The following is a 122,724-nucleotide window of genomic DNA, read 5'->3' as shown; positions in this document are numbered from 1 at the left end:
TGCGACTGTAACTTATTCATCATTTTGTTGCTCTATTTCAGAAATTTGTGCATCTTGAAATGTGCAAAATTGAAAAATTTGAATTTAATTTATTTCTCTTTATTTACTGTTTATTAAAAATATTTAAAACAATTACTATTTAAATATTCATACATAAGTTGTGAAAACAAATATAAAGCTTCGTAAACGATTTTATGTTAAGATATGAAGCAGTATATGAGAAATCATAATGGCAAAACTTTGATATATCAAAAATTTTCTTTTTATCTCAAATCAAATAGTAAGAAATATATATATCCCAAGTATCAAATTATTTCTTATAATAAATTTAAATTCAGCAAATAAGCTTAATTAGCAAATAAATTTAATTAGCACATAAATGTAATTTTTTGACGCAGTTGTCTTTTGGATAAATATATATCATGCAATGAAAGATATTTATAACACAGAAATAACAGTTCCAATTTGAAAGTCCTTTATAAATTATTCTGTAACAAAAAAAAAAACAATTGCTAAAAAAACATATAAAGAAAAGACAAAATCTCAAGAGTATAAAAAATAATATCATTTTATCAAATCAGAAAAGCTGTGACATCATGTTAATAGTTGTGCCAATGCATCATTCGTAAGTCATTTCATTAAAGGCATATCTGCTGTCTAAATATAAAACTCAATTAATTCAATTGGAAATTTCAGTTTATTTCTTTTTTATCATTATATAAAGTTAATACGATCGAATCTGAAATCACATTTAGAACAAAGGTAAGTTGCGCCCTTTTTTTTTCTTTTGTCTTTAATGATTTGTTACCTGGTTTCAGTGTTAAACTTTTAAACTATCATTTTTGACATTCTTATTCCAAAGATCATCGATAAAACTAATGTTTTTATTTTATTAACAGCTTCGCTTACCAATTTTTTTGAAAAAAAAATGCAAAAAAAATCAACATATTTTTTTATTTCAGTGATAAATACAAGGAATTAGTAGTTTTACATTGATTTCTAAAAATTTCTACAATGTTGTTATTATTTTATAGACCAATTAAAGTTTAGCAACCTTTAATAATTATCACTATGAATAATATTCACAATATCGTTATATTAAATGCGTCAATGTGTCTTATCTGCAACAGTTACTGTTTTTAAATTATGAACTTGATGTTGTTTTATTTGTTGGCAAACTTGGCTTCAAGGCACCAATAACTGATAGGTACTGATTTTTTTTTTAGATATTTTCGATTTATAAGTTTATGATACATTTATTAAAAGTATATTGATATAAAGTTCAAGAGCTTAAAATTAGTTATCGAAAGAAGATGTGAACGATAGCTATGAAATGTTTTAGAATCCGAATTTAATTAATTAAAAGGCTTTGAAGTTTAAACGCCTTTCAATCAAAATAATTATATTTATGTTAAGCATTATCAATTACGAGGAAATATAATCTTTTTCACAATTTTCGATAACTTACGTCAGTTTGCATATTTGTTTATACCAGTTTTACTTCTGCAATTAAACTATGTGCTTAGGAAGCTTGCAGCATGTATAACTTTCAGTTTTTTTAGTATTTTTGTCTGTTTCTATTGCCTAAATATTTTGTAAACAAGTTATTTCCATGATAGCTTATGTCTTAATAGTTTTCTTTATAGAAATTTTATATTTTTGCTACTCTGCTCGAATTACGTAATGCCGGAGAAAGGTGATTGAGAATTTACTTGAGAATTTGCTTGCTGCAGAATAAAAAACGATTCAAATCGGTGCTCCCGTTCTCAAGCTGTTAGTGAACTTACTTTCAGACAGACTTTTTCTTTTACATGTTTAGACAAAAAAAGAGATAAAATCCCCACAAAAAGTTTTCTAACTATGCATAGTGTCCCAAACTTTGAAAGCAAGACTTTTATATGTGGTTCCCCAAATGTTACGGAAGAAATTATTTGTATAACAAAAATATCTTTCGTGTGAACAAAAACAGATTTTATTTTATCAATTTATGAATCATACTATAATTTTTACGTTCCTTTACTTTTCATTTTAGCAAAATTATTAATTATTTTAATTACGTTATAATTGCAAATCTTAGTTACTACTATTTATTCTAACCATCTTAATATTATAATTTTAAAAACATATTTATTTGAGCCTAAAGACAACTGTGCTAATTTGTATATAACTTTATTTGCTAATTTGTATATGACTTTATTTGTATTTGTATTGTATTAAACAATAACAATTTGTGTTTGTATTGTGTTATATATAATAAATAGCATATTCGGCAATACAATCATTACACATTTTTATAAATCCAATTATTATTAATTTCACCAATCAAATTATCATTGGATATTTTTTTTTCATTTATCCAACATCCGCTGTTACGACGACGTCTACTGTCAACAATTAGCCCTAAAAAATTGGCGGGATATCATAAAAGCATGACTTAAGAATAAGTTTCCATAGATTATATGACCAGTAAAAAGGTTCGAAACAATAGGGCAGTTCTTGAGGAGGTCACCAACCGTATGAATTCGATGGCACATAAGACAATCAGCTGAATCATTTACCTCTATCAGATGTAACCGATTATCACTAAGTCTAGCAATCTTATTATTATTTATTCAAACAATTTTAGAGTTATATATTTAATCAATCATATTACTATTTTTTTTACAATAGTATTATTATTCAGTTTATCCATCGGATTAATTTTTTATCAATTCTATTATCATTTATTTTACCAATAGTATTATTATTCATTTCATCAATTGTATTATTATTTATTTCATCAATTCATTTAGTATTTATTCTATCATTTCTATTATTGTTTTTGCATCAATCGTAGTCAGACCCTCAATGAACTGATCTTAAGACACGAAAACCGCAAGCATCAAGTCAAGCATCATTGATTGCGGTCTGTGTACGGATAGTTGACCACTTTGATCAGGCTACGAAGGGAGAAAGGGTATGCGGCATCGGTCCTTGTTAAAATGTTCTACCATAGAGTGCTCGACTTTGCGTGCAGGTCTCCGGGCTACCGAAGCGGTGGAGCCATCAACTTCACAGAGGATCAAAATTGTTACGACATGCCTTCGGATCATCCTCAGGGATGTTTCCCACACCGTCGCCAATAGCCCATTGTGCTGCTCTAGTGCTGCGGGAAAAAAATAAAAAATCATTATTTAGCAACTCTATTATAATTTATTTCAGCAATCATAACATTATTTATTTTAGCAATCATACTTTTATTTATTATTTCCTTTATCATTCTAGTTTATCAACTTACTTACTATTTATTCTTTAGGTATTTTATTGCTTAATCACTTTTTCAATGTTTGTTGTTGCTAAGGGCTACATTAGTGTACATTTTTGCAGACAATTGATGTGATATTTAGAACGAAAAAAGAAGACGACAATGTTTCAGTACATATTGTTCTTGATTCTTGCCCTTTTCTGTTTTGTGATAGCCACTGGCTATCATCATCCAATTCATCCAACGTATCCAGATTCAACTCTGCCACCACCACCATTTGAATTCGTGAGCACCATTTTCCACGAATCATTTACAATTACCATATACCACTAATTTTTCTCGTAGCTTGTATTTTTTTATAACTCTAACTTTTGTCGTCGCACGCTTATTAATAACATTTTGAAGGTGTAATTTTTATTTTTATTTTAATTCATTAACATTTTATGAAACACATTGAGAATCATTAGCCAAAAAACTGCAACTAAGAGTCTTTTAATTGAAATTTTGTTTTATGGCACTTATAATGCTTTTAGAAAATGCAATCAGAAAATGATATTTAATTATGCTCCCAACTTCCTTTTAAAATGCAACTTATCTCATTGTTACACATTGATATCATTTGCTTAGAACTTGTTAAATTATTAAGAGTAATTTATATTCATGGTTTTCTAATATCACCGCTTTTAAAATATATTTTAGCGATCGTAAAATTTTTTTTCTAAAATGAGCCTTCACTAGATTGGCTCTTATTTTTTTAAATTTTTGAAAGGTTTGCTTTTATCCCTCAAAAAACTATGAAAATTAAGAAAACCAATAAGTTTTATATGCTGCACATAAACAGCAAGGAAATAGAACGCATAAAATATGTTCAAATTGAAGAGAAAGCATGGAAAAATTTCAGAATAATGCAAAAAGGAAAAAAGAAAAAAATAATAATAATAATCCGAAAAAATGGGTGGGGGGAAGATATAATCTTTTTATCAGCTCACACGATTATATTCGCATAAAGGAGTGCTTTCTAATATTTTATGAATATAGCCAAAGCTAAATATTTCTACACAAAATTATTTTTGAAATGAAACGGAATAGAATGCATTAAGTAAAAATATCACGTAAAAATTTTAAAGTTTTTTAAAACTTTATTTCCATTAAAATGCTGAACTTTTAAATACGGAATTAAAAAATAGTAAGAATTTTAAACTTAGTAATTTCAATAATAATATTGTCATTAATATTTTTTAGCTTTTTATAAGAGATTAAAAATTAAAATTAGCAATATACAATTTCCTTACTTAATTATCAGTCCTAAATTTCATAAAATTCTTGTAAGATTTAGAACTATCACATTTGGATCTAATGCTTATTTAACTAAACCTGGCACCATTTTCTCTAACTACTTAAATAGAATTATTAACAACATTTCTAGAGAAGGTTTCTCTTGGATTATCACTAATAATCAACCGATTTTAGATTTCCTTAAATATAATAAAATTAATTCTATTGCGACTTTTGATTTCCAGGATCTTCTCAATAGCATTCCCCTTTCTAAACTAAAAAATGTCCTTTTGAATTATTACTATGATTTTAAAAATATCCTTTGTTGCAATTTTGATTATTGGGAAATTCTGATTAATTTTTGTCTTTTTAATAATTATCTTTACAATAGAAGAGATATTTTTCTTCAAATTGATGGAATACCACAAGGATCTAATTATTCATCTCTCTTAGCTAACTTATTTTGGCATTATTATGAAAAAAATTATACTCTTAGTATTAAATTTGTTTTTTATATCTTAATGACTTAATTATCTTTAATTTTCAAGATTTTACTATTTTATTAATTGATATTTACCCTGAGGAATTAATCTTACTTCGAAATCATGATGATAATATTAATTTAAATTTTTTGGATTCGGGTATTATAAAAGTTGAAAATATCTGCTCTGTTGATTTATACGATAAAAGAAATGATTTTAATTTTAATAATAATAAACTAATTACTTGGAATTCTAATGTTGCTAGGAGCATCTATTTAAATACCACTTTTAATGAAATGAACAGAATTAAAAGAATGTGTAGTAATATTTATTTATCCAAGAAACAAATCAATAAACTCTTTCAAAATTTGAAAATAAGCAATGGATATCCAACTAAAGTTATAAGATTTTATATAAAATCATTGAATTAATTGTATATTTTTGGGGATATATTTAAAAACATTTTCTTTGTTAATTTACTAATTTCCCCATGTGCAAATTCATTTCGGGTAAGTCCGTTGCCAAAATTGTTTACTAAATAATTTCTTTGCTAATTTGTATAATTTTGCCATGTGCAAATCAATTTCGGGCAAATCCGTGGTCAATATTGTTTGCTAAAAATTCCTTTCCAAAAAAAATTCCTTTGTTAATCTATGTAATTTTTCCATGTGCAAATCCATTTCGGGCAAATCCGTGGGTAAAATTATTTACTAAAAATTTCTTTATTAATTTTTCCATGTGCAAATACATTTCGTTCAAATCCGTGTTAAAATTATCTGTTAAATTTTTTTTTCTTTGATAATTTATATAATTTTTCCATGCGCAAATCCGTGGATAAAATTATTTGCAAAATAGGCAATTTATGTTTCTCTCTTCTATTTTATATTTTTTCTTAAATAAATTATTATTTTCTAAAAGTATTTATGGACAACTTTCTTAAATTATCCAGTATAATATTACCTTGCTCACATCCATTTCGGGCTTATCCTTGGTAACTAACAAATCACTTCAGCAATGCAGTAAGAACGGCACTTTAAAACAAAACCCCTCTAGTTACACTCAATTTGCGCTTTTGTTTTCATATTTTGTAATCTGGCAATCTTGTTGCGAAAATATTTTTAAATCATTTCCCGTTCATGTAAGTACATTTGATTTCGCTATTCGCTTTATTGTTTTTGTTTTTATTTTATACTGTTTTTTCTTTTTATTTTATTTTATATTCTGTTTTTACGTGTTATTTTTACTTATTGTGTTTCATTTTATTTGTTGTAATTTTTAAAAAAAAAATTTTTGAGCTCTCCTCACACTATTGCATTTTTATATTTTGTTTGGCTATATTGATACAATATCAGAAAGCACTCTTTTTTGCGGATATAATCATGTGGGCAGATGAAAATATTATATGTTTTTTTCCGGGTTTTTTAAAAAAAATTTAATCTTTTTTTTTTTTAATCAGTTGTTTGTTATTTTTTTAATTATTGCTCCCCCCCCTTCCTTTTCATATGTCTATAATTTTAATTTGTTTTATCTTCATTTTGAACTTTATATATATACATATATCTATATATATATATATATATATATATATATATATATATATATATATATATATATATATATATATATATATATATATATATATATATATATATATATATATATATATATATATATATATATATTTATATATATATATATATATATATATATATATATATATATTTATATATATATATATATATATATATATATATATATATATATATATATATATATATATATATATATATATATTTATATATATATATATATATATATATATATATATATATATATATATATATATATATATTTATATATATATATATATATATATATATATATATATATATATATATATATATATATATATATATATATATATATATATATATATATATATATATATATATATATATATATATATATATATATATATATATATATATATATATATATATATATATATATATACACCAAAGTATTTTCTTTCAATATTCTTTTAGGACCCCCAGCTTGTAAACCTGTAAAAGGTGATACAGCAAAGACGTTTCCTGACTGCTGTGATGGATGCCACCTTATTTAATGAAACAAAGGACACAATAAATATTATTTGAAATAAATAATAAAGATTGTTTCTTCTTTGACCGCGTTTGTTGTGTTTAAATAAAGCAAAAAGAATAATTTATTATAAATGTTTTTATGTGCAGTGCTGCCATCTAGAAATTGGTTTGAAGACATGCAAATTATCTGCCTGGAAACAACACAAAGAAACAGTTTGATGTATAAACTTTCCTTTTGGAAAATTTGGAAAATTATTACCATAATTTGCTATTATTCTATATCTTACATTACATTACTATACTTAATAGTTTGTCTTTCTTTATCTAAACTACACTAATTCGCAATAATTCAAATTAAAAAATCTTTTGACAAGCACTGGAAATTTTTATTCTAAGAAAACTCTAGCTAAATTTGGCAAAAACGAATTAGCTAGACTTTTGTAAAGTCTGAAAAATTTTAAGTAAAGTGTAACAAAGAAAAGTAAAGTGTACCTCAATTCTAGTAAAGTGTTAACTCTAGTAAATTGTAACAAAGGAACCACCTCTACCTTCACCCAATTTGATTCCTTTTTGTGTAATTTAAGACTTTATTTATTATATTTAAAAATATATCAACATTTTTCTTTATAAGAGATATTTAGTAAAATTATAAACGTTTTTAAATTTTTTTATTTGGAAATGATTTGCTTAGTTTGTGAAGAATTTTATGTATTTTTCTATTATGCTTATTTTTTAAAAATAATAATAATAATTTCTAAGATGTGAAAAAAAATTATTGCTACGAATTTCAACTGCGAAAGTGACTACTTATTATAAACACTAATTGACTCCCGATGGCTGAGTGGTAGCGCTTCGAGCCCTCGTGCCACAGGTCCTGGGTTTGATCTTCAGGCCGGGCAAGGTAGATTCAGCCTTTAATGGATTAAACACTGGAGGTTCTGCGTTCGGGTTACCATCCAACCGGAACATCTACTCCTGCCCCCCAGTGCCTAAGGTTAAAAAATCTGAGAAGGGGACAGAAGGCCTTGGCCCTATGGGCTGTCGCTCCAATAAGTGTAGTTTAGTATAAAAACTAATTATTTTTAAAATCGATAAGCAAACGCTAAAATTATTCGATTGAACTAGGTAGAATGAGCAATTAAAAATATCGCTCTCAATAAATTTTGTTCCCAAGATCAGAGTTTCACATATTACTTTCGAATCATACTGGTTCATAAGGGAAAACTCAAAGGCTTATTAATAACCATATTTATTGTTAAACCGTTTGTATTCAGGTATCGCAATAAATAATTCCGTTAGTGTTCTTAACAATAAACAGTAAAAATTCGGAAAAACGCAAGTCACTTAGATACAGGATTCGGCTAACAAGATTGAAATTTAACAAAAGGTTTCTTGACTTAGTTACTTATTTTCAAAGAGAACTAACTTTTGAAACTGCTCCATTGGTTGGTGCTTAAATGAAATAAATCTGAAACTTATGTTAGTACTCAAAACATATTTAATGTTGCACGCATTTAAGAGTTTCAACAGAAATTGTGTAATAATTATTAAAGTAATATCAGAATTTTCTTTAAAGAAGGCCTTTATTTAGACTACATCCATTATTACGCGTTTGCAATTCCCATTTTTTATTAGCTTCGGCACGCGTGAACAATTTTACAATTTTTGACTTACTTTTTTTCCTCTTTTTTTTATGTCAATCCTTGTCTCTGCAAAGGTACCTATTAGTATACAGATCTTTCATACCATGAGATTAATAATATCGGTTGAACTGGATTGATACAGATGTGTTTGAATTAGGCAGAGAATAAATACATAAATGAAAAGATCATTGATATGTAAATTAAAGAAGAGTCCCAGTTCAATTTTTATGAATTGAAAAGCTGTTAACAGATAACAATCATCAATATTAAAAAATTTAAAGATTACAAAGCAAGAAAGGATTCCGTATTAATGATTTCTATTACTGTTTGATTAAGTAACTGAAAAAGGGGTTACAAAAACTTATGAGAAAATATATATTGTGGCAAAATAATTAGCAAGAGTAAATTATCGCGATCCCACAATTAACCATTTTAACAAATTTATCATCGTTGAATTATTAACATTTTTAATTGTTTTTAAGCAAAATCATAAAGAGATTAATTAAATTATGAAATCATGATTATTTATTAGATAAGTGAAGAGCCTTTCAATTCTTATATTTCATTAAATCACACTATTCAGAAAATATTAAGTGTTCATTTACTTTTTCAAAGCAATTCGTGAGCAATGAAAATTCTTAAAAACACAAATACGCTTAGATATATAAACTAAGGAAAAAAGTATGGTCAAAACATCCAGAATATGGTAGAATTTACCATGCTCCTGGCTCTATGGGAACACCAAAAAAATCGTTTTTACCAAAGCGCTATGGTAATTAAGTTTTCATTTTTAATATCCATAGAGAAGCAAAAGATTCTTGTAATTAATAATAATCATTTTTTGATACATAACTCTATGGCAAAATACCTATAATAGAGAAATATTGCCATAGCTGTATGGCAAAGGTGTACCATAGCTTATGGAAAAATTTCTTCATAAGCTATAACATACCTTAGATTTATGACGAAAATATGCCATGTGAAAAATGCCCTAGGATATTCTTATGGGGTTTTGCCTATGGTAAAATTTTGCCACACACTTTTGCTATATACGTATGGCAAATGTTTGCCATATATGTATGGCAAAATTTAATATAAAAAATGCCATAGGATATTCCTATGGGGTTTTGCCTATGGTAAAATTTAGCCACATACGTATGGCAAATTTTTGCCATTCATGTATGGCGAAATTTTGCCATACTTATATGACAAAAGTACATGGAATAATTTTACCATTTGCAAAAACCCCATAGGAATATCCTATGGCATTTTTTTACGGCAAACCAATGGCAAATTTTCATAAGGAAAGAATCTTGGTAAAATTAATCATGATGAATAGTTTTATCAAATGTGATAAAATTTAGTTAAAATGGTAAAATTTGGTAATTTTATCATGTCATTATTTAAATACGATATATTTATTAACCAGAAATATGAGGGGGGGTTTCAAACCAGAAATGTCATTGCCATGCAGTAAAGTAGTCTCACACAGTATTTTTTTCTCCGTGTACAATGCCTTTATATTTTTTTCTGATTAATGGGAAGTCGCTAAACTACATTCTCATTTCAGAACTACCCCTAAATTTAACAGATATGCCACATCGGCTTAAATCTGAATTTCGTGTGACAGCATATAACTTTAGAAATATATTTTTCCGCTCGAAATTTAGCCATAATAAAAATTGCCATTCGAAATATTTCTTTTAGTTAATAAAATATAAATTTCAAAAAAATATTTTTCATAAATGTAATTTTGCTTAATACTTTTGATTAAGAACTTTTTTTTAAATTTAAAATGCAACTGAAACAATTTCAGTTAAAATAAATTTATCAATATTTGAACAGCCTCTCCAGTTGTCAGAATAAAACTTTTATCATTAATTTTTGTCATTATATTAATGAATGACTTCAATAATTTTCTATAAATTCTTATATTATTCTATTTATTCCTATATTATATGATATCAATTCACATTCTTGAAACAACTCATCTTAATTATACAAGATTTGTAACAACTAGCTTCCATTTTAATAAGTAGAATTTCAAGCATTTTGAGAAAAATCGCACGGTCAAAAATCAAAACTAAATGAAAATATAGCAAACTCACATTTCTGAACTAATAGTAGATTTAATTTTTGTCTCTTATATGCTCCAATAATATAGTGCGTATCGAGAGGAATCTGTTATTAAAATGTTAATTACAACGTAAGTCAAACAGCGCACTTATTTACTATTATTAATTATGTGACCCTATGAATTTCATTTGTTAGGACTTATTCACAAAAGCAAAATTAACTTTTACTATCCTAAGTATAGTTTGTCAACGGGAAAGACCCCCCACCCACCCACCATCACCAAGTTTGAGACCGTCCGTTGCCATGGAAACAAGAATAGAGCATTTCAGGGAGGGTAGCTTCTCTTTACTAAGACTATGCATGCGTACCAGTATTCTCAATATTGATCCTCTGTAGAGGTGATGCCATCCCCTCCTAAGTAGCCCGAACACTTAGGGCGAATTCGAATACGAGAACAGTTTAACCAGTGCTGATACCGAACAGAGATGCATAACTTCGGTGATCTACTGGGATTCGTGTCTTACCTACGATCAGAACAATATCGCAAACAAGCGTTAAAACTTATAAGCTTACGATTGCTCATTCGATAAATACTTCGGTTTTCAGTTCTTTGTTGCCAACGTGAAAAAGAAATTTTATATTTTTAACTAAATTTACACATTCGCAATCATATTTTATACTGTAAGAATTTTTATGTATTGTAGATAGTCTTTAATCATTCTGATAGAGTAAATAAAATAGATATAAACAATATTTTGCCACACTCAAAATTATTCCAGGGGGAAATATTTTACTTAAAATTACATTAAAAATGTGCAAAAAATTTCAGAAATATACTGAAAGCCAAACGCGTGATAGCGGGTTAAATTTAAATACAATTTCAATAATGCGGGATTTGAATTATGTTACAATGTTGCGACTGTAACTTATTCATCATTTTGTTGCTCTATTTCAGAAATTTGTGCATCTTAAAATGTGCAAAATTGAAAAATTTGAATTTAATTTATTTCTCTTTATTTACTGTTTATTAAAAATATTTAAAACAATTACTATTTAAATATTCATACATAAGTTGTGAAAACTAATACAAAGCTCAGCAAATGATTTATCTTAAGATATGAAACAGTATATGAGAAATCATAATGGCAAAACTTTGATACATCAAAAATTTTCTTTTTACCTCAAATCAAATAGTAAGAAATATATATATCCCAAGTATCAAATTATTTCTTATAATAAATTTAATTTTAGCAAATAAATTTAATTTGTTCATAAGTTGTCTTTTGGATAAACATGTATCATGCAATAAAAGATATTTATAACACAGAAATAACTATTCCATTTTGAAAGCCCTTTATGAATTATTTTCTAATAAAATATTTGTAAAAAATAAAATTGCTCAAAAAAGCATTTAAGGAAAAGACAAAATCTCAAGAGTATAAAAAATAATATCATTTTATCAAATCAGCAAAGCTGTGACATCATGTTAATAGTTGCGCCAATGCATCATTCGTAAGTCATTTCATTAAAGGCATATCTGCTGTCTAAATATAAAACTCAATTAATTCAATTGGAAATTTCAGTTTATTTCGTTTTTTTAACATTATATAAAGTTAATACCATCTAATCTAAAATCACATTTAGAACAAAAGTAAGTTGCGCCTGTTTTTTCTTCTTCTGTCTTTAAGGATTTCTGTGTAAAACTTTTAAACTATCATTTTTGACATTCTTATTTCAGAGATCTCTTATAAAACTAAAGCTTTATTTTAGTTAGCTTTTATTTTATTAACCACTTACGAATTTTTTTAAAAAAAAATGCAAAAAATCAATATATTTCTTTATTTAATAAGGAGCTAAAACAAAACATAGTACACAAGTTCTAATTTGAAATTCTAAATTTTTTATGAGTAAAACAGTATTTAATTTACCATAAGTTTACTATCCCAAATTATTTTGGGCAAATGAGAAAAGTTAAATATTAGTCTTTGTATATGTTCACATCTTCATAATCTGAAAAATTATTTGCATTACTTTCACTTTCAGTTATTTCTATAACAAAAATATCTTTCGTGTGAACTAAAACAGAATTTATTTTATCAATATTAATAACTTTTACGAATCATAGTGTTTATTTTATCATTCCTATTGTGATTTTTTTAATCCATCATACTAAAATTTTCAAGTTCCTTTACTTTTCATTTTATCAAAATTATTAATTATTTTAATTACGTTATAATTTCAAATCCTATTTATTACTATTTATTCTAAAAATCTTAATATTATAATTTTAAAAACATATTTATTTCAGCCTAAAAATAACTGTATCAATTTGTAAATAACTTTATTCGAATTTGTATTATATTAGATATATTAAATAACATTTTCGATAACACAACTATTATTTATTTTTATGAATTCAATTATTAGTAATTTTACCAATCATATTTTCATTGAATATTTTTTTCTTCTATCCCACATAAGCTGTTACGACGACGCCTACTGTCAACAATTAGCTCTACAAAATGACGAGATATGGCAAAAGTGACCAGCAAAAAAGTTCGAAACAATAGGGCAGTTTTTGAGAAGGTCGCCAACCATATGAATTCGATGGCATATAAGACAATCATCAGAATTATTTACCTCTATCAGATGTAAACGATTATCATTAAGTTTAGCAATCTTATTATTATTTATTCAAACAATTTTGGAGTTATCAATCATATAACTATTTTTTTTAAAACAGAATTACTATTTAGTTCATCACTCGGATAAATCTTTTTATCAATTCCATTATTATTTATGTTACCAATAGTATTATTATTCATTTTATCAATTGTATGATTGTATATTTTACCAATTCAATTAGTATTTATTCTATCAATTCTGTTATTGTTTATTGCATCAACCGTAGTCTGTCCCTCAATGGAGTGATCGTAAGGCACTGTACCCAGTAGATTACCGAAGTCAAGCATTATTGAGTGCGGTCAGTGTGCGGGTGGTTGACCACTTTGATCCGGCTAAGAAGGGACAAAGGGCGTACGGTATTGGCCCTCGTTAAGCTGTTTTATCGTAAAGTGCTCAACTTCGCACGCATTGGGCTACCAAAATTGGGGTGCCCAATTGGGGTACCCCCTTGACAGAGATTCAAAATTGTTACGACATGCCTTTGGATCATCCTCAGAAATGTTTCCCACACAGTCGCCAATAGCCAATCATACAGCTCTAGTGTGACGTAAATAAGCAACAAACAAATAGTATTTAGCAATTCTATTGGAATTTATTTCAACAAACATAACATTATTTATTTTAGCAATCATATTGTTATTTATTATATATTTTAGCATTTTACCTTATCATTCAACTTTATCATCTTACCTACCATTCATACTTTAGGTATTACTATTTACAGGCGATGAAGGGAAAAAGAGTATATGACAGGGGTGGCGAACCTTTATACACCAACGTGCCATTTTTTCTGAAAAATTGTTTAATGAGATCATAGACGTGCCGTCAAATAATTTTGACCTCGTGATTATAGGGAAAATAATAATACTAAATACTATCAACTCAAAATTCATTATTTGCATTGAAAAAAACATTTTGCCATGTCTTAAAACAGCTTAAAGTAACATCAGTGTGACTTCTGTTGTTGCAAATTAGATAACAAACAATTTATATTAGGTTGTAAGATGTTAGTTTAAGCAGGACTGTTAATTTTTTTGCTAGTTATTTCATGTTAGCTGGTTTTTTTATGGTTATTAGTTGTTTTTCATCATTAATTGTTAATTTTTTTATTAATAATTGTTTATTATTTTGTTTCTTTTTTGTGAATTTTAACTTCATTGTTACATATGATTCATAATGTGATAACATTTGTATAATAACAATTCATAGTGTAATAACAATTGTGATCGGTGGCGTGCTCAAAATATTGCGACTCGTGCCTTAAATGGCACGCGTGCTATTGGTTCGCCATCCCTGGTATATGGTATTAGTCTTCGTTAAACTGTCCTATCGTCGAGTGCTCGACTTCACGAGCAGGTCTTCAGTCTGCCGAAGCAGGGGAGCCATCCCCTTTACAGAGGATCAAAATTGTAACGGTATGCCTTTAGATCATTCTCAGGGATTTTTACCACACAATAGCCCATCTTCCAACTTTAGTGCTACGTAAATAAACAACAAAAAAACAGTATTGAACAATACTATTATAATTTATTTCAGCAATCATAACATTATTTATTTCAGCAATCATAACATTATTTATTTCAACAATCATATTGATATTTATCATTTATTTTATCATTCTACTTTATCAACTTACTTACTATTTATTCCTAAGATATTTTATTGCTTAATCACTTTTTCAATGTTCGTTGTTGCTAAGAGCTACATTAGTTTACATTTTTGCAGATCATTGCTGTGGTATTTTGAAAGAAAAAATGAAGACAATGTTTCAATGCATATTGTTCTTGACTCTTGCAATTTTCTGTTTTGTGATAGCCACTGACTCTTTATCTTTTAATCCACCCCCATCTCTGAAAAACCCAATAGATGAAGCCGTAAGTATCATTTACCACGAATCATTTATAATTAACATTTACCATATACTATTAATTTTTCGCGTTATTTGTAGTTTCTTATAACTCTAACTTTTGTCGTCGCACACTTATTTATAACATTTTTTGTTGTAATTTTCTTTATTTTAATTTATTGTCATTTTATATAACACATTATGAATTATAAGCCAAAAAACTGTTACTAAGTGAATTTTAATTGAAATTTTGTTTTACGGAACTTATAACGCTTTCAAGAAATGCAATCAGCAAATGATATTTAATTTTGTTGCCAACTTCCTTTTAAAATGCAACTTATCTCATTCGTACGCATTGATTTCATTTACTTCAGTACCTAAAAACCTTCAAAAAATTGAATTTGAGATTTTGATCAATAATTAAACTAGAAACTATTAGCTTTCTAACGATATATTGCTTTTGTTTGAAATCCACGTAGAAGTGCACTTAAACTTAATTTAAAAAATGTAAACAAACCGAAAACACCCATGCCACGCCCACTTTTGACAGACGATTTCGTTATAATGTTCATTATTTTTTGCATGTGCTATTACCAATCTATTAAAAAATTATTTATAATTTCAACTTAACAATATCTTTAGTTGATTGTAACTTTAACTGGATTATTTGTTTGTTCTTTATTTCTATGCGATTTTCGAGAATTTTGAATATAAAACTGAGATTTACATTAGTTTGATTTGTTAAGTCTATTTTTGTTTTGTTCTTTTATTATGCTGTTATTAGGTCATAATTTTTACGTTTTTTTTATTCATCATTACGTTTTTGTTTACTTACGTAAAAGATAAGAAAATGAAGTACTGAAATGCAAAAAAACATTGCTTATGGACCAGGATTGTTTTGAAGCTGTCATGGATTAGGAATTTCGTTTACATTATTCGAATTTACCTTGGACCGGATTTTTTTTTCTCCCTAATTTCTAGTTACATCATTTTGATTTTTTGTTTAAATGTTCTATACATAATATTTCTAATTTTGAAGTAAATTCTTATTTACAGTTCTTTTGTTAATTATTTCTGTGTTTAGAATGTTTATCTTGAAATATGCATTTTCTTAGATTTTTTTTGTAATATTGTTATTTTTTTTAAACAAAAATACTTTTAACTCATTTAAATTTAAACAAAACATCTTGTTAAGGACTTGAATATTCAATTTTCATGAATAAAATTTAGGGGTGATTTATGAATTATACAATTTTATAATTATCGCATTCAGTTTGATCATTTTAAGGGCTTTTTATTCGCTCGAAAAGTGAGGAGAGTATAGTATATAAACCTATTTTTCAGTCAAATAAAAGAAACATTTAAGAGTAAACTTAGAAACAATATGATTTTTGAATTTAAATTTCAAATATCGTTGGTAGTCTAATATTTACGCTTTAAATGCAAATAACTCAAAACTATGTTTTTTTTTGCCTCGATGTACCTTTTCTTGAAAACTATTGATCACAACACTTTGATTTTTGATTTAAAAAGTTCCTTTAGTACTGTAGTTTGTGCTGAAGTGAGCAGTTTTTTTAGAGAGACTTAATATTTTTTTAATTCAAAATTTTCGGATGAAAATGTGAAGCTTTTAAAATTTTCTGACATGCTGTGTAATTTATTTTTTTAAATTTCTTTTAATTTACTAAATTTAAAAAAGTTCACTTCAGTATAATCTAGAATATCTATTACATACACAAAAAAAATTTCAAAGCTCTAACTACGATACTATTTTAATAAAGGTACATCGAAATATGCCATTTTAACATTGTCAACATAGGAGGTACCGAACCCCCTTAAAACTTGCTAAATTATAAAGAGTATTTTATATTCGTATTTTCTAATATCACTGCTTTTAAAATATATTTTATCTATCGTATCAAAAATGAACTAAAACGAGCATACCCTAAGTGGACTTTTATTTTCTAACTTTTTAAAAGTTTTGCTCTTACCCCTTATCTTTTTTCAATAAAGAAGAAAAACAATTCACTTAAAATTTTATGTCGATCAAACAAATGTTTATTTAATTAATATTATTTAAGCTTTAACTTTACAAGTAGAATTTTAATCCAATCGATGATATCTTTAGATAAAATTGTTCAAATTCTCATAAATGAAAACTAAATTGGAAAAAAAAGTTACTGTAAACATTTTGAAAATATTTGCTTCTCCCAATTATCAACGCAAGGAAAATTTATGTATGAAATTGCTGAATGTTAAATATTTTTTAAAACTGCGAAACTCTATAAAACAACTTTTTGAAAATTTGATTTCTCAACAACTGTACAAAAAATTTCACTCAAATTTTGTGCTATGCCATACAAAATTACAGTCATTAAAATAATGTAAATAATTGTATACCTTGGAACACAAAATTTTTTTGACCATTATTAATAAAAATAATGAGAAGTAATAAATATTTGCTAATAGTTAAATTTTGAGTGGAATTATCTTTGGGCAAACGAATTTAATGATTTTAGACACAAAAAAAAAATCCAATTCGCGTAAAAATTTCTTGAGATATGGCGTAATACCTAAAAAATAAAATTAACATTAAGAGAACCTAGCTTTGGACTGCTCTCTTGGGGCAATATTTTCCAGATTGAGGCTATTCTCTATATATTGTAGGTCATCAACCCGAATCCGTCAAAAGAATGTACACTTGCAACTTAAAATTCTGATTAATTAGCATATTTGAGGTCTCACTTCCTCAATCCTTAAAAATTCAATCTCAAAACTAGAAGATCTGGTCATAAGATGAAAAGTTATTCAGGATGATAATTTTTGTTTTGCAAACTCTACATATTTTTTGTATATTAAATATATTTTCACTGTCATAAATAAAAATGCTTCTTTTAAAAATTAATTTCAGAATCCTATTATATTCCCTACGGGTTCTCCAACTCACTAATGAAGATGAAAAAAGGCACATCCCTGTTAATACTGCAGTAACAAGTTTCCACTTTATATTTATTAAGTAATGATACAGTAATATAATATATTTTTAGACAGAATAAAATTCTAAAACTGTTTGTGTACGTTTGGCGTTTGTGTGTTGAGTTGCTGACAATGAAAAACTATCAAATATACCTTCACAGTATATCACCATCCGTATATGGGAATCTTATATACCAATTTCAAATTTTTGTTTAGAATTATTATTTGCGATATTTTAAATTTCCATCGGGTAAACATTAAACCACTGCAGCAGTCAAATGCAGATTATATAAATATTTATTAATTTAAAAATAATAAAATAAGCAACAAAAATGATAATACAACCAATGTTTGAAACTATTTATTGCAGTCAACGCTGATTATGTTGATTAGGTTATCCGCTGAAAGTTTGTTTGTTTATTTAGGGAGTATGATTATTTTGAGATAAAAGCATGCTAATAATTTAGCACAATTATACTATTAAAAAACTAAAAAATAGTATAATCAAGTAAATGAGTATTTACATTCAAAAATAAAAATAAATTTTTAAATTTACTTGACGCGTTTAATTGTTAATTAAAATGTGCTTTTGATTTCCAATCAGCTTTATTTAATTTGTTTAAGCCTGGTTAAACTATTGTATTGTTAGTACTTTTTGCGCTTGATATTTTGATCCAGGACTTAACTTTTAACTTGAAATAGATTCGATATCAATATCAGCTCTATAATTTCATCGATATGTCTTCATTTGAACCTTATCAGTATTCCGGTAATTATTTCTGTCCTTTTTCCTGTGTTAGATGGTGTGCCGGTTATCACTTGACGTCAGGGGGGTAGTGTCACCAGCACGCTAGTATGTGTTAGATGGTGTACCGGTTATCACTTGACGTCAGGGGGGTAGTGTCACCAGCACGCTAGTATGTGTTAGATGGTGTACCGGTTATTACTTGACGTCAGGGGGGTAGTGTCACCAGCACGCTATTATGTGTTAGATGGTGTACCGGTTATCACTTGACGTCATGGGGGTAGTGTCCCCAGCATGCTAGTATGTGTTAGATGGTGTACCGGTTATCACTTGACGTCAGGGGGTAGTGTCACCAGCACGCCAGTATGTGTTAGATGGTGCACCGGTTATCACTTGACGTCATGGGGGTAGTGTCACCAGCACGCTAGTATGTGTTAGATGGTGCACCGGTTATCACTTGACGTCAGGGGGGTAGTGCCACCAGCACGCTAGTATGTGTTAGATGGTGTACCGGTTATCACTTGACGTCAGGGAGGTAGTGTCACCAGCACGCTAGTATGTGTTAGATGGTGTACCGGTTATCACTTGACGTCAGGGGGGTAGTGTCACCAGCACGCTAGTATGTGTTAGATGGTGTACCGGTTATCACTTGACGTCAGGGGGTAGTGTCACCAGCACGCTAGTATGTGTTAGATGGTGTACCGGTTATCATTTGACGTCAGGGGGGTAGTGTCACCAGCACGCCAGTATGTGTTAGATGGTGCACCGGTTATCACTCGACGTCATGGGGGTAGTGTCACCAGCACGCTAATGTGTGTTAGATGGTGTACCGGTTATCACTTGACGTCAGGGGGTAGTGTCACCAGCACGCCAGTATGTGTTAGATGGTGCACCGGTTATCACTTGACGTCAGGGGGGTAGTGTCGCCAGCACGCTAGTATGTGTTAGATGGTGTACCGGTTATCATTTGACGTCAGGGGGGTAGTGTCGCCAGCACGCTAGTATGTGTAAGATGGTGTACCGGTTATCACTTGACGTCATGGTGGTAGTGTCACCATCACGCTAGTATGTGTTAGATGGTGTACCGGTTATCACTTGACGTCAGGGGGGTAGTGCCACCAGCACGCTAGTATGTGTTAGATGGTGTACCGGTTATCACTTGACGTCAGGGGGGTAGTGTCACCAGCACGCTAGTATGTGTTAGATGGTGTACCGGTTATCACTTGACGTCATGGTGGTAGTGTCACCAGCACGCTAGTATGTGTTAGATGGTGTACCGGTTATCACTTGACGTCAGGGGGGTAGTGTCACCAGCACGCTAGTATGTGTTAGATGGTGTACCGGTTATTACTTGACGTCAGGGGGGTAGTGTCACCAGCACGCTATTATGTGTTAGATGGTGTACCGGTTATCACTTGACGTCATGGGGGTAGTGTCCCCAGCATGCTAGTATGTGTTAGATGGTGTACCGGTTATCACGTGACGTCAGGGGGTAGTGTCACCAGCACGCCAGTATGTGTTAGATGGTGCACCGGTTATCACTTGACGTCATGGGGGTAGTGTCACCAGCACGCTAGTATGTGTTAGATGGTGCACCGGTTATCACTTGACGTCAGGGGGTAGTGCCACCAGCACGCTAGTATGTGTTAGATGGTGTACCGGTTATCACTTGACGTCAGGGAGGTAGTGTCACCAGCACGCTAGTATGTGTTAGATGGTGTACCGGTTATCACTTGACGTCAGGGGGGTAGTGTCACCAGCACGCTAGTATGTGTTAGATGGTGTACCGGTTATCACTTGACGTCAGGGGGTAGTGTCACCAGCACGCTAGTATGTGTTAGATGGTGTACCGGTTATCATTTGACGTCAGGGGGGTAGTGTCACCAGCACGCCAGTATGTGTTAGATGGTGCACCGGTTATCACTCGACGTCATGGGGGTAGTGTCACCAGCACGCTAATGTGTGTTAGATGGTGTACCGGTTATCACTTGACGTCAGGGGGTAGTGTCACCAGCACGCCAGTATGTGTTAGATGGTGCACCGGTTATCACTTGACGTCAGGGGGGTAGTGTCGCCAGCACGCTAGTATGTGTTAGATGGTGTACCGGTTATCATTTGACGTCAGGGGGGTAGTGTCGCCAGCACGCTAGTATGTGTAAGATGGTGTACCGGTTATCACTTGACGTCATGGTGGTAGTGTCACCATCACGCTAGTATGTGTTAGATGGTGTACCGGTTATCACTTGACGTCAGGGGGGTAGTGCCACCAGCACGCTAGTATGTGTTAGATGGTGTACCGGTTATCACTTGACGTCAGGGGGGTAGTGTCACCAGCACGCTAGTATGTGTTAGATGGTGTACCGGTTATCACTTGACGTCATGGTGGTAGTGTCACCAGCACGCTAGTATGTGTTAGATGGTGTACCGGTTATCACTTGACGTCATGGGGGTAGTGTCACCAGCACGCTAGTATGTGTTAGATGGTGTACCGGTTATCACTTGACGTCAGGGGGGTAGTGTCACCAGCACGCTAGTATGTGTTAGATGGTGTACCAATTATCACTTGACGTCATGGTGGTAGTGTCACCAGCACGCTAGTATGTGTTAGATGGTGTACCGGTTATCACTTGACGTCATGGGGGTAGTGTCACCAGCACGCTAGTATGTGTTAGATGGTGTACCGGTTATCACTTGACGTCATGGTGGTAGTGTCACCAGCACGTTAGGATCAAACTCCGTCAAAATTTATCTTCTTCGGTGATGGATGAGGAGAAGTGGTTCGAAGTCAAGTATTCCATATTTTCTGATTGAGGTATTTTCTGAAGTAAAACTTTGCTAATTTTGGCAGCGATATGATGGCTTAGAGTTACCTATATGATGGTTACCTTTCTCACCATTCATATCTCACATCCCGAATTTTTTATTTTGTAAATAATAATCTTTTGTTAAGCCATATGGAACTTAACATTGTTTTGAAAATCATGCCTATGCTGCTTTCTTTTGGATAAATAAAAATATTATGCTATAAAAGATATTTATAACACAGAAATATATGTCCCATTTTGCAAGCTCTTTGTGAATTATTCTCTAATAAAATACTTATTAAAATTGGAATTGCTAAAAAGAAAATTTAAGGTAACCACGAAATCTCAAGAGTATTAAAAATAATAGCCATTTATCAAATCAGCAAAGCCGTAACATCATGTTAATAGTTGTGCCAATACGTCTTCCTAAGTCATTTCATTAAAGACATATTTGCACTCTAAATATAAAACTCGAATAATTCAGTTTGAAATTTTAGTTTATTGCTCTTCAGCAATATATAAAGGTAATACTATCGCCCCTAAAATCACATTTAGAATAAAGGTAAGTTCCCCCGTTTTTTTTTCTTTTGTCTTGAGACGGTTTACCGGGTTTTAGTGGTAAAACTTTTAAACTAGCATTTTTGACGTTTTTATTCCAAATACGATTCCTAAAACTAATGCTTCTATTTTATTAAATGCAAGCTGCTCCCAACGATCAACCGATCTGCTTTTTAAAGAAGGCAAAATTTTAAGTTTTTTTCATATTCAAAATCATATAGGAAAAAATTTAAACAATATGTAAATATAATAAAATCATATTTCTGAGGTGAGAGATGATTTAATTTCTGTCTCTTACATGTTCTTATGGTATCGCAGTGAAATTGTAATTGAAATATTTAGTGCATCATTTGCTAACATTAAAATAACAATTATTATTATCTCAACGATGCATTTAAGGGCATGCCATACAATCATTTGCTTTTATTAACTTTGTAAGATAATAAATTTCATTTGAAAGGGTAAAAATCCGATCTTTAGATCAAAAGTTATTTAGGGTTATTAGTTTTTTTTCCGCACTGTGCCTTTGGGGTAATAATCCGCTGTTGGTATCCATCTTCTCATCTTCCACTTATCGGTTATAATAACCATACGTTGAGTTACCACTCACCGGTTACCATAGAGTTACCACTCACACAAACATCATTACTCTGACTAATAAGTATAAATTTTAATATCGCAATACATTTTTCCCATAAATATATCTGCATTGGCTTCCAATAATTTCTACATTGGTGTCATTATTTTTGTAGCCCAATTAATGTTAAGCAACATTCAATAATTTTCGCTGTCAATAATATTCATAATATTGTCATCAATGCGTATTATCGGTAACCAACGTGTATTATCAGTAAGAGTTTTTAGAACTTGATGTTGTTTTACTTGTTGGTGCTACGAAGGGAAAAAGGGTGTGCGGTATCGGTCCTCGTTAAACTGTTCTACCGCAGAGTATTCGACTTCGCGTGCAGCTCTTCGGACTGCCGACGCGGGGAAACATCCCCTTAGCAGAGGATCAAAATTGAGACAACATGCATTCGGCTCATTCTCAGGGATGTTTCCCACACAGTCGCAAATAGACCATAGTGCAGCTCTAGTGCTACGTAAATAAACAACAAGCAAACAGTATTTAGCAATACTATTATAATTTATTTCAGCAATCATAACAATATTTATTTTAACCATCAAATTGTTATTTATTATTTATTTTATCATTCTACTTTATCAACTTACTTGTTATTCATTCTTTAGGCATTTTATGGGTTAATCACTTTTTCACTGTTCGTTGTTACTAAGAGCTACATTAGTTTACATTTTTGCAGATCATTGCCGTGGTATTTAGAAAGAAAAAATGAAGACAGTGTTTCAATACATATTGTCCTTGACTCTTGCAATTTTATGCTTTGTGATAGCCACTGACTCTTTACATTTTAATCCAATAGATAAACAAATTCATCAAGATAGAATCCCAACAGCCCCAGATATTGGATCCGTAAGTACCATTTACCACGAATCATTTACAATTAACATTTACCATCTATATCTTATACTATAATACGAGGAATGGTTGCCAAGTCGAAAATCGCCCCAGAATTAATAAACTCCGGTAAACTTGGGGGTCTGGGGTTTTTGGCCACGAGGAATCGATTGGCGCCGGTTTTGAAGTGCTACGGTCGAGCAGTTCGGAGTTACAGATAGGATATTTTCAAACTTTATTAGTTCGCCATAATGGCTATAGATACTTTTCTCCACTCTTATAAATGTATGCTAATGCGAACCTTACAATTGAAATATTAATTTTCGACAACTTAAACCAATAATATACGAAGGAAATAATAATTTAATTGTAAGGTTCGCATTAGTTTACATTTATCAAAGTGGAGAAAAGTTTAACTTTTGTGTTAAAATCACCGTCAACAAAGTCCGACATTTCAACATTCATCAGATTTCAAGCTACATTTTCAACATGCAGAACGCACCTCTACATGAAATTCTTCAAGGAGCCGGAATTTTGGAACAACAAGCGATCAACTCAATTCTACCCGCAAATGGACAACTAGAAGATACCGTCATTGTCAGAATGCTTCTCCATTACGCCGAACAAGCTTACCCGACCGTCAAAGTTGCCGTACTTCACCCTGAATTTGTCGCACGCTTCTACGTTACAACAGCGGATGGCGCTTATGAAGGAATGGCTCTTCTCAACGATATCAGCGACCAGAACAAGGCTTCCAACTATCTATACGGCGTTCAACAAGGATTCGACGTGCTACTCATTCCCATTCACAAGAGAGCTCAAATTGATAGAGGCGAGCACTGGATGCTAGGAATTTACGAAGCAAGCTATGGAGAACGTCAACTATTAGTCTGCGATCCAGTCGACAACCCGCTGCCCATCGATACTGTTTTGAGAAAAATACTGCGACACGTTTTGAATACCGTTGTTACGAATGAAAAGCTGAAAGGATGCATCGTGAAACCTCGCAACGCTTACAACCACCAAGATGATGCGTCTTCCTGCGGAGTTTGCATCGTCTTTTATGCTCGACAATACCTCTCTCATCGACGCCTTTTCCTGGACAAGAATTTTTAAGAAGCGGATGAACGGAAGCAAATTTACGAATTCGTTGTGAACAGTGACCAATTGAACATGTCAGGACCATCTGAAGCCGCATCTTTCACATCTTCGACCAATATGCACGCTTTGAATATCCAAGACCCGATGATAACGCCGTTGCGCCCGACAAGAGCAGTCAAGCAGCGCAGCGAAACTTAGACGTCTCTGAAGGAATGTGCAACGGAACACGATTGATTGTCACCGAACTTTGCAACTACATCATCAAGGCTAAGATCATCACCGGTGAACACGCAGGCCGACAAGTACACCTTCCAAGGATCACGCTCGACTCCAGCAAATCACAGCTTGGCGCAACTATGCAACGGCACCAATTCCCAGTTACTCCAGCATTCGCCATTACGATACACAAGTCACAAGGCCAAACATTCGAATTCGTCGGCATGCTTCTCCTCACGACGGTCTTCGTGCATGGAATGCTCTACGTCGCGTTTTCAAGAGTCAAGCGTCAAAGTGCGTTGAAAGTCCTGCTGCCTCCTGAGAATCCAACCCACACCCGAAACGTCGTATGGAAGGAAGTCCTGAACAAGAGAAACCCACCAGCCGCACCTGCCTCTCTGACAAGAAACTACCTGGACAACATGGAAGACTTCGCAATCGATGATTAATGTTTATTATGTTTATGCTGTTATAGGTTTATAATATGTTTCTTATGTATGTATATATGTTTGGTTTTTCTCAATAAATTTGTCAAAAATATTGAACTTCAACACACTTCAATCTTTACACTGCTCACTTTGTACCATTTCTTTAATTGTATAATTTTTTGTTATCAATTACATTTTATTTCCTATGATTTTTCAAACTTTACCTTTGTATAGAATAGTTCCCTTTCCAAACTTTGTTTAGATAGTTTACAATGGTGTGCACTTTAACCGGTTATCTTTTCACCAATGATTTCACAAATTTTCTTATGGCATGTATTGTTTTGATAAATCACAATTGAAAATTTAAATCTTCGAGTTAGCTTCGATACCTGTTTTCTCCGAGCGGAGCTCGGTCACCCGCTGTCTTATACTATAATACGAGGAATGGTTGCCAAGTCGAAAATTGCCCCAGAATTAATAAACTCCGGTAAACTTGGGGGTCTGGGGTTTTGGGCCACGAGGAATCGATTGGCGCCGGTTTTGAAGCGCTACGGTCGAGCAGTTCGGAGTTACAGATAGGATATTTTCAAACTTTATTAGTTCGCCATAATGGCTATAGATACTTTTCTACACTTTTATAAATGTATGCTAATGCGAACCTTACAATTGAAATATTAATTTTCGACAACTTAAACCAATAATATACGAAGGAATTAATAATTTAATTGTAAGGTTCGCATTAGTTTACATTTATCAAAGTGGAGAAAAGTTTAACTTTTGTGTTAAAATCACCGTCAACAAAGTCCGACATTTCAACATTCATCAGATTTCAAGCTACATTTTCAACATGCAGAACGCACCTCTACATGAAATTCTTCAAGGAGCCGGAATTTTGGAACAACAAGCGATCAACTCAATTCTACCCGCAAATGGACAACTAGAAGATACCGTCATTGTCAGAATGCTTCTCCATAACGCCGAACAAGCTTACCCGACCGTCAAAGTTGCCGTACTTCACCCTGAATTTGTCGCACGCTTCTACGTTACAACAGCGGATGGCGCTTACGAAGGAATGGCTCTTCTCAACGATATCAGCGACCAGAACAAGGCTTCCAACTATCTATACGGCGTTCAACAAGGATTCGACGTGCTACTGCGATCCAGTCGACAACCCGCTGCCCATCGATGCTGTTTTGAGAAAAATACTGCGACACGTTTTGAATACCGTTGTTACGAATGAAAAGCTGAAAGGATGCATCGTGAAACCTCGCAACGCTTACAACCACCAAGATGACGCGTCTTCCTGCGGAGTTCGACAATACCTCTCTCATCGACGCCTTTTCCTGACCAACTTGACGATTTTATCTCGGCGGAAATTCCAGAAGATGATCCGGAACTCAAGGAACTGATCTCGAAATGGATGATCCATAACCCGTGTGGTGATATGAACCCAAGCGCTCCGTGCATGGTCAGCAAACATGGAAGAGACCAGTGCAGATGGGGATTTCCAATGGAACATCAAGACATGACATCGCTGGTGGACGATGAAAAGCCAAGGTATCGCCGACGCTACAATCCGTTGTTGGATCCAATGAACCCAGAATTCTCGCATGAGCAAGCCATCTACAGGAAAGACTGCAACGGCCAGCGCATCACCACAGACAACCGCCACGTCGTCCCGTACAACGCCTACCTGCTCAAGAAGTATCAATGCCACATCAATGTCGAATTCGTCGGCAGCATCGGACCGGTGAAATACCTCTACAAGTACATCTACAAGGGTCATGATTGTGCTACGATAAAGGCCGTCGAAAACCAGCAGACGATCATCTACAACGAGCCGGAGGAGTACGTGGAAGCTCGCTATATCTCACCAGTTGAAGCATGTTGGCGCCTATTCAAGGATTTCGAGATCCAAGCGAAAAGCCACACCGTCGTTCGACTTGACATTCACCTACCCGGACAAGATGGCGTTAACTTGGACCAAACGCCAGTTGACCTTGCCGATATTGGACAGAAGGGATCGACCTTAAGGGCTTACTTCCGCCATAACACCGCGCTGAAAGAAGACAAAGTGAACGGAAAGGCAGTCACCTACCACTATTACCATGAAATGCCGGAACACTACCGATGGATTGGCCAGACCAGCACTTGGCAGAAGAACGTGAATGCTTGCAGCAGAATTGGTCGCGTACATCCAGTCAACTTCGTTTCCCAGCCAGAACTTTTCTTCCTGCGCACGCTTTTGTTCCACGTCAAAGAGCCAACGAACTTCAGAGACCTCTACATTGTCGACGGTGTCCAGCACGCAACCTACAAGCAAGCCTGTCTAACCAGAGGCCTCACATACGACGAACAACAGTACGTAGAAGGACTCCGCGAATCTGCTTCATCGAAAATGCCAAGTGTTATGCGCATACTCTTCGCTCAAATCCTGATACTTGGTGCGCCAGAAAACCCGAAGAGATTATGGGAACTGTTTAAAGAGGACCTCGCGGAAGATTTCATTCGAGAAGCAAGACGCATTGGTGGCTCCATAGAAGAAGCGATAAAGCGTGCCTACCGAATCATCGCGCATAAGCTGAACACCGAAGCTACCGAAGGCCGCAACTTCCGATACTGGGTGCAGACACATGGCATGGAAGACATCGACAACTATGAGCAAGATTTGGAACACGATATGATCGACGTCGACGAATCAACAGCAATCGGAGACCGCATGTACCAGCAACTCAACGAAAAGCAGCGTGAAATCGTCGACACCATAATCCAAGCACTTGAAGACCCGACTCCTGCTGCGAAATGCTTCTTCATAGATGAACCAGGAGGAACCGGGAAGACATTCGTCTACAGCACGCTGTATCGCATCGTTACCGGAAGGCTTAAGAAAGTGAAATGCATGGCTTACACCGGGATAGCAGCGATTCTTTTACCGAGTGGTCAAACAACGCACCGAACCTTTGGCTTGAAAGTCCCGCTTACATCCGACTCAAGATCATCCATCAAACCAGGATCACCGAAGGCGAACGCACTCAAAGGAGCCCACATGTGTCTGATGGACGAAGCTCCAATGATGTCAAAATACGGCTTGCACAACATCGACGAATTCCTACGCGCGATTTGCAACAACATTCCGTTTGGAGGCAAAGTCATGGTGCTTGGTGGCGACTTCCGACAGTGCTGTCCAGTTCAACAACGTGCCAACAAAAGCGAAATATTCGACCTTTTGATCAAGAGAAGCCATCTGTGGCAACACTTCAAGACTTATTCGCTCGAAAAGAACATGCGCGTTGATCCCGAAGAAGAAGAATTCGCGAAATACCTGCTAAAGGTCGGCGACGGGGAACTCGAAGTGAATGAACTCGGCGAAATAGAAGTCCCAGAAGAAATTCGCTCTGGTGGTAACCTCATCGATGAAATCTTCGGACCATGCCTCAAAAGTGGGAACTACGAAGCAATGAAGAATCGCGCTATTCTTGCACCATTGAACGACGATAAGGACAAGATCAACGAGCAGATTATCGCTATGCTTCCAGGCGAAGAGAAGACATACACAAGTTTCGACTCGGTAAAGTATCAACATGAAGGGAGAATTCAATTCGCGCCTGAATTCCTGAACTCGATCAACATCGCCGACTTGCCTCCACACAATCTGAAGCTCAAGAAGAACGCTATCATCATGCTTCTCCGAAACTTGGACGTCTCTGAAGGAATGTGCAACGGAACACGATTGATTGTCACCGAACTTTGCAACAACATCATCAAGGCTAAGATCATCACCGGTGAACACGCAGGCCGACAAGTACACCTTCCAAGGATCACGCTCGACTCCAGCAAATCACAGCTTGGCGCAACTATGCAAGTTACTCCCAGTTACTCCAGCATTCGCCATTACGATACACAAGTCACAAGGCCAAACATTTGAATTCGTCGGCGTGCTTCTCCTCACGACGGTCTTCGTGAACGGAATTCTCTACGTCGCGTTTTCAAGAGTCAAGCGTCAAAGTGCGTTGAAGGTCCTGCTGCCTCCTGAGAATCCAACCCACACACGAAACGTAGTATGGAAGGAAGTCCTGAACAAGAGAAACTCACCAGCCGCACCTGCCTCTCCGACAAGAAACTACCTGGACAACATGGAAGACTTCGCAATTGATGATTAATGTTTATTATGTTTATGTTGTGATAGGTTTATAATATGTTTCTTATGTATGTATATATGTTTGGTTTTTCTAAATAAATTTGTCAAAAATATTGAACTTCAACACACTTCAATCTTTACACTGCTCACTTTGTACCATTTCTTTAATTGTATAATTTTTTGTTATCAATTACATTTTATTTCCTATGACTTTTCAAACTTTACCTTTGTATAGAATAGTTCCCTTTCCAAACTTTGTTTAGATAGTTTACAATGGTGCACTTTAACCGGTTATCTTTTCACCAATGGTCTCACAAATTTTCTTATGGCATGTATTGTTTTGATAAATCACAATTGAAAATTTAAATCTTCGAGTTAGCTTCGATACCTGTTTTCTCCGAGCGGAGCTCGGTCACCCGCTGGTATTATATAAAACGCTAATACGTACGTATGTATGTATCAATAAAACCGATGAAATTTCTTTTTTCGCGCTGGCAACAGTTTTCATTTTTAATTGATTGCATTCGGCGCGCAAGAGCACGTAGTGAGCAACCAGATAACAATAACCAGAGTGAGCATTATCTGGTTGTTCAATTCAGATTCATGCACTAAAAACATGACAATATTTAATTTAAACTCAATTGGGTATAATATGAAAAAAACACAACTACTTCGATTTAGTAGGAACAACATATGACGCAATGTTAAACGAATGGAATTCAGTTGTTGTTTATTTAGTTATTGTTATTAGTAGTTGTTGTTATTTGTTTTAGTTGTTGTTGTTTATTTAGTTGTAGTTTCAATAACTTTTCTTTATAATGCAGTAAAATCTGGCGAGAAGCTATTTAAGTTATTTCAGTTGATTAAGTTTTTCTAGTTGATTAAGTTTTTCTAGTTGATTAAGTTTTTTAGTTGATTAAGTTTTTTTAGTTGGTTAAGTTTTTCTAGTTGATTAAGTTTTTCAAGTTGATTAAGTTTTTGTAGTTGATTAAGTTTTTTTAGTTGATTAAGTTTTTCTAGTTGATTAAGTTTTTCTAGTTGATTAAGTTTTTCTAGTTGATTAAGTATTTTAGTTGATTAAGTTTTTTTAGTTAATTAAGTTTTTCTAGTTAAATAAGTTTTTCTAGTTGATTAAGTTTTCTTAGTTGATTAAGTTTTTCTAGTTGATTAAGTTTTTTTAGTTGATTAAGTTTTTTTAGTTGATTAAGTTTTTAACTAAGGAAAAAAATTCGTGTAATCTTGTCTTGTAATTCTCTATGTCTTGTAATCTTGACTGTGTTTTTTCATGTAAAGGGAAAATTGATTGTAGTATAAAGTTATAATTTTGTACAGCCATCTACTTTTACGCTTAACGATAAAAAATCCTGTTCTTTTAATAAAAATCTCGAAATCACTTTGAGTCTCCTCTTGCATTGGAAGAAAAAAACAAATGACTCTTGCTGTGCGAAAAATGAGAAAAAAAATTTCCAAGTGTCCACGTATGACATTTACTGCAGATTTTGTTTATTTTGGACGAATTTTGAATTTCTAAAAACTGTTTTATAAGCTTTTCTACTCACATGTTTTTATTTTTCAAAGTTTGATTAAGTTTTTCTTGTTGATTAAGTTTTTTTCCTTGATTAAGTTTTTTTTAGTTGATTAAGTTTTTCTAGTTGATTAAGTTTTTCTAGTTGATTAAGTTTTTTTAGTTGATTAAGTTTTTCTAGTTGAATAAGTTTTTCTAGTTGATTAAGTTTTTTTAGTTGATTAAGTTTTTTTAGTTGATTAAGTTTTTCTAGTTGATTAAGGTTTTTTAGTTGATTAAGTTTTTTTAGTTGATTAAGTTTTTTTAGTTGATTAAGTTTTTTTAGTTGATTAAGTTTTTTTAGTTGATTAAACGATCGAACACTTCGTTTGTTTATTTGTGGCTTGAAGTTAGGCTCGCAGAAAATGCCGTTCATGGGTTAAATTTAGTAGGAACAACACAACCTAGGCTATATTATACCCAAATAGGAATTAATTAATTAATTGAAGTGAGAATGCTTTAAAAGGCCGCTGTTGAATTGATATTTTTCTACTGGGAGCTACCTAAACGTCTAAAAAACGTTTAAGTGTTTGTATTGAATGCATTGAATTTTTTTATATTTCGCGTTTATTTATGCATTGAATTTTCACGCTTTAAAATTCAGAATATTAGTGAAGCAATATTTGATAATTTATTTTGCTAATATGTTTCTTATTTAGCTAATGTTTTGATTTTTTCACCATGTACAATCTAAATAGCTAATATACTTTTTTAAAAGCTAATAAGAACATTGGTAGAATTCTTCTACATAAGTACAATACTATGTCTTTGATGATAAAATACTATGTCTTTGATGATAAAATACTATGTCTTTGATGATAAAATACTATGTCTTTGATGATAATATATTATGTCTTTGTGCTAGAACATTGTGTTCATTGGCGAGCGAGATCAGCGAGCCATGGTTCACGGCGTGAACCACATAGGATTGCGTAGCAATTCTCTGGAGTTGGAGAGTGTTAGCGAGCAGGGGGCGGAGCCTCCTAGTATACTATTAATTTATTTGTAGTTTTTTATAACTCCAACTTTTGTCGTCGTACACTTATTAATAACATTTTGTTGATGTAATTTTTTTTAAATTTATTAATATTTTATATAACACATTAAGAATCATTAACCAAAAAACTGTAACTAAAAATCTTGTAATGAAAATTTTGTTTCATGGAACTTATAACGTTTTCAAGAAATGCAATCAGCGACTGATATTTGATTTTGTTGCCTACTTCCTTTTAAAATGCAACTTATATCATTGTTGGACATTGATTTCATTTGCTTAAAGCTTGTTAAAGTATAAGGTGACAAGGGACTTTCAAAGAAGCAAAAATTTGTCAAAAAATCGATGTTTTACATTTTATATTTTTAAAATTTAGGCATTTAACTGAACATTTAAAAAAAAAAATTCTGGAATAAGAGCAAAGTTATGCCCATTTCAGTTTTTACCGCGCCCCTTTTTTTACCTTTTTTTGTATGCAGGTAACTGTTAAAATTAGTTTAGTTTAAAATAAATTTAAAATTAGTTGAATATTTTGTTAATTTTTTTTAAAAAATTAAACTAGAAATTAATTAATTATTAAACTAGTTCATTAGACAATATTTATAGGTATTTATATTAAAAACAAGAAATATTTGTTCAGAAGTAAAATTTGCAATGAAAAAGTACTAAAAGTCATTTTTCTCAAAATGTCTTTTTTGAGAAATTTACAATTTTCAAACTAATCCAGCGTAATGAATTTTCATTCTATTGACCTGAGAATTTAATGCTATATATTTATGAATATTATTAACATTTTGTTGGAAAAGTTTTTTGAATTAAGTGAATAGTATTTTTTTTATACATGATATTTTATAGAGGTATCATGATTTTTTCCTAAAAATGTAGGTTTTTTACTTCTTTTTTAGTGTTATTTGTTTCTATAATAAAAAATAAAAAAAGCACTTAAACAATTTTTTCAATATTATCTAATATGTAATATTTTAAAAGAATTTTGACATTTTGACAAAATTTCAGACGCGAGGAGTAATATAAAAAAAACATAAAAAATTGAAAATTTTAAATTTTTTAATTTTTTAAATTTTGAAACATTTTTTCGAAATTTTGTATAAAAGTTGTTTTTAACAAGATAAATGTATCTTGAAAATTTCAAGCAAATCCCCTGATAATTTCAACAAAAAAAATTTAAAGCTCTTTGTCGCCTAAGAGTATTTCATATTTAAGGTTTTCTAACATTACCGCTTTTAGAATATATTTCTGCGATCGTATCAAAAATGAAGTAAAATGAGCATACACTAGGTGGGCTCTTATTTTTTAATTTTTCAAAAGTTTTGCTCTTACCCCTTATCTTCTTTCAATAAGGAAAAAAAAAACAATTTGCTTAAAATTTTATTTTCAATCAGACAAAGGATTAATTAATTAATACAATTTATATATTTAACTTTGCAAGTAGAGTTCGAATCTAAATGGTAATATCTTTAGATAAATAGGCAAATAGAAAAAATAGTTCAAATTCTCATAAATGAAAACGAAATAAAATAATAAAAAGTTACGGTAAACATTTTGAAAATATCTACTTCTTCCAATTATCAACGCAAGAAAAATTTATGCTTGAAATTGCTGAATGTGAAATAATTTTTTTAAAATGCGAACACCTTCAAAACTCCTTTTTGAAATTTTGATTTCCCCACAACTATCCAAACAATTTCGTTCAAATTTTGTATTTACCGTCGTTAAAATTGTGTAAAAAATTGTATACCTTTGAACTCAAAATGTTTTTGACCATTTCTAATAAAAGTAATAAGAAATATTAAATATCTGCTAATAGTTACATTTTACATGGAATTATCTTTGGGCAAACAAATTTAATAATTAGAGGCAAAAAAAATCTAATTCGCTTAAATATTTCTTGACATATGGCGAAATACGTAAAAATTAAAATGAACATTAAGAGAACCTAACTTTGAACTGATCTCCTGACCATACTTTGGGGCAATATTTTCCAGATTGAGGCTATCCTCTATATCAAGGGTTCCCAACCTTTTTGTACCTGAAAGCAAATACCAGAACATTGATCGAATGTCTTCAACTGTCGCCTATCATTTTTTTCTTGTTTGGAAAATGCACAAGAGACTTAATTTTCAAATGTGATATCCACAAAACTACCTTAGCTCTGAACGAGTCTATAGCCCCTATCATTCTTGCTATATGTTTGTCCTTTCCTGCAGGGCAAATTTTAAATTATTTGGCTTTTTACATTATGTCTGTTACGGATGACAAATCTACCAGCCAAAGAGGATCTCTTAGTTCTAAAAATGCCTCATTTTTGGCAGCAAGATAATTTTTTATTTCTTCAATGAAATGTTTAAAGCTATCAATATATCTGAGGGGATCTAGGTCGTTTTCCTGGCGATTTCTACTTTCGTTGAGTTTATAATCAATATTGAAAAAGCAAAAAAAAAAAAAAAAAATATTGCATAGCATTTTATGGAAAAATGGAAAACTAAAATATTTAATCGTTGGGCACAAGCAGCGGGAGCACCTAGACCAGGGGTGGCGAACCATTATGCACCAACGTGCCATTTTTTCTAAAAAATTGTTTAATTTGGTCATAGACGTGCCGTCAAACAATTTTGACTTCGTGATTATTGGGAAAATAATAACACTAAATACTATCAACTCAAAACTCTTTATTTACTATGAAAAAGAATAAATTTCGCAATGTCTCAGTTATACGCGTAATTCAACTTCTTCTACTTAAAGTAACATCAGTTTGACTTCTGTTGTTGCAGATTAGAGGACCAATAACTTATATTAGGTTGTAAAATGTTAGTTTAAGCAGGACTGTTGATTTTTTTTGCTAGTTATTTATTGTTAGCTTGTTTCTTATGGCACGCGTGCCATTGGTCCGCCATCCCTGACCTAGACCGATAGACGGGCGCCATGGTACCCGCGGGCATAGGGGGGACCCCTGCTCTATATACTGTAGGTCATCAATCTGAATAAGTCAAAACAATTGTACTCTTATTCAGAGATAAAACGTTTTTGTGTCTAATTTCTCAACTTAAAATAACGTCCATTCAGATTAGTTAGTATATTTGAGGTCGCTCTCAAAAACCATTAAAATTCAGTCTTAATACGTGAAGATCCGGTCATAAGATCAAAAGATATTCAGGGTGGCTAATTTTGTTTTGCAAACTCAACGTATTTTTGTCCATTAAATATGTTTTCACTGTCATAAATAAAAATACTTTTTTTAAATTAATTTCAGATTCGTATTATTCATATCCCTCCTGGTTCTCCAACTCACTAATGAAGATGAAAAAAGGCACATCCCTGTTAATACTGCAGCAAGAAGTTTCCACTTTATATTTATTAAGTAATGATATTGTAATATAATATATTTTTAGACAGAATAAAATTCTAAATTTGTTTGTGTACGTTTGGCGTTTGTGTGTTGAGTTGCTGACAATGAAAAACTATCAAATATACCTTCATAGTATATCACCATCCGTATATGGGAATCTTATATACCAATTTCAAATTTTTGTTTAGAATTATTATTTTGCGATATTTTAAATTTTCATCGGAAAAACATTAAACCATTGCTGCAGTCAAATGCAGCATTTATATAAATGCATTATTTATATAAATGTATGCATGTATGCATTATTCATATAAATGTGTGCATGTATGCATTATTTATATAAATGTATGCATGTATGCATTATTTATATAAATGTATGCATGTATACATTATTTATATAAATATTTACTAATTTTAAAAGGATAAAATGAGCCATGAAAATGATAATACAACCAATGTTTTAAACTATTTATTTTATTAGACCTTTCCTGATTACAGTGATGGTGGTTTCCGTCCTCCGAAATTTAATTCATGAAAAACAGGATGCAATGAAGATTATTTGAAATAAATAATCGAGATTGTTTATTTTTTGCATCGATGTAATCTGTGGTCATGAGACAATATAAATATAAGCCGCATTTTTCAAATCATCCTAGAGAATATTTTTGGAAAAAAACTGTGATTGAGTTTAAATAACACAAAAAGAGTAATTTCAATAAATGCTTTTATGTGTAGCGCAGCCATCTAATAGTAATTTCGGAAACATGTAAAGTATCTATCTGGAACCAACACTAAGAAACAGTTTGATACATAAGCGCTTTTTTTTGGAAAATATGTAAAATTATAATTTCATTTCACCAATACCATAATTTGTTTTAATCTAAACAACCCTAATTCATAATAATTAAAAAAAAATAGCTTAGGACAGGCACTAGAAATTTTTGCTGTATGAAAAACTCGTTAGTCAAGCTAGTTTTGTAAGATGTAACAAGAAAGCCACTCCAGCCTTTACCCACAAAATGATTTGGCAAAGTGTATAAGATTTTATTTGATTCTTTTTCGTGTAATATTGTGTAAGACTTTATTTTTATCTTTAAAAATATGTCAAACTTTCTTCATCTGAGATATTTAGTAAAATTATAACGTTCTAAAATTTTTATAATTAGAGAGGATTTGCTTAGTTTGTGAAGAACTTTTTTAATACTTCGATTCCGTTTATATGTGTGAAAAAAACTATTGCTACAAATTTCAACTCCAAAAAAGTATTACTTATTATAAACACTAATTATTTCTGTTGTTGTTGTTTCTAAGGCCACTTGCCACACGGACAAGAATGCTTCATGAAACCGAGCAAATTTAAGGCAAAGTGTGCGTTTCTTGTTTTTCAGTGGCGCTACCTATGGCCAAGAATTCGACTTCTGCCACACCATACGTCTCATCCGTTTTTAGGGCGGACCCATTCATACATCTATTCATTCATCCATGGATCGTAATTTTGACCTGAATCAGAGAACAATCGATCTCCAATCCAGTACCCCCAGAGGTTCTGATTTGTTATGGGAACATGGAGGACTTTTGCGACTCGACAGATTTAACGTGCATCAGTCACTTTACTACACGGGGAGTCTACGGCCGGAGTTCGAACCCACGAACTCTCGGACATCGGTCCAGCGCCATACGATGAACCTTTGAGGTCTCCCTTATGAACCAATACGATTCTTTCGAATCGTATTGGTTCATAAAGGAGACCTCAAAGGTTTATTATTAAGGGCTAACTATTAATATATTGAATCAAAAAAGAAAAATGCACTCTCTATGATTACGTTGGTTTTTGTTAGATTTGGATTTTTGTCCATCAAATTTTGGTAGTTAGCTACAATATAGAATCATTGTTACAATGGTTAAGTCGGGAGAAAAAAGTTACGGCCCCGTAATGAAATTATTATCTTCTTATAAGCAAAAATTCTTAAAACTACAAATACACTTTGATGCATACACTGAGGAAAAAAAGGTCAAAAATTCCAGTATATGACAAAATTTACATTGTTTCTGGCTCTAAGGGAACACTAAAAATATCGTCAATTTTTAATGAAGTAGGGATATTGGTAAAATTAGTCGTAATGAAAGGTTTTTATCATATGTGATACATCATGATTATATCAGTCAATTATGGTAATTTTATCTTGACATGGTTTAAATACGGTTAATTTTGGCTTTATTAACCAGAATGCGAGAGTTTTTTTTTTACCAGAAATATAATTGCCATGCGTTACTGTAATGTTTCAGGAGTTTTCTTTTTTCTCTGTGCAAAACAAAAAAAATTTTCAGATATGCACAACAGTTTAGGGAAATAAATCTGAATTTAGCGGTACAGCATATTGCATAAAAAATATATTTTTCACGTTACAAATTTAACGATAGTGAAAATTGCCATTAAAAATATTTTTTTAGTTTAGAAAATATAAATAAAATTATTTTTTTTCTTATATGTATTTTGCTTAATATTTTTACTTAAAAATTTTAGTATTTTTAATTTTAAATGCAGCTAAAAATATTTCAGTTGGAGTAAAGGATTCAATTTTTGAATAGCTTCTCAAGTTGTCATGATAAAATGTTTATCATTAATATAGTATGATTACAATCATTTTCGATAAGCACTAGGATCATATGAATTCACATTTTTGAAACAACTAATGTTAATTACACAAGACTTGTGATTGGTATATGACCCCTAATCCACCTCGATCAAGTTTCATTGTAAAATATTTGAATTTTGAAATCTTAAATAGTTATAACTCGATGCCTTTTTAATAAGTAGAATTTCAACCATTTCAAGAAAAATCAGTCAAAAATCAAAATTATACGTAAGTAGAGTAAATTAAGTTTTCTTAAGTTAGAGTGGATTCAATTTTTCTCTCTTACATATTCCTATGGCATAGTATGTATGCATCGTGGGAAATCTGTTACAAAATGTTTAGTACAACATAAGTCAAACTGTGCACTTATTTATTATTATTATTTATGTGAACCAATGAGTTTCATTTCTAAAGGTTCTTTCGCGAAAGCAAAATGACCTTAACCTCCTATAAATTTCTTTATGTAAAAAGAATACATAGATCAAAAACGGTAAGCAATGCTTTTTAAAGCAACAAAAAAAAACTTTAAGAAAACAGTTCGATTTAATGACTCTACTCAAGTACTAAAACATAGCCTAACTATGACTGAAATATAGCTCTTATTGAATAGCTCTTAAAAGCTAAAATTATAATGAAATCGGCAATAATTAATGAGCGGAATTAAAACAAAAATATAGAGTAGTTTGTTCAGATAAATTATATAGTTTTGACCTTTCATTTCTGCAAAACTCAGGGCATAGTTTGTTTCGGCCTTTCGTTGTCCACACGGAAAAAGTCCTTCAAAAATTTATAAAAATATACGTTTAAGTATAGTTTGTCTATAGTAAGAACTCTCCCGCCAGTAAGTCTGAAGCCATCTGTATTCTCAATATTGATTCTCAACGGAGGTGATGCCATCCCCCGCTTCAGTAGGCCGATGACTTCAGGCCGAATACAAGAACAGTTTAACAAGAATCGAATACAAGAGCAGTTTAATGAGTACCGATAACAAACAGAGATGCTTAACTTCGGAGACCTACTGGGATCCGTGACTTACGATCAGAAAAATATCGTAAACAAGGGCTTAAACTTTCCAGCTTATGATTGCTCACTCTATGAATACTTTAGCTTTCAGTTTTTTTATTGACAATGTAAAAAAAAAAAAATTATCGTTTTTAACAATATTTATCCATACGCATGAATATTTTATATAGTAAGAATTTTTGTACATTGTAAGTAGGTATTTAGTCATTCTAATTGAGGTACTAAAAAAGATATAAACAATATTTTGCCACCTTCGAAATTATTCCAGTGGAACATAATTCGCAAAATTAATTTAAAAATGCACAATAATTTTTACAATTTTAAAAACGTACTGAACGTCATTGGCATGATAACGGGCTAAATTTAAACACAATTTAAATAATGTGATATTTCAATAATTTAAATTATGCGAAATAGTTGCGACTATAGCTTTTTCATAATATTGTTGCTTTATTTCAGAAATTTGTGCTTCTTAAAATGTGCAAAATTGAAAAATTTGAATTTGAATTGTCTTTCTTTTAGTTTTTATTATAAATATTTAAAACAATTACTATTTAAATATTTATACATAAGTTGTGAAAACTAATATAAAGCTCAGTAAATGATTTCATGTTAAGATATGAAACAATATATGAGAAATTAAGCGGGCAAAACTTTGAAACATCGAAAAATTTCTTTTTATCTCTTTTCGACTAGCAAGAAATATATATATATATATATATATATATATATATATATATATATATATATATATATATATATATATATATATATATATATATATATATATATATATATATATATATATATATATATATATATATATATATATATATATATATATATATATATATATATATATATATATATATATATATATATATATATATATATATATATATATATATATATATATATATATATATATATATATATATATATATATATATATATATATATATATATATATATATATATATATATATATATATATATATATATATATTTCCAAAGTATCAAATTATTTCTTACAATAAATTTAATTTTAGCAAAGAAATTTAATCAGTTTTTTTATGCTATTCTCTTTTGAATATATACACTGGTGAACAAAAGTAAGAGCTGGAAGACATTTTCACAAATATCTCAAAAAATACTGAATATAAATAAATGAAATTTGGTATGGATATAGCTTATTCCATGATAATAAAGTGTGCTAAACAAAAATGAAAGTGCCATTCACTGGCAAGTCCTATCGCCAATAAATCTAATGTAGTCTGAATTTAAGGATAAAAGATGACAATAAAAGTGAGGCTTGTACAGTGTGTGTTGCCTCTAGTATGATGTATGGTCTCCCCTGACAGACAGACAGCATGCACAACGAGTATGCATGCTGTTAATAAGGGAGTTAAGGAGGACTTGAGGAAGACCCTCCCATTCTTCCACCAGAGCAATTTTTAACTCCAGAATGGTTCTGTGGGAGGTTGGCGCATTGCAATAGCTCTCCCAAGAGAATCCCAAGCATGTTCAATAGGATTCAGGTCAAGGAATTTGGCTGGCCAATCCTTGTTTTCTAGATACTTATCAACCATGAGAGCCCTATATGGTAGCGCATTGTCATCCATAAAAATGAGCTCAGCGCCAACAGCGCCCCTGAAAAGGGGCGCTGTTGGCACATAGGGTTCTTGGACCTCTGGGCATTCACGGAACCATTGTCAGACACATGGAGCGGTGTGCGGGTATCTTGCATGTGCGAAAATGCTTTCCATCTCTTAATTTTGTCCACCAGTGTAGATATCATGCCATAAACGATGTTTTTAACACAGATATAACTGTTCCATTTTGAAAGCGCTTTATGAATTACTTTCTAATAAAATGTTTATAAAAAAATAGAACTGCTAAGAAACATTTAAGGTAACGACAAAGTCTCAAGAGTATAAAAAATAATATCATTTTATCAAATCAGCAAAGCTGTGACATCATGTTAATAGTTGTGGCAATGCATCATTCGGAAGTCATTTCATTAAAGGCATATCTGCCGTCTAAATATAAAACTCGAATAATTCAGTTGGAAATTTTAGTTTATTTCTTTCTTATCATTATATAAAGTTAATACTATTGCCTCTAAAATCACATTTAGAACAAAGGTAAGTTCCACCCTTTTTTTTTTCTTCTTTCGCCTTGAAGCTGGTTTCCTGTTTTCAGTGTAAAACTTTTTAACAATCATTTTTTACGTTCCTATCCCAAAAATCATTTATAAAACTAATGCTTTTATTTTATTAAATGCAAGCCGCTTCCAAAGATCAACCGATCTGCTTTTTAAAAAAGACAGAATTTTAAGTTTTTCTATATTCAAAATCATTCCGTAAAAAATCAAAACAATATGTAAATATAATAAACTCATATTTCTGTGGATTCAATTTCTGTCTCTTACTTGCCCTTATGATATCGCAGTGAATTTGTAATTGAAATATTTAGTGCTGAATTGGCTGAAATAAAAAATAAATTATAATTATCTCAATGATGGATTTGAGGGCAAACTGTACAATATTTGCTTTTATTAATTATGCGAGACAATAAATTTCATTTAAAAGGGTAAAAATCCGATCATTAAGTCAAAAATTATTTAGGGTGGCCATTTTCTTTTTTGCACTGTACCATTGGGGTGATTATCATCTTCTCATCTTCTATTTATTATTGTTTATTAATACCTCGACCCGCCCTATTCAGGGCACACGAGAGTAGAACAAACATTCTACAGACAAAACATACATAAAACATACATGAAACACATAAAATTACAACAAGAATAAATGACTTATACAGAGAACAGAAAATGTATCTGAAAACAACGTCGAAATTTTTAAGGTAAGAATAAAAATTATGAAACTAAAAAGCATTCAAACACTTAAAAAAAAAAAAAAAAGGGAAATTTAGAAAAGAAAAGAAAAATTCTAGACTATAATAGAGAATTATTATTATTATTTTTTTTTTAAAATAAAAAATGAAAGTATTTTTTTTTTTTACATATAATTTTTCGAATACGAAATTTATCAAAAGCCTAAAATTGAATCCAAAATAAGAAAGTCTATTAGTTTAAAAAAGGATGGAAAGAAATATTTTACTAAGATAGAGAAATTCTAATAATTATCATTTATTTATTTTTCTTTTTTAATGAAGGAGTAAGATCAAATAAGTTTATTATTTTTTTTTTTGAAAAAGAAAGAAGTGTCAAAAGAAAAGAAAAAAAGAAAGACAGTAAAAAGAAAATTAAAGAAAAAGAAAGAGAAAAAGGAAATTAAATCTAAAATTATTATTAGTTATTTTTTCTTTCTTCAGTAGAAAATTTTGAAAAAGAATGCTTAAATACATAAATAAAGAGCAAGCGAACCTATGGAACGAATTGTTAAATTCGATGTTGAACCAAATTTTTAGATAGAAGTTTTTAGTGGAGACATTAATATAGAATTAAACAAATGGTTTGACCTGGGAAAGGAAAGTGTTAAAAACTTTTTTCCATCATTTAAATTGGAATTTACAGAGTCAATTATGATCTGGGAAGATTGAATCTAAGTTCTTTTAGTCTAAGTAGATATGTTGGGCATAAAGCGTCGGATGCTTTGTGGTTGGTGTTGAAATTAGCCTCTGGGTGATCTTGATTGTAGTATAGGCAGTTGACACATTGTATTTGATTTGATTGACAATTGGAGGTTGGATGTTCTTCACCACAGTTTTCACAATAAGAGGAGTTGGCGCTACAGTTGTTTTGGTGATGACCAGGTTCTTGACAATTCCGGCATCTGATAAGGACTAATCTCTTTTTAATAAAGCATCTCGTGAAACCGACAAAGATGTAGTTGAGCTGTAATAGTCTGTTTGCCAGGAGATGTGAACATTTGAATGTGACATGGTGCTTGAGAGGATCTCTTTTGTGTGGTATGGAGGTTTTGTTGACTTCCACTCTGTCCCTGTCGTTAACCCTGTCATCTTCTATTTATTATAATGACCATTCGTTGATTTTTATTTCTGAGTTACCACCCACGCAAACACCATTACCCATGTCTAATAAGTATAAATTTTAATATCGCAATACATTTTTCTCATAAATAATTGTACATTGGCTTCCTATAATTTCTACATTGGTGTCATTATTTTTGCAGCCTAATTAAAGTTCAATCGGATCAATTATTTATCAATTCTAATATCATTTATTTTATCAACAGTATTATCATTCATTTCATCAATTGTATTATTATTTATTTTATCAATTCAATTGGTATTTATTCTGTCAATTCTATTATTGTTTAGTGCAGCAATCGTAGTCAGTCCCTCAATGGACTAGTTCCCAGTAGATTACCGAAGTCAAGCATTATTGAGTGCGGTCAGTGTGCGGGTGGTTGACCACTTTGATCCGGCTCAGAAAGGACAAAGAGTGTACGGTATCGGCCCTCGTTAAACTGTTTTATCAAAAAGTGCTCAACTACACACGCAGGTCATAGAGCTACCAAAATTGGGGTGCCATCCCCTTAGCAGAGATTCAAAATTGCGACTGTATGCCTTCGGATCATCTTCAGGGATATTTCACACACCGCGAGAAAAATTTATGTTCAAAATTAATGAATGTTAAATATTTTCCTTAAATCTGTGAAATTTTGGAAAACTATTTTTTAAAAATTGGATTTCTCAAGAGCTATACAAGCACTCAAATTTAGTATTTTGTCATGCGAAATTACAGTCTTTAAAATAATGTAAAAATTGTATACCTTTGAAATTAAATTTTTTTCGATCACTATTAAATAAAATAACAGTAAATATTTACTAATAGTTATTTTTTGATAGAAATTATCTTTGGGCAAACGAATTTTATAATTGCAGTTCATATTTATTATAATTAATTTTCGATTCACTCAAAATGTTCTTGAGATATATCGAAATACGTAAAAAATGAAATTAACATTAAGGTTCCAAGATTTGGAAGACACTCCAGACCAACTATTGGGACAATATTTCCCAATTTAGGCTTTCCTCTATGTTTGATGGGCCATCAAGCCGAATCAGTCAAAATAAATTAACGTTTATACTGAGAAATTACGTTTTTGTGTCTGATTTCGTAACTTAAAATATCCCCCGCTCTGATTAATTAGCTCTTTCATAATTGAGGTCACTCTTTCAAACCATTAAAATTCAGTTTTAGTACGTGAAGGTCCTATCATAAGATCAAAAGTTATTCAGGGTGGTCAGTGCTCTTTTGCCCTTTCTGCATATTTTTTGCATATAAAATTTTTTTTTACTGCTATGAATAAAAAAAAATTTTTTAAATAATTTCAGATTCATATTATATACCCTCCTGGCTATCCTCACTAATGAAGATGAAAAGAAGGGGATGCTGACGTAAATACCTGTTAATATTGCAGCAACAAGATTCAATTTTCAATTTATTAAGGGACGATATCGTCATATAATATATTATTGAACATAATAAAATTCTAAAGTTGTTTGTGCACGTTTGGCGGCTGTGTGTTGAGTTGCTGTCAATGAAAAACTATCAAATATAATTTAATAGTATATCACCACCCGCATATGTGACTCTTGTATACAGTTTTCAAATTATTTATTAACGATGCTTTAAATTTTCATCGTGTTTACATTGGACCATTGTTGCAGTCAAATGCAGAATATTTTAATATTTACTTATTTGAAAATGATAAAACAAACACTGAAAATGATATTACTACCAATGTTATGAATTATTTATTGCAAGCAACAATGATTGTGCTGATTAGGTTATCCGTTGAAACATCAAGAGTATGTTTAGTTTGTGATAAAAGTAAATGATAAATGCATGCTAATATAACACAATTACACTATTAAAGAACTGTAAAACATCATAAGCAAGTAAATGAGTATTTACCTTGAAAAGTAGAAATTAGTTTTTATATTTACTTGACATGTTGAATTGCTTATTAAAATGAGCTTTTAATTTCCAATCAGATTTATTTAACTTGTTTAAGCCAGTTGGAAATATTTTATAGTATTTTTGAATATTTTTACTCTGTATATTTTTATCCTGGACTTTTTAATTTTAAATTATTAAATACTTTTACATCTGTATCTTAAATACTTACACCACTATTGGATCCAAACTCTTGCCTTTAAGAAATAGCTTTTCATTTATAAATTTTATGGTATTTTTAATTAAAGGATAATAACACGGTAGCTCTCTTTCCTAATTTAAAAGGTTCTGATTACAATTAAAGCAATATTTTTTGCATAGATAATACTAATCTGCATTATTATTGTATATACAGAAAAAATATTACATTCATATATATTAATAGGTAATATTCTCTTTTTAATCTATCGCTAAATTGTCAGTAATACAGAGTGAGATCTAAGAGGAAGAGAGGTCTCAATGGAACGTTCAGTATGGCTTGATTCTACCCGGAAGGAGATCTAAAATATGTCACGAAGATTTTTAGTTACGATTTCATTTTAATATTAGTTTTTGTGGTGGCAACACTAATCTATATATTTTACTGTTCTGTGATGGCAACAGTAGTTAACTTCGTTGTTCTGGTGAAACTTGGTTTAGTATATCATGAGTTTTTTGAGTATGAATCTATTGCGTAAGTAATATATAATTATTAATCCATCTATTAATTAATGATTAATTGGTATTTTTTGAAACCATCACATTCGAAAAATTCATTTTCAGGGCGTTATATACTACTTTACTTTATTCTTAATTCCGTGTTCATTAAAATTTTACAAAGTTGTTCAAAAATCATTGTGAAGTCATCATCAAAAGTGTTAATGGGGAAACTCGTTATTCGACGTTATTTCTCAGTAACATACTTCATCATGTTCGATGGCCAATGTAAGGGATGCAGGTTGCATTTCATTAGCAGGCGGTAATATTTAGTTGGGCAGCATATTTTTCATTTAAACTAAGGTCATGAATTGCATATTCGAACAAAAAAATGAAAAATAAAACCTTTATCTAAAATCATATTACCTTCAGTGTGCCCCTTACTGAAATGATTCAGAGAGCATTACATCATTATAATAAACAAATTTTAATTTAAGTTTTACCTAGTGAAATCATAATTCCATTTAAAACAACTCATAATTGTTAAATTTGAAAAGTTCGACTCTCGTATAAAACGTTTTCTTCAAGTTTGTAAATGTTTAATTTGAGAACTGACTGACTCATTTCTTCTTTCGGTTCCAATTCTTTTCTCTTTCAATTTGTTTTTTACTTTTGGAATCAGTCTTTATAGGAATCAGAGGTGATCTAGGTGAGCTCATTTAGAGTTCAAGGTTGTGACTCTCTGCGGTTTCTCACTAACAATTTTTAAGTATAAGATCCCCCGAAAGGAAGAAATTTGCTTCTGAAATACTATCAAAGGACTCTGCAGCCCTCTTGCCTCTGCCAAAGCTCTCTTAAAATAAATGGTTTTAATTTTTTTTTAACCAAGAACCAAGAAAACCAAGAACAGAAGTTTTTTTACTGTTCTAACAGAACATTTTGTTTCTCATAGAAGCAAAATTGATCAAGCAGGTGGTGTGGTTTTCAGTTTCTAGAAACTTGTCAGCGGTAAAGCTGCAACCTTAAACCTCTTGGCACCCCCATTGCAGCCAGGTGTAAGGGTATTTGGAAAAAGAAATTAACTGCTAAAACTATATATGACACTAAAAATATATAAAAATATATATATTTGGTTTGGTTAATTCCGAGACAATAAGATAAATTATAGGAGTTTTATTCAGAAATTTGGGGATTTTTCGGCCGACAGGATTTGAACTACCGTTCGTACGAATACGAATTCAATCTCAAATTCTTTCTGGTGTTTCTTTCATTTTTTTTTTACGTTAAATCGAATGAGACCAAACCTAAGACGTGAGTCAACATGATTTACCTTTAAGAAAGCCCTTGAAAACTGAAAATTACAAGTAGTTTAAAACTTTAAAGTTTTTTTTTTCAGTGAAAGGTATTTGATTTAATTAATTTATATTAAAATTTTTAACTCTGTTATTTTGGTAAATGGGGTAATGGGTTTGGTTCCCCAATATTTTTATAGCACTCAACGCAAGGAAATTAATTCGAAGACAATAAGAAAAATTTTAGGGATTTTATTCAGAAAATATTTATTTCCATGCATGTCTATAATAATAATCATGTGTATCTTATGTCTTCAAGGGCTTAATAGCAGCTGCATACTTGCATCGCAGTCATACAACTTATTTGCATAATAAGTTATGACGTAGGTATCATCAAAATTAAGTCGTTTTCATTGGAAAAAGACACACTACTATCAAAAACATTTGCATCTTTAGTCGAAGAAAAAATAGGCTTATTAATACTCAAATAATTTAAGGTTGAAGTTTCTTTAAATTTTTTTTTCAGTGTGGTCTTGATGCATAAGACGATATTCTTAAAATTTGTAATTTTTGACGAAATGACAAGTTGTCCCAATTAAAATTATAGAGTTTTTGCCAGTTACACTTTTTGGACAACCTGCGACTTTTGACAATTCTTAATTGGAACTTTTTTTCAAGCAGTTTTATCATTTCCCCTGAGATCAGTTTTGAACTCAACTATACTTCAATGATGAGCCAAAAGTTTGAGGATTTCTGCTCTGAGGAATTTTTTCAAAAAACCAGTTTGACTTGTATTGTTAAATTGCATAAATATTTAACATGAATTAAAGAAAATTTATGTGATGCTCTAAAAATAAATTTTTCCCTTCAAGTTTTTTTATTTATTGGAATGTCTGCTTTGCATGTGTGAAAAATTTAATACAGTTGTTGATTCAAGTTATGAGTTAAAGCTATGATATTTTTCCCTTTTGAATTTAATATTTGGCATAAAATTTTAATCATTACACTACCTCAATTATTTTCTACGTCAATAATGTTGAGTAAGTTGAATTTCTATAAATTTCTTTTTTTTTTCTTCAGCCTTTTATGCCAATTTGCATTAGTACACTTCAAAATTATATAGACATGTGCTATTGAATATTTTATTTTGTAAATTCTTTTCAATACAATGTGTTCTTTAACACAAGAATATTTTTTGTCAATAGTCGTAGATTAATGTATTCATTTTTAAGTTAGTTATTAAAATACAAAAACAATACAAAATATTGCATTACAAAATTCATTATTTAATTGAAACAAATTTAATGCATATTTGTTGCATAATGGACTTTGGATTTCTTAAAACCAGTTAGAATTTTTTTATCACAGAATGTATAATTTTTTTAACGGTGAAGTAATGTTCAATTTAGATAAATATTTCTCCATAAATTTTTAAAATTTATTGAGAATTAAGAAAATTTCTCGTAGAAAATATGCGAGAAATTTTAAGTTAAGCATTCTAAAACAATTTTTGATTTTTAAAATCCTGGATCACCGGGACAGACGGAATGTTGGCAGCAGTGAGGGTAGGGTCCTTTTCCGGTTTCTCGTCTGCATTTAGAATCTTTAAGTGTAACTGGAGGACACCTGAAATTATTTTCAAAAAATTAAAATAGTAATTAATAAGAATGATATACTAAATGATGTTTAATTTAAAGATGCTACCTTTAAAAATTAAGACCAATCAACTGCTACGTTTCATTGCTTTATAAAAATGATAAATATAAAATTTTAAGATTTTAATTTTTTAGAGGAAGTTTCTTTAATTCTAAAAATTAATTTCCGATCTGTTACAGAAACAGGTTTTATGAAATATGTTGATAGATTACATAGAAATATATCTTGGACCAAATTTAACTCATAAATTTGACAGTAAAAATTTTTTTGTAAAACAAAAGTAAATAAATATGATTCAATTAACTTTTTTTTTTATTTATTCTTAATTAAATTTTAAGCTTTAGTCTTTTTTTGAAGATGATAGAATATTTTTAAAAGGATACTTTTCTTTAAGATTTGGTCATGACAAAAAATTCCCTACTTTTAAATAATAAGGTACGTATATAACATAAACTGTATGTAAGCTTACTTTTTTCGCATTTCTTTCCTATCTCATGATTTCTTTATTGTGAGTAAAATTAAAAGCAGTGAAGTTAAATCGAATTGTATATTTTATCAGTCACTTTGTAAAGGCATTCGTACAGAAAAAAAACATCGGAAAATCCTATATTTTGGGGCTAAATTTGTAAAATAATTTTGCCCTATAAATTGTACGCAGTATCTTAAGGCGTTACTGATAAAATTTAATTATTGAAATTATTTTATTCTACATAAAAAATAAAAGGATCAATATTATAGATCAATATTATAAGAACGCATGATTTACGATATCGTGAAACGTTATTTTTTATGAAAATAATCATTACCCTTAATTTTAGGGAAAATTTTAAAATATTTATAAAACAAATTGTTATTTAAATGAATTTACATTTTAAACAACAATATTCCATTACTGCACGTTTGTTGGAAGCAGGGATCTTCTGTTTGAAATGTTTCTCCATTTTTATGTTCACCGCAGTCAGCTGAAATGTAAAGAGAAAATTAGAGAATACACAGAATATAAAAGTTAGGAGAATCTTTATTATCTATATTATATGGATGTTTCAAGGAAACTGACTTCTTTGAATTTGAGGAAAGAACAAAGAAGATAGTATTGAAGCATATTTAAAAGCAACTTTTTTGTGTATGATTAATGAACTATATTCGGAAGAGGAATACGTCTGTGTTCTACACTGAAGAGCCAAAAGAACTGGTATAACTGCCTAATATCGTGTAGGGTACCCGCGAGCACGCTGAAGTGCCGCAACTCGACGTGGCATGGATTTGATCAATGTGTGAAGTAGTGCTGGAGATAATTGACACCATAAATCCTGCAGGGCTGTCCATAAACCAGTGGGAGTAAGAGGGGGTGGAGATATCTTCTGAACATCACGTTGGAAGGCATCCCAAATATGTTCAATAAAGTTCATGTTTGGGGATTTTGGTGGCTAGCGGAAGTGTCTAAATTCAGAAGAGTGCCGTACTCGCGTACTCTGCGTACTCGCGGGTACCCTACACGATATTAGGCAGGCATACCAGTTTTTTTGGCTCTTCAGTGTATATGCAGACGCATCCCTGATTTAAGATGATCAGTTTACTGGTTAGACAAATCAATTATCAAATTGAAATTAAAGTAGACTTTTTTTCCAAAGTGCTTACTTGTGTCCCAATATGTATAATTTTAATGCAGAGATTAATGCAATCAATCTGGAACTAGGAAACTTCAAAGCAATAACAAATATGATTACAAAAGTAACTATCCTTGTTAATTCAATATCTGCCATATAATCAGAGAAACCGTTAGTTTGATACTGAAATAATATTTGAAATTAAGCAAACTTAAAACTTTCTTAAATTAGAGAAAATAATCTATTTTCAGTTGGTTTAGTCACACGTTGGTATAGAAGGTGATGAACGAGTAGACGTTTTAACGAAAACCGGAACAACATGAAAACGCATCTGTTATATCAGATACACTAAGAAGATACGTTTTTGACAAATTTAATGAAAAAAAATAACAATTCTATACCTATTATGTCTAAAGGATGAACCGTGGAGGGCATGCAAAATTGTCGGAAATTATATCATCATAGACCCCGAAAAGAGACAGTAGCAAAATCTTAACCCCATATTCAGCGTTAACTCTAACCTACGCTGTTAGAATTTCCATTCTAAAATTATGGTAGAATAACCGGATGCAGTCTGTCCATCCGATTAACCGTAAAATTTACGGTAAAGAATATTTTTCACTTTTACTGTTTTTAAACCGTTTACAACTGGTATGGTGATAAAATCATGAATGCAAAACTATACGGTTTTTAAACCGTTTACAGCTCCCATGGTTTCAAAACCGTGAAAAAAAGAAATTTAACTGAACATGGGCTTCTCATTAGATAATGGGCATTGGAGATTACAGGATACTGGAGATTCTTCTAGGATACTGGATACTGTGTGTTGAAGGGAATGGAGGTGTCAACGCTGGGACTCGAACCCCCGTTCTGTCGGTCATGAGATTGACAGGATTAGCTCTCTCGGCTACAATATGTACGCCAGGGGTGTCAAACTCAAAAGCTAACTTGGGCCAAATAAACAATGCTTAACTTTAGGTGGGCTGCAAAAAAAAAAAAAATCAATGTTCTTAGAAACAAATATTTTTATTTTGAATAGCACATTGTAATAAACATATATAAAGTTAAATTAGTGTTTGATACTTGGCCTCTCTTCTCTGCTACTATCTTTCCTATTTCGGGAGAAATTTTTTTGGCCGAGATTACTTTCAAAATTGACCCAACATGAGCGTTATTAATGCGGTTTCGGACAGGAGATTTATTTCCATTCATAACAGAAAATAATTGCTTGCACTGATAAGTACTTCCAAACATGGAAAGAATTTCATATGCGAATTTTCGAGTATTTTTTTAAACCTTGCTGGTAAATATTTGTAAAATTCACCCACACCCACTTCAATGAATTTTGCCTTCAAATTTGAGTCGCACTGAATCTCAATCACTTCCATTTACATACTACTGAGTCTATATTTATTGAGAAAATCGACGAACACAAACAAAATTTGTTTTCCGAGGAATTAAAATCTTTAAACCTTGTTTCAAATTCCGTTCGAAGATTTGAAATTTTTTCTGCGTATTTTTGATGCGATGCAGTATCCCTGGAATGGCAGGTGCCGCAAGCCAAATAGAATTTTACATTTTCGCGCGTACAATTTAAAATGATCCGTATAGTTTATAAATAAAGTATATTATAATTTCATATGCTAGTTTCCTTTCTAATTCACATTTCTAAGTTATTTTTATCTTGCGTCGGATATATTGACTGGGCCAGAAAGATGTTCATCTCGGACCGTATGCGGCCCACGGGCCGCGAGTTTGACACCCCTGATGTACGCAGTTGCAAGGAACTAAGTTGGTTCATTAGATGGACTTAGTTGGTGCAATAAAATACTCGTTGTTTAACAGTTTTAGGTAAAAATAGTTAATAAATGATTTTTCTCACTGTTAATAGTTTCGTTACCATCTTATTTATGGTTATTTGACTGATTTGTTAAAATATTGTAAAACAACAATTAAATAGATTGTTATTTAGCCATTTCTTCTGAGAAATTTCTAACAGTGTAGAGCGAAACTCATAGTTCCGAAACCCCGGTTTGGAAACTATGACCACGAGTCGAAAAGTGTATTCCTCATTATTTTTTGACAGTCAGTTTCGTAACTACGAGTTTCTTCACTCGCAGTCAACTTGCACTCCGATTGTAGATCTTTAGCCTCCTTAACAGTGCTTGATTTCAATTTTCGCTGATATTTTTAAAACAGTTTTTCTATTTAAAGAAGAGGGGGAAGAAGATTGTATTGAGTAATTAAATTTGAATCACTCTTTTACTGGACAAATAAAAAAGATGTTAAGTTTCTTTTTTTTTATCTGATTTGTATTGATCAGCAAAGGTATCCGAGTTTTATTACTATGAATTTAGATATTTTATTATTATGGATATCATAAATCCACACGTAAACATGGAAATATTACTGAAATTCAATTAAAAATACTCTTATTTCACGCAATTATTTGATACTTTTATTTTACAAGCAAATTATGCTAAAATCATTCTCATCCTTATTCTCATTTTTAATCTTTTTTTTTCCTTTGTAACATATTATCGATAACTTAAATCATTGAGCAGAGTTTTCTTTTTTTAAAAACTTACAAAGTTGACGTACAAAGTTGTCTGAAGCTGCCTCGTAGAACATTTGTTCAAAATAAAAGTATTCTCTATTAAGATATGCTAGCCGGCCAGTGGCTGAGCGGTTAGCGTACCTGATTACGCGGATTCCAATTACGCTCAAGGCATGGATGTTTCTCTCTGTGTTGTCCTACGAAGTGTGAATGTGGCTCTACCTACGAATCTGTGGCAGTGTGTGGGTAATGTTGATCGTTTCCTTGACTAAGGTTCGCGGGTGCTCACTGGGTAACATTAAGGCTCAACACTTCTGACATTTCCCAGAGAAAATGAACAGAAATTCTGGGCCTGACGTTAAAAAAATTAGGAAATGCTCAATTTGCCTTTAAGACACTTCGCTTTCATGTCATTTTATTTTTCAGACTAGAAGGAAGCTCTCTGTATAAGGAGGAAATTATCAGATGATATTGAGAATAAATAGCAATATTCAACTCTCGACAAAAATAATTAAAATCGACCCCCTTTTGACTATTTATTGTTACTTTTCATATTTCATATTAATTGTTCGCTTTTAGTTGTTCGTTTTTCATCCTGCTATTTTTAGGCTGTCGATGGTTATAATTATGAATTAATTTCCGAATAGAGAAATATGTTACACACAATTACCGATATAATGGGTATCTTAAGTGACTGTTTAATGGCAAAATTTTGAATTAAAGAAAACTCTAAAAAATTTTAAAAATTTTTCTTTTTTAAATTCCAAAAACCTTTAATAACTCAAGAAATCTAGAAATAATATCACAAAAATAATGCTTCGTAAATATTGAATTTATATATATATATATATATATATATATATATATATATATATATATATATATATATATATATATATATATATATATATATATATATATATATATATATATATATATATATATATATATATATATATATATATATATATATATATAAAAATCTCTTGTCACAGTTTTAGTGGTTAAACTCCTCCTAAACGGCTGGATCGATTTTGATGAAATTTTATATGTATATTCAGTAGGTATGAGAATAGGTTTATAACTAATTTTTTTTCATTTTTTGGACAGATTTAACGTATTTTTTAAATATATCTTTATTTAATCATATTCCAATCCAAACTAGACATAGAAACATAACAATTAAAAAGTAATATTCACGCACGTTGCAACAATTCACTTTAAACTCTAATACTTATGCTCGCCCTTAAAAGAAGAGCATCAAATATATTTGCAAGTATGTGAATAAAGGCAGTGATATAGCAGTATTTCGAGTTGAAAATACCAATGTGACAGCTCTTCCAGTGAATTGGGTATAATATAAAAAAAACACAACTACTTTCACTTAGTAGGAATAACATTTACCATGACGCAATGCTAAATTCTATGCCATTATCCACATAAATGCCACTATCCACATAAATCAATTATTAATCAAAAATCGAATATCAATTACTTTTCTTTATAATGCAATAAAATCTGGCGAGCAGCTATTTAAACGATCAAACACTTCGTTTGTTTATTTGTGGCTTGAAGTTAGGCTCGCAGAAAATGCCGTTCATGGGTTAAATTTAGTGGGAATAACACAACCTGTGACGTAGGCTATAGTATACCCAATAACAACGACGAAATAACGCTGTACCAAATAGGCCGGTTCATCAGCTCCAATGAAGCTGTTTGGCGTATCTTTGGATTCCCAATTCATGAACGGGATCCAACCGTTAGTCATTTTAGCCGTTCATCTTGAAAACGGTCAGAGCGTATATTTCACGAACGAGACAGCCATTGACCGAGCTGCAAATCCACCGAAAACTACACTCGCCAAATTTTTTGAATTGGGTAATCGTACGGATGCTTTTGGTGCCGTTGCACAGACATTACTCTACTCAGAAGTACCATCCTAATTCACACGGGTTCAAAAAAATGGATAACCCGCACGCAAGGCACACCGGTTGATGCATGTCCCGGTTTATTCAAATCAAACGCCTTGGGGAGAATATTTACAGTCAATTCAAGGCAGACTGAGTGCTTTTATTTTCGACTGTTGTTGGTTAATGTCACCGGCTCATTGTCATTTCAAGATATACGTAAAGTTGATGGACATCAGCATCCAACGTATAAAGATGCATGCCTTGCACTCATCTTGCTGGAAGACGACAACCAGTGGGAATGTATGATTGCTGAAACAGCATTGAACTGTACTGCAAAGCAAATTCGTCTACTATTCGCTATAGTATTAACTACATGTTTCCCGGCCTGTATAGAAACGTTATGGGATAATCACAAAGATTCGATGACTGATGATATACGGTATCAACATCGCACACGTTGCAACGATCTAACGATAACATTCAGCGATGTCATGTACACTGAAGCACTGATTGCTATTGGGGATCTTTGCATTATTATTGCCAACTTGCCACTCAGTCATTTCGGTATGCCTTCGCCAAATCGAAGTGCATCTGATTTATTAAACTGACATGAATCGTGAACTTCAATGCAATACGATAGAAATAGCAGTGATCGTTACTCGCAATGTTCCACTAATGAATGAGGAACAAAGGAACATTTATGACCGCATTATGCTCGCAGTTTCGGCAGGGCAAGGTGGATTTTTTTTCCTGATGCACCAGGTGGAACTGGCAAAACATTAATTATTTCGCGTTGGCCGTTGCATCATCTGGCATTGCTGCAACTTTATTGAACGAACCAACGAATTGAATCTGTAGATGCAACAGTTATTGCCAGGTAACTTGGTGACATATAAATCCGTTGATGCAGTTTGCGATCCCATTGAAGCTGCAAATTTTCCAACAGAGCTTTTAAACTCATTGGATTTACCTGGCATATCACCGCATAATTTAGTACTCAAAGTTGGATCTCCAGTTATTTTGCTTCGTAATTTGAACCCACCACGGTTGTGCAACGGCACGCGATTTGCCGTTAAAAAATTTATGAACAACGTCATCGAAGTCATTATTTTAAATGACAAATTCCGGGATGAAAGTATATTACTTCCACGAATCCCTATGATACCCACAGATGTGCCAATTCAATTTAAACGCATTCACTACCATATAAGACTGACATTTGCAATGACAAAGCCAAACAATGTCAGTTTGTGTCTTAGATTTGAGCACACCATGTTTTTCACACAGACAATTATACGTGGCATGCTCTCGAGAGGGCAAACCACCCAGTTTAATTGTGTTAGCTAAAGATGGAATGACAAAAAATATTGTATACTCCATTGCACTAAGAGATTAATATTGTTGACTAATATTTTCAGAATTCGTTGTATATATAATTTATAAAAAAAAGTTACAATAAATTAAAAAAAATATTATTTGGTGTGTTGTTATTTTCACATTCCGTCATCGTTCATAGCGCTCCATGCCTCTTCCACTCATATACCACATACGCACACACTTACAATAAATAAGATATATTTTCATACTATAGAAATAATTCATGTGGCAAAACAACGTTTGCCGGGTCAGCTAGTATATATATATATATATATATATATTGCGCATAAGCTGCACGTAAATAGAACTCATAAAATAAATTAAAAATGTAGAGAAAACATGGGGAAAATTACAAGACAATGATTGTTGTTGTTGTCGTAGTTTATTTACGTCGCACTAGAGCTGCACAATGGGCTATTGGCGACGGTCTGGGAAACATCCCTGAGACATGCCATCACAAATATCCGAAGACATGCCATCACAATTTTGATCCTCTGCAGAGAGAATGGCACCCCTGCTTCGGTAGCCCGACGATCTGCACGCGAAGTCGAGCACTTTACGGTAGAATAGTTTAATGAGAACCAATACCGCACACCCTCGGTCACTTCGCAGACTGATCCAAGTGGTCACCCATCCGCACTCTGACAGCAGCCAGTGTTCTGCTGGGAACTGTGCCTTTATGATTAGTCCACTGCGGGACACAGAACAATGAGAAGAGGGGGAAAAGAGAAAAATAATTTTAAAAAAATTCCGAAGAAAAAGAATAGGAGAAAAAAAAATTTAAAAATCCGGAAAATAAGAGATATAATCTTTTCATCAGCTCATATCCGCAAAAAAGAGTGCTTTCTAATATTGTATCAATATAGCCAAAGCAAAATATATCAATACAATAGTGTTTTTTTGCATAATAGGTAAATATACAGTATAATAGCATAATAGATAAATACAAAAAGTACAAAAAGACAAAAAAACGAAGAAATTAAGAAAAACAATAAGTTTTATTTATTGCGCATAAACTGCAAGTAAATAGAGCTCAAAAAATAAGTTCAAAATGTAGAGAAAACATGGAAAAATTTCGGAACAATGAAAAAAGAGAAAAAGAAAAATAATAATAAAAATAATAAAAAAATTCCGAAAAGAGGGAAAAAAATATAAATTCAGGAGGAAAGAAATACTCTTTTCATCAGCTCCCACGATTATATCCGCATAAAGGATTGCTTTCTAGTATTGTATCAAAATAGTCAAAACAAAATATATATATATATACGATAGTGTGAGTAGCACTCAAAAAATTTTACAAAAAATTTGCAACAAATAAAATAGAACACATTAAGTAAAAAATATGACATAAAAACAGAAAATAAAAAAGAGAATAAAACATAAAACGAAATCTGTAAAGCGAGTAGCGAATTCAAATGAACTTACATGAACGGGAAATATTTCAAGAATGATTTAAAATAGTTTCGTAACAAGATTGCCTGATTACAAAATATGAAAACAGAAGCGCAAATTGAGGTAAAAGTGTAAATAGAGGAGTTTTGTTTATTAGTGCGTTCTTACTACAGTACTGAAATGCGTTTGATTTGTTAGTTACCAAGGAAGGGTCCGAAAATGGATGTGCGCAAGGTAATATTATACTGTATAATTTAAAGAAGCTGGCAATTAATAATTTTGGAAAATTATTTTTTATTTAAGAAAAAATAAATAAATTAGAAAAGAGAAAGAAAGAAGACTTGCCTAATTTGCACATAATTTTAGCCATGAATTTGCCCGAAATGTATTTGCACATGGTAAAATTGTATAAACTAACAAAAAAGTTTATTAGTAAATTTATTTACAATATGCAATTAACTTAATGATTTAATATAAAATTTAATTACCTTCGTTCAGTATCCATTCTTTTTTATCAAATTTTCTAGAGTTTGTCCATTTGTTTTTTGAATAAATAAACATTTTTACATATTCTTTTAATTATAATCATTTGACTAAAATTGGTATTTAAATATTACATTATTGCACACATTAGAATTACATTTATTAGATACATTAGAATTCCTACTAATTAGTTTATTTACATTAAAATTAAAATAATTTCTTTTATCGTATAAATCAAGAAAGCAGATATTTTCTTCTTTTATAATACCCAAATCCAAAAAATTTTAATTAATTTTATAATCATGATTACGACAGGATTAATTCCTCGGGGTAACTATTATTAATAAAAATAGTATATATATATATATATATATATATATATATATATATATATATATATATATATATATATATATATATATATATATATATATATATATATATATATATATATATATATATATATATATATATATATAATAAATAAATAAATACAAGAAAACACTAAGAAAGTTAAGAAAAACAATAAGTTTCATTTATTGCGCTCAAGCTGCAAGTAAACAGCACTCATTAGATAAGTTCAAAATGAAGAATAAAACAAAGAAAATTCCAAGAAAGAAATTTTCCAATCCAAACAAATCCAAACAAAGAAAGAAATTTTATTCTTCATTTTGAACTTATATGTATATATATATATATATATATACATATAAATTGAAATAATTAAAAATTATTTTTTAATTTTCTGCAAATATGCTATTAAGTTTACTGATAAAAAAACTGCTTAGAACACTAATGTTTAGATAAAAATTATCGTATTAGCCGATAACATTATTAAACATGCGTGCGGCTCTTCGTTAATTTACCTGCTGTGCAAGCCCTTCGCTCAGAAAGGTTGTGCACCCCTAATATAAAACACAATATAAAAGTTAATCAATCAAATCAAACGTCGTTAGCAAAATGTTCAAAACTTTAAGTTACTTAGTTAGAAATCAAAAACAGATACTTACGACTGTGTGTTGCGTACACGACTCCCGGAGTTGTTCCTGGGGACATATCTGGGATTCGAATTGGCTTCCCGGGACCGCTATATCCAACAACCATTCCAAATAAAGTAATGGTAAGCAACGAAAATAGTTCGGCTCTAATCATAATTGCCTTCTTTTGGTCTTATATTTTTTATCTGTAAATCTTTTAAAATTGATCTGTTAAAATTAAAAAGAGTATATATCTGATTAAATCCATGACAAGTGCAACAGAAGATAAAGCCGAGATTCGTATCGGACACTGGTTTTCTTTAAATATTTCAAACAGCAAAATTTAAGGAAAAAAACTAATTATAAACTTTTTTACCCTTTTGCAACTGTCATTAAAGCTCTATCGTCACATTTCGGCAAGTATAATGCTATTTCTTTGCTATTTCGTTTCCATCTGCAGACCAGTGGAATTTGTGCTTGCGGTGATGCTGATGAAGATGCTGAACATATTCTTCTTCACTGTAGTCTCCATGCGAGTGCCCGAATGAATTTAAAGACTGATTTGAGACGTCTTTCAATTTGTTGGCCACCTGTCTTATCAGAACTGGTCAAAAGTATTGAAAGTCTTGCGGCCTTGCGGAATTTTGTTTTTAGTGTAAATTTGTAAATTTTTCTCCTTTTGTTTTTTACTTACAACTGTAAGCCTCATGCTATACTTTGTGGTGCATGAGGAGTTTTAAGTCGTTTAAATTAAAAAAAAAAATAAATAAAAAAATATTTTGTTGACCTGAGATTTTACACAGAAACTGCGTCATGTCAATTGTTATTATTTATAATTGAATAAGGAAGTAAAATAAAGCAATTTAAATGTCGGTTTCATGTCTAAGTGATGTTGCCCAAAGATGATTCAACTCGTCCCCAGTTAACAATAATTTAAGCTCTGTTCATCTTTAATTCTAAGCTTATTACGAAAATGGCTCAAAATATAAATGTGAAGTCACGCCACGGTTTCGTGTAAACTTTTGAGATCTGATTTTTGTTAAGTTTTAAAAATTTATTCCTATTTATAGACCCATAATAATTGGCAAAAGATGAGAATTACTAATTGATTTCGATAATTTTTAACTACCTGAAAATTGGGGATTTTGCGATGCAAAATTATAGCCTTGCTTTGAAGCATACAGCACTCCAACTGGGATTGTAAAGAACTTTTGTGTAAAACGCTTTTATATCCCTCAGCAAAAGAGTTTATAATTAGCTTATTTAAACTGTATTTCAAACCAGGAAACGAAGTATTTGATAGATCAAAAAAAAAAATTCATTACTATTTTTATTTTTTTTGTGGACTATTAAGTAACAGCCATTTCGTTAAATTTATACGGTAAACAGGGAAAATAGAAATATCCTATATAAAATTGACTTACTGCTTGGATGTCCAATTCCGTAAATGTTCAGATAATCCTTTTTGTCTTTTTTTATACCCTTAGCAACGACAGCATAAAATATTTTTTATGACATACGGATTAATGTTTTATAGTATATGACTTATAGTAGATATACAGCAACGGTAGTTTTATCAAATATTGGCACTATTTCAATATACTTTTTTTAAGCTACAACTCGTACTTCTGTCTTTTTTAGATACATTTTTCACTACGTAATTAGATGAACTTCTCTGAAATAAAGTATTATTTTTATTTAATAAAACAGACACAAATAACAGTTTAAGTTATTGGCAAATAAATGTCATAGAAAGTTTTAATCAACTGCATTTTATAGCGCATCTGTATTTGTGCAGATAACTTAACCGTGGTTATTTACTGAAGAATGTATACCGCATTTTAAACTCTCCATTAAAGGAGATTGATTATTTCTCAAAATAAATTTAATTTGTTGAAATATATTTTATTATTAAATTTGGTAGGAATTGTTTTTGGTAGGAAAAATAATTTAGAGAATTTTGTATAAAAAACATTTTCTATTTGAATGTTGCCATTGTACATAAAGACAATAAAAAAAATGATTTCTTTTCGAAAAATATTGCTTCCACACTAAAACCCTGAGAAATTAATATTAATTGGTATGATATAAAACTTGAGAAATTATTAGTTCTCGATGTATTAATACTTAATGCCCCTCGAGATAATAAAATTACATTAAATAAAATTTTAATTATATTTCTCAACTGAAAAAAATTCTATTATAGTCTATTATGGATGACAGGGACTATTATGGGACAGGCAAAAATATTACAATTGACTATCATGGATAGATTGTTTTATTATGGGTCGCATTAATCCTTTCAAGCAATTGTGATTTTGTCAATTTTTATAACGTTTTGAGCGAGTAATACAATTCCGTACTTAATGTATTTACTTTACCACAACATTAAGAATAGCGGCAACTATACATCGAAATTACAGTAGAAAAAAATTCTTTTTTTCTATTTTTCAATTCATGAGAAATTTTATTTTAATTGATTTACTTTGAAAACAGAACTGAGATAGAAAAGTAGCAAATTGCCATTCTTTAAGATCAATTTTTTAAGAAAAATATTTTTTTTTGTTGGACTTTTTGTTATGTTTATTATAGTTTGGACTAATTACATTATTGTACAGTCGGCAAAAAAAAAAAAAAGATATCACCCTGAATAGCTTTCGTTTTAATGATCCGATTCTTACGTACTAAGTGTCAAACTTAATGGTTTCCGGGGGTGACCTCAAATATGCTAATTGTTAAGTGCTAACTATTAATTAAACTGCGAAATCGGACACAAAAACGTACTTTCTCTGAATAAACGTACATTTTTTATTTACATATTTGGATTCTTAATCCTCAAAATACACGGGGGAACCGCTATCTGGGAAATGTGGTCTCCATCGTTTGGTTAGGAGAGCAATTCAAAGTTTGGACCCCTTAATGTTAATTCACTTTTTGCGTCTTTAGTCATATTTTTAATACTAAATGATCAATTCCAAAAAAATTGCACCCACTCATAAAACTCATTTACCCAAAGATAATTTCATACAAAAAATAATTTCTAATAATTATTCATTATTTTATATTATTTAATTAAATTGATAATGAAAAAATTTGAATTATAAGGTATGACTTTTTTTATACCATATTAATCTACATATTTTTCATTTGAAAAATCTAAAGTTTCAACTGTTTTTATTTAGTACAAGCTTAAAAAATTAAAATTAATTATTTTTTAAAAAAATAATTTGGCTACACTGAATAATTATTAAAATGGGGCGACTAATATTAAAATGTGATTAACTTACGAGGAACTTGACTTCGTGTGCCTAGTGTAAAATTTCATTCATATTTTTTTCGCTAGTAACCGGTTTCTAATCTTTTTATTTTCATTTCTATATGATAAAATACGCTGTTTCTCTTTTAGTCGTCTAAAAATTTATAATTTGTAGTTTAGTAAAAAAAAATTGAAAAAAAGATTTTATTGAATAAAAAGGTTTTATAAAAGCATGGTTCTGATAGAATATGATTATACAATAGATTGTACTAATTTAATGTGATTATATATTTTAGTTTTTAGTTTGTTTTCTCAATATTTGATAAAATTTTACTAATATACATACGTATGCATAAATTTGGAATAATATGTTGATCTATTTCTTCAAAATATAATTATTATTACAACATTATTAAGCATCTAAAAACTTTTCAACATCTTATATATCGTCTTAATCTTAAAAAAAAATTTTAATCACCTGTCTGGAAGTGTTTCTCAGAACTATTTAATTAAGTTTTAACATTTTTAAAATTCTTATTCTTTAAGCTACTACGTATATTATTTCTGCATTGATATACTAATCAATTTTTTTAGTACTTTAATTTAAGTTTTCCTTAAAGTAAAGCTATTTTTTAAATTATTGTCAAGCTTGTTTTTAAAAGAAAACTTAGAATTAATGTCTGCTAGCTAACAATAAAACCTTGTTAAGAATAAAAAACATTCCGCTGCTTAAAATTATTTGATGCAAAACAGCTGACTAAGCATACTATTTTTTTGGAGAAACTAATAAAAATTATTGATTGTCTTTTCTTATTTCGTTTCTTGTGACTTCAACATAGATTATCTGAAAAAATGTTGATGTTTTATAAGTCCCTATAAAGAGTATAAATATATATTATACATCCATTTTCTTGTCTAATTTATTTAAAGCTTTTTTTTTTCTTTCTTTTTTAACAAAGTTCTGATGACCTTTTCATTTTCTCTATTTTTGCTCTACGAAACATAAATTAATGGAAATAACTAGCACAGACAGCTTCTATTGGTAAAATGTTGAAAGCAGAAGCTTCTTTTTTTTATCGAACAGCCGTAGATTGGCACCAAAGAGCGTTTGTCTTTCTCGAAGAGCAGACATACGGAATGTAATATAGGTGAATTGTACTCCTCATGTGGCAGACTATGCTCCAACAATCGAATTTTTCTGCCGGCATAGAGTATGAACGTTATTTATTGCGTATAGAAAGATTGCACACATAGAACGTTATTATAAATAATGGGGAAATTATTAAATGTATAAAATTTGTTAAAATTTTTAACCCCGAAATGGCTACAAAGCTGATTCAGAGTGCTGTGCGCTGAATGATGAATGGACTTGGAAATATTTAAAGATAAACCAATATGCCCTATCAGCAATGTAGATGCAACAGTTTTTCAAGAATACAACAATTTACAACCAAGCACAAAAATGCCAACTACGAAGCAACGTCTGAATGCGAAAGTAAACAAAATGCAGAAAGTCTTCTTAAAGAATTATCAGGCTGGCAAGCGTTTTTCAGGAAAATAAACAGTGTCCAAGAAGCAGCCACGCACGCAAGTTACTTCGTTACCATAGTCCCCCCCACATGGTCCGGAGGAATGGCTAGGGGAGTTCTTACTTTAGACAAACTGTAGTAATTTATTTAAGCCTCCTTAGCTATGCACAATAGGCTGTTGACTGCTGCCTGAGAAACATCCCTGAGAATGATACGAAGACAGGTAATTCTCAACAATGATCCTGTGCAGAGGAGATGTCTCCTCCGCTTTGGTAGCTTCATGCTTTCATGCTTATGATTGCTCACTCAATGAATACTTCAAAATTCAGTTCTTTGTTGCCAACGTGGAAAAAGAAATTTTATCGTTTTTATCTATCTTTATATGTACGGAATAATATTTTATGCAGTAAGAACTTTTACATTGTAGATAGGTAGTTAATCATACTAATTGGGTATAATATGAAAAAAACACAACTACTTCGATTTAGTAGGAACAACATATGACGCAATGCTAAACGAATGGAATTTAGTTGTTGTTTATTTAGTTATTGTTATTAGTAGTTGTTGTTGTTTGTTTTAGTTGTTATTGTTTATTTAGTTGTATTTAGTTTCAATAACTTTTCTTTATAATGCAATAAAATCTGGCGAGCAGCTATTTAAACGATCGAACACTTCGTTTGTTTATTTGTGGCTTGAAGTTTGTTTATTTGTGGCATGCCGTTCATGGGTTAAATTTAGTAGGAACAACACAACCTGTGACGTAGGCTATATTATACCCAATTGAGCTAAAAAAAAATATTTTTATACCTTCGAAATTATTCCAGGGAAAATATAATTCTCACTATATATTTAAAAAAGTGCAAAATATTTTAAAATTTCAAAAGAATACTGAATGCTAAGCGCTTGATAGCTATCTTGAAATAAATACAATTTCAGTAACGCGGGATTTAAATTATACGAGTATGTTACCACTGTAACTTATTCATGATTTTGTTGCTTTTTTTTCTGAAATTTGTGTTTCTGAAAATGCGTAAATTTGAGTTTTATTTTTCTTCTTAGATTTCATTAGAAATATTTAAAACAATTACTATTTAAATATTTGTACATGAATAGCGAAAGCTAATATAAATCACCGTAAATGATTTTATGCTAAGATATGAAACAATATTTGAGAAATTACACTCGCAAAGTTTTGAAATATTGAAAATAAAAAAAATTTATTCCTTTTCGAATAGCAAGAAATATATTTATCTTGTTATAATTTCCAAATTATGAAATTATTCCCTATAATATCTATCTTTATTATCTATCTTTAAAGCAGTATATTTTATTTTTCTCGAATTCATCATGTGATTAGAGTTGCTTGAACTTTTAATTATTGCGATAATTTTCGCAAGTGTAAGGTACTCTCGCATAATTGGTCTTTTATAATTAATAAAAATTAATCTAACTTTTGAGTTTGAATTGCTCCCAATCAAATTATTTTATTTTTAATTTCCATACTTTAACTTTGCCAGACAAACATGCCAGATAAATTATCAAAAGGGTGGCATATGGTATCGCTTAAACAAATAAAAAAAAAAGAAATTTTTTTATTCTGTTGTCTTTTGGAGAAATAGGTATCACACAATAAATAAATTTTTAACAAAGAAATTATTGTTCCATTTTGAAAGCCCTTCAGGAATTATTTTCTAATAAAATACTTATAAAAAAACTAGAATAGATGAAAAAACTTTTAGGGTATCGAAAAAATCTGAAGAGTATAAAAAAATAATATAATTTTATCACATAAGCAAAACCGTGACATCATGTTAATAGTTATGCCAATGCATCATTCGTAAGTCATTTCATTAACGACATATCTGCTGTCTAAATATAAAACTCAATTAATTCAATTGGAAATATCAGTTTATTTCTTTTTTAGCATTATATAAAGATATAACTATCGATTCTAAAATCACATTTAGAAAAAAAGGTAAGATCCGACCTTTTTTTTTTTTTTTTTGTCTTTAAGCACCTGTTAGTGTAAAACTTTAAAACTATCATTTCTGACGTTCATATTCCACAGATAATTTATAAGACAAATGCTTTTATTTTATTAAATACTAGCGGTTCCGTTGAGTAACTTTTCCGTTTTTTAAAAAAGAAAGAATTTTAAGTTTTTCGAGACAAATCATATAGTAAAAAGTCAAAACTATAAACTGTTAAATAATACATAAATGTAATAAACTTAAATTGTTTAAATGAGAGTGGATTTTATTTTTGTCTCTTACAAGTTCTTATGATATCGTAGTGAAGTTGTCCGAGTAATAGTGGATTCAATTTTTGTCTCTTACATATTCCTATGATATCGTAGTGAAGTTGTCCAAGTGAGAGAGGATTTAATTTTTGTCTCTTACATGTTCTTGTGGTATCTCTGTTTGTTGCATCGAAATTTTAATTAAATTTTATATTGTTCGAAATTTTAATTGAAATATATAGTGCAACACATGCTAACATTAAAAAAAAACTAATTATCTCAATAATCTTTAACGAGCTTGTCCTAAACCAGGAAAAAACAGACCACCCTGAATAACTTTTGATTTAATGATCGGATCTTCACGATTTAGGACTCAATCTTAGTGGCTCGAGAGAGTAACCTTAGATATTCTAATTAATGAGCTCAGACGATATTTTAAGTTACGAAATCAGATGCAAAGACATACTTTCTGCGAACATACCTTTTTTTTTTGACGAATATGTATTTCTGACTCACAAACTTTAGGGGGTACTCGCAATTTGAGAAACATGGTTCCAATAGTTTGATCATGGGAGCGCTCCCAAGTTTTAACCTCTTAATGGTAATTTTACTTTGGGAGCGCTCCCAAGTTTTAACCTCTTAATGGTAATTTTACTTTTTGCGTATTTCGCTATAAATTTAATATATTTTAACCGAATTGAAACATATTTGCCCATAATTATGAAATTTGTTTATCCTAAAATAATTCGAATGCAAAAAAACAACTTTTCGCGAATATTTACTATTTTTTATTACTTTATTCAATAATGATCGAAAACAATTTGAATCCAAATTGAAGTTCCCAAGAAGCTTTTGGTGCTTGAAAAAATTACTATTTGCTGAAAATGTGGGATTATATACTAACCATAAGTTGAAGAAGATGTTAATTAATATACATCTTACATTATACATCCTGATATACATCTTGATTGATATGCCATATATTATTCCAGTGTGATGCAGGTAATAAATTTCAAGAATTTGAAATTCGTTATCAAAAGAAGATGTGAACGATTAATTATTATAGTTGATTCTTGGCTTAAAATCCTTTACTATTCGAATTTAATAAATTTAAAAGCCTTAAAATTGAAATGCCGTTTGGACAAATAAGAAAAAATATATTTATGTTATATTTATGTATTAAAATATATTTTTAACATTACCACTGACTGTTAGATGTATACTTTTATCAATTATCGATAACTTATGTTTGTTAGCTGCCGTAATTGTTTCTAGAAGTTTCACTTCAGCACTTAAACTATGCGTTTAAGGAACTTATTGGATATTTTAAAAAAAATTAAGTGTTATCGTCTGTTTTTATTTTTTAAATATTTAGTAAAAATGTCATGACAGCGCATGTTTTAAAAGCTTTCATCAATGAAATTTCATATTTTCGATACTGTGCGGATCCGGGTAATGCTTGAAGGAGGGGATTGCTTACAAACCACCCCTTGAGCAACTCCTTGAGCCCCTTGCCAACAGCAGGAGGGAAAAAAACGATTCAAATCAGTGCCCTCGAGCTATTAGTAAACTTACTACGTTCAGACAGACTTTAACTTTTATATAGAGAGAGAAAAAAGAAACAAAATCTTTTCAAAGATTTTCAAACTATAAATAGTGCCCCAAACTTTGATCGCAAGGCTTTCGGGAATGGTTTTTATTTTATGAAAACTATTAATGTATATTATTTTAATTACGTTATAATTGCAAACATTATTTATGACTATTTATTTTAACCATCTTAATATTTTTAAAAAATATTTATTTGAGCCTAAAAATAACCGCGCCAATTTGAAGATATGTCAAATAACATTTTCGGCAATGCTACCATTACTTATTTTAAAAATGGAACTATTATTAATTTTACCAATCATATTATCATAGAATATTTTTTATTTGATCCAACATCCGCAGTTGCGATGACATCTGCTGTCAACAAGTAGCCCAACAAAATGACGAGATATGATAAAAGCATGGCTTAAGAATAAGTTTCCATAGAGTTAGTGGCTTGTAAAAAAGTTCGAAACAATAGGGCAATTTTTGAGGTAGTCACAATCCATATGAATTCGATGGCGTATAAAGCTATCAGCTGAATCAATTTCTTCTATCATATGTAAAACGATTATCACTAAGTCTAGCAAATCCTGTTATTATTTATTCAAACAATTTTAGTGTTTCTTATTTTATCTATCATACTGCTATATATTTTTAACAACAGCATTTTTATTTAGTGCATCAATCGGTATTTTTTTTATCAATTCTATTATTATGTATTTTATCAATTGTATTATTATTTTATTACTCAATAGCATAATATTTTTATCAATTCCATTATTATTTATTTTATCAATAGTATTAGTATTTGTTTCATAAATTGTCCTATTATTTACTTTATCCATTCCACAAGTATTTATTTTATCAGTTCTATTCTTATTTATAGCATCAATCCTATTTAACAATTTTATTAAAATTTATCTCAACCATCATAAGATTATTGACTTTAGCAATCTTATTGTTAATTACTATTTATTTTATCATTCGACTTCATCAATTTAATTACTATTTATTATTTATATATTTTATTGTTTATGCATTAATTTTCTGCATTAATTTTCACATTATCTGCGTTATCTGCATTAATTTTCATTTTTGCAGACCATTGTTGTGGTATTTAGAGAGAAAAAAGGAAAACGACAATGCTTCAATTCATAATATTCTTGACTCTTAAAATTTTCTATTTTGTGATAGCCACTGATTCTATAAAGATTTTTCCAATATCAGGACATACCCCTCCAACGGTGGATGATCCCGTAAGTACCATTTACTATTGTCATTTACCATTACCATTAATTTTTCTCATTACTTGTTGATTTTTATAACTTTAACTTCTGTTGCTGCACACGTATTAATAACTTTTGGTATAATTTCTTTTCATTGCAAGTATTATCATTGCTAGTATTATAATTTCCAGTATTATCATTTCCCAGGAAGTGATAACTGTTCTTATTTACATATAACTTTTGATAGGCTTGCTTTTTAGTAGATGAAGTAGTATAAACATCGGGTAACTAACCCTGTTTCTCTGCTTTAGTTGTATCCTTCCAGATTCGATTAAGAGCTCTTTTTCTATACATTTGAAATCATAAAATCTTTATCTCCTAGTCTACAAAGTATTTCAACTAAATTATCAGGATTTGCTGGCAATCTTCAAATTAATTAGAAACATGTGAGCTTTTCAGGCATTTCAAAATCTGCATCATTGATTTCTTTCTTTCTCTCAATGATTAATTTGCAAACTATTCTCGTCCTCTGTGTCGGTTATCAACGTTTGGAACTGCTTGTCAATTCCTTGAAATATAGTAGAATAACTCCGAGCTTTTCACATTTCATAAGAGCGTATGTCTCTGTTTGTTGCATCTATTGGTAATGGCTTCTCAGTACCACCAAAAATTCCCAGGAGCCTTTATCGATGAATAGCACCTTCATATTTATTTCCCAGCTGTTGTAATTGAAAATATTTAGCTTTGGAAATTTCAATATGAAACTGCTGATGTTTTTGGCCTTCTTAAATCTTTCTAAACGGCCCAGTAGTGATATAATAAACTTGCTTCTAATAAAGATAACAAAAGCTTAACTAAGCAGGGCCCATAACCTTGCTGGAATAGTTGAATGCGTATAGTGGAAAATGCTAAATCAGGAAATTTATAATCAGTCAAATCCAAAAATATCAGGAATCCGTCAAAAAAAAGGTACGCTTATTCAGAGAAAGTACTATTTTGTGTCTGATTTTGTAATTTAAAATAACGTCCATTCAGATTAATTAGCATATTTGAGGTCACCTACTCAAACAATTAAAATTCAGTCCTGAAACTACAAGATATGATCGTTAGATCAAAAGTTTTTCAGAGAGGTCAATTTTGTTTTGCCCACCCTCAATATATTTTTTGCATTCTGAATATATTTTCACTGTTATAAATAAAAATAATTTTTTAAAAATTAATTTCAGATTCGATATATATACATTCCTGCCAGCTTACTTCCAACTCACAACTGAGGGTGAAACAAGGGCGATGATGAAGCAAATACCTATTATTACTGCAGCAAGTTCCGACTTTTTATTACTGCTGCAGTTTCCACTTTCTATTTATTAAGTGATGATATCGTAATATTATATATTCTTAGACTAAATAAAATACTAAATTTGTTTGTGGACGTTTGGCGACAGTGTGTTGAGTTGCTGACAACGAAAAACTATCAAATAAACCTACATAGTATAACACCACCCGCATATGTAAATATCTTAAAATTTTTCGCATACGATTTTAAAAGTTTTCCTTATAAATATTATTCGCGATATTATAATAAGCGAATATTTTAAAAATCAAGAATTTGAAAAATGATTTGAATGATTAAAAATAAGCATATTTATATTCTTTAATTTTTTTAACTTATTTTTGTCTACGTATTTCTTTCTAGCTCGCGTTTTTTGGCTTAACCATTTATAATAGAACTAGGAGGCTCCACCCCCTGCTCGCTAACGCTCGCCAACCCCCGAGGATTGCTACGCAATCCTATGCGGTTCACGCCGTGAACCATGGCTCGCTGCGCTCGCTCGCCAATGAACACAATGTTCTAGCACAAAGACATAATATATTATCATCAAAGACATAGTATTTTATCATCAAAGACATAGTATTGTACTTATGTAGAAGAATTCTACCAATGTTCTTATTGACTTTTAAAAAAGTATATTAGCTATTTAGATTGTACATGGTGAAAAAATCAAAACATTAGCTAAATAAGAAACATATTAGCAAAATAAATGATCAAATATTGCTTCACTAATATTCTGCATTTTAAAGCGTGAAAATTCAATGCATAAATAAACGCGAAATATAAAAAAATTCAATGCATTCAATACAAACACTTAAACGTTTTTTAGACGTTTAGGTAGCTCCCAGTAGAAAAATATCAATTCAACAGCGGCCTTTTAAAGCATTCTCACTTCAATTAATTAATTAATTCCTAATGGAGTTTAAATTAAATATTCGCGATGGCAACGCTCGAGTACGCCATCTAGTGGGAGACTGAAAATATCGGACATTAGTTCCCACAAAGCCATTGGCAGTGACGGACGCCATTTCATTAGCAGCAAATAAGAAACAAAATTTCCCTAAGGAAAAGGTAGAACTTTTTGAAAAAACTAACCAGAACATGCCAAACATTGAAGCAGAACACGCCAAGCATTTGAAGAACAATTTCTTGATAATTTTTACCTTTCTATTGCCAACAACATAACTTCCAATTTCATGATCACTTGCTGTTACAGATTGTAACATAATAACTACGGTAAAATAATTTTTTCTGTCTTCAGTTCATTGCAAATTAAAGTGAAATTAGCATTGCTTTCGTCATTCCAATGAATAAATAAGAATTCAGAATATGCACAGAACTGTATAATATATAGTTATAGAATATTGTTCTTCCTTATAGAATAGTATATATTTCTGTATCTATATTATTCGTAAAACAACAATAAAGAATCATCCAAACTACTTGAAATAGATTCATTTGTACTGATTATTAATAAATTTGTATCTTTTTCTAGGTAATTATTTTTTTCTTTTGAAGGAATAATTTCAACTAGAATTCAGCTATTCTGTTTTTAAGCTACATGTTCAAATTCATATCGAGATCTTACATTTATAAAATTTTGATGTGTGGTATGTTATCTAAAAGTAATGAAGGGATAATCTATGCATATATTATTTTAAAATAAAATTTTCAAACGAAGAACATTTCATTTGGAATTCTGCGGATTTATAAAACAGGTGGGTGTTATGATTTTTATAATAAAAAATTTGCTTGTAAATATTTTTTTTTCTTATTCGATGATAGTTCTCTACAGAATGGATTTTTACGTCTGATTAAGAATTATAAGAATAATAAAAAAAGAAACAATATGTATTTCAATGTAAAGAATTCTTAAAATCGTTTTTTATCCTAAGAATTCTTTATTTTCCGTTTTTTAGTTTATAATTTTTTGATAAAAATTGTTGTCAAAATAATTTTTTTGAACAATTAAATGGTATAACATTATGTGTTTATGTATACTTCTTGTATATTCTAATGCTTGAAGTAATATAATTCAGAAAAGTATGGAATAAAAATTCGGTACTTACGTACTAACGCCATCGCCACTACAGATTTGGCGGTTTTTAAGTGCCGCCAATCTGCACTTTAAATTTTTTCGACAAATCATAAAATAAAACACTTTATTTGAAATCAAAGTAGTCAGTCGGATTTCGGTGGAAAATGACCCGATATAGAGTTTAGCATAGGTTCAAAACAATCAGATCGCCACATGAACTCTGATAAATAAGATTCCAAATGAAATAACATTTCCAAAACGTACATTTACCAAGATAAAGTTTCATGTTGTGGGAATTGGTATATTTTCGTTTTTTCGGTAAAATATTTCCCTCCTGAAAAAATAAAATTGCATCTTGTATTGTTTTTGGCAAATCCCAAAGACGAATTTTCGTAGCACTAAAAATGGCGACAAAAAAGAATTGCTTTTTTTGTTTTTGTTTCGTCAGCATTCTTTATTTTACGTTTCTTAGTTTCTAAATAATGTTTTTTATTGAATCTTTTAATTTTTTGATAAAAATTGTTGTCAAAAAACTTTTTTTACAAAATTAAATTTCATAAAATTATAAGGTTTATGTATACTTTCTGTTCATTTTAATTTCTGAAGTAATATGATTCTTAAAGCTATAGAATGTAAAGTTTAATAGGCCTTTCATGTTATATCATTAAATTTAGTAAAACTATTTTTCGGGCATTAGGTTTTAACTCTTATAAGAATATACATATTTTTTTCTGTTAATGTACAAATATTTTTCCGATGTGTTTTGGATATTCCTTCTCTAATAAAAAGAGATACCATTTTGTTTTCGTTTGCATAAGAAAGAATACCAAATATTTTTCTCTTTTAAATTTAATTAGCCATAATAAAGAAGGAACGTTGCAATGCTACGTGCTACATTAAAGACGCCTCTAAAGTAACTGAATCACTGTTCATGTGGAAATCGCAGGTATCCGTCTCATACAACAACGCCCCCTATAGTTCGTTGCGATCACGAAGTGTCATGTTTTTAGTGCATGAATCTGAATTGAACAACCTGATAATGCTCACTCTGGTTATTGTTATCTGGTTGCTCACTACGTGCTCTTGCGCGCCGAATCCAATCAATTAAAAATGAAAACTGTTGCCAGCGCGAGAAAAGAAATATAATCGGTTTTACTGATACATACGTACGTATTAGCGTTTTATATAATAAGAAGATAGATTTTTGTCAGTCCCATAATACTCCCATCCAACAATAATAATCCATAATAGAATTTTTCTTTGACCCCTAATAAAACCATCTATCCTTAATAGTCTATAATTATATTTTTGCCAGTGCCATAATAGTCCTCTTCATTCGTAATAGACTATAATTGAATTTTCATCAGTACCATTTTAGAAACATAATTAAAATTCTAATTGATAAATTTTTATCATCACGAGGGGCACCTTAAATATTAATATACTAAATACTAATAATTTCTCAAGTTTCAAGTTATTATAATTAATATCAATTTCTCATGTTTTCAAGTGTCGAAGCAATATTTTTCGAATAGAAATTATTTTTGTTACTGTCTTTACACACAATGGTTACATACAAATAGCAAATGCTTTGTATACAAAATTCTCTAAATTATTAGTCCTACCAAAATAAATTCCTACCAAATTTAATAATAAAATATACTTGTAAATTTAATGTTACTTTGAGAAATAATCTATATCCATCATTAGAGAGTTCGTAATGCGGTATACATTCTTCAGCAAATAACGAAGGTTAAGTTATGTACACAAATACACATACGATATAAAATGCAGTTGATTAAAATTTTCTATGACATTTATTGGCCAATAACTGAAACAGTTATTTGTTTTGCTTTATTAAAAAAAATATAATATTTCAGTGAAGTTCATCTAATTACGTAAAGAAAAATTCTTCTAAAAAAGTCAGAAGTACGAGATATAGCATAAAAAAAGTATATTAAAATAGTGCCAATATTTGATAAAACTACCATTACGATATTTACGATAAGTAATATACTATGAAATATTAATCTGCGTGTAATAAAAAATGTTTTATATTCTCGCTGCTAAAGGTATAAAAAAAGACGCCAAGGATTGGCAAAACACTTATAAAATTGGAAATCCAAGCAGTGTAAGTCAAGCTTATATTAGATATTTCTATTTTTCCATGTTTAATGTGTAATAACGCATAATTTAGCGAAATGGCAGTTACTTAATAGTCCTCAAAAATTTAGGCAACATCGCTTGGACATGAAACCGACATTTAGAATGTTATATTTTACTTCCATATTCAATTATATATAATAGTAATTGACATGACACAGTTTTTGAGTAAACTCTCAGGTCAACAAAATGTTAATAGTCAAAAAGAATTTTAATATTATAGTAAAAATTATTAAAAAATAGCATTATACTTGTTGAAATGTGATGACAGAGATTTAATGACAATTGCAAAAGGGTAAATAAGTTAAAATATTTCAAACAGCAAAATTTAAGGAAAAAAACTAATCATACAGAAAACCAGTGTCCAATACGAATCTTGGCTTTTTCTTCTGATACACTTGTCAAGGATTTAATCAGTTATAATATTTTTCATTTTAACAGAAAAATTTTGTAGAACTAAGGCCAAAAGACGATTATGATTAGCGCCGAACTTTTTTTGTTGCTTACCGTTACTTTATTTGTAATGGTTGTTGGATATAGCGGCCCCGGAAAACCAATTCGAATCCCAGATATGTCCCCAGGAACAACCCCGGGGACTCTTACTGAAATGGACGGATCAATAACTCGTAAGTATCTGTTTTTGATTTTTATCTAGGTAACTTAAAGTTTTGAACATTCTGCTAAAGACGTTTGACTTGATTGATTGACTTTTATTGCGATTTATTTTATGGGTGCACAACCTTTTTGCAGAAAATTAAAAAAAATTTAATTATTGTAATTTATACATATATATATATATATATATATATATATATATATATATATATATATATATATATATATATATATATATATATATATATATATATATATATATATATATATATATATATATATATATATATATATATATATATATATATATATATATATATATATATATATATATATATATATATATATATATATATATATATATATATATATATATATATATATATATATATAAAACATAAAATGCTTCAAATAATCTTTCATGTTATTCCTTTTCCTGCAAATCCTTTTCTTAATTTATTATTTAAAACGGAACACTTTTCCCCACATTTAAATTCACATCCAGTCTTTTCTTATTTTTGGTCCAAGCATGCATTAATTAAAAGTAAGACATTTTTCCCTTTGCTCTTCGTGGGAATCGCGTGACCTATTTAATAAACCAATTACAAATACTAAGTTTTCCCTTACTCCCTAAAATTAAATATATATATACACTATCTGGAAGAAAGTGACGGGACACGACACTATAACGACATAAACCCATATTTATTAAAATTAGTAGGAGGTATGGCCTCCTTTGGCTGCGATCACAGCTGCAACCCTTCTGGGCATGCTTTCCACTTAATTAGCCATAGTGGCAAGAGGAATTTCCTTCCAAATGTTTAACAGGAAGTTCCATAGTTCATGCTTGCTTTTGGGGAGTGGGGTGCAGGCCCTCAACCGACGGTTCAATTCGTCCCAGAGAGTCCCTCAGTCTTGTAGAGACACAAAACACGTGAAACAGTTGATTTTGAGCAGTTACGGAGACGGGATATCTCAATAATTCACACATTGGCAAGATGTAATCCAACTAACACACTTTTCACGAACTCAGACAACTCTTTACGTGGCGGCATCTTGACAAAAACAAATCTAGTCGACTCCACAGAGTATTTATAGGATATGGCTGACACGTGATACCTATTATTGCGCATGCGTCGGAAAAAAATTTCGAAAAATTTATAAAAGTTAATTAAACCCCGGATTTATTTTTAAATCCGGGAAGATATTTTACTTCAAATTTAAGGAATACCACAAGGATCTACTTTTTCTTATCTCTTAGCTAACTTATTTTTGCATTATTATGAAAAAAATTATACTCTTAATACTAAATTTGTTTTTAGATATATTGATGATTAATGGACATTTAATTATCTTAAATTTTCACGATTATTCTAATTTATTAAATAATATTTACAACGAGGAATTAATCTTTCTTCGGAAATTATGATGATAATCTAATATATATATTTCTCTTACGTGGCTCCCAAATTTTGGCTGTATTTCTTTTCCGCCGGTGGCAGCGTTTGCTTTGTTTTGTTTACGTTACTATTTCTCTCACACGGCGAATCGACCAATGATTGCCGCAAAAAATGCCAAATCTAGCTGAGGTGGCTCAACATATAGCGCTTTTAAAAACGGAAACGGAAATAACCAGAGAGCATAAGCTGCGGCAATCTCATACTATTAAGCTAGGCAGAAGTGAGTAATCTTTGTCGATAGATCTCTATTTTATTATTTTGTCGAAAGCGCTTTTTTCACGAATTTATATATTAGAATTTATTTGACGATTTTTGATTTATATCACGAATTATACTATAGCACATTTCTAATAGGCTTAATGAATTACATGTCATTTATTTCATTTCAATTCAAATTATTTTAATGACTTAGTATTTACTAAAAAGATTTAATTTTTTTTTTTAAAGTTTTTATATGGATTTGAATAATTGTGTTGAATTCTTAGAATTTTGTGCATTTGCAGTGTAACTAAGTTAGCGAACCGTGTAACGAAGCTAGCTTGGTTTGCAAAGCAAACCATATAAGATTGCGTAGCAATTTTCGGGGGTTGGCGAGCGTTAGCGAGCAGGGGGCACAGCCCACTAGTATTAATTACAATTTTTTGTATTTGGGTAGTATAAAAGAAGAAAATATCTGTTTGTTGATTTATAAGATGAAAGGAATTATTTTAACTTTAATGTAAATAAACTAATTAGTTGGAATTCTGAGACATCTAATAACATCTACTTAAATACCATTTTCAATCAAATGAATGGAATTAAAAGAATATGTACTAATGTTTATTTAGCAAAAACAAATGGACAATCTCTAAAAAACTTGATAAAAAACAATGGATACCCAACATGTATATTATGTTAAATGTATATTATTGTAAATAAATATACTAATAAACTTATTTGCTAATTCATACAATTTTTGCCATGTGCAAATACATTTCAGGCAATTCCATGGCTAAAATTATGTGCAAAACAGGCAATTCATGTTTTTTTCTCTTTCTATTTTATTTTATTTATTTATTTTCTTAAATAAAGGAGAATTTACTAAAATTATTAATTATTAACTTCTTTAAATTATACAGTATAATAATACCTCGCGCGCATCCATTTTCGGGCCCTTCCTTGGTAACTAACAAATCAAATGCACTTTAGTACTGCAGTAAGAACACACTATAAAACAAAACCCCTCTTTTTACGCTTTTACCCTAATTTGCACTTCTGTTTTCATATTTTGTAATCAGGCAATCTTGTTACGAAACTATTTAAAATCATTCCTGAAAAATTTCCCGTTCATGTAAGTTCATTTGAATTCGCTACTCGCTTTATGGATTTCGTTTTATGTTTCATTCTGCTTTTTCTTTTTTTTCCTTTTCTGTTTTTACGTCATATTTTTACTTAATGTGTTCTATTTTATTTGTTGCAAATTTTTCTATGTCAAACTTTTTGAGTGCTACTCACACTATTGTATATATATATTTTGTTTTGATTATTTTGATACAATATTAGAAAGCAATCCTTTATGCGGATATAATCGAGGAAGCTGATGAAAAGATTATATCTTTCTTACTGGATTTTTATTTTTTTCCTTTTCTCGGAACTTTTTTACCGAATATTTTTATTATTATTTTTCTTTTTCTCTTTTTTCATTGTTCTGTAATTTTTCCATGCTTTCTCTTCATTTTGAACTTGTTTTATGAGTTCTATATACTTACAGATAATGCGCAATAAATAAATCTTATTGTTTTTCTCAATTATCTTCGTTTTTTTTTTTTTTTTTTTTTTTGTCTTTTGGTCCTTTTTGTATTTATTTATTATGCTATTATATATATATATATATATATATATATATATATATATATATATATATATATATATATATATATATATATATATATATATATATTCCTAATAATATTTTGTGTGTTCTTTCCAAAGTTCTCTGTTACTCAAGGGAATACGGAATTGTTGTTGCTCCAGGAAAACCATATCATGTTCCTGGTAAATGCGAAGTAGTAATATGTAACAAAGGGAATATCAAGGCTTCAACACAAAGGTGAGCATGATTATAACTACTGTTTCAAAGATCTTACCATACCAAACACTAAATATTTTTCGTATAGCATCAAGAAATTATGAAGAATTAACAAGTATTGATAGCAGAGGGTCCCTCTTTCTTTCAGCTATGAAACCTTAAATGATAAAGCCTCTCGTAGTGGAACTCAGACTTTGTAAATAAACTTCATTAACAGCTGCGAATATGCTATTTTAAATAAACTACAAATTAATTTAGAATGTGACGAACACTGTTAGAAATTTCTCTTAAAAAATGGTTAAATAACAATTTATTGAATGGTTATTTTACTATATTTAATTAAAACAGTCAAATAACCATTAATAAAAGGGTAATCTAACTTTTAAGTTTGAAAAAAACTGTTTATTAACTGCTTTAACCTAATACGGATATACAACCAGAATTTTATCGCACCAATCAGAACCACCTAATGAAGCTACTTAGTTCCTTGCAACCTGACCCACATTATTTCGCCATTCCCTTCAACTCATGACGAATTTCCAGTGTCCGCCACTCTCCAATGCCCATTACCTTACAAAAAGCAAAACTCAAGTTAAATAGTTAATTTTTTTTAACGTTTTTGAGAAATGCTAATTGTAAATGGTTATAAAAAACGTATAGTTTTGTATTCGTGGTTTCATAACCATATTTTTTGTAAATGGTTTCAAAACCATAAAGGAAAAAAACTTTCTTTACCGTAAGCTTTACTGTTAATCGGATGAACAGCTGCCAGATATTTCACCATAATTTTGGAATGAAAATTTTAACTGCGTCTGAAATTTTTTATTGGTATATTGATGAGCATATATATATATATATATATATATATATATATATATATATATATATTATTTATACGTGCCATAAGATATTACTTTATTTATGCTTCTGTTTTCATATTTTGTAATCTGGCAAATCTTATTACAAAAATATTTTAAATCATTCTTGAAAGATTCCGGTACGCGTAAGTTCATTTTAATTCACTCCTCATTATGTAGATTTCCATCCGTATACTGTTCTCTAATCTCCTTACATTTTATTTTCTGTTTTTTGCTTGATATATTTGTTTGTTTTTTCGTATATATTTTTTACTTAATGGGTTATAATTTCGTTTCAATTTTTTTGAGGGCTCCTCACACTATTGTATTGATTATTTTGCTTTGGCTATATTAATACAATATTAGAAAGCACTCCTTTTTGCGGATATAATCGTGTGGGCTGATAAAGAGATTATATCTTTTCTTTGTTTTGTTTTCCGGATTTTCAATTTCTTTTTGGGGTTTTTTAGATAATTAAAAATTATATTTTTTTAAATACTTTTGAAAAATATTTTTTTAATAATTTTCTTCTCTTGTCCTTATTTTTTATTATTTTCCATATTTTCTTAATATTTTAGCTTATATATATATATATATATATATATATATATATATATATGCATAAGTATTTTCTTTCAATATTCTTTCAGTTGTGGAGATGCACCCCCAGATTGCAAACCTGTAAAAGGGGATCCATCAAAGACCTTTCCTGACTGCTGTGATGGGTGCCAACCTAATTAATGAAACAAAGGACACAATAAAGATTATTCGAAATAAATAATAAAGATTGTTTCTTCTTTGACCACATTTGTTGTGTTTAAATAAAACAAAAAAAATAATTTCTAATAAATGTTTTTATGTGCAGTACTGCCATCTAATAGAAGTTGGTTTGAAAACATATAAAGCATCTATCTGGAAACAACACTAAGAAACAGTTTGATGTATAAAAGTTCCTTTGGAAAATGTGTAAAATTACTACCATGTTTCACTATCATTCTATATCTTACCATTCATTACTATATTTAATTTTTTTTATCTAAACAACACTAATTCACAATAATTCAACAAAAAAAAAAGACTTTTGACAACCATTAGAAATTTTTGTTGCAAGAAAAACTGTAAATTCTGGCTAATTTTGAAAGGTGTAACAAGGGAACCACCCCAAAATTCACTTATAAAATGTTCTGACAACGTGTATAAGATTTTATTTGATTCATTTTCGTGGAATTTAAGACTTTATTTTTATTAAAAAAAATATATCAACAACTTTCTCCATCTGAGATATTTAGTAAAATTATAACGTTTCAAAATTTTTATATTTGGAAATGATTTGCTTAGTTTGTGAGGAATTTTATTTATACTTCTATTATGCTTAGTTTTAAAATATAATAATAATAATTTCTAACACGTGAAAAAAGATTATTGCTACGAATTTCCACTGCAGAAGTTAATATTCATTATAAACTCTAATTGACACCCGATGGTTGAGTGGTAGCGCTTCGAGCTCTCGTGCCACAGGTCCTGGGTTTGATCATCAGGCCGGGCAAAGTTGATTCAGGCTTTCATCCCATCAGTGGGCCGATAAAATGGATTAAACACTGGGGGTTCTGCCTTCGGCTGGCCATCCAACCGGAACATCTGCTGCTGCCCCCCATTTCCTGCTCCTGCCCTCTGCTATTGTCTTCGTCACGTCTTAAAAATTTTTTAATTTTTGCCGTTTTTTATATTTTTGCTTCAATTTTTGTCTCCACAAAGTAGTCTTTATTAAATGATTACTTATCTGATAGATCTTTTATTCCATCAGGTTAATAACATTGATTGAACTGGATTGATAAAAATGTGTTTGAATGAAGCGGAGATTAAGGACATAAATAAAATCATCGTAGATATGTAAATTAGCGAAGAGTACCTGTTAAATTTTCATTAATTATAAAATTTTTAGTTGAATACAATCATAAATTTTGAAAAGAAAGGAGTCCGTATTAATGATGTCAATTATTCTTTTTTTAAATAACCAAAAAACGAGTTACAAAAACTTACGAAAAAATATATACTGTGGCAGAAGAATTGTCAAGAGTAAATTAGCGTGATCCCATAATTTACCATTTTAACAAATTTATCCTATTTGAATTATTAATAATTTTAATTGTTTTTAAACAAAATCATAAAGAGATTAATCAAACTATGAAATCATGATTATTTATTAGATATATGAAGAGCCTTTCAATTCGCATATTTTATTAAATCGCACTATTCAGAAAATATTAAGTATTCCTTTTCTTTTTCAAAATAATTCGTGAGTAATGAAAATTCTTAAAAACACAAATATACTTAGATACACTAAGGGAAAAAGTATGTTAAAAACATCCAGAATATGGAAGAATTTATCGTTCTCCTGGCTCTATGGAAACACCAAAAAAAATCATTTTTACCAAAGCGCTGGGGAAAAAATCTGAATTTTGTGCAATAGCATATAACTATAAAAATATTTTTTTCAATTAGAAATATATATATATATATATATATATATATATATATATATATATATATATATATATATAAATCGCACAGTCAAAATTCAAAGCTAAATGTAAGTATAGCAAATTCATATTGTATCGTGCGCATCGTATCTATGGTAAGGATCTTGGTAAAATTAATCATAATGATTGGTTTTTTCAAATGTAATAAACTTTTGTTAAAGTTGTCAAATTTGGTAATTTCATCATGACGTCATTTAAATACAATATACTTATTAACCAGAATTATGCGGGATTTTCTTTTAAACCAAAAATGTCATTGTAATTTAGCAGAGTTTTTTTTCTCAGAGTATAACAATGCCTTATATTATATTTTATCTGATTACTGGGAAATCTCAAGGGAGCAAAGATCATGATTTCAGAACTACAACTAAATTTTACAGTTATGAAAAAACAGTTTAGGGGGAAAAAATCTGAATTTTGTGCAATAGCACATAACTATAAAAATATTTTTTTCTTTTTTTCAAATAGAAATATATATATATATATATATATATATATATATATATATATATATATATATATATATATATATATATATATATATATATATATATATATATATATATATATATATATATATATAAATCGCACAGTCAAAAATCAAAGCTAAATGTAAGTATAGCAAATTCATATCGTATCGTGCGTATCGTAGAGAATCTGTTATTAAAATGTTTAGTACAACTTTAATCAAACTTGGCATTTATTTGTTATTATTAATTAAGTGAAATAATGAATTTCATTTATAATGATTTATTCGCAAAAGAAAAATTACTTTAACTCTCCTAAATTTCTTTAAGTAAAAAAAAAAATACATACATCAAGAACATTGAACAATACATTTTAAAACAAAAAATAAACTTTAAAAAAATTACTCAGTTCAATGACACTGATCAAGAATTGAAATATGGCATAACTAAAACTGAAATATAATTCTTAGTGAATGGCTCTTAAAAGCTAAAACATAGCTCTAAATTTTAGTTAAACCTGCTTTAATTAATGAGCAAAATTAAAAAAAAAATACAGTGTAGTTTGTTCAGATAAATTGTATAATTAGAACCTTTCCTTCTTGCAAAACTCATAATTTAGTTTGTATCGGCGTTTAATTGTCCTCGCGAGAAAAGTCATCCAAAAATTTATGAACATATAAGTTCAAGTATAGTTTGTCTATGGCAAGAACTCCCCCCTCCTCCAACCACCAAGTGTGAGGTAGTCTGCTACCATGGAAACAGGAATAGCGCATTTCAGGGAGGGTAGTTTCTTTTTACTCTAGGGCTAACACAATAGACCGGCATTCTCAATATTGATCCTCTGTAGAGATAATGCCATTCCCCGCTTTAGTAACCCGACAACTTAAGAGCAAAATCTATCAAAAGAGCAGTTTAACGAGAGCCGATACCGAGCATAGATACTTAACTTCGGTGATCTACTGGGATCCGTAACTTACGATCAGAAAAATATCGATAGCGAGCCGTGATGGCTCAGAGGGCAGAGCGTTCGCCTTACAATGAGGTGAACCTGGTTCGAATCCCACCAATGGATGGTCGATACGAATCCGCATCTGGCTTGCACCGACCATAGTGCTGACGTGAAATATCCTCAGTGGTGGACAAATTACGGGTTAATCTCGAGAGTATAAAATTTAATTTAATATAATTTTTTCATTCTGTTGTCTTTTGGATACATAGGTATCATACAATAAAGAGAATTTTAACACTGAAAATAAATGTTCCATTTTGAAAGCACTTTAGGAATTATTTTCTAATAAAATACTTATAAAAAACCTAGAATAGATTAAAGAGCCATTAAGGTAAAGACAAAATCTCGAGAGTATAAAATTTAATTTAATATAATTTTTTCATTCTGTTGTCTTTTGGATACATAGGTATCATACAATAAAGAGAATTTTAACACTGAAAATAAATGTTCCATTTTGAAAGCACTTTAGGAATTATTTTCTAATAAAATACTTATAAAAAACCTAGAATAGATTAAAGAGCCATTAAGGTAAAGACAAAATCTCGAGAGTATAAAATTTAATTTAATATAATTTTTTCATTCTGTTGTCTTTTGGATACATAGGTATCATACAATAAAGAGAATTTTAACACTGAAAATAAATGTTCCATTTTGAAAGCCCTTTAGGAATTATTTTCTAATAAAATACTTACAAAAAACCTAGAATAGATGAAAAAACCTTTAAGGTAAAGATGAAATCTCGAGAGTATAAAAAATAATATCATTTTATCAAATCAACAAAGCCGTGACATCATGTTAATAGTTGTGCCAATGCATCATTCGTAAGTCATTTCATTCGAGGCATATCTGCTGTCTAAATATAAAACTCAATTAATTCAATTGGAAAAATCAGTTTATTTCTTTTTCAGCATTATATAAAGTTAATACAAGCGAATCTGAAATCCCATATAGAACATAGGTAAGTTACGCCCTTTTTTTTTCTTTTGTCTGGAAGCAGGTTGCCTGGTTTTAGTGCACAATTTTTAAACAATCATTTTTGAAGTTCCATATTCCAAAGATCATTTATAAAAATAATGGTTTTATTCATTGAATGTTAATCAATTGAAGTTCAATTGTAAAAATTGTATTTTTAAAAAGACAGAATTTGAAGTTTTTCGAGATTAAAAATCGTACAGTAAAAATTCTAAGCAATTATATAAAAATCAAAACAGAACAATATGAGTTATGTAAATATAATTAACTCAAGTTGCTTAAGTGAGAGCGGATTTAATTTTTGCTTCTTACTCGTTCTTGTGGTATCGCAGTGAAATTGTTATTAAAATTTTTAGTACATTTGCTGACATTAAAAAAAAAAACAATAATTAATCTAATAGTCTAGTACTAATTACCAATGATGCTTTAGAGGGATAATGAGTCAAATTTTATTTTATTTTATATCCGTCGTTGAACTGTCGACCCAATTTTTTGGGTTTACGACTACTAATGTTCAGCTCCATAGCCTTGTAATTCTGAACCCAATCCAGAAGACAAGGGATCTCCTGGATCAAGTATTGAACGAAATTTGCCTTTCGTGGAGATGTTTTGGTGGAACTAACTCACCTTTGCCTTATATGGAAAGGAAGACCACGAAAATTTCCCACGGTTACCCTGACGGCAAAGGGACTCTAACCCATGATCCGTCTACCACTGAAGATATTTCACGTCAGCACTGTGGTCGGCTCATGTCGGATGCGGATTGGTTTCGACCAGCCATTGCTGGGAATCCGAACCCGGTGCACCTCATTGGAAGGCGAACAGTCTATCCCCTAAGCCATCGCGGTTCTCAAATTAGATGCTCAAATTAGCATCTTCGTCAAATTCAAACTGCTCACTCATTTGCTCTTGTTGATTCTACAAGACAATAAATTTCATTTGCAAGGGTTTTTTTGCCAAAGTAAAACGAATTTTGTTATAAATTTCTGTTAGTTAAAAGAATACACAAATCTAAAATAGTAAACAAAATATAGTAAAGCAACAAAAAAATGAAAAATAAAAAAAAGATAAAAAAACATTTAAAAAAATGGTTTAGCTTAATGAAGAAATAGATCAAGAAATAGATCACAGCATGACCAATTATGTGAATATTTACGTTAAAAAGTTAAATAAAACTGGTTAGCAATCTGAAGTCTATTCTAAATACCAATTAAATGTGGAAAGACTGATTTTAACTTTTTTAGGCAAAGGCCTCATTTTCTTTTTCTTTTCCTAATTTTGAGACCCAGGCAAAATTGTTCTATGTTTTGAATGTGTACTCAAATATATAATTAACTAGGTGGCTTCGTCCCCTGCTCGCTGACGCTCGCCAACCCCCGGAACTGCTGTCGCAGTTCATTTCGGATTGCTTCGATCCGATGCTTGCTTTGCTCGCTCATTGGATACGTTCTTAACGTCTAGCTTTTGTATACTTTTTTGAACACTGAAGTTCCGAAAACTTTTCACTGTAGAAAATTCTAAACCTGTACATTTCAATATTAATTTGAAATTGCAAACAGTTCACATATTTTTCTTAATCACACTATTCTAAATTTCAGTTGTTGAGAAAAGTAACTGTTGTAAGTTTTGTTTTAAAGTCTTTCCCACCAGAGAGCTAAAACCATGTGTTGTAAAACAATATACGAAATAGTACTAAACGCCGGATGTAATGCATCGGCTTCGATGAAGATAATTTTGTGAGAATATTTTTGATAATTCAGTGAGAATTCACTCGATTAGCCATATGATGCTCACTACGTGCTCTTGCGCGCCGAAGCCCATCAATTAAAAATGAAAACTGTTGCCAACGCGAGAAAAGAAATATCATCGGTTTTATTGATACATACGTACGTATTAGCGTTTTATATAATACAGATTTACAGTGCGCCAAACAAAAAATAAACAAATCGATATGAAAAACTTCTGATCTAATGATCGGATCTTTTAAGACTATATCTTAATAGTTCGAAGGGGTGATTACAAATATGCTGATTAATGAATACAGACGATATTTTGAAATATGAAATCAGACACAAAAACGTACTTTCTCTGAATAAACATACCTTTTCTTCGACGGATTCGGATTTCTGACCACAGAAATCCGGGGGGTAGCGGTAATCTGGGAAATATTGTCTCCTCAGTTAGGTTAGAAAAGCGTTCCAAAGATTGGATCCCATAATGTTAATTTTACTTTCTGCGTATTTCGTTATATCTCGAGAACTTTTAAAGCGCGATTTGAAGAAGAAAAATATAACATAAATATAAACTTCGTTTATCCAAAGATAATTATTATTGATGATAATTGGCATAAAGTATTCGAGTATTAGAATTTAATAAATTTAAAAGGCTTGAAATTTAAATGCCGTTTGGAGAAATAAGAATACCACTGTTAAACATTACCACTGACGGGGAAATGTAATTTTTTTTTTTAATTTTCGATAACTTATGTCAGTTTGCATATTTGTTTCTGGCAGTTTTACTTCAGCGCTTAAACTATGCATTTAGCTAATTTTCAGGTTATTTAACTTTTTTCTAGTGTTTTCGTAAGTTTATTTTATCAATAATATTAACTTTTTATCAATCATAGTGTTTATTGTATTGGAAAGAATTTTTATTTATTTATCATGTTGTTTATTTTATAATTCTTTTGTCATGTTTTAAATAATTTTACTATAATTCATAGTAAAATTATATAATTATATTTTTAGGGAGTTCTATTGCATTTTATTCTATCGAGACAGTTAATATACAAATTTAATTATGATATAATTGCAAATCCAATCTATATCTAGTTATTTTAACCATATTAATATTATAATTTCACGAATATATTTATTTGGGCCTGAAAATAACTGTACCAATTTGAAGATTTGAACATTTTAGTATTTATTACTGCAATGCTAAGATTACTTATTTAATAAATGCAATTATTATTAATTTTACAAATCATATTATAATTATTTTTTTTTCTTTTAACCAACAAGTTGATTAAAAAAAGTTGGTTTTTCTCTTTTAACAACTTTTTTTAAAAAAAAAACCTTTTGGCTTTTAGATTTCCACGCTTTAATATTTGCTTTTTAGTACTTGCCTCTTCACTTACCGTGTTCTGGTGACTTTGTCCTTCCCTTGGAATAACATTCTCATCATACAAGGGACATGCGAAATAAATTTTTGGATCTTAGCGAACTTCAGCACCTTCAGTCTTACCTGGTGTCATCTTTGAATATTTATCCTTTTTAGAGAAACTTTGATTTACCTTAGAACATTTTTTATCCTACAGGCACTTAGCCTTGAAAGGGGGACCCTTGAACTTTCGAACTTTTAGTTGACTATTTTAGTTATTCTATTCATCTTCTTTTAGTGTCTTATATGTTAATGTGATTTTTCATATTTTTACCATTTGATGTTACCTGACCTTACTCTTTATACGTTTTTACCTGCATTTTTGACGCTTTTATTTTGTTAAATTTTACTCATTCAGGTGTTTTAGGCTGCTTTAACTTTTTTTGAGAATTCTGTTCCATTTTTATCTGTTTGATCTTTTCGATATTGTGATTTTTCTTATGTGTATCAATCCTTTTGGTTTCAATTCTACTTTACTGTAATTTTGTTGTGTTTAGTTTACGTGACAACAGGTGAAACCCTTATCCGAAAACTCCTTCGGGAGTAGGTCGGTTACTATTAGTCTTAACCAACATCTGCAGTTACGACGACGTCTATTGTCAATAAGTAGCCCATCAAAATTGCAAGATATGACAAAAGGATGGCTTAGTTTCCCTAGAGTTAGTAGCTTGTAAAAGAGTTCGAATCAATAGAGCAATTTTGCAGGCGGTCACAATCCATATGAATTGTATGGCGCATAAAGCAATCAGCTGAATCATTTACTTTTATCACGAGTAAGCGATTATCACTAAGTCTAGCAAATCCTGTTATTATTTATTCAAACAATTTTAGTGTTATTTATTTTTTACAAACATACTGCTATTTATTTTAACAATTATTATTATTTAATTCAACAATCGAATATTTTTTATCAATTCTATTATTATTTATTTTAGGAATCGTAATATTATTTATTTCATCAATCTCCTTTCTATTTATTTTATCAATTCTATCAGTATTTATTCTATCAATTCTGTCATTATTTATTGTATCAATCGTATTTAACAAATCTATTAGAATTTGTTTCAACAATCATAACATTATTTATTTCAACAATCATCTTGTTATTTACTATTTATTTTATCATTCGACTTCATTAATTTACTAACTATTTATTATTTAGATAATGTATTTTTAATCACTTTTTCAGTATTTGTTGTTGCTAACAGCTACATTAGTTTGCATTCTTGTAGAACGTGACATTTTGAAAGGAAAAAGGAGGACGACAATGTTTCAGTACATATTGTTCCTGATTCTTTCACTTATTTGTTTTGTGATAGCCACTGACCCTATAGATATTCAGCCACTGCCAGCAGGTACAACTCCAGCAACGATGAGTGATCCCGTGAGTACTATTTACCATTAATCATTTATTATTACCATTTAATATTACCACCGTTACCATTTACCATTAATATTTGTCGTAACTTGTCATTTTTAACTTTAACTATTGTTGTTGCGCATTTATTAGAAACTTTTGTTGTATTTTTTTGAAGTTATACTTCTTATGCGACTTCCAACAAGGTTGCGTTAAACGTTTAACGCTACATTTTTATTGGCCGGGAAATCACGTGGTAGGATCCAGTTTTCCCTCATTCATTTCCATATTGCTTTTGTTCTCACTGGCATTAAAATAATAAAAGTCATAAAGGTATTGTTTTTTCTATAAATATTTTTTTAGTTTGTTTTGATACACATATAATTTAATAGGGTAGTATTTCGTATTTTCAAATCTAGTGGATAACAATTGTAAAAATGAGGAAAAGCAATACCACGGACGATGCGAAGGATTTAAGGTTATGTCAAGGTACGTCTCTTGTGAATATCAATTGATTGTTTCTCTTCTGAAATTACATTATGATGCATTCACATACATTATTAATACAAATACATTTTTCAGGGTGAGACGATGAGGTAACCACAAGCACTTCCACTGGTTCAAGAGGTTCACGAGGGAAAAATGCACAATATTACCGTGATTACAGAGCACGGAAGCGAGCGGAGCAGGAAAAAGAGTCGTTGAATAGAACTGGTGATCCTTCTACGACTGCTGATTCTTCTACAATTAACGTCGCAGGTTGCGAAGTTTAACTTCTTCCGCGCGGAGGGACTCCACGCACTATTTTTAATTTTAATTTGTTAACATTTTATAAAGCATATTACGAAACAATAGAAAAAAAACTGTAATTGAAAGTTTTGTAATTAAAATTTAGAGTAAATAAACTTGTAAAGCTTTCAGAAAACGCAATCAGCAAATGTTATTTAGTTCTGTTGTCAACATCCTTTTAAGATGTGACTTATCTCATTGTTCCACATTGATTTCATTTGCTTAAAACTTATTAAATTATTAAGAGTATTTTGTATTCGTGGTTTTCTAATTTCGCAGCTTTTGAAATATATTTTACCGATCTTATCAAAGATGATGTGAAACAAGCATACACTACTTTGGCTCCCTTTTTTTTAACTTTTTAAAAGTTCTTTTTTTTTACGTCTTATTATTTTTAAATAAGTAAAAAAAAATTGTTTAAAGCATTATGTCAATCAGACAAATACGAGAAAATCTTCTCCTGGGTGAAGATTGTCAACATGTAACCTAGAATAATGCAAACTTTAAGATGTAACCGTTTAAGAGCTTGATAAGGATTCAAAGTCATGATATTAGTGAACCAGTCTCTTTAGGTATAAAAATCAATCTGGAATTCATCAAACTGTTTGTTTTTCCTATGGTGAATTCCAACATCCTTTCTTATCATAGGCACACATGTATATAAAGCTTCCTTAGAGTTTTAGAATTCCGCTTCGTAGTTTTTTTCTTTAGAAAACATCTTTCCACTGTATGATCTTTCTTATTACAGTAGGAACACATTGTTGGTTTATCATTGCCCAGTAAGCTACCACTGTTCTTAATTCCTTGCAACTTGGGATAGACTTGTTTTCTAGTAGATGAAGTAGTATGGACATGGTCAACTATGTCCACTCTCCTGTCATTCCGCGTTTGTTGTACCCTTCCAGATTCGATTAGGAGCTCTTTTTCTCAACTCGTAAATGTGATCATAAAATCTTTACCTTCTTCTCGATAAAGTATTTGAACTAAGTAATCATAATTGGCTGGTAATCTTCTAATTAATAGGAAGCATGGAAGCTTTTCAGGCATTTCAAAACTTGCATCATTGATTTGTTTTCTTTCATGATTGACTAATTTGCAAAAATTTCCAATCGTCTCCTTATCCGGATCAAACTTTAATTCGAAGAATTTGTTAATAAATCCGGCTGACCATGCTCGGGAGGTCGAAGTTTTCTCTTAAAATAGTTCATTCTGTCCCCCCTTCCTCAGTGTCTGCTCACAGCGTTCGGAACTGCTCGTCAATTCCTTGAAATATATTAGAATAACTCCGAGCTTTTCCCATTTCATCAGAGCGTATGTCTCTGTCTGTTGCATCAGTTGGTAATGGCTTCTTTGTGCCACCAAAAATTCCCAGGAGACTTTATTGATGAGTAACACCTTCATATTTATTACCCAGCTGCTGTAATTGAAAATATTTAGTTTTGGAAATCTCAATATTGAATTGCAGTCGTTCTCAAATCTTTCTAAACTGCCCAGTAGTGAAATAATAATCTTGCTTTTGGTAAAGATAACAAAAGCTTAGCTTAGCAGGGCAAGCAAGGTCCATAACTGGAATAGTTGAGTGCGCAGTGGGAAAAGCTAAATCAGGAGATTTATGATCCATCGAATCCAAAAATATCAGGGATCCGTCAAAAAAGATACGTTTATTCAGAGAGAATACGCTTTTATGTCTGATTTCTTAACTTGAAACATCATCCGCAACTAATTAAGTAGCATATTTGAGGTCATTCCCTCAAATCATTAAAATTCAGTCTTAAAACGTGAAGATCGATCATTAGTTCAAAAGTTATACAGTTCAATTTTGTTTTGTCCATTCTGCATATTTTTTGCATGTTAAATACATTTTCGCTGTCATGAAAAAAAATAATGTTTTAAAAATTAGTTTCAGGTTGAACAAATATACGCTCCTGGCTAACAATCTCACTAATGAAGAGGAAAAGAAAGGGATGTTGACACAAATAAGTGTTATTACTGCTGCAGCAAGTTTCCACTTTCTGTTTATTAAGGGATGATATTGCAATGTAATATATTTTTGGACATACTAAAATACTAAATTTGTAAGTGTATGTTTGCGTTAGTGTGTTAAGATGCTGACAACGAAATACAATCAAATATACCGCTTTATAAACGAAATACTATCAAATAAACCCTTACTTATCAATAAACGCCACCAACATATGTTTAAATTTTTCTTTAGAATTATTACAAGCGATATTTTCACATTGGATTAACATTAGACGCTTGTTGCAGTCAAATGCAAATTATTTTAATAGTTACTTATTTGAAAATGATAAAACAAGCAATGAAAATGTTAGCACAACCAGTCATTTATATGATTTACTGCAGGTAACAATGATTGTGCTGATTAGATTATCCATTCAAACATAAAGATTATGCTTATTTTGTAATAAGAGCATGCTAATAATTTAGCACAATTATGCTATTAAAGACCTGGAAAACAGTCTAACCAAGTAAATGAGCATCTACGTTGAAAAATAAAAAATTAGTTTTTGCATTTACTTGACACGCTGAATTGCTAATTTAAATGAGCTTTTGATTTCCAATCAGCTTTATTTAACTTCTTTAAGCTTGATGAAAATATTATATAGTTTGTATTTTTTTACGCTTTATATTTTTATCCAGGACTTGACTTTTAACTTAATCAATACTTAACACGTACACCTTAAATACTTAACACTACTGTTGGAGCCTACACTCTCGCACTGTTAAGAGTTGAATGGATTTTTTTTCGTTCATAAGACAATTGTGAATCTTGAAAATTCGTAAAAACACAAATACACTTAGATATATACACTGAGGATAAAAGTATGGTCAAACTTTCCAGAAAATGGTAACATTTACCATGTTTCCGGCTCTTTGGAAACACTAAAAAATCATCAATTTCTACCGAAGCGCTGTGGTAAGAGTATTAGTAAAATTAATAACTACGTACGGTTTTACCATATGGGGTAAAATTTGGTTAAAATGGTAAAATTTGATAGTTTTATCATACCATGGTTTAATCACTGTATTTATTGGTTTTATTAACCAGAATTATGTGAGATATATTTTTTTTTAACTAGAAATGCCATTCTCATGAAGTGCAGTAATTTTATCAAAGTTTTCTTTTCTCCGTATACAATGTCTTTATATTTTTTTCTAATTACTGGGCAGTCACTAGAGTGCAAACATCATGATTTTAGAATTACAAAAAATTTACAGATATACCGCAACAGTTTAGGGGGAAAAAACTGAATTTTGCACAACAGCTAATAACTTCAATATATTTTTTCAAATGACCAATTTAACTGTAATGAAAATTACCATTTAAAATAATTCTTTCAGTTAATATAATATAAATTAAAAAATAATTTTCATAAATGTGGTTTGCTTAATATTTTTAATGAAAGATCATTTTAATTTCAAATACAACTACGAGCATTTCAATTGGAGCAAACGGATCAATATCGAAAATTTAGTTTATATCTCTTTTCGAATAGTAAGAAATATATTTAACTTGTAATAATTTCTAAAGAAAAAACTATTCTTTATAACATCTATTTTTATAAACAGAAAACTCAAAACTTTCCTTGATTCAGCTAAGAAGCTATGGAATATTGAAAGTTTTTTAAGGGTTCTGAAACCCCTTAAAGGCAGAATATTTTTTCGTATCGAATTTGTCACGCAATTGGACTTCACAAGTTTGAACACTTAATTATTGCGATACTTTTCAGACATTCAACGTACCCTTGCATAATTGGCATTTCAAAATTAATGAAAATGAATCTAACTTTTGAGTTTGTTAAATGCCTCCCTTTCAATTTTTTTTTATTTCTATACTTAAACTTTGAACATATGACAGACAAATTATCAAGATTGTAGCTTATTGTTTTGATTAAACAAATAAATTTAATATTTTATACTGTTGTCGTCAGGATAAATAGGTATCACGACACGGAAATAAATGCTCCATTTTGAAAGCCCTTTATGAATTATTTTCTAATAAAATACTTCTGAAAAACACAGATTAGCTAAAAAAAATATTTAAGGTATCAAAAAAATCTTAAGAGTATAAAAAATAATGTCATTTTCACAAATCAGCAAAGCCGTGACATCTTGTTATTAGTTGAGCCAATGCATCATTCGTAAGTCATTTCATTAACGACATATCTGCTGTCTAAATATAAAACTCAGTTAATCCAGTTGGAAATTTTAGTTTATTTCTTTTTTTGCATTATATGAAGATAATACTCTCGCATCTAAAATCCCATTTAGAAAAAAAGGTAAGTTCCGATCTTTTTTTTCTTTCTTTTTTTTTCTTTGTCCTTAAGTACCTGTTACCTGCTTTTAGTGTAAAACGTTAAAACTATCATTTCTGTCGTTCATATTACAAAGATAATTTCTAAGACTAATGATTTTATTTTATTAAATACTAGGCGGCTCCGTTGATTAACTTTTCCGTTTTTTAAGAAAGAAAGAATTTAAAGTTTTTCGAGATAAATCATATACTAGGAAAAAAAACTGTAAACTGTTAAACAATATATAAATGTAATAAACTTATTGTTTAAATGAGAGAGGAGTTTATTTTTGCCTCTTACATGTTCTTATGATATCGTAGCGAAGTTGTCCAAGTGAGAGAGGATTTTATTTTTGCCTCTTACATGTTCTTATGATATCGTAGTGAAGTTGTCCAAGTGAGAGAGGATTTTATTTTTGCCTCTTATATACTCTTATGATATCGTAGCGAAGTTGTCCAAGTGAGAAAGGATTTAATTTTTGCCTCTTATATACTCTTATGATATCGTAGTGAAGTTGTCCAAGTGAGAAAGGATTTAATTTTTGTCTCTTACATGTTCTAATGACATCACAGAGAAATTTTAATTGACATATTTAGTGCAACGCATGCTAACATTAAAAAAAACTAATTATCTCAATAACATTTGTCAAGCTGGTCCTAAACCGGAAAAAAACGGACCACCCTAAATAACTTTTGATCTAATGATCGGATCTTCACGATTTAGGATTCAATCTTAGTGGCTCAAGAGGGTGATCATAGCTATTCTAATTAATGAGCTCAGACGATATTTTAAGTTACGAAATCAGGTGCAAAAACATACTTTCTGCGAACATACCTTTTTTTCGACGAATATGGATTTCTGACTCCCAAATTTTAGGGGGTACCCGCAATTTGAGAAACATGGTTCCAATAGTTTGGTAAGGGGAGCGGTCCCATGCTTTAATCCCTTAATGGTAATTTTACTTTTTGCGTATTTTACTTTTTACTTTTCACTTTTAATTTTACTTTTCGCTACAAATTGAATATATTTTAAACGAATTTAAGCATATTTGCCCATAATTATAAAATTTGTTTATCCTAAAATAATTCCTTGCAAAAAAATAACTTTTAGTAAATATTTATTATATTTTATTTATTTATTTAATAATGGTCGAAAACAATTTGAATCCAAATTGAACTTCCCGGGAAAATTTTGCAGTTTGAAGAAATTACTATTTGCTGAAAATGTTGGATTATATACTAACCATAAGTTGAGGAGGATGTTAATTGACATACATCTTATATACATCTTGCTTCATATGCCATATATAATTCCAGAGTGATGTAGGCAATAAATTTTAAGAATTTAAAATTCATTATCAAAAGAAGATGTGAACGATTAATTATCATTGTTGATTCTTGGTATAAAATCATTTAGTATTCGAATTTAATAAATTTAAAAGCATTGAAATTGAAATGCCGCTTGGACAAATAAGAAAAAGCATATTTATGTTAAACATTACCATTGACTGTTAGATATATACTTTTATCAATTTTCGATAACTTATGTTAGTTGCCGTAATTGTTTCTAGAAGTTTTACTTCTAAACTTAAACTATACGTTTAAAGAACTTATTGGATATTTTAAAATAAAAAAAATTCAAGTGTTATCGTCTGTTTTTATTTTTTAAATATTTAGTAAAAATGTCATGACAGCGCATGTTTTAAAAGTTTTCATGAATGAAATTTCATATTTTCGATACTATGCCAGAGCCAGGTAACGATGGAAAGATTTGATTTTTTATGAACCACCCCTTGAGAATTTGCCAACAGCAGAAGAAAAAAACGATTCAAATCGGTGCTCTCGAGCTATTAGTAAACATACTACCGTCATGTGGGGCTACTTTGTGCAGGATTTCGCAGTTTTTGAACTTTGACATGTTAAAAAACTATGTAAATTCAATCTTTGGTAAAATTTTACTCGTCTGAGTCCATAACTGGACTCAGACGAGTAAATCTGATCAATATTGGCATTATTTGTATGTAATATTTACAAACAATAAGTCAAAACACACCCTGCACAAAGTAGCCCCAAATGACGGTACATTCAGACAGATTTTAACTTTCACATCTATGGAGAAAAAAGAAACAAAGTCCCTTCAAAAGTTTTCAAACTATCTATAGTGCCCCAAACTTTGATCGCAAGGCTTTCGGGTATGGTTTACCAAATCTTACGGAAGAAATTATTACTATAACAATAATGTTTTTCATGTGAACTGAAGCAGAAGAACGTCAATTAATTTTATGAATAATATTAACTTTTTATCAATCATAGTGTTTATTTTTTCATTCCTTTAGTAATTTTTTTATCAATCATTCTACAATTTTAAATAAGTTCTATTACTTTTTATTTTATGAAAACTATTGATGTATATTATTTTAATTACATTATAATTGCAAACATTATTTATAACTATTTATTTTAGCGATCTTAATATTTCAGAAAAATATTTATTTGAGCCTAAACATAACTCCGTCAATTTGGAGACATGTCAAATAACATTTCTGGCAATGCTACCATTGCTTATTTTAAAAATGGAATTATTATTAATTTTACCAATCATATTATCATTAAATATTTCTTGCTTGATCCAATATACGCAGTTGCGATGACGTCTGCTGTCAACAAGTAGCCCAACAAAATGACGAGATATGATAAAAGCATGGCTTAAGAATAAGTTTCATAGAGTTAGTAGATTATAATAAAGTTCGAAACTATAGGGCAATTTTTGAGGTAGTCACAATCCATATGAATTCGATGGCGCATAAAGCAATCAGCTGAATCAATATCTTCTATCAGATGTAAACGATTATCACTAAGTCTAGCAAATCCTGTTATTATTTATTCAAGCAATTTTAGTGTTACTTATTGTATTTATCACATATTTTTAACAACATTTTTATTTAGTGCATCAATCGGTATTTTTTGTTTTATCAATTCTATTATTATTTTATCAATTGTATTATTATTTTATTCCTCAATAGCATAATATTTTAATCAATTCCATTATTATTTATTTTATCAATAGTATTAGTATTTGTTTCATAAATTGTCCTATTATTTACGTTATCAATTCCACTAGTATTTATTTCATCAATTCTATTCTTATTTATAGTATCAATCCTATTTAACAATTTTATTAAAATTTAATTCAACCATCATAACATTATTGACTTCAACAATCATATTGTTAATTACTATTTATTTTATAATTCGACATCATCAATTTAATTACTGTTTATTATTTAGATATTTTATTGTTTGATTATTATTTCAATGTCTGTTGTTGCCAACATTTGCATTAATTTTCATTTTTGCAGACCATTGTTGTGGTATTTAGAGAGAAAAAAGGAAACCGACAATGTTTCAATACATAATATTTTTGACTCTTGCAATTTTCTGTTTTCTGATAACTACTGACTCTATAAAGATTTTTCCAATATCAGGACATACCCCTCCAACGGTGAATGATCCCGTAAGTACCATTTACCATTACCATTAATTTTTCTCTTAACTTGCTGATTTTTATAACTTTAACTTCTGTTGTTGCACACGTATTAATGACTTTTTGTATAATTTTTTTTCATTGCAAGTATTATCATTGCCAGTATTATAATTTCCAGTTTTATCATTGCCCAAGAAGCGATAACTGTTTCTATTTACATGCAACTTCTGATAGGCTTGCTTTTTAGTAGATGAAGTAGCATAAGCATCGGGTAACTAACCCTGTTTCTCTGCTTTGTTTATATCCTTCCAGATTCGATTAGGAGCTCTTTTTCTATACATTTGAAATCATAAAATCCTTATCTCCTAGTCAATAAAACAGAGTTTTCCAACTGGCGGCCTGGGGGCCGCATCCAGCCCGCGAAGCTTTTTTGTGTGGCCCGCGAACTAAAATATATTAGTTGTCATTTTCTTGTGGACAATTTTCGTAAGAAATCTACATGTGTTTTAAATACTTTTTTCGTTAATAAAAACCAATTTCCTCGTTTCTGTGAACAGTCTAAAGAAATTTATTTTTCTGGTTCTGCCTCCGAGAAAATATTTATTCAAATACAGAAATAATCGTGTATGTTGCTCTTTTTTATTTAATTTTTTTTGTATTTTGTGAATATAACTTAGCATGTGCGTATCAGAAATTTTCTCGAAGAAATTCTCCGATTTTACTTTTTTGAAACCACTCATTTTGGACTAAAATATTTCGCACACATTTGTAAATTTTAAATGTAAATATCTATTCTCTGGTAGTAGCGGCAGACAAACCTCAATTTTCTCATTGAATATTTTGTGTGGTACTATGTAAATTTCAATATCAACCTTTTTATAGTTTTATATCTTAACAATTGGATATATGTTGCACATTAATTGTTTAACACATTGGTGCACATTAAAGTTATTGTAGCCCGAATTTTTATTTATTTAATATTTTAGAAAATATTATTAGTAACAATTAAGTATTTTTAAAAATCTACTTCTCATTTTAATTTGTAATTCAATACTTTTGTTTTCTACAACTTGGTAACAGTAGGACAGTAATATTTAATATTCCTTCAAACATAAAAGAGTCCTACGATAAATTTTGATGAAGTTGCTGCCCGATATTTTATTTGTGTTTTTAATTGTGGCCCTCATCTTCATGCAAGTTGGAAACCCCTGCTATAAAATATTTGAACTAAATTATCATAATTTGCTGGCAATCTTCTAATTAATTAGAAAACATGTGAGCTTTTCAGGCATTTTAAAATCTGTATCATTGATTTGTTTCTTTTTCTCAATGACTAATTTGCAAACTATTCTCGTCCTCTGTGTCGATTATCAGCGATTGGAACTGCTTGTCAATTCCTTGAAATATAGCAGAATAACTCCGAGTTTTTCACATTTCCTCAGAGCGTGTGTTGCATCAGTTGATAATGGCTTCTTCGTGCCACCAAAAATTCCCAGAAAACTTTATTGATGAGTAGCACCTTCATATTTATTTCACAGCTGTTGTAATTGAAAATATTTAGCTTTGGAAATTTTAATATGGAACTGCTAACGTTTTCGCCCATCCTAAATCTTTCTAAACGACCCAGTGGTGATGTAATAAACTTGCTTCTAATAAAGATAACAAAAGCTTAACCAAGCAGGACCCATAACCTTGCTGGAATGGTAGAGTGCGTAATGGAAAATGCTAAATCAGGAGATTTATAATCCCTCAAATCCAAAAATATCAGGAAACCGTCAAAAAAAAAGTACGCTTATTCAGAGAAAGTACTATTTTGTGTTTTATTTCGTAATTTGAAATATCCTCCGTACTAATTAATTAGCATATTTGAGGTCACCTACTCAAACCATTAAAATTCAGTCCTAAAACTGCAAGATCCGATCATTAGATCAAAAGTTATTCAGAGTGATCAGTTTTGTTTTGCCCACCCTCAATATATTTTTATGTACTGAATATACTTTCACTGTTATAAATAAAAATAATTTTTTTAAAATTAATTTCAGATTCGATATATATACATTCCTACCAGCTTACTTCCAACTCACTAATGAAGATGAAAAGAAGGGGAGGATGAAGTAAATGCCTATTATTACTGCAGAAAGTTCCGACCTATTATTACTGCAGCAAGTTTCTACCTATTATTACTACTACAGTTTAAACTTTCTATTTATTAAGTGATGATATCGTAATATTATATATTTTCAGACTTAATAAAATGCTAAATTTGTTTGTGTTCGTTGGGTGACAGTGTGTTGAGTTGCTGACAACGAAAAACTATCAAATATACCAACATAGTATAACACCATTCACATATGTGAACATTCCATCCCATTTTAAAATTTTTCTGTAGAATTATTATGGGCGATATTTTAAATTTTCATCAGGTTAACATGCTTATTTTGTGAATATTTTTTGATGCAATCATGCTAATAATTTAGCACAATTGCACAATTAAAGAACTGAAAAACTTTAAGACCAAGTGAATGATTATTTGCATTGAAAAGTAAAAATTAGTTTTTACATCTACGTGACGCATTTAATTGCTAATTAAAATAAGTTTTTGATTTCCAATCAACTTTATTTAGCTTGTTCAAGCTTGATGAAAATATTTTTATTATTTTTTAAATATTTATTTATTTTTTTTACGCTTTATATTTTCATCCTGAACTTAAGTTTTAACTTAATGCACCTAAAATACTTAACATCACTGCTGAAGCCTAAACTCTTACCTTTATAAAATTTTATAAAATGGCGTTTCATTTATAAATTTTATGATATCTTTACTTAAAGGATAATAATATAATCTTTAAGAATTAAAAAATAAGCTAAAAAATAATTAATAATATTGAAGGTTGTTTTAAAGTACAATTAATTTAAAAATCACGAATTTTAAAAATGATTTGAACGAATAAGAATAAGCATATTTATATCCTTTAATTCCTTTAACTTATTTTTGTTTACGTATTTCTTTCCATCTCGCGTTTTTACTTTATTTTTTTAGCACATTAACAGTAAGCATAGTGTACACTATGATAAATGGAAGGAGAAATTAGTAAATCAAACTTTTCATTTGTATTTACTCGCAATTTTTGTCCATCTTTGTATCGGAACGCTGTCGTGAATATCTTAAAATTCTGGAACCAACTGTGATAGGGTCCTGAAATTTGGACACTAAGGACGGTTTTAGCTCCCATCCTAAAATTTGTTTAAAAAATTTCAGTTAGTCGCATCAGGAGAGTAGTTTGTAAAATGAATTTTTCTGATTTATTTTTGTTATCAATTAAACAATAGACAATTTGTTCTCTAATATTTAAATATTTTCACAACCGCAATGATCAACGTAGATAGTGTGGCTATGTCACCGAATTAGTATTCTTAAAATTATTTGAAATCAAGTGCTTATTTTGTTTATAGTTCTCTATTTTTCAAATTTATTTTTCTGACGATAAATAATTGGAAATCAACGGATAAATAAATAAAGAAAAAAATATGTACAAAAAACCATAGTTAATAGACAAAAGATACTAACTTGTTGCGAGAAACCGTAAAAGAACGCCCTAGTGGTATAATGCGTAGTTTTTTATGGTAGTATATAGATATACTATAATATATCTGACCACAAATTTAAAAATTATATATTAATATTAGGAAAAGATATGATGCTTAATATATATTCAGAACATGAGCAAAATGTTTGTAATTTCCTAGACTTTTATAGTATAAATATATTTTCCTGCGTCATTCTTATCATTATCACCATAGTGTATGCTATCAATAATTTTAACATATGTCATTCAAAAGAGATAAATAAAATTGACTTAAAAATTTATTAACAGTTAATTATACATGAAGTATATTAGATTTAAAACACTTGAAATTATTGCAAACTTCAATGTATGTTTATATAATTTCTTCCACTTTCATCTTTTGGGCAGTAAGGTTTTGGACAACAATCCGGGAAATGACCCGGTCCTCCTTCCATCATCCTACACGAAGCTTTAACTGAAAATTTCCCACATCTACGATAGAAAACAAACATAATCTTTTAAATGTATGCAAAATTATTATTAATAATTTTAAAACTTATTATAATTCTTAAATGATTATTGGAAAAAGCTTATTTAAGGACAAATAAATTAACGTAAAGGTAAAAGCCACAGTAAAATTGTCAAACAATAGATTCACCATTCCAGTCTCATGTCTGCAGACACCAAATTTAGGATCTTATAGTATTAAACAACACTATTCACTTATATAGGTAGGTTTTAGGAAAATATGAAATTCAATATAATAGTATACAAATTGAGTTAAAGTGTTATAACGTTTTTCCTTTTTAAACTATTTTCCGTGTATATTTGCATTGTATATTAATTTCGTCCAACAATAATTCTTAGAAGTATGATAACCATGTGTACATTTAATTCTAATGCTCATTTTACGTTATGGCCACCCTTTGCATATATTTTTTAAATTCTTGAGTCCCGCAGTGGACTGATCGTTAAGACACGGTTCCCATCAGATCACCGAAGTCAAGCATCACTGGCTACGGTCAGTGTGCGGGTGAGTGACCACTTGGATCAGTCTGCGTAGGGACCGAGGGTATGCGGTATTGATCCTCGTTAAACTGTGCTACCGTAAAGTGCTCGACTTCGCGCGCAGGTCGTCGGGCTACCGAAGCTGGGGTGCCATCCCCTCCGCAGAGGATCAAAATTGTGATGGGATGTCTTCGGATCACCTTCCGGGATGTTTCCCAGACCGTCGCCAATAGCCCATTGTGCAGCTCTAGTGCGACGTAAATTAACAACAATAACAATAACAATTTAAATTCTTGAAAATATTTAAAAACTAGTCAAATTAAGAGTCGCACGAATGCTTTGATGAATAAAATCTAAAACATCTTCGAACTCTGACTAATCATTGTTCTGTTTAAGTTGCGCAAAGGTGAATTTTAAAGAAAAATACCAGTTTATTATTATTGTAGACTTGAATGCATTCGCCTTTCGCTATAAACCTCCTTAAAGCTTATCCTCAGAGATTATTTAGATTAATTAACTCTATCCTTTAAATTATTGAGACATTGGAACAATTCGCTGTGAAAAAAAGGAATTAAAAAGTTATCCCTTAGATTATTTTCATCCCTTCATCACTTTTATTGACCTCAATAATGATTGGTAAAGCTTCAGAATGGTTTTCAAAAACACAGTTTCTTTATTTCTATTTTTACAGGGTTTCAAATTATATGTATTAAGTGCGGCCTTTGCAGGACACCTTGTATTTTTCGACTTCATATACATTTGAGATTATTGCGCCAAAAACATAAATTGAATATCACACAAATAAGAAAACTACGTGTTTATTTTTTTTATCAAATATACGTTTTTGAATCGAATAAGATATTTCCAAATTTTAAAGAGCGTTTTCTCAAAGCAACAGTTTTTTTCCACTCTCACAGTTTCAACTACAGTTTCAGTTTTCATCTAATTTAATTTAAAATTTCACGCCGTTATAGTATTTAATTTATTGTTAAATGTTGAATCCTGTATTTTTAGAGTACTATAAGCTGTTATTTTGTTCAGAAAATTAAATATTATTGAGAACTCTATCTGTCACACAAGAATAAGCGTAGAATCATAAAATTAAGAAAGTGATCCTTTGTGATAAAAAATGAAATTGTCTAAAAATGAAGTTAAACGTCAATTTTAATCAATTTTAAATATAACTTCCTGCAATGTAAAAAATTAAATTGTTATTTAATTTAAACTCCTCCTCAATAAATACAATCCATTAAGCCTTTTTGGCTGAATTTAACCGTTACATAAAAAATTCAGTGAATCCAGTGAAGAAACCCAATGAAATTCGAAAATAAATGATTTGCAACGATATTTGATTAATTCTAACCATAAACGCATTTTAAATTCCAAAACAAAAAAAAGAAAGAGAAAAACAATTTTTTTCAGTTAAATTTAGATTCATTTATTATGTTTGCAATCAATATCATAATTATATCAATACAAGTTAAGCCGTTAAATTTTCAAACAAATGAACCAAAATTGTTGGAGTAAAAATTCCAATATTTTTACATGCGTATACTAAAAGTAAATAATTTATAAATGGCAAAAACTTACGATTTTTCAAATAGTCTTCCATCATAACAGGCAGCAATTTTACAGCCTTTTTTAGGATCACTGTAGCCTGTTCCTCTAATTGGAATTTTTCCATATTCCTCGGTGTTGCAGTATCCTAAACCACGGTTAAAAAACCATAATGGTTAAAAAGACAAAAAGTAATTTTGAAATATTTGGAATTAATTTTAAGAGTTCGGTGCTTCAAAATAAAATTTAGAAATATACTTAAAGAATATGTTTTGTATAAAAATTAAAATTGATTTCATAAAATAGAAGATTATTTTTTACCATACTTGGAAATATTATTAGCAAATCTACCTTGAAATTTTTCTCAATTCATATTTTAACCTTAACTACTTTAAATATTGTAGAAAAAATAATAAAGAAGTGGTCATAAAATTAAAGTTATCAAATGGTTTTTCAACAATAATTATTGTTTAGTAAACTATCATGAAAAGTTTATTATATATGTTATTTGTCTATGGTTTAAATTTTACTATTTGTACCCTTGCAAAAAAAATATTAAAAATGCTTCTATCTTTAGAAAAATTATTAGCAAAGTTACCTTGAAACTTTGCTCAATTTATATTTTAACCTTTACTACATTTAGTATTGTAGAAAAAATACTACAGATGCTGCCAAAGAATTAAAGTTATCAAATTATGGTTCAAAATTTTTATCATTACTTATTAAATTATTATGAAAATTTTATTACTAATATTATCAATTTATGGTTTAAGTTTTACTATTTGCACCCTTGGAATAAGTTATTAAAAATATTCCCTATTTGGAAAGATTATAAGCAAAGCTACCTTAAAACTTTGCTGAATTTATATTTTAACTTTTGCTACTTTAAGTATTGTAGAAAAAATATTAGAGATACTGCCATGAAATTAAAGTTATCAAGTGATGGTTAAACATCTATTATTGCTTATTAAACTATTATGAAAAGTTTATTACTAATATTATCAATTTATGGTTTAAGTTTTACTATTTACATCCTTGGAATAAGTTATTAAAAATATTCCCTATTTGGAAAAATTATAAGCAAAGCTGCCTTAAAACTTTGCTCAATTTATATTTTAACTTTTGCTACTTTAAGTATTGTGGAAAAAATATTAGAGATACTGCCAGGAAATTAAAGTTATCAAGTGATGGTTCAACATCTATTATTGCTTATTAAACTATTATGAAAAGTTTATTAGGAATATTATCAATTTGTGGTTTAAATTTTACTATTTGCATCATTTTTGAATATATTATTATAAGTACTTCTATGAAGATGAGGAACTCTTAATGGATCAAGAATTATCATTACATCATGCAGTTAAGTAAATAAAATGCTGGCGCGAAGCTAAGGACTAAAAGAAAAAAAATGAATAGGTAAAAGACTGTTTTATTAAATTGAAGTAAATAAGCCATGAAAAATTTTGGAACTTTTATGGATATTTTTACAAAAATTTGAAACAATAATGTTATGAGGATTTGAAAAAAATTTTGTTATAATGTTCTTTTGAATTTCTTTTCTTTTTATTTAGAGGATTTTAAAAATTACTTTAATAAAAATTATCAAAGAACGAAGATTTAAAAAAAACTGAATTTAACTAATCTAAACTAATCCAAACTGAACATCTTTCCAAAAATGTTATTTTCACAATTATATTGGCATAATTTTGCCTGAAAAAAATATGATTAATTTTAGGAATGACTCTGCAAAGCAGAGATAATTCATTTTTTTCATTTCAGAGACAAAAATTAAGTAACGGACAATATATGACAAATTTGGCATCCTTTCCTCAGTCTAGATACCTCTGCAATTTGAGTTCAAACTTGAGAAATCAGAATTTGAATTTTGATTCCTCAATGAAAAATATTATTTTCGTATTTTTTGAATTGGTTCCGAAAAATTAAAGAAAGAAGATATAGAACAATCAGATACTATTACACAGATTCGAAATCTTTAATTTAAAAGTTTGAAAATTTTAGTCGAGTTTCAGAATTTCAAAAAATATATGCTTACCATCGGAAGTGTCAATTTTAGTTTCCTTTGCATGAAGCTGTCCTTTCACAATTTCATTTGCCATTCCAATAACATACAACAATAGCAAACTTATGAACATGTTTTTTTAATAAACATGAAGATATACCTACAAAAATAATTAAAATTAAAAATATTTAATTAGTGTTTTGAAATTTTTTTGCTAAAACGATGCATTTATTTTTCAAAATCAAAATAAATATAAATGTTAAAAAATAAAACATAGTTTTTTTAATGAAAAAAAGTTAAAATTTAAAATAATTTCTCAGAAAAATGGCATTCTAAAAAAATGCATTTTTCTTTTTAAATGAAAAAAGTATTTTACTTGCCCATTATTAAAAGAATATAGTGTAAAAAAACTAAAACCGTTAGATGTTAATCACCTGTTATGCAGCATAGAAACCATCTAAACATACCTTTATACAAGAATAATTTTTATTTCACTATTCACTTTGTGTTTCTTATGTTAAACTTAACAGATCAACTTTCTATATACGTGATAATGCTTTTAGTTGCAATTTCGTTCGTGAAAATTCTAGAATAATGGAGTTTAAAAAGAACTGGGAAAACTTTGGCCAAACCAAAAATTTTGGATTAAAAAGGGTTTTTTTTAATTTATCCATTAACTATTCATTGATAAGCCGATTCAGTAATGCACCCCACATTCGTTCATTCGCATCTTATCTTTGCCTGCTGTTTTTTCTGTCTTACTTTTACTAGTTTAGTTGTATTATAAACTTCCTCAAAAAATAACAATATCTAAAAATAATGACGAGTAAAAAAATTAATTAAAGACATACATAAAAATTCAATAAAAAGATTTTTTTTAAATATTTTAAGTAAAAAATGATATGTTATCATATTAAAGGGGAACAGCAAATTTTTAATGTCATTAAATAACATTCTCAAATCTCAAAATAATCTCTCTTTAAACTATCTATTAAAAGAGAAATCTGTAATTAACATTTTTGTTGAACTAAACAAAAAAATCAATACTATCATCTACTGTTAATGTTTATATCTGATTCTAAAAACAAGATTTAAAAAAAATATTAGTGTAATGTTTTTTAAGCTTTCAAATTTTTTTAAAAAACTTTCACGATTCAGAAAAAAAATAGCAAGATATTAAAATCTCATTTTCAAAAGACTTTATAATTATACTGGAATAATATGTAACTTATCAAACTGCAATTATTGAAATATAATATACTAAATATTATATTTACATATAACTAATATTTATATGTATACTTTTAAATGTAAAAGCAACAAAATAATCCAAAAAAATAATTAATATCTCAACTCTATATTCTAAAAACTAACAGAGGAAATGCATAAAAATGAATGCTATGAATCATTTGTTTTTAAAAAGATTAAAAATAAAAACTTCATTGAATTCTAGAACTTTTCCCTCTGATTTAAAAAACTGAAAACTATGATCTTTTAGAAATTCTCAAATTTTTAAGAAAATAAAATGCACTTACCCGAAAATGAGCGATTTTCTCTATATTAACTGAAAAAGAAGTTTTATCTTTTGACTAAAGAGGGCGCTGCCAACAAGAGCTTTCTAAGAATTCGTGAATCATCTGGTTATAAAATGCAATTTTATTGCAAAACAACGTAATTTAATAATTGTGACGCAACATATTACGAAAATGTCTTTGTTGTAATCACAAAGCTCTTCAATTCCAAAAAAAAAATACATTTTATTTTTAATTATCCGAATTTTCCAACTTAATAATTATTATGAATCCTTTATAATTTATAAGTTGCTCCATTTTGACTGTCAAGCAAATTCAAAAGAGTTAAAATACAGGTGTTTAAAAAGGCTGCATTCATCACTAATTTATTTTTGAAGAAATAATTTTTGATGGAAATACAGAATAAAATGAAATATTAAATATGCAATGATACTAATTTAAGCAAATAAAATGTAATTGTTTGAATACGAAAATAAATTTAAATATCAGTTTAACATACAATAACTCTATCTTAAACGATGTATTCAAACAATTTAACTCAACTTATAATATGTAATTATAATTAAATAATAATCAAACATTTGAAAAATTATTTAAAAAAAATTTAAATATTTTTTCTAAATTAAAATGAAATATAGTTATAATCAAAATTAAATTAAATAAACTACAAAATTTAAATAAAACATACTACAATTTAAAATAATGAAAAATATAAAACACATGAATAACGTTATCAAAAATTCAATTTTATTTGAATTCATACTAATTTAAGTAAAATGAAATAACTGTCAATGTAATTTTAGTGAAACTCAATAATTTAAACTCCCAAAAATACCAAGTGAAAATAACCAAGATTTTTTTATCTTGATACTAGCTAAATACCTAACAGGGTGAGAAAAGATACGAACACATGAATACTGCACGGAGTGACAAATAAATAAGGACTGAGCATGCAAAAATTAAAATCATGCATGAATTAAAAGACATACACAATACAATACAATTAACATATAATATATCAATACATATAATATACAATTAACATACAATATTAACATAATAATATATCAATACAATTAACAATAAAGCTAAAAAAATTCTAATTTTTTATGTATTTTTTTCATTTGCTCTCGTTTGTGACTTTACGTTATTAGATTAAGCAAAACACGTTATTTGTAACTCATCCAATTAAAGATTCGGTATCATTTCATATGAAACTGTTGTCAAAATTTACCAAAATCATGCGATTTCCTCAACTACTTATCCCTTTCAGGAGCCGTATAAGGCATCTTTTAACATTACATTAAAACCATACGGTAATGATGCAGTTTTATTATGTACTAATTGTACCGGTAAAGCCAATTAACCAGTAAATACCAGTAAAGTTAACTAAAAGTTAACAAAAGTTAACTAAAGTTAACAAAATTAACTAAACGTAAAAATAGTTAAGAATCATTCGCGTCAATGGTAAAATCTTACTTTTCTCCTAAATGAATTAGAACCATTTCTCCACTAGTTTTGCTTCTTAGTACATAGCTTATAGTTTTATTTTAATTAGTATTTGTTATCACAATTAATTAAGCATCAATGGATTCAATAGTTGAATGGCGATTTTTTATTTTTCTCTAAAGCGAATTAGTACCATTTCTCCGTTATTTTTTCTTTTTGGTACGTAATTTATTTATTTTTTATTCCAATTAGCACCAATTACCAAAATCATCATTAACCTCAAAATATTAAGGTGAGTTTTTGCTTTTTTTTCTGAATTATACGCATTAGTATCGTTTCTCTTTAATTTTGATTTTTAGAACTTAGCTTATTTTTTTGTTTCAGCTAGAAAATAATATCAAAACGAATTAACCGTCATGGGCAATAATAATAGTATGAAGATTTTTAATACGCTTCTCCTAAATGAATTAACATAATTTCTTCATTAATTTTGCTCTTAAGTACGTAGTTTTTTTATTCCAATTTGTAAAATTATCAAGTTAATTTAATTAGTAAATTATCAAAAATTATCAAGCCAAATGGGGGTAAAAAATAGTATAGCAAATTTTTACCTTCTTCTTGAAATAATCAAAACCATTTCCTTATTAATTTTACATATAAGTAGGGGAGAGTGGGGTCAATTGTAACAGGGTACGATTGTAACAGAGCAAAATTTCGAGTGCCGGGTTCTAGATTTCGTTTCTAGGTGGCGCTCAAGGCGTATTTTATAAATCTACATGTACACCCCTGCTGGCAACCATTTTTATGTACTTTTGTAAGAGTTACATCACAAAAGATATTTTCACGCTACGTAAGTACTTTTATGGTATTAGAATATTATATTGTAACAAAGTAATTTTGTTTAAACAAATAAAAATTATTAACCGAATATGTAAGTGGACACCTTAATTAACATTTCCCAAAAAAAAGATTAGTTTTGTTAATTAACTAGCATTGTTTTTAACAAATGAAGCTGAAATGGTGTCTTGGGGACGATTGTAACTATAAGTAAAGGGTACGATTGTAACAGCGGAAAATAAATAATCTTATGTTTACAAACCATTACTTAACTCTTTAAGAACCACCAATAGTTTCCTATATCATTTATATTATGTTGCTTGTGCATTATTTTATTTATCACCTTTCACAGCATAAATTAAAATTTTTAACCCTTTAAAGTTAAAAGTTTAACCCTTGAGGTCTCTGCTCATTATTATTTTTACTCCTAAAATATCATTACTATTTTGATCAATAAAAAAATGTATCACAACTATGATAATATGTAAAATTAACTATGTTTTATTTGAATTTATGAACTGTTACAATTGACTCCATAAGTGGGGACAATTGTAACAAGTGCACGACTGTCAAAAATTATTAATAACTAATATAATAACGTTCAAAATAAGGTATTTATTTTTTTTTTCTAGTAAAGGATAGTTTACTTTACTCGTCTGTCAATTAATACTAATAATATATTGGATTTTTTGTTAGTTAAAAATAGTTAAGTAAAAAATGTTACAATTGACCCCACTCTCCCCTACACAACTTATTTTTTTATTTCAATTATAGTTAATTTTAAATTTAGTTTAATCAAAAAAATATAATTGCAAAAAAAAAAGTTTGGATTGTTTAAGCTTGGAAGATTTTAGATTATACTTATGAAATACTAAATTGTTGACGTAGTTCACTTATGCTACCATGTTCACGTTCATCATTGAGTTTATCTTACATAACGAATAAACAATAATTAGATATTATAGAACGTGTGATTATCTCATTTTTTTGAAATTTATTATTGAAAGCTGTAAGCAAGGAGACATCACTGATACTATCTTTGAAATACTTGAAAACTCAGAATCTCCTGCAGTTTAATTCATATAAATGATGCTAGCTCTAAACTAATGAAAATTCCAGTTCTCAACATTCGCTTCAAAAATAAAAATTCTGAACAATTTTCAGGATCATTGAGCCAAAATTGCCCATTTGCCCACTGTCCAAATTTCAGGACGATAGCACAAACGGTTCTGGAATTATAAGAGAGACTCTTGCGCACTTACATCAGTCAAACTCTTCATATTATTATTATGTAAAAAAAACTAGTAAAAACTAACTATACTAAAAATACTGAGCTAACTAAAAACCTACAAACTCCTCTACTCTTCTATGCACGCTTTTCAATTTTTTTTTGTGGGAAACGGAAGAGATTTGAGGAAGAGAATTAAAAAAAAAAATTTCTAGACAGGAAAGAATGAGGCAGATTATTTTCCGATTTATTTTTTCACGCTGAATGAAATGAGACCCTCAAGAAAATGGGTCAAAAAATTCAGAAGTTAAAAGCATTTTTTGTACGAAAAGTGCAATTTTTCTACTTATTTGAGTACCTTGCATTGCTATAAAAACAAGTGAGGTATTGTTTCCAGTGTATTTTTTCTTGTTTAATTGAATACGACCAAACATGAATGAAAAGGGCTGACATTTCAAAAGTTTAAATTGTTTTTTTTTTTTTTTTGTATAAAGTATGCTGTTTTTGAATTGCACGAAGAAAACCCTTATAATTTTAAGACTATCCTCTCACTCGCAATTTATTCATTCAGTTCAATATTAAAAATTTCATAGGAAAATGTTTCTCACGTGTTCGGATAGCTCCTAAATAGCAATTTAAAAGGTGTTCTAAACCACGTAAAAGCTTTTCATACTCAAAAATGCTTTCTAATTATTCTTTCCATTCATCCATTTAATTATTCATCCAATCGACTCGCGTAAACTCTCATTCGATTTAACACAAAATAATACATAGGTGATATGAGGTGCGCAAATAGGAATAAGTACTAAAAATTTGTACTTTTTGTAAAAACCCTTATAACGTCTAAACTATTTGTCCGAATGTCTTGGGATTTGTTTCATTCAATTTAGAGTGGGAAAACACATTGGAACCAATTCCTCTCGCTAGCTCTCTTACAAAAAATTACATTTCCCTTTATTTACCTCAAAAAAGGAGTGAAGCGTATAGAGTAGCTTAGAGGAATTTTCAGACATCATTTATAATAAAATAAAAAGTTTCTTTTTTTTGTAAATATATTGGGTATTAATTTTTAGAAGAAACACTCCTTTTTTTTACTATATTAACTGGTCCAACAGTGCTTTAATACTCATGTGCATGTGCAAAGAAAGTACCGCGTAGGAAATTTAATTGCATGCCGCATAACCTTAAATATGCTAATTAATTTGTACAAGCGATGATTGAAGTTACGAATTTAGACACAAAACGTACTTATTCTGAATAAACATACCTTTTTTACGACAGATTTGAATTTTTGACCCTCAAAATATTGATTGCAGCCGCAGTCTGGAAAGCATAGTCCCAATAATTTAATCACGAGAGTGTTCAAAATTTTAAGCCTAAATAAAAAATTCAGTTTTTCTCCGTTTTCAGAGACGAAAAAGGACTTTTTAGGAATGTAGTGATGCATAATGATCCATGATGATGATATGAAGCCTTCCGACTTCCCCCATCGGCCTTCCGATATAAATTATGGTAGTGTAGAGTACATGTGAATCCCAAGCCGCCGCCAAAAGCTCATAAGTATAGCTCTAATGCTACATTAACTACGAAACCGAACCAATTTAATCCAAGCATAATTAGGTGGTGGGGAAATGTGGTGATAAGAGCCATCGTAAGGTTTCCGATCTAAATTAGGGTAGTTGAGTGTGCTTATGAATCCCAGACCGGCGCCAATAACTCATAAGCATAGCTCCAGTGCTACACTAACTACTCAAACAATTCATGTTCTTTTCAAAGTATACGTTTGGTTCGTTAAATATACACGTGATCACACTGGTAAAAAATTTAATAAACACCGCTGCTATTTATTGCCAGTAATAGGGTCTTTATGTTTGATGAAATGCTGTTTATTAATTGGAAAAAACGTTTCAAAAATCAAACTTTAAACGAAAATTCGTTTTGAATTCGACTTTGATCTATTTTCGTAAAAGGCCAATCTTTAACTGACCCATAATAGTCCAAAATTGTATTCCATAACACTTATCGTTATTTATTACATACAGAAAAAAAAAAGGTTAACCTGCATTTTTGTTCTCAAACTCACAACTTTTTTCTTAAAGCTATAAATTATTTAACAAAACCAGTCCCGTCATATGATATTCGTGATTCTAAAGCTTCACTTTAAAAACAAAACATGGCAAGCTCTCTATCTTCCTAAAGCAAAAATGCATGCATTTTTCCCCCTTGATCGCCAGTAATGAAAAAGTATATCTGCATTTTATCGTAAAAAATTCAAACGCGCCATTTTACGTTGCATTTTTACATAAAGTATTTACCTTAAAAAAACGAGTTTTAAAAAAAAAACGCAGTTTATTCAGTTTTTTTTATCTGAAAATTTTTCATGCATTTGTAGCCTTATATCGCGTGCAGGCACGCGATTCTTTGCCATCCTCCGTGTTTTTCTCGTTGCATTATGGGAAGAGATGTTCTCCTTTGAGTATTATCAGGAAACGCCTTCTTTTGAAAGCAGAACTATGCCTATGGATGTAAACATAGGCTTTCCTCCCAAGAACTATGTAACTCTCCTTTATAAACTCTGACATTTCGGGGGACTAACTACATATTGATTATGCAAATTTTAGTTTAGTGTTTATAGTTATGCTGTTATAAGATATATTAATATATATTTATTTTAATTTGTGTTCGGGGAAAATTAAAATTACATAAATTCCTTCGAAGTTACCTTTGAAAGCTGAAAAACAGGTGTAACTTTCAAAATATAGAAAAAATTTTAGTAAAAGGAAGTAAGTAACTCCTGCTAAACAACTCCTGTTTTTGTCAAAGTGTTCATCATCACCAAGAGCAACATGGCTGTGTTCAAATAGTTTAAGATATTCTATTTTAAAACGTATTAGAAACATTATCCTAACGAGTCATTGTTTTTAAATATTCCTTTATATATTGCCGTTTTCAAATATTTTTTATGGAACAGTTGTAGACGCATATGCTGCATTTACAACTGTTGAGTATGTGCATATTGCTCTTATGTTTTTATTTAAAATAACGAAACAAATCATGCATGCATGTTAAAGGTCCATCCATGCTTAACATGCATACAACATACATACTTACATATATACATACTTAACAATATACTTAACTTCAACTAAACGCTCGGTGACGTCAAAGTAACAGGTTTAATTCCTCCAATTATATTGAATGCATTTTCAGGATGCCCGATTCTTCTATCCGTTCGATTCTTTGATTTGTTCTATCCGTTGTTCAATAGCCAACGCGATTCTTTTTTTTTATGATGTAGAAAAGGAGTTAACTGACCTACAGTTAACGCGAATTTTTCCTCGAAAGCGTAAAACTTTGGCTCACTTTTTTTCAACATTAAAAGAAACCGCCATATCTTTGGAAAACTTGTCATAGACTTCCTTATGGTAATCTATGTTAACCTATGGCAACAACACATATTTATATGGCAAGATACCATAAATCTATGGTAATCATTGAAATTTATGCTTCATTTCTAAGAAGGCACCATAGGAATATAGTTACCATAGAGATTCGCATGGCATACATGTGGCAAGATACCATAAGCCTATGGTAGCCATAGATATGGTATTATAAGGTCGGACATAATAACTTTATGGTATAATAAAAGAGAAGTACCATCATAGGTATGTAGCAAACTAATCAAAACACACTATACACATGCGTCATTGATATGGGAGATATGACGTGCTTGTGGAAAGAAGCAGACATGGTTTGCTGCAACTCCGACTATCCATCGCCATTGAAAGAATATAAAATCAAATTAGCTCTTGCAACTACAACAATGTGTATGAATGTCACTAATATCGAATGTTATATTTTGTGCCTTTTATTCATATTGCTCAGTATTTAGTATTATGATTTTGAATTAATGAACATCAGAGATCCAACAATTTTGTAAGCCCATTCAAATTTATCTTTTTAATTACTCATATTACTTTGATTGTTTTCGAACTAATATTTGACGTAAAGATTTGAATTATCGGGGGATTGTCCGGTAAGAGTCCTTTGCTTTCTTTGGGCTTGTAAGTTGCCTAATTTTAGATTTAAATGATAAGGGGAATGACGTAAAGCATGTTTTTCTTGCCTTAATGGTAAAACTGTAGACCAAACAATACCAATGCACAGTTCGGACAATTGACAAATAAAGCGTCTTTGTTTACCAATCATGAGCCCGTTCATTCTATAATGTCTAACACATCTTCTTGACCACTTTATCAGATATTATACTCTTTCAAATATTATTTATGAAAAGAATAAACCACACAAGAAAATACACCTTCCGATCTATCATCTATGGCAAAAAAAAATTCTTACATAAGGTATACAGTTATACAAAGCTGTAGCTCTAGAATCTAGAATACTTCTAAGTATCAATGTAGAATAATTCTAAATATGCTTTTAATATTCTTTATTCAACCTATACAAATAAACTAATGGTGGATATTAGCTCAAATAGGGAATACCTATCACATATTATTCACATCACATATTATTCACATCACATATTATTCCTTTTTTTAATATCTTAGTTTTTGCGCAATTTACTTTTTTTAAATTTTTTTATTTATTTATATATTTATTTTTTGGGTTTCTAAATTTCCCATTTTATGAGTTAACTGATAAGGCAAATGGTGCGAAGAAATCAATAGATTGAGCTGACAATTGACCAAACTGCACCAATGCCCAGATCGAACAATTAAAAAATAAGGCGTCCTTGATCGTCAATCATAAGACCGTTCGTTCTTTAATGTCTGACAAATGTTCTTGATCATTTTATCATATACACTTATCAACTAATTAAGACCTAAAATAAATTCATTTGTCGATTCATACAAACTTGAAACTATACAGTGTATGACCAAATTATTAGACGTACTATTAGATTCTATGTAAAATCTTAATTATCAGGTGATACTATACAGCTTTATTGTTTTTATGCGGTTGAAACCATTTTACCACTCGTTCATGTTCGCGCATCAATTGGTTAAATTAGACGGTATATAATATAATTCAGCAATTGGATAAATTAGACGATATATTTTTAAGAATATAGAATATTTATTATAACAGGTATTATATTAGTATATTATAATAATTCGATCAAATTATTAGACGCACTGTAGTTTTTTAATAATGACATGTTTTACACGAGTTTATATGCAATACTTTTATATTTTAACATAAATGTAATGGGTTTTTATTCAAAAGATTTATATACCCATTTGTATTTATTTTTAACGTATTGCGTTACAATGTTAACCAATTAATACACGAACGTAAACCAGTACAAACCGGTTTCAGTCGTGTGAAAGCAATGAAACTGTATAGTATTACATGAAAATCAAGATTCTACATAGAATCTTTAGTGCGTCTTATAATAGGGACTGTTGTCTTTTTGATCCTTAAACAATAAAAGTACCTTAAAAATCTATAAAGCACATTAAATTACCCACTCAAAATCAGTAACCGAATAATCTCATTGGTCTACATTTTTGAGAAAAAGAAATCCATTGTTGTTCTAAACCTTAAAGGGCTCTATTCTTCTTAATCTAAGAAAACAGCCAAGAAAAGGAAATTCACAAACTTAAATTCAAGAAGGTGAGGAATGAGGTATTTAATTCACTTGAGCTATGTAAAGTTTTTTTTTTTTTTGGCAAAAAAAAAAAAAAAAAAACTTGGAAAAACACACTTGAGAGAAAAAAAAATGTACCAATTTTGGGGATTCTTCAACCAAATTACAGACCACTCAGAGCAAAAGGATATATTCTCCTAACAAGTAAATTAAAGTGCTTTGTTGCATCATCCCTTTTCGAATCTTGGGAACAAGAGGAGCTGTTTTCGGTAAAGAGGAGGAAAGGAGCACTCCCACGCCTTGTGCACCAGAGATGAGAAGAAAATCCACGAGCCTTGTACACGGAACGTATTTGTATTGTAAGTGCTGAAGGGCGAGTCCCAACTGGAACTCGTCGAATCCGTCAATAATTCCCGCTGATTTACTTTCATTCCCCCCTCTACTTATTTTCCGAATTTCCTTTGGTAAACAATGGTGAAGAAACAATTGTTTAAGAGCATTTGTTTCGCAATGCGCAGAATGGTAGTTAAGAATATAGTATGTATTTTTCAGATTTAAATGGATGCTTTTGTGGTCGCAGAGTAAAATATTTTTGCAAGTAGCTGTTGTGTAAGTAAAAAAATTAAATGAAATTCAAAAACTACTTTAGAATGAATTTAAAAGAAAAAATATATATTTTTTTTTTTTTTTTTTTTTTTTTTTTTTTTTTTTACATCCGAAGATGCGGTAAGATTTTTTTATGGAGATAGAAGTTAGTTGCAAAAATGATTTAAGTATGACATAAATTGAATTATTTTCTCGTTTTAAATTCGTTTAAAAAACATGGTTCTTAAATATTTCATTTTATTACCCATTGGCAACATGGTTCTTGATTTGGGTTTGATGGCGTCCACACATTTTTCAGCTGTGTTCAATAGTAATAGTAAACAGTGGGCATGCGTCGTCATTGCATGCATTACTATGGTGAACGCTGCTGTTTTTCTTTTTATTTCCACTAGCAGTCATTCCTAATGTAATAACATAATAATAATTTAAAGTATTTTTATATTCTTTTTATTACTAACGTATAATTACTGGCTTGACGTGGATTTTAGTATAAATATGAATGCTGAAGAATGAAAAATATTTTGTGACGTCTTGAAATACGTACATAGGCGGGATTTGAAAACTAACTCGACGACAAACACCAATTGCGACCCATTTTGCGACCCATGATTCGAAATGTTGCGGTTTTTAACGGCGTCAATCTAGAAAGAAAAAACATTTGACCAATGGATAACCAGTGATCGTAATAAGGTGATCACAGCTTTTTTTTTCAAATTTCTCATACTTAAAAAAAAAAAAAAAAATTAAAAATAAATTAAAAATACAAAATTAAATTAAAAATGCAAAAAAAAATATTAAATTCAGCTATGAATTAGTTTTTTCATAATCTTTTTTCTTTTAAATTTAGTTTTGCTCTTATTAATTTTTTTATACATTGGAAGGCATTCTAAATTTAGATTTTCAATAAATGAGAGATAAGTTTCATTTCGATATCTTAGAAACAATTGCAACTTGTATTGCAACCAGGCAAAAACTCTTGTTGAAACTTGAGAGCTCTAACGAGTCGAAAAGTAGACAGTTTCACAGTAAACTGATTGTAAGACACGGTTCCCTGCCGATTACGGAAGTCAAGCATCATTGACTTCAGTCAGTGAGTGGAAGGGTGATCACTTTGACCTGTCTGCGAAAGGACCGAGGGTGCGAGAAATCGATTCTCATTAAACTGCATTAACGTAAAGTGCTCGAGTTCGTGCGTAAGTCACCGGCCAACCAAAATGGGAAGTCCACTTGTTTTGCAGAGGATCAAAATTATCTAACATGTCTTTAGATCATCAGGTATGCTTCCCCGTCGCCAATAGCCCATTGTGCGGGTCTGATACGACGTAAATTTAATTAATTTACTACTACAAAACGTGGTCAAATTTCTTTTATCATAAATTGTATTAGGAGATTTTTTTAAAATTGTTATTAAACTATTTAACGTATATTATGGTCACCCAACACAGAATTCTGAATAAAATCGGAAAGTGCTCGGAATCGTAGTTGGAAAGTGGCGATCCCTGTAAATTCCATTTGAAGCTGTCTCGCAGCGATTCGAACTTTATTGTCATCCACCACAGAGCTCTAATTAAAACTTAGTACTCTAGACAGTCGAAAAGTGGTCAAAATTTTGATTGTAAAATTGCATCGATACAATCGCGAAAGCGCGTTAAAACATGATAAACGGAAATTGAATAAAAGCCAAGGTACAAAGAGATTATAAAAGAAAGGAAAAAATAGTCCTATTATGCATCAGAGCCATTTTAGTTTAAAGGTAGTAAACAAATAATTTTTTCAAATATGGATGTCTTCTAAGTAGTTAAAAAATTATCATCTTATATTCGCTATTCGAATTAAAACTAAGAATTTAAACATTCAACTCATTCATTCAAAGTGCAGGTTGGGAGTTAAGAAAAAGTATAGATTCTTTAATAAAAATGTAAATCTAAACTCATATAAAAATTACAAACTAATGAATACTAAAGTATGAAAGAATAAGTCTTCACTTTATGGAAATATTTATTCCTATTTCTTTCGTAGTACTTTGTCAAATTCTATGCCTATTTCATAGTTCTAAACCACGAGAACTATAACTTTTTCTACTATAGATTTTAACCAAAACAAATCTATAAGTGGTAGAAGGGCGCCGGGATAGCCTGGTTGGAAAGCACTGGGGTCATGTCCAATAGGTCGTGGGCTCGATCCCCACCGGACGAAGATAAGTAAGTGAAGTGTAAGACGAAGAAGTAAGACGAAGTGTAGTAAATGGTGATCAATGCACGCTAAATCTGTCGAATCACAAAGTCCTCCATGTTCCCATAACAAATCATACCTCTGGGGGTGCTGATCTAGGAGTTTCCCTGTCTTCTGGATTGGTTCAAAATTACAAGGTTACGGACATTAGTAGTCGTAAACCGAAAATATCAATGACGGACATAAAATAAGTAGTAGAAGAAGATAAATAGAAAACATTAAACACTTATAAATGGCAACAAAGAAAAAGAAACTAACCTATAATACTATAGATTGCAACTAAAAGTAAAGCTTGCCAACTGAATTTTCGATTATACCCTAAAGACAAACACGCTTAATAGTTCTGCAGAAGCATTGCATACCAAATGACGTTATACATTACATCCAGAAGTAAAATAAACACCAAGCCATGCTCACTTATCAGATAATAAATTGCTACGAGAAGAAAGGAAAACATTAAATATATTCACTTATTCTATTACTAGTCTTCTTGGAGGACTTCTTTGCTCGACGAGGCGTAAATAGAATTTGTATTACTCAGCCACCGCCGGGATTCGAACTGCTCTAACCCCTGAGCCACCGCGACTCTGCCTTAAAATAAGCAAATGCTGATATATAAACAAACACTTAAAGTAAATGCAGAGATATACTTATAGTAACTACAGTGATATAGTCAATCGACTAGCCTTTAGTAAATACAGAAATATAATCAATCGCTTTAATGCTAATAAATAATCAATTGCTTTGCTTAAAATAAATACAGCATTGCAATCAATTGCCTGACTATAGTTAATACGCTGATATAATACCCATGACCTGGAATACCTATGAGATGTAATGCCCATTGCAGAGATGTAATCAATTGCCTACTCATCCCGAAATTCAACTGTTAATCCATCACAATAAGTTGCATATCTTCAACAATTCATCATTTATTACTTTAAAGTTTAAAAAAAAATCAAATCCTAAAAAACATGACAAACACCATGCATCCACCCTTAAAAGTAATAAATTTCATAAAATCTATTTTTCTCGTCGTTTGGTGGAAAACATTTTATCATCAAAAGTATAGAAAAACAATACATTGTGTAAAAATTCATAATGGATTATTTTTCTATCACGCTCTCCTTACTACGTTAGTTTTTTAGGAACAACAAGTTTGACGTTTATGAAGGCTCAAAAGCAAGTAATTACGTTCTGGCGCAATCGATGCAGCTATACATGCCTGAACATGTTTCAAAGAAGATAAAATTGATATCAACAAATCATGCGGGGGTCAACGGGAGTGCTAGCAAACGATACGATAATTACGTCGTGTTTTGCCATCATGCTCCACATACTCGTTGACAAATAACGAATTAATTGGTCGATAGACCCGAAAATTCGTAAATCTTTTCTTTTTTTTTTATGCGTGGTGGCGTATTGGGTACAAAAAAGTTTCTGACATATTTTGTTGACTATAATTATGGGAAATTTTGATTTTTTTTTAGAGGTAAAATACAACTAAAAAGTTTTAGCAGGTAGATAAGAAGATTTGTTTTTTAATTTTAAAAATGGTGATCCGGCTTGTTTTATAATGCTTAGAAAAAATAAATTCAATTTATCAAGATCATGTCAACGGGAATATATTACTTTTTTTTAGATCGGATTTTTTATGCTTGTTGTTATTGTTAAATCAGTTTTATAAGAAAATACATGCTTGGATTTTGTTGGAATATCATAATAAATAAAATAGACACGTAGAGTAATGGCAATAACACAAGGTGCGGCTATAAATTTTTAGAACTTATTTAATAACTCTTCAAAATATTATGAGAATAACATAAACTTTTAATGTATTTCGAAGTAAATATTATAAGTAGGAATATTTCAAGTAATAATAGCAAATGCAAAAATGGTAATAATAGTAGGTAAATATAAAATGTAGGAATATCACAGTTTTGCAGGAATATTACAATAAATAAAATAGACGCTAAGATTAATGACAATAACACAAGGTGCAACTATTAATTTTTAGAACTGATTTAACAACTCTTGAAAATATTATAGGAATTACATACACGTTTAATATTTTTCGAAGTAAAATACTAAATGTAGGAAAATCACGTGTAATAGAGGTAAATATAAAAAATAGTAATAATGGTAAATATTAATCGTAGGAATATCACAATAAATAAAACACCCTTAAGGAAGCAGGAGGTTACTTTCAAGCAGATTAAATAGGTTTGAAATTTGCATAAAAGAAAAGTATATCTGTCACTTAAGCTTTTATTTATTATTTCTGTCTTCTAAAAGTTTCTAGAACATTCCATTTCACCATTTCCTGCTCCGTATTTATATTTATAAAAGCTCCAGTGTTTCAAGTGAAAAAGTTGGTTGCCTTGTTCCTCGTGTACCAGAAATGTCTCAATAAATGTGTCTGACTTTCTGGAATGATTCTTTCCACAAGACAATATCACCTTAAATTAATCGCCATAACTGTGAAAATCTTCCGAAAAATATCTTTGAATGGAAATATCTGGAATGTAATTAAATTCTGCAATTTATGAATTTGAAATCTATGAATAAACATAGCTGTTGCTAAATAACTTTTAAATAGTTTAAGTTTTAATAGTTGAAGTTCAACCACATTATCAATACTTGGAACCATACTGTTGGACATATTTCCTGAAAGCTTAATATGGTGTTAAATTAAACCATGTTTCTGTTCAAATTGAACCATAGTACCTTGCAAATTAGCTCAATGAGGATTAACTTTTACAATAATATGGTTCAACTAGGCACCGTATTGAGGTTGCAGCAAATTTGATAGATACTGTGGCTCCACGCGCTCCGAAATCTCTGAATGAAAATGCGCCAAAATTCCACACATTTTGAAGAATAAACCGAGAATCTCAAAATTAAGATTATTTTCAGATTTCAGGAATTATCTCCCAAAACAGTGCACCAATTCAAACAAAATTTGGTTGGAAAATAAATCGATTGATGTAGTAAAATAAATATCCATTAAACAGTTATAATACACACAAGTGATCGAGCTTAAGGTTCATTGGAGTTGGAAAGTATTAGGCTCTGGTCTCAAAATCGAACGAAAAATGAGGAAGACCCCCTGCTCATTTTAATAGCATTCAAAGATTATTGTCGGAAGGAGTTATAATTGCCCTTCCCAGAACGCTGTAGACATATTTGATATGTTTGAAGAGTGGACACCAGTCTGGCAATACCACGAACATTTTTCAAAAATTTCAGACAGATAGCTACGCGTTGTCATTATAGTCGTTATAGAACATTATAGACAGATTTGATAGGTTTGAAGAGTGGAAACCAGTCTGGCAATACCACGAACATTTTTCAAAAATTTCAGACCGATAGCTACGCGTTGTCGTTTCAAA

The 122,724-nt window shown here is 30.0% G+C and overlaps 3 protein-coding genes and 4 long non-coding RNA genes across 9 annotated transcripts; 5 read left to right on the top strand and 2 right to left on the bottom strand.

Annotated features, from left to right (window-relative positions):
- Positions 1 to 3,366: 3,366 nt before the first annotated feature.
- On the top strand, positions 3,367 to 7,185 carry LOC139426220 (uncharacterized). The gene is made up of 2 exons (XR_011637443.1): positions 3,367 to 3,529; positions 7,047 to 7,185. It is a non-coding gene; the product is annotated as an uncharacterized LOC139426220 (long non-coding RNA).
- Positions 7,186 to 12,320: 5,135 nt separating this feature from the next.
- On the top strand, positions 12,321 to 18,424 carry LOC122272473 (uncharacterized). The gene is made up of 3 exons (XR_006227029.3): positions 12,321 to 12,473; positions 15,233 to 15,381; positions 18,265 to 18,424. It is a non-coding gene; the product is annotated as an uncharacterized LOC122272473 (long non-coding RNA).
- A 5,265-nt stretch (positions 18,425 to 23,689) lies between these two features.
- On the top strand, positions 23,690 to 44,874 carry LOC139426264 (uncharacterized). 2 transcript variants are annotated; one of them, XR_011637509.2, is made up of 3 exons: positions 23,690 to 23,925; positions 35,620 to 35,727; positions 44,700 to 44,874. It is a non-coding gene; the product is annotated as an uncharacterized LOC139426264 (long non-coding RNA). The 2 variants fall into 2 exon arrangements; XR_011637508.2 differs by lacking the exon at positions 44,700 to 44,874 and having other exon boundaries at positions 23,691 to 23,925; positions 35,620 to 35,788.
- Positions 44,875 to 48,374: 3,500 nt separating this feature from the next.
- Positions 48,375 to 60,662, bottom strand: LOC107442301 (uncharacterized). Of its 2 annotated transcripts, none has more exons than XM_016055827.5 (4): positions 60,636 to 60,662; positions 59,245 to 59,439; positions 49,777 to 49,870; positions 48,375 to 48,878 (listed from the first exon to the last, which is right to left on the bottom strand). In XM_016055827.5, exons 2-4 carry the CDS (start codon positions 59,384 to 59,386, stop codon positions 48,770 to 48,772), a joined length of 345 nt encoding a protein of 114 aa, XP_015911313.1. In that variant the 5' UTR covers positions 59,387 to 59,439; positions 60,636 to 60,662; the 3' UTR covers positions 48,375 to 48,769. The 2 variants fall into 2 exon arrangements, with proteins under 2 accessions (XP_015911313.1, XP_071040454.1); XM_071184353.2 differs by having other exon boundaries at positions 59,245 to 59,425.
- A 13,726-nt stretch (positions 60,663 to 74,388) lies between these two features.
- Positions 74,389 to 80,388, top strand: LOC147802173 (uncharacterized). Its single transcript, XM_087153243.1, has 4 exons — positions 74,389 to 74,556; positions 75,030 to 75,214; positions 78,635 to 78,752; positions 80,239 to 80,388. Exons 2-4 carry the CDS (start codon positions 75,064 to 75,066, stop codon positions 80,327 to 80,329), a joined length of 360 nt encoding a protein of 119 aa, XP_087009369.1. The 5' UTR covers positions 74,389 to 74,556; positions 75,030 to 75,063; the 3' UTR covers positions 80,330 to 80,388.
- Positions 80,389 to 97,573: 17,185 nt separating this feature from the next.
- Positions 97,574 to 99,958, top strand: LOC147802172 (uncharacterized). Its single transcript, XR_015429821.1, has 2 exons — positions 97,574 to 97,713; positions 99,726 to 99,958. It is a non-coding gene; the product is annotated as an uncharacterized LOC147802172 (long non-coding RNA).
- A 1,562-nt stretch (positions 99,959 to 101,520) lies between these two features.
- Positions 101,521 to 107,457, bottom strand: LOC107442302 (uncharacterized). The gene is made up of 4 exons (XM_016055831.4): positions 107,370 to 107,457; positions 105,868 to 105,994; positions 103,848 to 103,962; positions 101,521 to 101,741 (listed from the first exon to the last, which is right to left on the bottom strand). The coding sequence occupies exons 2-4, from the start codon at positions 105,965 to 105,967 to the stop codon at positions 101,612 to 101,614; spliced, it is 345 nt and encodes a 114-aa protein (XP_015911317.1). The 5' UTR covers positions 105,968 to 105,994; positions 107,370 to 107,457; the 3' UTR covers positions 101,521 to 101,611.
- Positions 107,458 to 122,724: the final 15,267 nt, after the last annotated feature.

The sequence above is a fragment of the Parasteatoda tepidariorum genome, chromosome 10, assembly GCF_982258835.1.
Source record: "Parasteatoda tepidariorum strain Cologne lab strain chromosome 10, Ptep-v5.0, whole genome shotgun sequence".
Lineage (NCBI taxonomy): Eukaryota > Metazoa > Arthropoda > Arachnida > Araneae > Theridiidae > Parasteatoda > Parasteatoda tepidariorum.
Note: the sequence above shows the minus strand (reverse complement) of the source record. Positions and strands in the feature narration are given on the sequence as shown.

Excerpts from the sequence above, each read along its gene's own strand:
- LOC107442302 (XM_016055831.4), bottom strand. The coding sequence starts at position 105,967 with ATGTTCATAAGTTTGCTATTGTTGTATGTTATTGGAATGGCAAATGAA. Across the intron at positions 103,963-105,867 it reads TAAAATTGACACTTCCGATG|GATACTGCAACACCGAGGAA; the intron begins GTAAGCATATAT and ends ACCGTGGTTTAG. Across the intron at positions 101,742-103,847 it reads GGAAGACTATTTGAAAAATC|ATGTGGGAAATTTTCAGTTA; the intron begins GTAAGTTTTTGC and ends TTTCTATCGTAG.
- LOC147802173 (XM_087153243.1), top strand. The coding sequence starts at position 75,064 with ATGATTAGCGCCGAACTTTTTTTGTTGCTTACCGTTACTTTATTTGTA. Across the intron at positions 75,215-78,634 it reads AATGGACGGATCAATAACTC|TTCTCTGTTACTCAAGGGAA; the intron begins GTAAGTATCTGT and ends TTCTTTCCAAAG. Across the intron at positions 78,753-80,238 it reads ATCAAGGCTTCAACACAAAG|TTGTGGAGATGCACCCCCAG; the intron begins GTGAGCATGATT and ends ATATTCTTTCAG.
- LOC107442301 (XM_016055827.5), bottom strand. The coding sequence starts at position 59,386 with ATGATTAGAGCCGAACTATTTTCGTTGCTTACCATTACTTTATTTGGA. Across the intron at positions 49,871-59,244 it reads CGTGTACGCAACACACAGTC|CTGACTGCGGTGAACATAAA; the intron begins GTAAGTATCTGT and ends TTTACATTTCAG. Across the intron at positions 48,879-49,776 it reads GGAATATTGTTGTTTAAAAT|GTGTCCTCCAGTTACACTTA; the intron begins GTAAATTCATTT and ends AAATAATTTCAG.